This window comes from Liolophura sinensis, chromosome 9 (genome assembly GCF_032854445.1).
Source record: "Liolophura sinensis isolate JHLJ2023 chromosome 9, CUHK_Ljap_v2, whole genome shotgun sequence".
NCBI lineage: Eukaryota > Metazoa > Mollusca > Polyplacophora > Chitonida > Chitonidae > Liolophura > Liolophura sinensis.
The window spans coordinates 3,354,760-3,476,655 of NC_088303.1; the positions used below are offsets into that span (position 1 = coordinate 3,354,760).

General features: G+C 40.4%; 1 protein-coding gene across 1 annotated transcript; it reads left to right on the forward strand.

The window, feature by feature from the left end:
* Positions 1-27,178: 27,178 nt before the first annotated feature.
* On the forward strand, positions 27,179-121,504 carry LOC135474729 (probable ATP-dependent RNA helicase DHX35). The gene is made up of 25 exons (XM_064754298.1): positions 27,179-27,253; positions 28,119-28,255; positions 28,546-28,638; positions 30,145-30,222; positions 30,787-30,891; positions 35,232-35,293; positions 36,106-36,175; positions 36,868-36,927; positions 37,370-37,413; positions 43,839-43,907; positions 45,003-45,099; positions 46,737-46,768; positions 47,072-47,159; positions 50,276-50,372; positions 51,107-51,160; positions 53,272-53,370; positions 56,869-56,993; positions 60,323-60,377; positions 62,707-62,802; positions 66,391-66,485; positions 67,014-67,091; positions 67,698-67,827; positions 116,933-117,086; positions 120,260-120,371; positions 120,931-121,504. The coding sequence occupies exons 1-25, from the start codon at positions 27,220-27,222 to the stop codon at positions 120,970-120,972; spliced, it is 2,106 nt and encodes a 701-aa protein (XP_064610368.1). The 5' UTR covers positions 27,179-27,219; the 3' UTR covers positions 120,973-121,504.
* Positions 121,505-121,896: the final 392 nt, after the last annotated feature.

Sequence of the window (121,896 nt, forward strand, 5' to 3'; positions counted from 1 at the left end):
GAGGTGCTTGTTTGATTTGAGAGATGTTTATTTGGCAGGCGTTTCTTCCACCTAGGAGAAGCTTGTTTGGTTTTGGAGATTCATATTCGGTTTTGGAGATTCATATTCGGTTTTGGAGATTCATATTCGGTTTTGGAGATTCATATTCGGTTTGGTAGATGTGGTTTGGGTTTGTGATATGCTTATCTGATGTCTGAGATGCTTATTTCGTTAGAGGATTATTTTTGGCGGTGTGCGCCTTACATATATAAGCTTTATTGAATTTCAGTGGATTATGCTCTATATATAGCCTACTTTGGAAAGTAGCAAACATTCGTCCATCTAACATTAGCCAAACAATGGGGGTATCTAGTACACGTCTTAGGAAAGAATGCAGAGTTATTTCCAGTTGGCAGGTTGTCAGTGTCTTATATTGGCAGCTGATCAGAATCGCTTTATCGACTCTTACTCACACACACAGCAGAATTTCACCAACCATTTGTCATATTTACAGACCACTTGTTCGCCAGTGGGAAGATAACTCGCCGTGTTTGATATCGAGTGGTCTATATACACTATGACGTACACGCATATCGCCGTATAATCTCGTTATGACCGTTAAGTAAATAGTGGGACGGTTCATTTTTTTCAGTATATTTCATTTCTTTGTGTATTGCACTCAGTGCTAATGCCTTGTCTGATGTGTACGGCCCACATTTCTGTGTTCTGACCATCCACATCTACATAAACTTGAAACATGCATGTTAAATATAATCAAAGACATAGGCCTACAGCATAGGAAGTAAAACCAAAGCAGCGATGACAGTGCGATAGCTGGCAAATGATCACATGTAACCAGTGAAATACGGTTTCTAGTCAATTTACCTCAGTCAGGGTTTCACTTTAACTGTTCATGTAATGCACAAATAATAACAATTTACACGCTCCTCATCACCATGGCTTAAGCAGAATTAGGTAAAAAAAATGCGACGATGTTAATTGCAATTTATTGCACGTCACTGGTCTGGAATCACTCCAAAAGCTGTACTGTCATCACATTTAACATACAATCACATTAGAGTAAGCCCTAAAGTGCCAGCAATGAACGTTTTTTTCACAAATGACTGGCAGTGTCACGTGTCTTTCACATGCCAGGTTCAGATGACGCAGCTAGCGTAACACAGTTTAACCTGGCTGACACAGCTACTGTATAGTGCCTCGTTGTCGCCTGTACTTAGCTCGCTGTAAAATCCCTCACTCTCACCACCAAGATTGCCTTTAGTCTTGGACACGTAACATCACAAGTTCTACACACTGATGCGTGCATATTATTTCATGGAAAATGCAGCTAAAATAAATTTTCCAATACACATTGTTAAAAGGAATATAAGCTTGTTTTAGACACAAAGACTTAATTATCTCTACTGCCATCATAATTATTAAAAAAACGAGTGACATGCTGGATGACGGACGAAGTCCAGTATCTTTTGACGGAGAGCAACACCAGTTACCTAAACTGTGATTGACCTTACTTTAAACCCTTTTGTGACATTGCCATGTTGGAAATTGTTTTCAAGTTTGGGGTAATATACAAGCAACCTCAGTAAATCACTCTGTTTTAGGTCTTGTAGCTCTATGATCTAACAACGGTATGGTTTCAGATTTGTGTTATAAAAACAATGTCTATTCGTTGAGATAGTAGTGTACGATTTGTTATTGTGTGGGACTTATTCTAGAAACCGCATGGAGTGCAGCCATAGTCTAGATCATTTCTGTTCCAGCATTACGACTCGCATTCCATTATTTAATTATTTCCAGATCATTTCTGTTCCAGCATTACGACTCGCATTCCATTATTTAATTATTTTCACATCATTCCTGTTCCAGCATTACAACTGGCATTGCATTATTACATTATTTCTAGATCATTCCTGTCTCAGCATCATGACCAGCACTCCAGTATTACATTATTTCTAGATCATTCCTGTCTCAGCATCATGACCAGCACTCCAGTATTACATTATTTCTAGATCATTCCTGTCTCAGCATCATGACCAGCACTCCAGTATTACATAATTTCTAGGTCATTCCCGCCCCAGCATGACGACTGGCATTCTGGCCAGTATTTTATTTCTAGATCTTTCGTGTACCACCATTGTGACTAAAATTCTGTTATTATATTAGTTCCAGAACATCTGTGTCTTTGCACTGAGACCAACATTTGATAATTTTGCATAATTACTTGTTTTAATGGATACCAGATCTGTGGAATAAAGGGGATTCATCTTGAGCGACCACTGTTTTATGCTGGATTTGCTAAAACAACAGTATTCATATCATTAATCAAACGTTTCACTGATGGGACGAAGGTGAGGGGGCGACCAGAGGCGAGGGCAGTGAGGTGGAAGTGGAGACATAGGGTGAATACCACGCCTCGAGAAGGGCATAGATAAGAACAAATGGCGCAAAACCACAGTTAATCAACCGAGAGCCTGACTTCGAAACCGTCACCTCATCGTAACATTGGTCAAGCCTTGCCGTCCTAGTGCAGGATCAAACGAAAGATGGCGACTGAAACATTTTACAAATCCATCTTATTCTCCACATAACGAGTTTGTAATTTGCTAGAACTTGTTAGATCCTGGGTGTTATAAGCGACGATTTCAATCAACCTCACAAGTTATTATTTCAAAAACTGGAGTGTGAAGGTTATTCCATCAAACGCCTTCACTCTAAGTTTCTTTTCGTCGTCATATGACTGAAAAATTGTTAAGTACGATGTTAAACCCCAAGCACTCACTCTTTAAGTTTTTTAGTTTTACAATGAGTATAATTTCCCTGTAGGTTGTAATGTCTAAGTTTTAGGCCGTATTGATACCCCCTACTGGTTATCTAACATGAGCTAGTCCGGCTCCATGGTAACAAGCGGAAAGCCCGCCATGATGTAAAGAAGACTGAATATAGCCGTCCGTCAAGAAAGTACAGAAATGGAAGTATACCAGAACCAGCCCCAGGCACAGTAAACAGTCTCTCAAACAAGCCAGGCAAATTTAGACACAACAGCAAAAAGCATACACCTTTTTAAAAACCCCAAAACAAACCACACAGGAATAATGGGTGTAGAAATTGTGGAGGTGTTTGGCCACATAGAAATACAAGTTGTCCAGCTACTGGTAAAACATGTGGGAATTGTGGTAAACTCAACCATTTTGGTAGCGTGTGTCGTAGCTCACAAAATCGGACCAAAAAGCCCGTTAATAAAATACACGCAGAAGTTACCAACACTGATTCATCATCAGGGGATGAGTATGTATTTACCGTGTGTGGCAAAAGCAGCCGTGTAAAGTTTCCCACTAAACAGCCCAAAATTGCAGTGAAAACAGCAGGCACAGCGGTTCCAATCTTAGTTGATAGTGGCGCGTCAGTGAACATGTTAGATAAATCATGTTGTACAGAAATAACGAAACACAAAAAAGTCTCACTCGGCAAGCCAAAATCAAAAATATTTGTCTATGGTTCCAAAACCCCTCTGCCTGTTATGGGTGCTTTTGAGGCAAACATAGAAATATCAGAGAAAACGTGCTCAGCTGTTTTTTATGTGGTGGGTCAAAATTCAGGTTCCTTGTTAGGTTTTGAGACATTTACACAGCTAGAACTTATCAAACTCCCCACAGTGGCAGACAGTTTATGCCTCAATCTCCATTCAGTGATAAACAAGCAGGGTAAACTCCTCACAGAGAACGAAAATAGTTTCCTACCACAACAACCTCTGCCATCAGTTGATAAATTCCCTACAGTGAAGAAAAATAATCACGCATCAGAACAACTCTGTCATCAGTTGAGGAGTCATACCTCAGACATATTTGATGGCGTAGGGAAATTAAAGGACTACCAATTCAAAATACCTGTAGATCCGTCAGTCAAGCCTATTGCTCAACCACCACGATGCATACCATTTCACATGAGAAAGCAGGTAGAATTAGAACTTGAAAATCTAGAAAAGCAGACATCATAGAGAAGGTCGATGGTCGTACACCATGGGTATTGCCAGTAGTGGTGGTCCCGAAGAAGGACAAATCAAGAGTCCGTGTCTGTGTTGATATGACGTTTCCAAATACTGCTGTCTTTCGTGAACGTCATCCAACGCCCACCATGGACGAAATCATACATGATCTAAACGGAGCCACAGTATTCTCCAAACTCAACATGCGACAAGGGTATCATCAGATCGAATTACATCCAGAGCCACGGTGACAACATTTGCCACACACAAAGGCCTGCGACGTTTGTCGTCAGGGTCAGAAATTTTCCAGGACGTGATTCAGCAGACACTAAGTCACACACCCGGTGTGAAAAACCCTCCAGACGACATCATCGTGGTCGAACACAAACTGAACATGACAAGTCGCTGCGATTGGTCTTCCAGAGACTTTGAGACAAAAGCCTTACACTCGGGCTGGAAAAATGTGTTTTTAACAAACCAGTCTGGAGTTCTTCGGATTTGTGTTTTCCAAGCAAGAAATATCCCCAGATCTGGCAAAAGTGGATGCAGTGAAAAACGCTCCAATTCCAAAGGATGCATCGGCTGTGCGAAGCTTCCTAGGGACGACAAACTACGTGTCGCTCTTCATTGACGACTGCGCGACAATAACGGAACCACTGCGTGAGCTGACGAGACAGAACGTGAAATTTGATTTGGATTGAAAAACACCAAGACGCCTTCAATCGTCTAAAATCCTCACTGTCAGATACGTCATTGGTGTCGTATTTTGATCCAAACAACACAACGGAAGTCTACGTTGACGCCAGCCCGGTCGGTGTTGCTGCGATCCTTACACAAGTCGACGGAAATGGACAACACCGAGTCATCTGCTACGCATGTCGCACGCTCTTGGACGTGGAACGCAGATATTCCCAAACGGGCCTGCGAGAAATTTCATTTACGTGTGTTTGGACAGTCATTCACTGTGATAACTGACCACAAGCAGCTGATACCGATGTTCAATAAGCCGCGCTTCCAGTGCCAAGCCCGCATCAAGAGATGGCAGCTCCGTTTACAACCATACGGCACAGAGCCCCCATTAGTTTTCCATAAGCGACAATGTTAACGTTTAGCGCTGTAGCTCAGTCCCAAACATTCCGTGGCCAATAAGCCTCGGTGCATACCTGACCCAGCCTGTCAGAAAGAAGCCATAAAAATCTTGACATAGGTTGACTGTCAAAATTTGTACCTTTCTATGCCGGCAGCTTGGAGGTGTGCCTAGCAACGCCAAGGGGACGTCAGCCTCAGTGTGTCCTCTCGCCCAGAGTTTCAAACTTTCGTCATTAAACTCATACCTGCCCAAAGCTTGGACAATTTTCAGCATTTTGATACCAAGCATGCACCTGCACACCGAAAAAGGCATGCTGGCAGCGGAAAAAGACTTTCCACCCTAAAATACACAGAATTACTCCCGAAAAAGGGAAGCTGTAATGGGGGTCTGTGTCCATACGACATGAAAGTTGTTTACCAACCAGGGTAATTGGGGCCTGTGTCCATACGACATGAAAGTTGTTTACCAACCAGGGGCAAACAACCCTGCAGACTTCCTGTCTCGACATCCCCAGCCAACAGTTTCTTTCTCCGACAGAAACAAGGCCGATGAATGAGTCAATTTGATCGCCGAAAATGCTGTACCGCAGTCACTTACTCTGACTGATATTCAAAATGCAACCAAACAGGACAAGGTTACAAAGCTCGCGACAGCTATTTTTTCTGGAAAATGGGACAAACATGATTCAGGCCTACGACAGTTCTACAAAATCAGAAATGAACTAACTCTGACATCATCATTCCACAAACGCTCAGATCACACATTCTTACACTTGCCCATGAAGAACATCAGGGCATCGAGAAAACAAAGCGATTGCTGCGCGAAAAAGTGTGGTACCCAGATATCGACAAGGACACAGAGACTTGAATTAGTCAGTGTATTCCCTGTCAAGCAAACGGACAATCTCCAAAACCAGAGCCACTGAATATAAACGAAATGCCTGACAAGCCCTGGAGTCATGTTAGTGCCGATTTTTGTGGACCTTTCCCAATTATCGAGCAACCCCACATTCAACCAAAGGTGTATCTCCGGCCGAGCTGCTCTTTTCGCGGCCGATCAAGACCAATCTACCAGAACCTGTAACCCCTTCGTGCAACGAGAAACATCAATCTGCGAAACAAAGTGATGCACAAGCCAAGCTAAAAATGAAAGCTCGTTCCGACGCGAAATCTGATGCCCATGTCTCCAACCTTAAACCAGGAGATACAGTCCTATTAGCAGCCAAACGTGAAAACAAACTGTCAATCAAATTTGACAAACCCCCATTCAAAGTGGTCTCCACAAAAGGATCAATGGTAATCGTCCAAGGTTCTAAAGGTGAACAGTACGCACGGAATTGTTCTCATTTAAAGAAAATACCCAGAATCAACCTACCTGAAGTGAAAGTCAACCGTACGATGATCAGGACATTCCGTCAGAACCGAACCGTCAGGATATTCCGAGACGCTTCCCAACGAGAAAGCGCGTCCGGCCTGCGTATCTGTCTGACTATGTGTGATGTGTTGGAATGTGAACTTCCTTAGTGAAATTTTTTTTTCATCCATACTGACATGTGAAAATTATTTGCATCGAGTGAAATGCGTGGAATCAATTCATTCTAACTTTTCAAATATTTCAAATACTGATTTTTATGCTGACAGTTTCAGTGTGAACTGTTTTGATCAAGTGTATTTGTTCAAGTTATTTTAAAGGGCGCTATTCTTTAATGTGCAGAGAATTCACTATTACGGACATTAGGTTGCCTAACACTGTAACCTCATGGTTTTTAATTTCAAAGTTCCAAAAGATTTCGTAAATTTTACTATAGTTAAAGGAGTAATTTGAAAAAGGAGGGTTGTAATGTCTAAGTTTTAGGCCGTATCGATACCCCCGATGTAAGTATAATGTGACTGGGTGTGGTGTCATGCCTGGTGTCATCGGTATGATACTTCGGTGGCGGCAGCACTTTGGCGGCATAAACTTGCCCTGCTTCAAGAAACACAGCGTATACACATACACACCTAATGACTTTTCGTTGTCAAATGGCTGAAAAATTATTAAGTACGACGTACGACCGTAAGCATCCATTCATCCATACAAACATACAAACATACACACATCCAGGATCTCTGGCACCCTGCTTCATGATTCCGCTTTACCTGGGGCTAGGGGCGGTATATTCATCGTGTTAAAGTATATCGCCACTTTGGATATACCTGTATGAGCTGTTGCAATCAAAGCACAACTGATATATATATATTTTGTTATCGACTAATTTTATTTTCTAGCACAATACACGATTTGAACACTGATTTCACTCATTTGCCTAGAACATTTCGTCTTCACTTTCCAACATCAGTGAAAACTGTTGACTCTTTTTGCATGATTCCGTCCTACGTTTGTACTTTATATACTTTCTTGGTTAAATCGTTTTGGGAATTGACCTTGCGATATTGACTTGGAAGGTCCATTTTGGCTAACGGCTGGTGCATTAATGTCTGTTTCGACGCATAGTCAAGAGGAACAAGACTGTTAATATTTCTTACTTTTTCACCTGTACATTATATGGGACGCTTGTTATAATTGTTATACTGGTTGCCTATACAGACCAAGGACTAGGTAAACAAGCACGTCCTTACCTTTCGGTGTACATTCTGTCCCATGAGCGAGAGACCAGAGTCCGAATCAGGTCAAGGCAAAGGATGTAAAATTTGGTTCTCTTGATTCTTGGATACGTGCATGGGGACACTGAGCTTAAGGGGTGCAACAGGTGTGAACTGCTCGGTATACCGTGACGCTATGGCACGCCTTGTCTGAAGTCTTCAACTTTCCAGCTTGTTATGTATATGTAGTGGAACACTGGAACTGGTCCTCTTAAAAGCAGACATCGTTGTAATATGATTGAAACAGTATTGAGAACTAGGTTAAACCCTAAAACATGCAAGCAGACACAGGAGCAAAGAAATACATTGCGCTTTATTTAGAGATGTGGCAAAAGCCTCCAGGTTGGGATAATACCTTTGTATGATTTCTCTGGACTGGTGTGTAATATGACTGAAACGATGCTGAAAACGAGGTTAACCTCTAAAACAGCCAAGGAGACAAATAAAGAGGCAAAGAAATACATTCCGCTTTATTTTCGAGCTTGTGTTCATCAGAAATAATATGTACACCATTTTCACCAGGCCATTTAACATGAGGATTCTTCAGAAAACTGTTAATAGCACTGTGAATAAAGGCGTATAGTATTTATACATGGTTACAACTGGGCTGTAGGGTAAAGGAATTGTTTGTGACCATGTTGCATCCATAGTGTATCCCATTACATTTCTATTCGGTTAACAAACATATCCCTGACTTCTTTGTCCCACCTCTACTTGCTTAGCTCTACTGCTGACACAAATACACAGATATTTATACATCTGCTATTTTATTTTTGTATACTTTCACACTTAGATGAGTGTGTAAGGTAATTATACAAGGTAACGTGAGGTCCGTGCTTAGCACTAGAGTCACAAGGTGACGTGATGTACGTGTATAGCACTAACGTAACAAGGTGATGGGAGGTCTATGTGTAACACTAGTGCAACAAGGTGACGTGAGGTCCGTGTATAGCACTAGTGTAACAGGGGGAGGTGAAGTCCATGTATAGTACTAGAGTAACAAGGTGACGTGAGGTCCATGCAGGACTTGCGAAACCCTTGCTGAGTGTTACTTTTACTATACTATAGTGAAAGGTTGTGCCAGGAGAAGCGGTCCATTTCAAGTTGAGGCACACAGTCAGCAACATGGAAAACATCGAAAGTATCTGCATAAGAGATTAAAATGCATCAAAACGTTGAAATTTGTGGTCACCTGGGAGAAGTGTGGCTCACGGCATACTGCCTTCGACTCTGATGTTTATTTGGGAATCGAATTCCAAATTGAATGTTGTTGAAGCAGAGCTCGTGCTTGAGTTCCTTTCATAGAATTTAGTTTGCAGAAACAACTTCGCATGTTAATTTATTTATAGCTATTCTCCGGCTGTCGTCTGTTCACCCAGTGTTACTGTTTTGTTCTCATGGTCGCGTGGCAAGCACGCGCCGAGCCCCGCATCAGTGTTTGTTATTCGTATGTTTACAAACTATCCTTTATGTGTAGGGGAGCAGTGTACACACTTGGTCAAAACCCGTCCCAAACTCGTGCTGACCTGCGACTTGACCCTCCAAGATGACCAGATATGGAAAAATGCTGCTCAAGGAGTTCCGCTGAATAGACCGGGGACAGGCACAGCCGCAGTGACGGAGCGGTGAGCGCGACCCACCTGCTTTCGGCTTTAAAGCCCAATGAATTATGGCTAAAAGATTTACCTGAGTGTCATGAGCCATTGTTCCCTGCTACAGACCCTGTTCACAAGACGCCGATTTAGCCGCAGGGCAGTGTACAAGAGCTCTTTACGTCCAAAGGTGTTGGACATGGCAGAATCTCACTCTGGCCTCTGGCCTCTGAATCCAATGGCTTCAAATTTAATTGCCCTAAATCCGAGAATTAAACCCACAGACCTAATGCGGATTTTGTCCTTGGCACTTACCACTGCCCACACAAAAAGAACGCCTGTACAATGGAATTGTCCTCATAAAAATTAGCAACATTTACAAGGATGACCCCTGACCTCGGCAGATTAAAGCAGCATGCACCTCTGTCCGAAAGGTTCCTACAGAGATGCAAAGTTCTAATGGAAAGTCTTACAGCTGCGAACAGCGGCGCGTGGCTGCGCGCGACAAGGCAATATTAGGGTCAAACTGTTCTTCACAACTGGATAAAAATATCACCGCCTTTTTCTATAAATAATGCAAATTGTTGTTGCCACCTGCTTGTTTTCTGTATGGTATAGGGCAAAACCTTCGCCTACATTAAGTTTTAATCAAAACTGACAATTACCGCTGTGTGTATGCATATACACATCAATGTATATCCTTGTATGTGCATATGAAACGAGAGTCATTTCCAATAAATTCATTAGGTACCTCTAGCTGGACGCCTACAAGTTTAGTCTTTTCTCCGTAACCTGACCAACCCAATCAACACAAACACTGAAGACCTATATATACTTGACGACTGTAAGCTGCAGCCCATTCATGCTCGGATACTTGTTAGTATAGTATTTGCATCATGCAGTCAGATGCATTGAATGTGTGTGGAAGCACTACAGCATCATCGCATCGGACATGCGCGTGGCGTGACTAGAACGGCACGAAGACTGATATACTAATGTTAGCATGCATAAAAACTTAGCCGTCCGAATCACATTACCAGGTCTCATGAGTAGAACACCGTTTACATTGTCATGAAATACTGCAATGTTGCCTGTAACTATGTATATCCAGCTTCAAGTGTCTTGTAAACTACAAATTGATGTATATGTCTGTCAGGGATAAAGGTCATATGTCTCTTTTCTAAAACAGGTATCACATTTGTATAAAATGTATATGGAGGAGTCATGAGCAGGGGAATTATAAATCTATATATACAAATTATTTTCATGTGATGCAAATATATTCGTCCACTGATAAACGACTTACAGGAGGTTCAGGGAGTTTTGGATGGTTGCAAACATGCACTTGTATATGAAAACAGAGGTGAAATTTGTTCGTATCTCTGTTCAGGACATACACATGTCCAGCTTATTTATTGTGAATGTTCATGCCTGGTATTGCTAAGTGTGTAGCTTTAATAAAATCAATATCTCCTCCACTACTAAATACTTTGGCACTTTATTTTGCCACCATTATAATGATATAGGCCACCATGATCCATATAGCATCGTCTGCATCCAGCCTTCATACAAACCGACACATATACATGTACATTTGTGTCAGGGGCAGCGAAACGTCATAAAATTGGGACTTGCTGAAGCAGAGAATACTATCCCTGCCCCAGAGGCAAGTGTCGAATGATCGTCTTGGTCCTGAAGCTCTGTCTTTTCACGTGACCGGAGACGCGTCTCAGGCGATCTGTTTTTGGTAACGCAAATAACTTGTTGGAAGGCGGGATGCCTTTGGGTGGCACATCATATATAGTTTTGGGGTGTTGAAACTGGGAAACTAAAGCAAACAGTTTCCAAGAAATATGACCCAAACTTGTGAGATATGAGAAAAACTAAAGGGCGCTTTCACCATAGGCACTTGATGATAAGTAAACAAACAGATGAGGCCACAAGGTCCGTGTGTGAATGGTGGTGGGACGCAGTGCTGGGCAGGGAGAGTAAACACGGACTTTTGTCTGGGGAAGGGTTAAAATCTTCTCCCCCACCTGCTAAGGGAGGATTCGGAAAGGCGGTGGGAGAGGCTGACTGGGGTGGGGAAGGGGCGCATGTGTTAGTGAGTAGCTGGACGTTACCTGGTCAGTCCTCTGCTTTGTCACCACTGACCTAGCCAATCTCGACCCGACGCACATTGTACTTCCGCACTGGGCCATTGGGTCGATCCCCACCCACCCGCCCCGGGCTCCTTGACCCGTGCCGTTCTCTTTTTATCCTGACTGGGTATATAGTTCTGACTAATGAACCCAGTCTGAAGTTTTAATTAAAGTCTACCTTATTATTCTTCCCTTCTGACATTACACTAGGCACGCTCGTCCAATGTCCCGAGCTTTATTTATTTATTTGACTGGTGTTTTACGCCGTACGCAAGAATATTTCACTTATACGACGGCGGCCAGCATTATGGTAGGAGGAAACCGGGCAGAGCCCGAAGGGAAACCCACGACCATCCACAGGTTGCTGGAAGACCTTCCCACTTACGGCCGGAGAGGAAGTCAACATGAACTGGACTTGAACTCATATCAGATTTATATGTAGACAACACACCATATACCTACATAAAGAACAACAGGGTCTGAATAAGTGCGTGGGGTTACACCAGTATTTAAACTCAGTTCACAGTCAAAGCCCAGAGCTCTACCAATTGTCCAGAAGGGAAATTACCACTAATTGCTGCTAGTAAAGGCATTGGAAGGCTGCTCGCGTTGCACACGAGCGGCTTTGGACATTTGTACATGCAAAACATTTATGTTTGGAATATGATCGAGGTTAAAGAGGTTTCGTTATTTAATGGAATACCATGCATGCCGAGGGAGGGCACCAAACAATGACATCCACACACTCATGGTATAGACATACTGCACACGCATCTGAAAAGTTGAAAAGTTATGCCATGTTGTATTCTTAGATGATATTAGATATTGTAAACTTAAATAAATAAATGCACGAAGACGCAAGGGACGTTGCAAGATTATTTGTACATTAAAGTCGTACATTATACCTGATACTCACAACAGAGGAGAGCCAGTTTCCACAGGTGCCCAGGAATCTCACTGATAGCACCTGATCCTGTCCCAAAAGGCAGTTCTTTCGTTGACCACGCAATACAAACCCAAGTTTAATATTTATGCAATGTCTTGCCTACGTTTGCCCAGAAGTGCATATGCAACGCATGGTCACAGTAAAATGCATCTGGTGACAGAAACCACATGTATGTAGAACTTACTGGCCTATCAGTTCATCACATTTTACTAATACTTTGCCTCAGGCTATTTTCTTTATTCAAAGTATTTTCCATGTTATTTTGCTTTATGTTTATGTTTGAGTAGTTAATTAACAGCAGAAATCAAGATAACAAACAGAGTATGTAACCAGCTAGTTTCCTTCCCAAAATTCAGTATATGGTGCAACAAATATTGAGATTGAGATTGAGCACCTATATGGTACCCGTAGACTTATTCTTCCAACCGGTCAATAAAATAAATTAAAGTGTCTTCTTTTGGTCTTGACTTTCTGAACGCAATTCTATATCCTTTCAAACAATATTCTTAGTTTCATTGAGTTAATCAATTTCTAAGAATGAACATGACAGCTTGTAGCTTGTACAAAAGCTCTTTTCTAGCCCGAGGAGTGGATCGTTGATAAGTGGTTAAGATTCCGGTCATTTAATCGAGTCGAAACACAAGCTGCGGGAGTTTCTCGATACCTTCGAACACATTTTTCGTAAGGCCTTAGTGATAATAAACGGTCGATGAAAATTGTCGAAGCCACTGAGTACATGCACAACTTTATCTGGAAGTTTATTGTGTGGTCATGTGCACAGTCTTAACATTTGTTGAAGATCACCAGTATGTGCACATCTGTGTTACAGATCAAAAGGCTAGTTCGTCCGTAACTTACCAAAAATTGATGGTTTGCAACCGGTAGTTCGGCTTCCTTCATCCATAAAACTAGCCGTGTAAGTGATCAATTACCGAAATAACGTATAAAGGTAGTCTTGTAAATGTAGCTTATACCTGATCCGTGTTGCATCCATACATACCTAATCCATACACCATGCATACAGGGGCCTTCCGTGGCCTAGTGGTTAACGTGCCAGTGCAGCACGATAATCCATGCTGGAATTTCTCACGTATGCGATCACTGTGAGTTCAAGCCCAGCTCATGCTGACTTCCTCTCTGGTCGTACGTGGGAAGGTCTGCCAGCCACCTGCGGATAGTCGTGGGTTTTCCTCGGGCTCTGCTCGGTTTCCTCCCACCATAATACTGGCCGCCGTCGTATAAATTTAATACTCTTGAATTCGGCTTAAAATACCATTGAAATAAATAAATACATCATGCATATATGTATACATGTTAACCTCCCAGTGTAGCCTACATATTAAAACGTTCAGGTACAGCTTTATTGTTGCATTGGTGGACACAGACATGGTTGTAAGACACATTCCTCGACAAAAACATTTATCAACCTCTCTGGTATCTGGTAAACGAAATTCCTTGCATTCAAATCCGACTGCGGCGGCCTGATAAATTTCCTGAGTATATAGCTGGTTCGTTAAAGCGCTCCCTGGCCGGTGTCCGGAATACTATACCACTTAGCCCCACCCACCGCCGGTGTAAGTCGTCTATTATTGTCCATGATAAACATCGATTACATAATTGATAAATGAATGGAAGTTGCCTGTTAATTAACCGCCAACCTGTGTTTCGCTGGGCGATGACCGGTGGGCGGAGGAAACGTTCTACAATTCCCAGTCGGTGTTAGAACACCTGTTTAGGCACACTTGATACCGGTTAAATTCCCAGTACTGCCTGAAGTGAACGCTTATCGATTCTTTAAGACACAGGTTCTACAGTGTCTTAAAGAGCGAGGGCCCTCCCTGTTCAAATCGCCGTGAATCTGCACTTAACTGCTGGGAGAGCCACACAACGCTTGATATCTTCGTCTTCGTCCACAGCCAGCATTTACAGTACTTGATGCAAGATATTTCATCTCGTCACATACAACACCTTCTTTATTGAGATGTCCTGTCTTGGCACAGGATATACCGTCAAGGCACATGCTGCACCTTCTTTAGTAAGATTTGCCGTCTGGAAAGAAGATGTACAGTACTAAAAGAAGATGTACAGTACTGACACAAGGTGTACAGTACTGACACAAGGTACCGTCTTGACATAACATAAATCGTCTTTGAACAAGATGTCCCGTCTTCACATAAGATATCCCGTCTTCACATAAGATATCCCGTCTTCACATCTGTGTCCCCTCTTAATTGCACTAAGATGTACCATGTTTACACAACATGTACAGTCTTCACACAATATGTACCGTCCTCACACAATATGTACCGTCTTGAAATAAGCTGTACTGTCTTGGCACAAGGTGCATTGACATGACAAGATGCACCGTTTGACACAAGATTTATTAATTTTACAAAATATGTACAATAATAACACAAAACATGTACAGTCATAACACAAAACATGCTGTCTTAATTGATACAAGATGTTCAGTCATTACATAACATATATAGTGCGCATTGGCACATGGCGTAAGTATATGTAACATCTTGATGATGAACTGTTTAGACATAAGATGTAAACCGTACGACACCCGCTGTACCGTCTAGCTTTACGGTGACGTAGATGATTATTTCACGATATCATTTTCGATCTTCATTTTCGCCATTTATGCTAGGGGAAAGGGGAAATGGGAAATGTTGAGAATATTTCGAGACCATGAAATATGTCAGGACATGTTCAAATAAAGCTGTGTGTTTATGGCTTCACAAAGCAACATACTTTGCCGCATGTCATGTATACCGATAATCTTCACTAAGAAAATTATATCCTCCGAGGGATGGATTCGAACTCACAACTTTAATAACCGGTATATGCTAGAATTCAGGCAAATCACGCCTAGCACATATCTTAAACCATCCGTGGTAATCAGTTAAATGTGCCGATACCGGATGTCTCTTTAGCCAGCTGTGGTTTAGTCAAGAAGTCTTTAGAATTGATTTCCTGTCCCCGCCAGATAATTATAAGTCTGATTAATCATTAACTAGGATGTACCTTAAAATAAGCCATCGTCTTGGAAACTTGTTTGGGAGTCTTTGAAGTAAATGAAGTACCCGTGACGTAGCAGAATTCCAAACTTATACGCCTTTGTAAACGCAGCGAAGGATAACAGGTGTGTGTATGCATATATATATATATATATATATATATATATATATATATATATATATATATATATATATATATATATATATATATATATATAAACCTTACAAATATCAAACTCATCAACAAAACAACTGATACAACATTAACTTACATGTATAGTCTGTCAGAGACCAATATCTTACTGTCTTACAAGGGATACTCCTCACCAAACAAGCACCAGGCTTATCAACGCATTAGCCACACCAAACCATCGACGCACCCATGAATAAATTTGACAGGAATTAAGATGTACATGATTCATTGAAACAACGCCATCTACCACGGGTATGTGGTCCATGTGTATACATACACAATGTGAAAATCTTGATCAACGAATACATCGTTTGAAGTTCGTAGGATTTCATTTATCAGACTGAACCAGATGTTAATGTAAGGGATTGAAAAGCTTTGGGGTGGTTTCACAATCTTTCAGGAGGACTGACATACTGCTTTCTCTACCTCACTCTTCCGTTAATTAAGTTATTGTAGATGGCATCAGTGACGGTGGGTTATAGGCCCACGTATACGCATGGTAATTTAGGAACGGAAAGTGACAATCAATAGCTGGATCTACTGTGAGGGTAACTCGGGTAAATCTAAAATAAACATCATTTGCAGATCCGGAGAGTGCTGGAAGGTTACAACAAACACAGACGAATAAACCTTTTAATCAAGTCATAATAGCAAATATATTTGAGAAAATAACGCAGGAACTGCGTCCGAGTCTGGCCCGGTTAAACTGGCAACCTCTGCAGTCGCGTGCCCGTTCTAAAGAACATGCTCAGGGACTCATCCATTCAGAACACATCAACACGAAGGCCGCGCACAAGAACATCATTTATGAAGTAAAGTGCGTACGACAATGGTTTCCGATCTTTTCAGAAATGATTCGGGAGTTTAGAAATTTATCACGCCCGCTACGCTGATCCGCCCAGCTCGGCGCGTGCCCGCCAGCAGGCAGCCCGCGGCCTGACCGATTACCACCTACACGCCACTGAAGTATATCCGGCCAAAACGTGTCGCTAGCAATAGAGCTGGGCATAAGGGTCTGCCATCACGGAGCGGTCGTCAGTACACTGATAATCCACCTTATTACCCACCCAGGGGCGCCCGATGGGCCGGGACTTCAACAGGCGTTAAACGCCATGGCTAAGGTTATAGACGATAGGCATAATGTATATGGCTGGGGTAATTCCTCAAACATTTGTCATCGATCTACATGCACGAGGCCAACAACACAACAACCAATTTGTAAATTTGCTCAATCCTATATGCCTGTCTACAGGCCTGCCTGTATATGTGCTTTAGTTTAAAGGAATAATAAACATAATAAAGCATAATAATTTTAATAACTAGAGCCCAAGGGCTGTGAAATGGGTCTTATTTATTATTTTTCTTGCAACTAATGACCACTTGTCTTCTAGTACAATTCACTGGTCTTCTCCACTCACAAAGGTCCTATCTGTTATTCTGTCTGTAATGGAGGACTCGGGCCCCACCTCATTATGACATGACTTTATAGAGACTGCATTGCACCAGAAAGTCATATTATGGTATACTGTAAGATTGTAGACATTTTCCCGAATTTTTTTTTTTTTTTGCAACTCAGTAGTTACCATTTCTATTTGTTCGGTTAGTGTCAACATGAAAATCTTCATTATTTGTATCACTGTCGTAGGTGGCAAATATTAGTATTTGACTATAACACACGGTTTATTTCGTTAAGCGCACTGACAGGTCGAACTTGGAGGAAACTATTTCCGGCGATTTATTCACATTTTCCTATTTATAATGGGCCTCTGGGGATTATCATTAATAGACTCATAAAAAATAAATAAAAACCAAACGAAACACACTTGTTACGTATGGTATTTAGTTCGAGCCAAGATATTTGTATCCAGCACTTGGAGGCGGACAAACAAATCTGCCGAGAGCCCTAACCTAGTACGTGTATTTAGCGTATTTGGGTCCCTGGATAAAAGTCACACAACTAACGTCGGTGGAGGCGATTCAAGGAAATGGTCATGCATTTTAAACGTAATTTCCAGCACTTGCTTCGTAGGGAACGGCGTTCCTGACTCATACATAAAATTGCACTTATAATAATATCTATAAACGGTAGACCCTATCAAGTACATGTACGTCAGGCATACAACACCGCGTTATGTAGGCAGAGGAATCAAACTATAAATATCATATAACATTCGGCTGCATCAGCCTAAATGAACGGCTTACAAATCACTCAATCACAATCAAATCCAATCACCCAAAATCGTGAATGGCTTTGACAAATAGGTATCTATACCCGTATAGCGCATATATCTTTATATTTTATATCTTTGTATATATCTATATAATATTTCACTTATACGACGGCGGGAAGCATTATGGTGGGAGGGTAAACCCACAACCATTTGCAGGTTACTGACAGACCTTCCCACGAACGTATAGCGCATAAAAAATAGGGATTTCATAGGGTTGTATATGTTGTCATGTATTATGATTGCTAAGTGATGTATTTTATTCACATGCAATATTCCCGACATTGCGGCTCATTTTCAGAAGCTTTCCACTGACGCTGGGAATCGGAATGATTGGCAACCCGTAGATATACAAGCTATGCGCGAAAGTATTCTGAACCAACATCCCCAGACCGACAAAATGTACCAAAGTGACCAAGAGGACCAAAGTTATTGTATACACATCATATCTCTGATGTAAAGATAGAATGCAGTTACACGTAGAAAATACAGCTTAGACATCAAACCTCCATCATTTATTATGGTAGGTCCTCACGCTACAGAAGATCAAGCAGAAGCTAAGGCGATCCTCATGTTCCAGAATGATCAAGCAGAAGCAAATGTGATCCTCATGTCCCAGAAGACCAAACAGAAGCTAAGATAACCCTCATGTAAGAGAAGATCAAGCAGAAACTAGGGCGATCCTCACGTTACCAAAGATCCAGCAGACGAGCTAAGGTAATCCTCAAGCTACAGAAGATCAGACAGAAGCTAAGGCAATCATCGTGCTACAGAAAATCAAGCAAAAGCTAAGGTGATCTCACAATTCAAATGATCAAGCAAAAGCTAAGGTGATCTCATGCTACAGAAGATCAAGCAGAAGTAAAGGTGATCTCACGCTACAAAAGATCAAGCAGAAGCTAATGTTATCTCACGCTACAAAAGTTCAAGGAGAAGCTAGGGTGATCCCATGCTACAGACGAACAAGCAGAGGATAAGGCGCTTCTCATACTACAGAAGATCAAGCAGAAGCTATGGTGATCTCAAGCTACTGAAGATCAAGCAGAAGCTAAGGCGATCCCTCAGTACAGAGGATCAAACAGAAGATCAAACAGAAGCTAAGGCAACTCTAGTGTTACAGATGATTTTACGCTACAGAAGATCAAGCAGAAGCTAAGGCGATCCTCATGTTCCAGAATGATCAAGCAGAAGCTAAGCCGATCCTCATGCTACAGAGGATCAAGCAGAAGCTTAGGCGATCCTCATGCTACAGAGGATCAAGCTGAAGCTTAGGCGATCCTCATGCTACAGATGATCAACCAGAAGCTTAGGCGATCATCATGCCACAGAGGATCAAGCAGAAGCTAAGTCGATCCTCATGCTACAGAGGATCAAGCAGAAGCTTAGGCGATCATCATGCTACAGAGGATCAACCAGAAGCTAAGCCGATCCTCATGCTACATAAGATTAAGCAGAAGCTAATGTGACCTCACGCAACTGAAGATAGAACAGAAGATACGGATATCTAACGCTACAGAAGATCAAACAGAAGCTAATGTGATCCAAATCAAGCAGAAGCTAAGGTGATCCTCAAGTTACTGAAGATCAAGCTCAGGCAAACATCAGCACGTAGATGACACTTCGACAACCCATAGAAGTCTGACGAACCACAGGTTATAGGCCTACATGTATAAAATTAAACAAAAGATAAAACCCAAGTTACCGTCGATTACACTAAATTGAAACAAGGTACAGAAGTTAAAACTCTGGTAATCTCGGACTGTTGAAAATCACACGTGGAACACTCCAGTGTCTTTAGCACTCAGAATCCGAACCATTCGTTTTACTCGGCTAGACCTCATTCTACGGAACATATTACCCGCGTGAACCTCAGGCCGTGGGAGATTACACTCCGGTGAAGATATTTCTTTAACGAACCTTATGCATGCTACGGGAAATTTTATTCACAAGGTACACCTCTGGCTATGAAACAAGGTTCCGTGTTCCCTTGACCGAAGAGTCAGAAATGGCTTTGTGGAATCGGCCCTGTTCCCTTGTCCTGGAAGCTAGGAATTACCAGCATCAAGCAATATGGTGTATTATTTTATCCAGATATCTTCACAGTAGACAATCAAAACACGATGGATCAATATAGAAGCTTCAGGTCTGCACGTGTCGTATTTACAAAAAAGGGAATAGAAAAGAAAACAAAGGCACCTGTCAACCACATGGAACCTTTATATAAACAAAGGTAAAACGTCCATAGTGTATAAGATTATGTGGTTAAAATCTTCAGATTATAAAAAGTACGGTTTGAGGATATTTTGCAACCATGTTGAAGTTTCCGCTGTTCCTCATCTTGTCAAGTATAATGGCTGATGGCATCAGTAGCAGGACAATATATGATGTCCACTATGACAGCGTCAAGGAAGAAGAATACGGTAAGCACTGGTCTATGTTAATATGCCAGTACACGACCCACACAATGTATTTATTACGCCTAATATGCTCAATCTAGTTTAATGATTTATTTGACGCCACACTAAAGAATCCTCTTATGTATGACTGAGGTCAGTTATATAGGTGTGGTGGAAGCGGAGTGCCAGCGTTAACCACCGACCTTCGGCAAGTAGGCCTAGTTACCTGTGCTCAGTCTAAGCTGTGAAGCATTAATATGGACTGGAATGGTGGAGCGTCATAATTTTTTCTTGCCCTGTCATATAACACAGGTGTCTCCAATTTTATTCCATGCGGCGTAACAGGTGCTTAAATCACATTTTCAATTTGGCCTGAGATCAAAACTGCCTTGTGTTATCGTGCCCCACAATATGACTGATATCACGTGCGAACCTAAAGTTGATTGTAGTATCACCGTCTATTACAGTGATTTTATCCCTGGCTGAAACTAAAATATTTATTATACACATGTACGCGGCTACGGCTACGTGGAATAGTAAACTTTGTACATCCCTCATACGTGTGAGCATATGCTCTCTAACATCATGGCCTGCGTCACAACTGGCTCCCCGACTGCAAGCCAAGGGAAAGTACTTTGTTGCGCGCTAGAATAAGACAGACGCATTACCTCCCTTGATTACTTTGCTCGGTTTTGCAAATTACAAAATTTCAGATACCAATTTTCAATCACAACACTGATCGTTTTTCACCCCCAAGGTTAAAAGTGTGTGTGAGTGTGTGTGTGAGTGTGAGTGTGAGTGTGCGTGCGCGTGCGTGCGTGCGTGTGTGTGTGTTTGGGATGAGCATGTATAGTTTCCCTACTCTTTTGAAAGTTTCCTACACCACTGTACCTGGGTATTGAAAAATTATGTTAAATACATGTACGTCTTTAAGGGCTCATCTACTGTAACTAATTTAATTTTCTTTCACATGAAATCCAGAAAGTCAAAAGTTGCTATAAATTGGTCACAGATTGCAAAAATGCTTATGGCCTACTAAAGATAAACTTAGGGGCTAAATTGAAAACGCATACAGAAATGGTCACATGAAGGAACCAAGTAATTTTATCCAAGGATATTTGCATACACCAGGATGATTTGAAACAAAGCTCTAGGACCGTTTGCTGGTACACAGGACTACTTGTTGTAAACTATCTGGAATAGAGAGGAGTGATACTCCAGTGCTAAACTTTATTGTGATACTCCAGTGCTAAACTTTATTGTGATACTCCAGTGCTAAACTTTATTGTGATACTCCAGTGTTAAACTTTATTGTGATACTCCAGTGCTAAACTTTATTGTGATACTCCAGTGCTAAACTTTATTGTGATACTCCAGTGCTAAACTTTATTGTGATACTCCAGTGCTAAACTTTATTGTTTAGATTATTCTTTGAAAAATTCTTTCATCTTTTAAAAATTGTAAAAACTACCATTGTTTTATGTGCGTCTACTTTACCCACAGAGACTGTAATACAGGTTGTGCTATCGCTGGGCTATCAGCACAAGCACTTTGATCGGGCTGGATGCGAAGCATGGTGCACACGTGTCATTCCACCGTACTTCCCAGCTAAGGTGGACCTCACCCCCAGGTGTGAACAGGAATGCCACAGGTAAGTGCAAAATCTGTGAGAACGATCCATCCAATAGACCATGAGGAAAGAAAAGAATTACGACTGAAATACAGGCAGGTGTACATAGTGTGGATCCACAATGTTTCCACTTTTAAGTGAATGAATTGCAGAGAGTAAATCTGCTATATAAATATTATTAGTAACAAATACCGGTCCTATTTGTTGTTTATACCATGATATAACAATTTTGACCCAAAAAGTTGATTTTATAAGAGCAATCAAATGTCATAGTACATTACTTTTGTTGCTGAAACTTTACATTGTCACAATCTACTTCCGGGATCAGGCAAAATAACCAGCTTAGTCATGGATGAAAGTTTAGGTCATTTATCATGTTAACGTTATGATGATGTTAACGTAACGATGATGTTAACGTAACGATGATGTGGGGTATTTATCATGTTAATGTAATGATGATGTTTACGTATTGATGTTAACGAAATGATGATGTGGGGTATTTACCATGTTAACGTTGTGATGATGTTAACGTAACGATGATGTTAATGTAACGATGTGGGGTATTTATCATGTTAATGTAATGATGATGTTAACGTAACGATGATGTTAACGTAATGTAATGATGATGTTAACGTCACGATGATGTTAACGTTACGATGATGTGGGGTATTTATCACGTTAATGTAATGATGATGTGGAGTATTGATGTTAATGAAATGATGATGTGGGGTATTTATCATGTTAACGTAATGATGATGCTTACATAATGATCATGTGGGGTATACGTGGGTTTATTCGGGTATAAAGCCATGCTGACATTTTCTGACAATAAGCTGCGATCAAAGCAGAGAGAACTTCATTGAATACTGCAGACCATCTGTGCCCAATGATTTTTTTGACCAGTGTTTAACACGATACTCAAGACTTTCTCACTTATACCACACCAACCAGCACTGTGGTGGGAGGTAACAGGACAGGCTATAATGTTTCACTTATACCACACCAACCAGCATTGTGGTGGGAGGTAACAGGACAGACTATAATGTTTCACTTATACCACACCAACCAGCATTGTGGTGGGAGGTAACAGGACAGACTATAATGTTTCACTTATACCACACCAACCAGCATTGTGGCGGGAGGTAACAGGACAGACTATAATTTAATACACTGCCAAACTAATGAAATAATGTGAAATTTAAATATTCACCATACCCCAATCCCAGCCTTAAACCAAGTACCTAGCTGACTGAACTCCTCTGATACAGTGTTTACACCTTTTTGTGTTACAGATTTCTACACATGACTACATACCAGGAAGTGGGAGACTTGTAGACTATAGATCTGTCAAAATACACTGGGAATTCCACCTCTGCTGTAACTGCCATTCAAAGATGTCAAATCTGAACAGTTTAACACACTAAAAATATGTGTATTGTGCGAGGTGTTAAAGTAACAAAAATGAATCTACTTTTGTAAATATTCATCAGAAATAAACAGGAGTTCACATAATAAATATACAAATATACAAGTTTCTCAGGATTTATTTGATTGGAGTTTTATGCCACACTCAAGAATATTTCACTTATACAACATCGCCCAGCATTATGGTAGGAGGACACCAAACAGAGCCACGGGGAAATCTACAGCCACCTGCAGGTTGATGGCAGACTTTCCCATTTCAAACACTGTATTACAAAACATGAAATGTAACATACTTGTATGCTTCACTACTGTTAAAGTACTATACATCTGTATACAAGATTTACAAGTTTGCTACAATCAGAGTTTCCTGATGGCAATGTAACAGTTCACTTTCACATGTCTGCAGATGGTTCAAATTTGCCATAAATGACCATTTCCTTCATAACACCACAGCTATTACCATAAACTCAGGAACACCAAAACCACCCATTCAGAATGTCTGATGTGTTAAAATTCAAACTAGAGACCAAAACTTTACTACTCCTTCCCTGCTTCCTGTTGATTCAAGTCCTTTTCAGATTTCTTCTCACCAAATGGTTTGATTGTCACATTCACCAGGTCTTCTTTTTGATATCCAATCATTGTCAAGTACTTTTCTGTATTAGACATATGTTCAAACTCTGGGTTCTTTTTTGCATGCCTTTGGGTTAAAATTTTATAGACAACATAGCCTATAGCATTCCAGCCCACAAAGAAATACACAAAGGTCAAGCCTTTCCTCCATGGTGATACAGTCACAGTCTTTGCATATCTGTATTTCCTCATGGTCCTGATGACTCCTGTCTGAACATAATATACAGTAATCAACAACAAAACAATGCATATTTACATTATCAACATTATTAACCGTCTTTGCATATACTCCATTAATATTCTGATGACCAAAAAGTCTGAAAATGAAAACATTTATTAAAATAATGATACAATATCAAAGGTGTTGGTTTTATAAAAAAAAACCATGGGCAACTCAGGGTGGTGGGTGTGGTTTGCATGGTTGGGAGTTTGGGCATAGGAGTTTGGTGAGTGGGCACTTGGACTTAAGGGGAGTTTTTTAAAATGATGGTTTGCAATGGTGTGTAAAAGAGGAATATAAACTGTTCAACAAAATACCTATATTTATTTTTAACAACTCAAGAGTTGTGTTCATAATTGACTGAAAGAAGTCTTTCTGGTGCCCTAATTACATGTAATACATAGATGATCAACTACACGTATATAGAAAAGACCTTTTCACCTCTCTGCTGCATTGGCCTAAATTTGGCAAGAACATAGGTGACCCTTGGAACCTGCATGTACTTGGTGTTTTCTATAAGAGTCAATCCCCTCCCAAATTCCTGGTCAAAATCCTTCTGATGACTACAAATATCAGTTAATGAACATCGTGAAATAATCATTTGATGTTTGTGTATACTTGTCATCACGGCCCAACTGCCTTCACACCTTGAAAACAGCACAAAGGTTTTACATAATGGAATGTCAGTCACTGACCATTGTTAACAGTTAGCTCTACTGTATAGCTCTATCTAAAGGTCCTTAGTAGAGCTGGTTAACAGCCTGGTATGTATAGCTGTTTGTCTTTACCGTCTTTAATAATGTTGTTAATACTAAAACCCATGCTGTTAGAATATGTAGGTTAATGCTTCTTGACTTTTGGCTGCTCACAATTAAAATCAGCAATCCAGGTATGCATACCCAGGCTAAATGACCTAAAAATTCACCCTCAAAAGGGCCTTTTTAGAGGCAAACAGTTGTCACAAAATACTATTTTTGGTGGTGAAACTTACAATTTTCCAGCAGAATATCATCCCATGTTCCAAGCAAACATCAAAATTTTCAAAAACCTTTCTAAACTCTCAGAATCAGGAAAAATGGGCAAGTTAGCCATGAATGAAATTTATGGTCATTTAGAGAATTTCTATGGCTTGTCACTCAGCATATAATACCATGAATACTGGCTGGTCTTATGTCAGTGTTCTATGGCTAGGAGGCTGAGGTATCATGTCTAGTGTCTTCAGCATGACATTCCATTGAATACTGTAAATGATCTAACATTTCGCCCACAAGTACACTTTTAGGGGCAAATATATGTTACATAATCTTACTTTTACTGCTCAAACTTACATTTTCCCAGCAGGATATCACCCTGCTACTATCATCAAAAATGATTCTGTATGTTCAAAAGCATCATTCTACCATAACTGCCTTTAAACACTTGCCATCATTCTAGCATAATTGTCTTTAAACACTTGATATCATTCTAGCATAATTGCCTTTAAACACTTGACATCATATGGCATGAACAGTGAACACAGTCATCCAGGGCTAAAACATCTACAGATCTGATGCCATATTTCACAAATGTATATTCTACAGTTCACCTGCCCAATATCATTACCTTTCACTCTGTACCTCTCAGTTCATCGGCATAGAATTGGAAACTAGGCTTGTAGTACTGTACCTACTGGTAAGGAAGTCGGGAGATCATTGGTTCAAACCTGGGTTGGGTCATACCAAAGACTTTAAAAATGGTGCTTACTGCTGCCTCACTTGGTGCTCAGCAGTGAGAGGTTAGAGCTAGGAAACAGGACTGGTTGGCCCAGTGTCAGTATTATGTGACTGGGTGGGGTGTCATGTCCGGTGTCTTCGGCATAATGCTTCCGTTGTAACAGCACTTTGGTGGCATGGGCTTGCCCTGCCACAAGAAAACTCAGTATATGTACCCACATCTAATGACTCCTCATTGTCATATGACTGAAAAATTGTTAAGTATGACGTTTACCCCGAGCATCATACATACCTGTGCATTTGTATTGTTATGGTAGGAGTTCGAGACTGAATGTTAACTTGTGTGCTCGGGCTAGTTTAGATTTATTTATTTGATTGGGGTTTTACGCCGTACTCAAGAATATTTCACTTATATGATGGCGACCAGCATTATGGTGGGAGGAAACCGGGCAGAGCCCGGGGGAAACCCATGACCAACAGCAGGTTGCTGAAGGCCTTCCCACTTACGGCTAGTTTAGACATCTTACCAGTAAACACATTAGCTTGTGTCAACCACTTGCTATAAAAGCTTCTACATCCTTTCCCTAGTCAGTCGCTACAGCCAGGCCAGCCACCACTAGACCTCTGCATACAGTGTATCCACCAGAGTACAATCCAATAGGCTTAATACCGGTACTGGTATAGTAGTTTACAAAACATTAGATCTTTTGTACATTATTTATGACTACCGCGACTCATCAATTGTGTCACTAGGCAAGTGACATAAGATAATTAACATCTACATAATTTGATGCAGCACAATGAATGACGCTGAAAACTCAGGTTAGGCAAGGATACCGTACCAGTATATACATGAAGATGGACCATCATTACAAGGCTATAAACCTTTCACCCAATTCCTTGCTGTATGTAAATTAGACTTACGACAACGTGACGTTTCTTTTTAACATCCGCAGACACTTGTAAAGGGTCGTATGAACCTCAATACACTGACAAGAAACCCAAATTCTGTTAACTCTTCACGAAAACTGCTGTTTTACGCTATCCCCATACTGCTCTTGAGACTGTTGTAACAGCAACAACATTGGGTTACTACTAAAATTAGGATTTGTTCCACGATCATTTAGGATGTGGATCAGATTATAAGTTTAATTGATTATCATTTTGTGTGGGAGATAACCCAACGGCTATGGGTATAAAGGTTATACTGAGAACTATACATATTTGTGTATGTCTGTTTATGTTATTTAACGATGTCAAAGACACTGGAGCAATTTTATTTTCCGGATTAGGAGTCCAAATCCTACATTTGTAGAGCATAGTAAAACACGTGTGTTGGACGTTCATGTAAACATCAACAAATATGACTAAGTTTGTCCCCAAGTTCTGGAAACCAGGTATGAGAGCTTTATCATGGAAAGCAAGGGGAATTATTTAAACCTAATGTATGTGATTACAGGTTAGAAGTCATTACAAATGCTTGAAGGGAAAAAATTCAAACTGAACAAATTTACTTTAAACACAACTTAAGCTAAACAGTGTTAAATCTCAGTGGGGCCAAGTCCCATTTTAATTGAAGAAAACATACACTTTGAAATTGTTGACTCACAAAGAAAAATGAATGGAACACATACAGGAAAGTTACAATCCAACTAAGATCTCCTGATGTCAGATATTGGAAAATTTGTTTTCGACCGTTTCTAGGTTTATACTAAGCACAGTCCAATAACGAAAGGTTACAAATGATCGTTATCAAACAGTGAGTACATACAACGTATATACACCACCAGAAATAAAGACAAATCTAATGATCTTCAAAGACATTGGTATGGAGTAAAATATGCATATCTCTTTGTATATTTTCCACATACATGTATAAACTTTTTTGTAAAACAACACTGTAGGGCACCCCACCTATTTGTTGTGCATGTATTAGTTTGACTGTGATATTAACCATTCTTACTGGCTGTGATAACAGTGGATAGAGGGGTGCAGGTTCAATCCTGAAACAAGCTTAAGACTTTAACATCAGTAATTTTAATGTGCACTGTTGGTGCTCAGCATGTGAGAAATAATAAGTAGGCCTAACAATCTGCCTCATGTCAGTATAATGTGACTGCATCATGTTTAGTGTCTTTGCCATTGTGTTCCAGTGAGGCAGCACATACTATAAATATTTTGGCATTGGCACAACTTTCATCAAAGAAACATTGTCATGATCCCCAATCAAACAGACAGACTAAGCAAATCTGCCAATCACAGGTACAGAAGGCCCAGGAGTACTGCTGAATGAAGAGAGAACAGCCAGTCCTGGTGGTCAGGACACAACATCAGTCAAGTACAACCCGAATTCATCACTGTCCATAGAGAAACAGAGACAGAGGCTACCCGTTTTTAAGGTGTTCATCTATATTTCAGGCAATAATCAAATTTCCCACATACTATGTTCTTACATTGATGTACTAATTAAGCTATATTAAATGCTCCAGTTGTAGTAACATACATTTTGTAATAATATCTGAACATAATTTATGGTACAGTATCCCCCATTGCATTTTGCATGAATGTATTAATTGAAAAATGTGGACAAAGAAAGCATTCTTTTTTTGAGGAGGGGAGTATTGAAAACTGAGATACATTGCATTTATACTGTTATTATAAATTTTGCTTTTGTTTGGCCTCTTTACAGCATCGCACCAATATTTTGTACCTTGTTGAGAACTTTCAGACTGTGGTCATTGTTGGAGAAACTGGGTGTGGTAAGAGTACACAGATACCACAGGTAAGTGTTGTGTTAATAGCTGTAAGTCTGTGGTCATTGTCAGGGAGACTGGGTGTGGTAAGAGTACACAGGCACCACAGGTAGGGGTTGTGTTAATAGCTGTAAGTGCGTGATCATTGTCAGGGAGACTGGGTGTGGTAAGAGTACACAGGCACCACAGGTAGGGGTTGTGTTAATAGCTGTAAGTGCGTGATCATTGTCAGGGAGACTGGGTGTGGTAAGAGTACAAAGGTACCACAGGTAAGTGTTCATTAATAGCTGTACGCTGTTCTTTTGAAAAGAGTGTACTTGTAGTTGAATGATTAGGTGTAAATGTTATATCTGAATGTCATATACATGTATTGTACTTGGCCTGCTTTCTTCTGCCTGTGATGTTGTACTTGGCCTGGTTTCATCTACCTGTGTGTTGTACTTGGCCTGGTTTCCTCTGCCTTTGTGTTGTACTTGGCCTGGTTTCCTCTGCCACTGATGTTGTACTTGGCCTGGTTTCCTGTGCTTGTGAACCATACTATATACATGTATTGTACCTGGCCTGGTTTCTTCTGCCTGTGAATTATACTTGGCCTGGTTTCCTGTGCCTGCGAACCATACTATATACATGTACTGTACTTGACCTGGTTTCCTCTGCCTGTGAACCATACTTGGCCTGGTTTCCTGTGCCTGTGAACCATACTTGGCCTGGTTTCCTCTGCCTGTGAACCATACTTGGCCTGGTTTCCTGTGCCTGTGAACCATACTATATACATGTATTGTACTTGTCCTGGTTTCCTGTGCCTGTGAACCATACTTGGCCTGGTTTCCTCTGCCTGTGAACCATACTTGACCTGGTTTTCTCTGCCTGTGAACCATACTATATACATGTATTGTACTTGGCCTGGTTTCCTGTGCCTGTGATCCATACTATATACATGTATTGTACTTGGCCTGGTTTCCTCTGCCTTTGACGATGTACTTGGCCTGGTTTCCTCTGCCAGTGAGCCATACCATTTACATGTATTGTACTTGACCTGGTTTTCTCTGCCTGTGAATACTTGACCTGGTTTCCTCTGCCTGTGAACCATACTATATATTAAGTGAAATACTGCATTTAACCTGAAGTTTAATCCATGAGTAAGTTGCTCATTTTGTTGAATTCTGAGAGGTCTGTTGTTTTGAGGTTTTGGAAGGTACATCTGGGATGGGTAACATACTGGAAGTTTCATGTCCAGAAGTAGTATTTTATGACCTGTATACTTATGCATTTATTTGATTTGTGTTTAATGCCGTATTCAAGAGTATTTCGCTTATACCACAGTGGTCAGCATTATGATGGGAGGAAACTGGGCAGAGCTCAGGGGAAACCCACGACCATCCGCAGGTTGCTGGAAGACCTTCCCACGTACGACTGGAGAGGAAGCCAGCAAAAATAGTGTATTCGTGAGAAGTAATGGGGAGTAGTAATGGCGGACAATTAAGTGGTACTTGTATGTTTCAGTACTTGTATGCTTCAGTACTTGTATGTTTCAGTACTTGTTAGAGGCTGGATGGAATGTTCAGGGAAAACTGGTCGGTGTTACACAGCCCAGGAGAGTAGCTGCTGTTACAGTACGGCTGATTTTTTTTGACTTTTTAACTTTTGTTAAAAATAAAATTGCCTTTTGCCACTAAATCCCAGGCAATGCAGGTCACAAAACTGTGACCAGAAACTGTATATACATGTAGGAAGGTCAGTAGAAGTGGCCTTTGATCATACAGGTATTTGATATCAGATGTTTATTTGGATTGCGTTTTAATGTACTGCTAGTGATAATTTCCAAGGGCATGTTTGTTTGTGCTTGGGTTGAGAGATCTGAGGCTCGTTATGAAATTTTGAAGAGAAACTTTGCTGGGTAAATACATGGCAGCTCCATATGATGATGCCCAGTATTTTGGAAAATCTTTTATAACGAGTTTTGAGAAAGTGACACCAGGGATTATTTTAGTCAGTGTCCGTGCGAAAGTTTTCCTTTGTCAAAGATATGCGTCTGTACTGAAATTCTCTTTACCTTATATTCCTGTTCAGTTAAGAAATGAAAAAGTGTGTTGACAATGCTTGTTTAAATAAAATAAAAAAGAATAATTATTTTAATTTTTATTGGACTATGTTTAATTAATTCTTGAATCTTTCAGGTAGCTAATCGTATTGCAGAAGAAAGAGGTCAGGTGACTGGGCAGGATGTTGGCTATGCCATCAGGTTTGAGGATGTTACAGATCCTGAGACAACCAAAATCAAAGTAATTAAATCATTTGATCACCAATTTTGTGAAAAGGATATGAAGCTTCAAGTAACAAATTTAAGCTCTTAAAAGCATTAAATAAATAATTTATTTTAAACTTTTGACTTGAGCAACCAGTCTTATACCGTCATATATTCATTAGTTGTTCGGCAAAAATGTTAATATAAATTGGATAGTAGCTGGCTGAGATGTCTAATCCATACCCCTGACAGCTAGCCCTTGGGCTGTGGGTTGCCTGTTCAAATCTAACTGCAATCAGTTTGATTGTCAGAAGGTTTGTCAGACTCATGTATATATTGGATAGGTATGAACGTGACTTCAATCCTCTGAGGGGGCCTGTGTTGGTTAGTGCGCTAGCGCAGCATAATGACCCAGAAGCCTCTCACCAATGCAGTTGCTGTGAGTTCAAATCCAGCTCATGCTGACTTCCTCTCCGGCCATAAGTGGGAAGGTCGGACAGTTTCCTCCCACCATAATGCTGGCCGCTGTCGCATAAGTGAAATATTCTTGAGTACAGCGTAAAACACCAATCAAATAAAATAAATAAATAAATCAGTCCGCTTATGAACATGATTTCTGCCATGTAAGAGTAATTGTCTGAACTACATGTACTTGTAATGGACAAAACGCACCACCACTGATGCACCCGTCGAGAACAAAACGCACCACCACTGATGAACCCGTCGAGAACAAAACGCACCACCACTGATGAACCCGTCGAGAACAAAACGTACCACCACTGATGCACCTATCGAGAACAAATCGTACCACCACTGATGCACCCATTGAGAACAAAACGCACCACCACTGATGAACGCATCGAGAACAAAACGCACCACCACTGATGCACCCGTCGAGAACAAAACGCACCACCACTGATGAACGCATCGAGAACAAAACGCACCACCACTGATGCACCCATTGAGAACAAAACGTACCACCACTGATGCACCCATCGAGAACAAAATGCACCACCACTGATGCACCCATCGAGAACAAAACGTACCACCACTGATGCACCCCTCGAGAACAAAACGTACCACCACTGAAACACCGTGGAGAACCAAAGGTACCACCACTGATACACCTGTCAAGAACAAAACGTACCACCACTGATGCACCCGTCGAGAACAAAACGCACCACCACTGATGCACCTGTCGAGAACAAAATGCACCACCACTGATGAACCCGTCAAGAACAAAAAAACCACCTCTGTTGCACCCATTGAGAACAAAACGTACCACCACTGATACACCCATTGAGAACAAAACGTACCACCACTGAAACACCCGTCGAGAACAAAACGCACCACCACTGATGCACCCATCGAGAACAAAATGTACCCCCACTGATGCACCCGTTGAGAACAAAACGTACCACCACTGATCCACCCGTTGAGAACAAAACGCACCACCACTGATCCACCCATCGAGAACAAAATGTACCCCCACTGATGCACTCGTTGAGAACAAAACGCACCACCACTGATGCACCTGTTGAGAACAAAACGCACCACCACTGATGCACCCATCGAGAACAAAATGTACCCCCACTGATGCACCTGTTGAGAACAAAATGCACCACCACTGATGCACCCGTTGAGAACAAAACGCACCACCACTGATGCACCCGTCGAGAACAAAACGCACCACCACTGATGCACCAATCGAGAACAAAATGTACCCCCACTGATACACCCGTTGAGAACAAAAGGCACCACCACTGATGCACCCGTTGAGAACAAAACGTACCACCACTGATGCACCCGTCGAGAACAAAATGCACCACCACTGATGCACCAATCGAGAACAAAATGCACCACCACTGATGCACCCGTTGAGAACAAAATGCACCACCACTGATGCACCCGTTAAGAACAAAACGTACCACCACTGATGCACCTGTCGAGAACAAAATGCACCACCACTGATGAACCCATCAAGAACAAAACAAACCACCTCTGTTGCACCCATTGAGAACAAAACATACCACCACTGAAACACCCGTCGAGAACAAAACGCACCACCACTGATGCACCCATCGAGAACAAAATGTACCCCCGCTGATGCACCCGTTGAGAACAAAATGCACCACCACTGATGCACCTGTCGAGAACAAAACGCACCACCACTGATGCACCCATCGAGAACAAAATGTACCACCACTGATGCACCCATCGAGAACAAAATGTACCCCCACTGATGCACCTGTCGAGAACAAAATGCACCACCACTGATGAACCCATCAAGAACAAAACAAACCACCTCTGTTGCACCCATTGAGAACAAAACGTACCACCACTGAAACACCCGTCGAGAACAAAACGCACCACCACTGATGCACCCATCGAGAACAAAATGTACCCCCGCTGATGCACCCGTTGAGAACAAAACGTACCACCACTGATCCACCCGTTGAGAACAAAACGTACCATCACTGATCCACCCATCGAGAACAAAATGTACCCCCACTGATGCACTCGTTGAGAACAAAACGCACCACCACTGATGCACCTGTTGAGAACAAAATGTACCACCACTGATGCACCCATCGAGAACAAAATGTACCCCCACTGATGCACTCGTTGAGAACAAAACGCACCACCACTGATGCACCCGTTGAGAACAAAACGCACCACCACCACTGATGCACCCGTCGAGAACAAAATGTACCCCCACTGATGCACCCGTTGAGAACAAAACGTACCACCACTGATGAACCCGTTGAGAACCAAAGGTACCAACACTGATGCACCCATCGAGAACAAAATGTACCACCACTGAAACACCCGTCGAGAACAAAATGCACCACCACTGATGAACCCGTCAAGAACAAAACAAACCACCTCTGTTGCACCCATTGAGAACAAAACATAGCACCACTGAAACACCCGTCATGAACAAAACATACCAGCTATGGATACTACCTGATTTCCTTCATTCATTATTAAACCATACTCCATCCTATGGATACTACCTGATTTCCTTCATTCATTATTAAACCATACTCCATCCTATGGATACTACCTGATTTCCTTCACTCATTATTAAACCATACTCCATCCTATGGATACTACCTGATTTCCTTCATTCATTATTAAACCATACTCCATCCTATGGATACTACCTGATTTCCTTCATTCATTATTAAACCATACTCCATCCTATGGATACTACCTGATTTCCTTCACTCATTATTAAACCATACTCCATCCTATGGATACTACCTGATTTCTTTCACTCATTATTAAACCATACTCCATCGTATGGATACTACCTGATTTCCTTCACTCATTATTAAACCATACTCCATCGTATGGATACTACCTGATTTCCTTCACTCATTATTAAACCATACTCCATCGTATGGATACTACCTGATTTCCTTCATTCATTATTAAACCATACTCCATCCTATGGATACTACCTGATTTCTTTCACTCATTATTAAACCATACTCCATCGTATGGATACTACCTGATTTCCTTCACTCATTATTAAACCATACTCCATCGTATGGATACTACCTGATTTCCTTCACTCATTATTAAACCATACTCCATCGTATGGATACTACCTGATTTCCTTCACTCATTATTAAACCATACTCCATCGTATGGATACTACCTGGTTTCCTTCATTCATTATTAAACCATACTCCATCGTATGGATACTACCTGGTTTCCTTCACTCATTATTAAACCATACTCCATCGTATGGATACTGCCTGATTTCCTCCACTCATTATTAAACCATTCTCCATCGTATGGATACTGCCTGATTTCCTTCACTCATTATTAAACCATACTCCATCGTATGGATACTGCCTGATTTCCTTCACTCATTATTAAACCATACTCCATCGTATGGATACTGCCTGATTTCCTTCACTCATTATTAAACCATACTCCATCGTATGGATACTACCTGATTTCCTTCACTCATTATTAAACCATACTCCATCGTATGGATACGACCTGATTTCCTTCACTCATTATTAAACCATACTCCATCGTATGGATACGACCTGATTTCCTTCACTCATTATTAAACCATACTCCATCGTATGGATACTACCTGATTTCCTTCACTCATTATTAAACCATACTCCATCGTATGGATACTACCTGGTTTCCTCCACTCATTGTTAAACCATACTCCATCGTATGGATACTACCTGGTTTCCTCCACTCATTATTAAACCATACTCCATCGTATGGATACTACCTGATTTCCTTCACTCATTATTAAACTATGCTCCATCCTATATAAAGCTGGTACATGTAAACAGAACAAACAATCAAAAATCTAGGGATACCTCTCTTTTCTTTATACAGGTGTTAACGGATGGGCTTTTGATCAGAGAAATAATGGCTGATCCTTTGTTGAGACAATACAGGTGATAATTAAACCCTTTGTTGAGACAATACAGGTGATAATAAAACCCTTTGTTGAGACAGTACAGGTGATCATTAAATCCTTAGTTGAGACAATACAGGTGATAATTAAATCCTTTGTTGAGACAATACACGTGATAATTAAAATACTCATTGACAGGGTATCAGGGTATTACAGTGAAATAATTCATGTATAAACATAAAATGTTTTTCTGTAGTCCAGTTAAACTAGTCCATAAAACGTTTTGGCTGTAGTCCATTATCTGTCATATCAATGCTGTAGTTGTGTGTAGTGGGGTGGGTGGGTTGGGGGTGGTGATACTAATCAGATAGCCTGTGACATGCACACAGTGTAATTCAGGCACGCACATAGAGCCATTCTCGATGTTAAATGTAAGCCAAATCAGCATCCTATTATGACTTTAACCGAAAAAATTACATGGTAGTCAAGCCTTTTTTTGTGCAAAGGAGATAACAGATCTGAAGGTTTTCCTCATTGAAACTTTTGAAAGTGCATATATGTACTTGGTAAAAACATTGTGGGACATATTTGTGAACTTGTTGTATAGAATCGCATGTTGTCATGAGGGTGTGCAAACAAGTGGTGACTCTATCATGCCTGTAGGTCAACTGTGTTTTCATGAAACAGCATCATGGACTTAGTTAAACGTGTTCTGTGTTTTTATAAAACATCATGAATTTGGTAAAAGATATTCTGTGTTTTCATGAAACATCATGAACTTGGTCAAACATATTCTGTGTTTTCATGAAACATCATGAACTTGGTCAAACATATTTTGTGTTTTATGTGCAGAGTGATCATGTTAGATGAAGCCCATGAGCGGTCTCTAAACACAGATATCATTGTGGGGCTACTGAAAAAGGTAAGTCAAGAACATTGTTATTGCTCCAAGATTCAACACTGGTCTAGGACAGGGAATTTGTGAGTACTCCTTCTTGTACTGTTTTGTGGGGCATTGGTGACCCACGACCATGGCAGGTTGCTGGCAGACCGATTTTAACTTTAAACAACCATTATATACTTGTAAATAGCTGGCTACAGAATGTCCCAAGATGCCAGGATCTTTGGTATCAGCAGATTTTACTTGCAGAGAAAACAGTGTTGTGTTCATACTTTCAGGAACCTTTGTAAATTAATTTTACAAAGCTATCTTTTTTTTTATTCCCATGTCGTGTAGGTCATGTCATTTCCATATTAAATATGTTACTGGTATGGAAAAATGGATTGTTACAGTTTTATGGAAGTATGACCTGGAAATCTGAGATGAGATAAATACAACTTACTAGCATTGTAACAGACTAGCATTGTAACAGACTAGCATTGTAACAGACTAGCATTGTAACAGAGTACCATTGTAACAGATATTTAGTGTTAGATATTGATTGTTTGTGATTAATAAAAATATAATTTTGGTATTCTGTGCAGTTTGAAGATGAAATGATTCTGAGCTATTTTTACTGTTGGGTATCAGTCAAAATTCAGAATTGATTATATTAATACGTGAAAGGTATTCTTTTGGGCTAGTAATCATGTCATTATTTTATTTTCATGTAGATTCAGAAGAAGAGAGCAGATCTACGTATTATAATAACATCAGCTACCCTTGATGCTGAGGTATGGAAGATATTGTTAGGTTAATTATTAAAGCTTGTATTTGTGGGATACTGGGATGGGAGATGGGTATCTCCCTATTATAGACATTTGTAGTACATGTACCTTTTCATGTGCCCTTTAAAGTGATGTTAGCTTTTTATCGAGAGTAACTACCCAAAATATTACAGTCACAATGGAGATGTACGTGGCCCTTGGTTTGCAGTTACTACAGGTCAAATATTACAATTTAGAAGTTACCTGCGTTTCATGAAAACCCAAGATGGTACTGTTAAAAATGTAAAATTAACATTTGACAGCATTTACATGTACTGTGCAACCTTCAAAACGGGATCATTATTATGTGTAGTTCAGGTGTCGTTACTGTTGAAAAGCAGTCTTTGCGCAGTGAAAATAGTTACATGTACAAGTAAGTTTATAGAAGCTTTGTTTGTCTTTGTTTTAGGAAGTCCGTGACTTTTTCAATACAAATGAGACAAATGACCCAAGGTATGTGCGATAAACTATCCACTTTTCAGATCTGTGACAATTTCTCTCACTGTTTGTGGGACTTTGGTAGCCGTTAACAGTTGACATTGCTTGTATGGCCGTTCGTGGGACTTTGGTAGCCGTTAAAAGTTGACATTGCTTGTATGGCCGTTTATGCACTGCTCTCACTATTTGTGGGACTTTGGTAGCCGTTAACAGTTGACATTGCTTGTATGGCCGTTTATGGGACTTTGGTAGCCGTTAACAGTTGGCATTGCTTGTATGGCCGTTTATGCACTGCTCTCACTATTTGTGGGACTTTGGTAGCCGTTAACAGTTGGCATTGCTTGTATGGCTGTTTGTACACTGCTCTCACTATTTGTGGGACTTTAATAGCCGTTAACAGTTGGCATTGCTTGTATGGCTGTTTGTGGGACTTTGGTAGCCGTTAACAGTTGACATCGCTTGTATGGCTGTTTGTACACTGCTCTCACTATTTGTGGGATTTTGGTAGCCGTTAACAGTTGGCATTGCTTGTATGGCTGTTTGTGGGACTTTGGTAGCCGTTAACAGTTGACATCGCTTGTATGGCTGTTTGTACACTGCTCTCACTATTTGTGGGACTTTAATAGCCGTTAACAGTTGACATTGCTTGTATGGCTGTTTGTACACTGCTCTCACTATTTGTGGGACTTTAATAGCCGTTAACAGTTGACATTGCTTGTATGGCCGTTTGTACACTGCTCTCACTATTTGTGGGACTTTAATAGCCATTAACAGTTGGCATTGCTTGTGTGGCTGTTTGTGCACTGCTCTCACTATTTGTGGGACTTTAATAGCCGTTAACAGTTAGCATTGGTTGTATGGCTGTTTGTACACTGCTCTCACTATTTGTGGGACTTTGGTAGCCATTAACAGTTGACATTGCTTGTATGGCTGTTTGTACACTGCTCTCACTATTTGTGGGACTCTAATAGCCGTTAACAGTTGACATTGCTTGTATGGCCGTTCGTGGGGCTTTGGTAGCCGTTAACAGTTGGCATTGCTTGTATGGCTGTTTGTGTACTTCTCTCACTATTTGTGGGACTGTGGTAGCCATTAACAGTTGACATTGCTTGTATGGCCGTTCGTGGGACTTTGGTAGCCGTTAAAAGTTGACATTGCTTGTATGGCCGTTTATGCACTGCTCTCACTATTTGTGGGACTTTGGTAGCCGTTAACAGTTGACATTGCTTGTATGGCCATTTACGGGACTTTGGTAGCCGTTAACAGTTGGCATTGCTTGTATGGCCGTTTATGCACTGCTCTCACTATTTGTGGGACTTTAGTAGCCGTTAACAGTTGGCATTGCTTGTATGGCTGTTTGTACACTGCTCTCACTATTTGTGGGACTTTAATAGCCGTTAACAGTTGACATTGCTTGTATGGCCGTTTGTACACTGCTCTCACTATTTGTGGGACTTTAATAGCCATTAACAGTTGGCATTGCTTGTGTGGCTGTTTGTGCACTGCTCTCACTATTTGTGGGACTTTAATAGCCGTTAACAGTTAGCATTCGTTGTATGGCTGTTTGTACACTGCTCTCACTATTTGTGGGACTTTGGTAGCCATTAACAGTTGACATTGCTTGTATGGCTGTTTGTACACTGCTCTCAATATTTGTGGGACTTTGGTAGCCGTTAACAGTTGACATTGCTTGTATGGCCGTTTACGGGACTTTGGTAGCCGTTAACAGTTGGCATTGCTTGTATGGCCGTTTATGCACTGCTGTCACTATTTGTGGGACTTTAGTAGCCGTTAACAGTTGGCATTGCTTGTATGGCTGTTTGTACACTGCTCTCACTATTTGTGGGACTTTAATAGCCGTTAACAGTTGGCATTGCTTGTATGGCTGTTTGTGGGACTTTGGTAGCTGTTAACAGTTGACATCGCTTGTATGGCTGTTTGTACACTGCTCTCACTATTTGTGGGATTTTGGTAGCCGTTAACAGTTGGCATTGCTTGTATGGCTGTTTGTGGGACTTTGGTAGCCGTTAACAGTTGACATTGCTTGCATGGCTGTTTGTACACTGCTCTCACTATTTGTTGGACTTTAATAGCCGTTAACAGTTGACATTGCTTGTATGGCTGTTTGTACACTGCTCTCACTATTTGTGGGACTTTAATAGCCGTTAACAGTTGGCATTGCTTGTATGGCTGTTTGTACACTGCTCTCACTATTTGTGGGACTTTAATAGCCGTTAACAGTTGGCATTGCTTGTATGGCTGTTTGTGGGACTTTGGTAGCCGTTAACAGTTGACATCGCTTGTATGGCTGTTTGAACACTGCTCTCACTATTTGTGGGACTTTAATAGCCGTTAACAGTTGACATTGCTTCTATGGCCGTTTGTACACTGCTCTCACTATTTGTGGGACTTTAATAGCCATTAACAGTTGGCATTGCTTGTGTGGCTGTTTGTGCACTGCTCTCACTATTTGTGGGACTTTAATAGCCATTAACAGTTAGCATTGGTTGTATGGCTGTTTGTACACTGCTCTCACTATTTGTGGGACTTTGGTAGCCATTAACAGTTGACATTGCTTGTATGGCTGTTTGTACACTGCTCTCACTATTTGTGGGACTCTAATAGCCGTTAACAGTTGACATTGCTTGTATGGCCGTTCGTGGGGCTTTGGTAGCCGTTAACAGTTGGCATTGCTTGTATGGCTGTTTGTGCACTTCTCTCACTATTTGTGGGACTGTGGTAGCCATTAACAGTTGACATTGCTTGTATGGCCGTTTATGGGACTTTAATAGCCGTTAACAGTTGACATTGCTTGTATGGCCGTTTATGCACTGCTCTCACTATTTGTGGGACTTTAATAGCCGTTAACAGTTGGCATTGCTTGTATGGCCGTTTATGGGACTTTGGTAGCTGTTAACAGTTGACATTGCTTGTATGGCCGTTTGTGCACTGCTCTCACTATTTGTGGGACTGTGGTAGCCGTTAACAGTTGACATTGCTTGTATGGCCGTTTATGGGACTTTGGTAGCCGTTAACAGTTGACATTGCTTGTATGGCCGTTTGTGCACTGCTCTCACTATTTGTGGGACTGTGGTAGCCGTTAACAGTTGACATTGCTTCTATGGTGTATGGCCGTTTGTACACTGCTCTCACTATTTGTGGGACATTGGTAGCTGTTAACAGTTGGCATTGCTTGTATGGCTGTTTGTACACTGCTCTCACTATTTGTGGGATTTTGGTAGCCGTTAACAGTTGGCATTGCTTGTATGGCTGTTTGTACACTGCTCTCACTATTTGTGGGACTGTGGTAGCCGTTAACAGTTGACATTGCTTGTATGGTGTATGGCCGTTTGTACACTGCTCTCACTATTTGTGGGACTGTGGTAGCCGTTAACAGTTGGCATTGCTTGTATGGCCGTTTGTGCACTTCTCTCACTATTTGTGGGACTGTGGTAGCCGTTAAAAGTTGACATTGCTTGTATGGCCGTTTGTAGGACTTTAATAGCCGTTAACAGTTGACATTGCTTGTATGGCTGTTTGTGCACTTCTCTCACTATTTGTGGGACTGTGGTAGCCGTTAACAGTTGACATTGCTTGTATGGCCGTTTGTGGGACTTCAATAGCCGTTAACAGTTGACATTGCTTGTATGACTGTTTGTACACTGCTCTCACTATTTGTGGGACTTTAATAGCCGTTAACAGTTGGCATTGCTTGTATGGCTGTTTGTACACTGCTCTCACTATTTGTGGGACTTTAATAGCCGTTAACAGTTGGCATTGCTTGTATGGCTGTTTGTGCATTGCTCTCGCTATTTGTGGGATTTTGGTAGCTGTTAACAGATGGCATTGGTTGTATGGCTGTTTGTACACTGCTCTCACTATTTGTGGGACTTTAATAGCCGTTAACAGTTGACATTGCTTGTATGGCTGTTTGTGCATTGCTCTCGCTATTTGTGGGATTTTGGTAGCTGTTAACAGTTGGCATGGGTTGTATGGCTGTTTGTACACTGCTCTCACTATTTGTGGGACTTTAATAGCCGTTAACAGTTGACATTGCTTGTATGGCTGTTTGTGCATTGCTCTCGCTATTTGTGGGATTTTGGTAGCTGTTAACAGTTGGCATTGCTTGTATGGCTGTTTGTACACTGCTCTCACTATTTGTGGGACTTTAATAGCCGTTAACAGTTGACATTGCTTGTATGAGTGTTTGTACACTGCTCTCACTATTTGTGGGACTTTAATAGCCGTTAACAGTTGGCATTGCTTGTATGGCTGTTTGTACACTGCTCTCACTATTTGTGGGACTTTAATAGCCGTTAACAGTTGACATTGCTTGTATGGCTGTTTGTCCACTGCTCTCACTATTTGTGGGACTTTAATAGCCATTAACAGTTGGCATTGCTTGTATGGCTGTTTGTGCACTGCTCTCACTATTTGTGGGACTTTAATAGCCGTTAACAGTTGGCATTGCTTGTATGGCTGTTTGTACACTGCTCTCACTATTTGTGGGATTTTGATAGCTGTTAACAGTTGGCATTGCTTGTATGGCTGTTTGTACACTGCTCTCACTATTTGTGGGACTTTAAAAGCTGTTAACAGTTGACATTGCTTGTATGGCCGTTTGTACACTGTTCTCACTATTTGTGGGACTTTAATAGCCATTAACAGTTGGCATTGCTTGTGTGGCTGTTTGTGCACTGCTCTCACTATTTGTGGGACTTTAATAGCCGTTAACATTTGGCATTGCTTGTATGGCTCTTTGTACACTGCTCTCACTATTTGTGGGATTTTGGTAGCTGTTAACAGTTGGCATTGCTTGTATGGCTGTTTGTACACTGCTCTCACTATTTGTGGGACTTTAATAGCCGTTAACAGTTGGCATTGCTTGTATGGCTGTTTGTGCATTGCTCTCGCTATTTGTGGGATTTTGGTAGCCGTTAACAGTTGACATTGCTCTTCTACTGTTGTGGTGTACATCTGTGTGGTGTACATCTTTTCATCACATTTAGGAATGTTCATTGGCTTCTGGCCATAAAACTGGGCCCTCTGGCCATAAAACTGGGCACTCTGGCCATAAAACTGGGCACTGGCCATAAAACTTGGCCCTCTGGCCATAAAACTGGGCACTCTGGTCATAAAACTGGGGCCTCTGACCATAAAACTGGGCACTCTGGCCATAAAACTGGGCCCTCTGGTCATAAAACTGAACGCCATTGTATGAGTGAAAGATTCTCGAGGAAATAAAAAATCAAATGTGTATTGTACTAATTTCTTCAGTTCTTGCTTGCCGACCTGCGGCTTTCTGTCAGAATGTTTGTCAGCTACACATATCTACTGTTGTTTCTCATAGCTCTGTTTAGTTGTCTCTGATCGTGATGAATAGTTTGGCAGCCTTTTACTTCGGATAGTTACACCAGTTTTACAGATGCAAATAAGGCAAATGGAAGAAGATGTTATTATTTAAGATTTTAAAGTTCTCACAACTAAAACAGTTAGACAGGACTGGTTAAAAAAATGTCCCGCATCAGGCTCTGGTAAAGAAACAGATATAGAAACAATGTAACTGGAATGTGCTACGTGCTGCAGTGTATACATACTTCGAGCCTGTCAGGAATAAGGAATAAACACAAATGCGGGAACTCACTCATCTGCATGCAGCAGGGCAAGCATTCATCACTTTTACATGAAAAGACAAGTTAAAGACTTAGCATTTATATGTCATTGAAAAAATAAATAAATATTTTTTTTTCCTGCTTATTGAAAATGTGTGTTTAAAAAACCACTAATTAAATCACTATCATTTTTGGTAAATAACAACCTGATAATGACATATGTACAGGTATATGATAACAACCTGATAATGAGATATGTACAGGTATATGATAACGACCTGATAATGAGATATGTACAGGTATATAATAAAAACCTGATAATGACATGTACAGGTATATGATAACGACCTGATAATGACATATGTACAGGTATATGATAACAACCTGACCAGGAGATATGTACAGCTATGTGATAACAACCTGATAATGAGATATGTACAGGTATATGATAACAACCTGATAATGAGATATGTACAGGTATATGATAACAACCTGATAAGGAGATATGTACAGGTATATGATAATGACCTGATAATGAGATATGTACAGGTATATGATAATGACCTGATAATGAGATATGTACAGGTATATGATAACAACCTGATAATGAGATATGTACAGGTATATGATAACAACCTGATAATGAGATATGTACAGGTATATGACAACAACCTGATAATGAGATATGTACAGGTATATGAATGGTTAGCCATGTCTCGTTTTATGACTTAATTTGGCCCATGCTGCTGCCCCCATAGTTAGTTTTTTCTGTCTCTTGCAGTGGAAAATGTGATTTCCTTGATGGTTAATTGTCTCTTTTATCAACAGTAAAGATACGGCAGCAATTTTGACGGTTGAAGGACGTACTTTTCCTGTGGACATATACTTCTCAATAGAGTGAGTACATATTTGTGTAACAATCTTACCTGTACCTGAAAAATCTTACCTGTAAACTGAAAAAAAAACATCATTTTAATGTGTTAGTTTTGTGAATCTCATGTGCTGTGTTTTTGAAGAGTGTGGTCATGTATTTCTGAAATCATGGCATGAAATTAAAGTTGGTAATGTTTTGAAAAAGAATTTGAAGTGTGACTTGGCACTTGGACACACAAAGTGTGTTTTCAAACCCGGCTTTGGACAGGAAGTTTAAAGATTTCCCTGCTTTCACTGATTGTGAAGCCTTGTCGTCATTTATGCAACATATTTCAAGACTGCTTGTCTTCTACCAATATAATGTGTATATCTATATGTCACATGTGGGAAAGATCATCAGTAACTTGCAAAAAGTCAGTGGTGTTACCCAGAGAACTTCAGTTTCCTCCATCCATACACAGACCATCATCATACCCATGTAAGTGAGAAATGGTGTTGAGTATGGTGTTATGAAACAATTAAATACTGTAATTCTTCAACCCTTTCGCACATTTGCAAGGTGGTTATTCAAACATATTCTGAAGGCATTATTCTGTGTAGACGGATGAAATTATACTTTTCGTGAAGTTTTGAAACTGGCCAATCCAATCAATGTAGTTTTGACTCCAAAATCAAATAAAAAATGTACATAAATTTGCACTGAAAGATTCACATTAAAAAAAATTGATGAATGAGGGTAAATAATAAAATGTTGAAACTTACTCTTAAACACTCTAACAGAAAATATATTTTTGATGCATTGTGAATCTCTCAGCTTTCTTGTGTTGACTGGACTTCTCTGTTCTTACTGTCTGAAATATTTAGACTGACCTGCTTTCATTGTCTTAGGGCAAACGAAGAATGATGTTCACTTGTGTGGTTTTGCCTGAAGATTCTGGAGGCCAGTTACCAGCCACTAATATAGCAGATGTCACTTGTTAGCTGGTGGTTAACTCCGGAGGCTCTGGTTTCCTTCACCCTGCCATTGTATAGTGAAGCACCATTTAAGTAAATCAATCCCTCTCTTGCTATTGTTGTTTTTGAAATGTTTTATTGTTAATGTGTTTTGTTGTATAATAGCCCTGTGCCAGATTATGTGAAGGCTGCAGTGGAGACAGTGACAAAAATCCATGTGCAGGAAAAGGCTGGAGATATTCTAGCATTTATGACTGGTCAGGTAAGCCTTGTGATATGCTTAGTGAAGTTAGGATTCTGTGGAGCAAGGCAGAGGTAACCATAGAGACTTACATAAATGCCTCCTGTGTGCATCTCATCTGACATACATCTACTGGCTCGTTAGTGGTGATGAAAATCATTGAAGAAATGGGGAACATGGTGAACCTAAAACTAATTGGTCCAAGCTTTTTTTGGTGTACTTGTACTTGTAAAACAAAGAGGTATTTCACAAGCACCACAGCTTGCTAAACTGCTGAGAATGATTGTTTCTTTACCAAGCTTGGAACCGAGTGGTTGAGGCATGACATGTTTCCCATTGGTTAATGGTGCCATGTGCTGTTTTAATACTATTCATTTATTTTAAGAATACTGAAAAAAATGCGAATGCCAAGATTCATTAGTAACTTGATGAATAATCTATTGTAATGTAGTAATGTAGTGGTGTAATGTACATGTAGTGGTTGGTGTAGTGGTGTAATGTAGTGGTGTAATGATGTGGTGTGATGTACATGTGGTGTAATGTAGTAATGTGGTGTAATGTACATGTAGTGGTGTAATGATGTGGTGTAATGTACATGTAGTGGAGTAATGTAGTTGTGTAATGTGCATGTAGCGGTGTAATATAGTAGTGTAGTGGTGTAGTGTAGTGGTGTAATGTAGTGGTGTAATGTAGTGGTGTAATGATGTGGTGTAATGTAAATGTAGTAGTGTAATGTAGTGGTGTAATGTAGTGGTGTAATGATGTGGTGTATTGTACATGTGGTGTAATATAGTAATGTGGTGTAATGTACATGTAGTGGTGTAATGATGTGATGTAATGTAAATGTAATAGTGTAATGTAGTGGTGTAATGTAGTTGTGTAATGATGTGGTGTGATGATGTGGTGTAACGTAGTGGTGTAATGTAGTGGTGTAATGTAGTGGTGTGATGATGTGGTGTAATGTAGTGGTGTAATGTAGTGGTGTAATGTAGTTGTGTAATGTAGTGGTGTAATGGAGTGGTGTACTCTAGTGGTGTAATGTAGTGGTGTAATGTAGTGGTGTAATGATATAGTGGTGTAATGTAGTGGTGTAACGTAGTGGTGTAATGTAGTAGTGTAATGTAGTGGTGTAATGTAGTTGTGTAATGTAGTGGTGTAATGTAGTAGTGTAATGTAGTGGCGTAATGAGACCACCAGCCATAGGTCAGTGAGTTCATGTGTTGGATTCCAAAACTTGCTGCCTGGAGAGCAGGGGATTTATTATTAAGGTGTGTCTGGTATCTGGTGAGTTATGATTGTCTTGACCTGGTGAGTTGTGATTGTCTTGATCTGGTGAGTTGTGATTGTCTCGATCTGGTGAGTTGTGATTGTCTGGTATCTGGTGGGTTATGGTTGTCTGGTATGTGGTGAGTTGTGATTGTCTGGTATGTGGTGAGTTGTGATTGTCTGGTATCTGGTGGGTTATGGTTGTCTGGTATGTGGTGAGTTGTGATTGTCTGGTATCTCGCGAGTTAGGATTGTCTGGTATCGGGTGAGTTAGGTAGATTGCCTCCTTGCTTCCTTCAAATAAATATCACCATGAAACATTGGTGATCCCAACAAGATTAACTTGTCAAAGGATAAATGAAGACATCCATTGAATTTTATGTATTTTTCAGGAAGAAGTCCAACAAGTTGTTTCGCTTCTGATGTGAGTGTTTCCATGGACTAAACATGAATGGGAGGGTTTCTGTATGTTTAGTATTATTAAAGAAATATGAAATGCAAATTAAAAGAACAGGAAAAATGTATAGCAATATAAAACAATGTACAGTATATGTCGCTGACATTGTCTTGCTCTTATTTCTATCATTATTTTTGGGCATTAGAAATTTCTGTAATAAAAGATCCAGATCTTGTCAGTATTTTTTTCACATTGCTAGCAGTTTTTATCATTGTTCTTCTTGAAAGATTTTGCGTATGCATCATATAAATACTGATGTGGTTTTTACAGTGAAGAAGCCAGAAAATTGAATAAGACGGAAAATGTGATGAAAATGAAAGTTTTACCAATGTATGGGAGTTTGCCAGCAAGTGACCAGGTAAAGTAGGTGTATAGAGTACCGTATATTGTCAGGACCTTGTTTATGGAGTGTGGCATGGCCAGGGTGTGGTTATAGAGTGTGACATTGTCATAGTTTGGTTTATAGAGTGTGACATTGTTATAGTTTGGTTTGTAGAGTGTGACATTGTCATAGTTTGGTTGAGTGTGACATTGTCATAGTTTGGTTTATAGAGTGTGACATTGCGAGGTTGTAGTTTACAGAGTGTGACATTGTCAGGGTGTGTTTTATAGAGCTTGACACTGTCAGGATGTTGTTTACCTAGTGTGACATTGTCAGGGTGTGGTTTACAGAGTGTGACATTGTCAGGGTGTGTTTTATAGAGTGTGACATTGTCAGGGTGTGAATTACAGAGTGTGACATTTTCAGAGTGTGTTTTATAGAGCGTGACATTGTCAGGGTGTGATTTACTGGGTGTGACATTGTCAGGGTGCAGTTTACAGAGTGTGACATTGTCAGGATGTGGTTTACCAAGTGTGACATTGGCAGGGTGTGGAAAACAGAGTGTGACATTATCAGGGTGTGGATTACAGAGTGTAACATTGTCAGGATGTGGATTACATAATGTGACATTGTCAGAGTGTGGTTTACCAAGCGTGACATTGTCAGGATGCAGTTTACAGAGTGTGACATTGTCAGGATGCGGTTTACAGAGTGTGACATTGTCAGGGTGTGTTTTATAGAGTGTGACATTATCAGGATGTGGTTTACAGAGTGTGACATTGTCAGTGTGTAGTTTATGGAGTGTGACATTGTTAGGGTGTGGTTTACCGAGTGTGACAATGTCAGGGTGTGGATTACAGAGTGTAACATTATCAGGGTGTGGTTTACCAAGTGTGACATTGTCAGGGTGCAGTTTACAGAGTGTGACATTGTCAGGGTGCAGTTTACAGAGTGTGACATTGTCAGGGTGTGGTTTACAGAGTGTGACATTGTCAGGGTGCAGTTTACAGAGTGTGACATTGTCAGGGTGTGGATTACAGAGTGTGACATTGTCAGGATGTGGTTTACAGAGTATGACATTGTGACAGTGTGGTCTATTGAGTGTGATATTGTGACAGGGTGGTTTACTGAGTATGGCATGGTCAGGGTGTGATTTATAGTCTTGACATTGTCAGAGTTTGATTTATGGAGTGTGACATTGTCAGAATGTGGTTTATAGTCTGACATTGTCAGAGTGTGGTTTATAGTCTGACATTGTCAGAATGTGGTTTATAGTCTGACATTGTCAGAGTTTGATTTATGGAGTGTGACATTGTCAGATTGTATTTTATAGTCTGACATTGTCAGAATGTGGTTTATAGTCTGACATTGTCAGAGTTTGATTTATGGAGTGTGACATTGTCAGAATGTATTTTATAGTCTGACATTGTCAGAGCGTGGTTTATAGTCTGACATTGTCAGAGCGTGGTCTGACATTGTCAGAGCGTGGTTTATAGTCTGACATTGTCAGAGCGTGGTTTATAGTCTGATTTATAGTCTGACATTGTCAGAGCGTGGTTTATAGTCTGACATTGTCACATTATAGTGTACATTAAATTTTATCTCAGTACACTTTGATTGGTGTACTGTATCAGACTTTGTTAGAATATAATGTAGGTTATCACACCTTGTTAGACGCAGGTTGATTTGCATCCTGAACAACTGGGTCCAGTGCGTAACTCTTCTGTCAAAAAATTTGACAAAACCTTGTGATAGTGAGCAATGGTGACTAACATGTGTGCATGTGATTGGGTACAATTGAATGCTTTGTGTAGGACATTTTGAACTGTGAGCAGCTGCAGGCTATACTGTCAGTGGTGGTAAGTCCGCATACATTAATTAAAGCAAAGGCTCTGTTGTATGCTTGCAGTTGTTTCCAATTGCCCAAAATCCAGTTTCTCCCAGTTGTAAGGTCGATATACACCTGCCTTAATGTATGGAATGTACATATAGAGTATCACACTCAAGGATTATTTACTGGTAGTAAGGAATGAATATTTGAATGGTTGGGTTTTATCATGGCGAGAAAGTATGGCAGTATAAGAGAAGGGATTTCAACGCTACAGCTTACATGTGTATCATTTGGGATGTGTGATTTTAGTATAAGAGAAGGGATTTCAACACTACAGCTTACATGTGTATCATTTGGGATGTGTGATTTTAGTATAAGAGAAGGGATTTCAACGCTACAGCTTACATGTGTATCATTTGGGATGTGTGATTTTAGTATAAGAGAAGGGATTTCAACGCTACAGCTTACATGTGTATCATTTGGGATGTGTGATTTTAGTATAAGAGAAGGGATTTCAGCGCTACAGCTTACATGTGTATCATTTGGGATGTGTGATTTTAGTATAAGAGAAGGGATTTCAACGCTACAGCTTACATGTGTATCATTTGGGATGTGTGATTTTAGTATAAGAGAAGGGATTTCAACGCTACAGCTTACATGTGTATCATTTGGGATGTGTGATTTTAGTATAAGAGAAGGGATTTCAACGCTACAGCTTACATGTGTATCATTTGGGATGTGTGATTTTAGTATAAGAGAAGGGATTTCAACGCTACAGCTTACATGTGTATCATTTGGGATGTGTGATTTTAGTATAAGAGAAGGGATTTCAACGCTACAGCTTACATGTGTATCATTTGGGATGTGTGATTTTAGTATAAGAGAAGGGATTTCAACGCTACAGCTTACATGTGTATCATTTGGGATGTGTGATTTTAGTATAAGAGAAGGGATTTCAACGCTACAGCTTACATGTGTATCATTTGGGATGTGTGATTTTAGTATAAGAGAAGGGATTTCAACGCTACAGCTTACATGTGTATCATTTGGGATGTGTGATTTTAGTATAAGAGAAGGGATTTCAACGCTACAGCTTACATGTGTATCATTTGGGATGTGTGATTTTAGTATAAGAGAAGGGATTTCAACGCTACAGCTTACATGTGTATCATTTGGGATGTGTGATTTTAGTATAAGAGAAGGGATTTCAACGCTACAGCTTACATGTGCATCATTTGGGATGTGTGATTTTAGTATAAGAGAAGGGATTTCAATGCTACAGCTTACATGTGTATCATTTGGGATGTGTGATTTTTTGCAGATGCGTGTTTTTGATAGAACATCACATTTTACCAGGAAGATAGTCATAGCAACTAACATAGCCGAGACATCCATAACAATTAATGGCATCGTTTATAGTAAGTATACTACATCTACATGAGAAAGTTTTATGGCAGATATTACAACAGAAGTCAAAGAGTGAGTTTAATTTGTATTTATCTTGTTGCTTTTCTGTATTCCTTCATGCAGAACAGGAATAAACTGAAAGGGTAAAGAGTTTCCTCCTTGTTCTGTTAGTAAACAAGTAATTTCACCTCATGACATTGTCAGATTTTTTCCCTTTTGGCAAAATATTCATTAGCCATCTTTGAAGATGCTAAACTTGTTACTGAGATGATGCCATTGAATTTCTGTAGGGTGACATTCATATCTTCAAGTAATTACTTTATTGCTTCTCACGAATGCAATGGCTATGTGTTCAAGTCCAGCTCATGCAGGCATACTCTATGGTGGAACATGGGAAGGTTTCCTAGCAACTCCCAGGGCTCTGCTCAGTTTCCTCCCCTATGTTTAAATGTAGTTGTTGAGTTTACAGCTGCAGCTATTGAGTCTGAGGATGTATCTCTTTTCTTTACTGGGGCATCAGTGGCTGAAGTGGTTAGCATGCCACAGAGCAATGGCCCAGAAGCCAACTCACGCTGGCTTCCTCTCTGGTCGTAGGTGGGAAAGCCTGGATCAACTTACAGACATTTGTGGGTCTGCCCGGTTTCCTCCTACTATAATGCTGTCCACCATTGTTCAAATGAAATATTCTTGAGTACAGTGTAAAACACCAAATGAATAAATAAATTAACAATTCCTTTGTTTACAGTTGTTGATTGTGGGTTTGTTAAGATCAAGGCGTATCAGGCAAAATCAGGAATAGGTAAGTCATGTATATCAACCAGTAAATAATTTATTACACATGATTTGTACATCTGTGCGTCAATACATACATGTGGCAGTAATCATGTGTCATGACGTTTACGTCCAGATTTTAGTTGTGTTTAATAAAATGAAGATATACTCCAATCTTTTAAAATTGGGGACACGTGGTTTGCTCATTTTAGCAAAAAATATATGCTGTGTGTCTCTGTGAGTGCTTGGCTCAGTCATGGGGTAGTCCCATGGAGTATTATATCTGTGTGACTGCTGTCCTCTGTTCTGAGGTAGTCTGATAGAAAATGACATCTGTGTAAGTGCTGTTCTTAGTGGTGAGGTAGTCTGATAGAAAATGACATCTGTGTAACTGCTGGTGAGGTAGTCCCATGGAGAATGACACCTGTGTAACTGCTGTCCTCAGTGGTGGGGTAGTCTAATGGAGAATGACATCTGTGTAACTGTTGTCCTCAGTGGTGGGGTAGTCTGATGGAGAATGACATCTGTGTAAGTGCTGTCCTCAGTGGTGGGGTAGTCTAATGGAGAATGACATCTGTGTAACTGTTGTCCTCAGTGGTGGGGTAGTCTGATGGAGAATGACATCTGTGTAAGTGCTGTCCTCAGTGGTGGGGTAGTCCCATGGAGAATGACATTTGTGTACCTGTTGTGCTCTGTGCTGAGGTAATCCCATGGAGAATGACATCTGTGTACCTGCTGTGCTTAGTGGTGAGGTAGTCCGCGTGGAGAATGACATCTGTGTAACTGCTGTGCTTAGTAGTGGGGTAGTCTGATGGAGAATGACATCTGTGTAACTGCTGTGCTTAGTAGTGAGGTAGTCCGCATGAAGAATGACACCTGTGTAACTGCTGTGCTTAGTAGTGAGGTAGTCCGCGTGGAGAATGACACCTGTGTAACTACTGTTCTTAGTAGTGAGGTAGTCCGCATGGAAAATGACACCTGTGTAACTGCTGTCCTTAGTAGTGAGGCAGTCCGCGTGGAGAATGACACGTGTGTAACTACTGTTCTTAGTAGTGAGGTAGTCCGCATGGAGAATGACAACAGTGTAACTGCTGTGCTTAGTAGTGAGGTAGTCCACGTGGAGAATGACATCTGTGTAACTGCTCTGATCTGTGGTGAGGTACATGTTGTCCCATGGAGAATGACATCTGTGTAACTGCTGTGCTCTGTGGTGGGGTAGTCTGTTGGGGAATGACATCTGTATAACTGCTGTCCTGAGCTTTGGGGTAATCCCATGGAGAATGACATCCGTGTAACTGCTCTGCTCTGTGGTGGGGTAGTCTGTTGGGGAATGACATCTGTGTAACTGCTGTCCTGAGCTTTGGGGTAGTCCCATGGAGAATGACATCTGTGTAACTGCTCTGCTCTGTGGTGAGGTAATCCCATAGAGAATGACATCTGTGTAAGTGCTGTCCTGAGCTTTGGGGTAGTCCCATGGAGAATGACGTCCGTGTAACTGTTGTGCTCTGTGCTGAGGTAATCCCATGGAGAATGACATCTGTGTACCTGCTGTGCTTAGTAGTGAGGTAGTCCGCGTGGAGATTGACACCTGTGTAACTGCTGTGCTCTGTGGTGGGGTAGTCTGTTGGGGAGTGACATCTGTGTAACTGTTGTCCTCAGTAGTGAGGTAATCCCATGGAGAATGACATCTGTGTAACTGCTGTGCTTAGTGCTGAGGTAAGACAATCAGAAGATTTGGGGTGAGTTCAAACCGCCTTGTATGTTAAACCCATACACATGAATACTGCCTCGTCAAATAAATGAAAGCATTGGGTAGAGCGTAAAACATCAGCGGGGTATTACAATAAACCTTGCTGCCGCATGTCCAGTATTGGAAATCATTTTCGCTTTTGAAGTACATGTACTTCGTGTTGGAATATATAGTTACTGACTATGATACTAAAGAATGTGTAATTTACCATGTGATTGCTGTCAAATGGAGGATATTGGACAAAACGTGGTGGGAACTAAGGTATGTGACAAGGGACCTGAATAACCTTAAACACATGACAAATTTTAATACTTGGAATACAACATGTGACAGGCCACATTGTTCAAGTGTTTTTCGTGAAGATGGATTAATATGGGTTTGTTTTGTAGAGTCTCTTGTTGTGATTCCGGTGTCTCAAGCCTCAGCCAATCAAAGAGCAGGAAGGGCAGGACGACTTCACGCAGGAAAAGCCTACAGGCTGTACACAGGTAATTGATAGCCCTGCAGGTGGTTTAACAAACTGTCCTCTATGGTGGCCTTGTAGGAAAGAAACTATAAAAACAAAGTAAACATCTGTGCAGTGTTAAGACCGTTGGAAATATCTTTACTCTTACCATAATGCTGGCTGCTGTTGTATAAGTGAAATATTCTTGAGTACAGTGTAAAACACCAATCAAATAAATAAAATAAATAAAAAAATAAATAAATATTTACTTTTGTTTTCAAAGATTTCTCTATAGGCGTACCGTGTGTCATACCCTGAGTGTTTGTGCTAGTGTTGAATAAGAGGGAAAGCTATGTCATAGTAAATGTGTGGGATGGTATCTTAAACAAGTACTGCATGTATAGTGATCACATAGCAAGCAGCATACATTTATCGACAGCATTAGCGGTCGGGCAATGTTTCGGCACCACGAACAGGAATTATTTAAACAATCAGAAAACAGCTAGTGAGGATAGATATTTCAGATTTGGAATATGTGTTTTACCAATCCACCAGCCTGCTTCACACACCTGTCATAAACAGTAGTGGTTAGGCATGTTCCAGCACCACTAGAAGTGTTTAGGCATGTTCCAGCACCACCTAAGTGGTTAGGCATGTTCCAGCACCACTAGAAATGTTTAGGCATGTTCCAGCACCACCTGAGGTGGTTAGGCATGTTCCAGGACCACCAGAAGTGGTTGGGCATGGTCCAGCTCCACTAGAAGTGTTTAGGCATGTTCCAGCACCACCTGAGGTGGTAAGGCATGTTCCAACACCACCTGGAGTGTTTAGGCATGTTCCAGCACCACCTGAGTGGTTAGGCATGTTCCAGCACCACTAGAAGTGTTTAGGCATGTTCCAGTACCACCTGAGGTGGTTAGGCATGTCCCAGCACCACCAGAAGTGGTTGGGCATAGTCCAGCACCACCTGAGGTGGTTAGGCATGTTCCAGCACCACCAGAAGTGTTTAGGCATGTTCCAACACCACCTGAGGTGGTTAGGCATGTTCCAGCACCACCAGAAGTGTTTAGGCATGTTCCAGCACCACCTGAGGTGGTTAGGCATGTTCCAGCACCACCAGAAATGTTTAGGCATGTTCCAGCACCACCTGAGGTGGTTAGGCATGTTCCAGCACCACCAGAAGTGGTTAGGCATGTTCCAGCACCACCTGAGATGGTTGGGCATGGTCCAGCACCACAAGAAGCAATATTTCAGTTATCACCTTAACTTTACCAGGGATAGTTAACTGAGATAGGCATCCAGACTTCTTCCACCACTGGTTAATATTCGTTGGTTCAGTATCCATATTATGTAACTGTGAGACAAAAGATGGATTATATCGGTGACTAAAATCATTTTAATAGTCACTTACACAGGAACATATCAGTAATCCAGGAAAAACAGGTTGCAGTCGAGTAATAAGCAAAACACTTATGACTCGATATAGACTTCACTAACACAGATCCTGTACACATTTGCATATAGCCTGGCTTCTCATATGAAGAACTTATAATCTGATAGTTGTCCTGGATTATCCATAACTGGTAGTTCAGTTTCAAATTTGAACATCCGTTTTACTCGCGCTAGCATGCCTACTCACTCACACATGGAGGTGAAAAATTACCATGGGAGTTAATACAAAACTCTGCTTCCTGGCCTTGTAATTCCAAAAACCAGGCTTTGTTCACGTTCACAATTTATATATGCTGTGCACATTGCTCTGGTGTCTTATATACTATAGTTTCTGGTTATTATCGGCCGTAATTCTGCCCAGATGTCTGCGGTCTCAAACAAGCCTGTGTAATCCAAAAGTAATCCAGAACTGCCATTGGAATCTAACTAGCACCTTCATATGCTGTATCATCCAACATATCAGGCTGTGAAAAAACATGGTGAAGCACTCACACGATTTTAGCGTTTCACAGATATCACAGTTTCCTGAGCACAACATAACAACAACAACAAAAAAACAACTCTCAATTCACAGGTCTGGAGAAATCCTATTTGTGGGTTGTTTCTCCCTGTTTAATCTGTAACATTCGGCCCAATTTAACTCAAGATCACTGGCCATTCTTCCTTTTAGTCCCAGGGAACATCCGTGGCTTGGTGGTTTGTGTTCTATCACAGCACAATGACCGAGGAGCCTCACCAATGCGGTTGCTGTGAGTTCAAGCCCATCTCATGCTAGCTTCCACTCCGGTCTACCAATAGCCTACAGATATTCATTTAGTCTCTGCCCGGTTTCCTCCCACCATAATGACACTCCGGTCTACTAACAGCCTACAGATATTCATTTAGTCTCTGCCCGGTTTCCTCCCACCATAATGACACACTACCGACAGCCTACAGATATTCATTTAGTCTCTGCCCGGTTTCCTGCCACCATAATGACTGGGCATGCTCAGATCAGTGTCGATCAACTTTCAAATTAACAAATCACCGCTAACGTTACCCAGGGCTTGGTAAACATGGGAGACGTGGTAAACATGGTAAAGGTAGACATGGTAAACATGGTAGATGTGGTAAAGATGGTAAAGGTAAACATGGTAGACGTGGTTAACATGGTAGACATGGTAAACATGGTAAAGGTAAACATGGTAGACATGGTAAACATGGTAGACATGGTAAACGTGGTAGATGTGGTAAACATGGTAAAGGTAAACATGGTAGACATGGTAAACATGGTAGATGTGGTAAAGATGGTAAAGGTAAACATGGTAAAGGTAAACATGGTAGACATGGTAAACGTGGTAAAGGTAAACATGGTAAAGGTAAACATGGTAGACATGATAAACGTGGTAGACATGGTAAACATGGTAGACATGGTAAACATGGTAGACATGGTAGACATGGTAAACATGGTAGACATGGTAAACATGGTAGACGTGGTTAACATGGTAGACAAGGTAAACATGGTAAACATGGTAGACATGGTAAACATGGTAGACATGGTAAACATGGTAGACATGGTAAACGTGGTAAAGGTAAACATGGTAGACATGGTAAACATGGTAGACATGGTAAACATGGTAGACATGGTAAACATGGTAGACATGGTAAACATGGTAAACATGGTAGACATGGTAGACATGGTAAACATGGTAAAGGTAAACATGGTAGACATGGTAAACATGGTAGACATGGTAAACGTGGTAGACATGGTAAACATGGTAGACATGGTAGACATGGTAAACATGGTAGACATGGTAAACGTGGTAGACATGGTAAACGTGGTAGACATGGTAAACGTGGTAGACATGGTAAACGTGGTAGACATGGTAAACATGGTAGACATGGTAGACATGGTAGACATGGTAAACATGGTAGACATGGTAAACATGGTAGACATGGTAAACGTGGTAAAGGTAAATAAAAGGCATAAATTATGTCAGAAAAACCTTTCTCGCAAGGTTTACATCGCTTGAGCTACCTGCATTCGTCTCTTCATAATTATCTGATCTTATTTACTCCGCATTTTTTCATTAATCCTTTGGTTTTGCAGAAGAAAGTTTCCTGCAACTGCCCAAGACAGCTGTTCCAGAGATGCAGAGGTGCAACCTGGCATCTCCCATACTTCAGCTGAAGGCTCTGGGCATAGACAACATCCTCAGGTTCAACTTCCTCTCCGTGAGTTCTCTCTCTATTTTATTATTATGGCCTTGGAAAATGTACTCCAGTGAGCAATTCGTTAGCTTCTTGTGACTGTAGAAGTAGTTACATGTAATACAGGAAGTTTTTTCTGTTCACGTCAACAGGGAACTTTTGGAGTGCGAATTCTTTTGTTGCTAAGGGTAAAAGAGTCGTACTGTAGCATGCAACTTGTGAAAAGTGTTAGGCAACTTTTTTGCACAAATTACACTTCTTTTCTTCAGGAACTTTTTTGTTAAAATTATGTGATTATTCTAGATATAAGTAGAGCCTAAAAGCCAAAACACATCTATTCTAACTAGCTTTTTGGGAAACTTTTTGGGACGCTCATAGTATAGTGAAGGCATAACCAAAAATAGTTGCTTAACATTTTGAACTAGTCACATGGTACAGTTGGATTTTTTTTATCTTCAGCGATAAAACAGTTCGAAGTGGAAACTCTTGAGTTTAGGTTATGTCAGTGATAAAAATCTTATCATCAATAACAGAAGCTTGATTTACTTGTATGGAACTTTGTTTCTGCGTGAAGATGGAAATGAGCTCGTGTTATTCCTGATAATGACATAATTACTAATTTAGTGATTAAAACATGTTTAAATCAGTTTAAAAACAGGAAACAGATAACAACTTCCTTTGTACATTTCACTTTAATGTTTGGATATAAACTTGAAAAAGCTAGAAGTTTATGTTCCAGTATTGGTCTAGGGGGTATTGCTGTAGAAGTCAGTCAGTCCGTCAGTCTGTCAGTCTATCAGTCCATTTTCTTGTTATCATGGTCTATTTGTTTAGAACGTCGCTTACATTTAACTCTCTGTAAAATCAGTCATACCAGCTACCAAAATTGCGGTAATAACACGAGCTCTACACATCTATATGTTGGACGTCGATATATTTGCAAGGAAAGTGAAGACACTTTTTCTAATTCATAATGTTAGACTGCATAAGCTTGGTTTCGACGGCAAGAACCCTGAGGTGATGTCATAATTATTAAAAAAAACAGTGGCATGCTGGATATGGGGTGGAATTCAGGGTGTTTTGAGGTAAGGCATCAGTAGTTACCTGAACTGCTATTGATAATTACTGTAAACCCTGTTACTGACAGTGCCTTTCTTGAAACTGTTGTCACATTTTAGTATAATATAACCTTCTCAAATGAATTTTATTTTATCTCTGGTAGTATATGATCTCACATCTGTATGGATTTAGAGATAGATGTTGGGAAATTAAAGCCATTTAGTCTATTGGCTGAGACAGTAGTGTAGGCTGTGTTACTGCGTGGAGTTCGTTCTAACCGCTTGTTGGTGCAGCCCTTGTAAAACAAATTACTCTCCACTCCCATTGTCCAGGGAGAAACTTACTTTTGAACAATTATGACATCACCGGAAGCAGTAAGTTCTTGGTGTCGAAACTAAGCTTATGGAGATTAACATTAGGAAAAGAATTCTAACTGCATTTTCTTTGTAATAATTCAAGAGGTTGAACCTGTCAATGTGTAGAGCTTGGGTTGTTACATTTCACTGGTTAATGGCAATTTTGGTAGTAGATCTGAATGAATTTACAGATAGCTGAATATAGGCGACTGGCTAAAAGAAATAGACTATAAGAGTCAATCTCCTGAACAGTTTAACCCAAGTTAACCAAAATGACTCCACATTTCTCCACATGGGGATGACCCTGTTGATTTTCAGTGATCATTTCGGTAATTTTTATGAAAGATTTGTTAACAGGAAATCTCTTGAGTATTGTAACCAAAATTTACTAAGCAGACATACAAGTAAAAACCTATACTGTTTCATGGAAATGAACCCTAGTTTACTCATGTGGCCATCTGTTTCTGCATTTTCTTCATAACATTACATCTACTGTATAATTTGTCCCACACCACAATACACTTTGTCATGTGGTAGAATTCTTTTGATATTCAGTGACCTTGGCATTGGGGTCATTAAAGTTAAATTTTATGTAAGGCTTGTTAACACAATGTCTCTTGAAATTTGTAACCAAAGTTTACTAAACATACATAACACGTAATACTTGCTGAGTGGATGAACCCATTCAGTGTTGCAAGAATAACCGTTGGTCTGTATGCCAATATGTCCATCTGGCTATCTGTCTGTTTTGTCTGGTCATTTCGCGCTGAACGATATATCTTTGAACACTTGGACAGTTGAAAGTTCACTAAACCTATGCCACACTTCCACTTTCCCATGAGAAAGAACCTACTGACCTTCAGTGACTTTGCAGTCTTTCTTCCCCTGTCTGTGTCTGTCCATTTTCTTGTAAACATTGAACCAATGCGCCTATTTTCTTGCAAATGTTCCACCTCTTGAACAGCTGAGATGCCACACTCACACAGTCATGAGAAAAAACCTATTGATTTTCAGCGAACTTGTCCTATTTTTAATTGTCACTGAGGTCATAAAAACTATTTTTATGAAAGGCTTGCAAACATTGATTTCTTTTGAAATTGGCGACCAAAGTTCACTAAACATGATGTGTACCTCTAGGCATTTAGATGAACCTTAGTAAATTTCAATTGGTGTTTTACGCAGTAATCAAGAATATTTCACTTATACGACGGTGGCCAACATTACGGTGGGAGGAAACCAGGCAGAGCCTGCTGGAAACTCACGGCCACCAGCTGGTTGACCTTCCCACATACTCCTGGAGAGGAAGCCAGCATGAGCTCGTCATGAACTCACAGCGACCGCATTGGTGGGAGGCTTCTATATCATTCGGCCATGCTGAAGTTAACCCCCCTAGGGGGCTAACCCCCTAGGCCCGGCGGCCCCCTAGACCCCGGAGGTCCCCTATTAAATTTCAATGGTTCTTAACCAACCGATGGTCCAGCTGTCCATCCGACTGCATCTTTAACCGTACAATCCAAGCTCATCCAACTACATCTTGACATAAGGGAGAAACCAACTGATTTTCAGTGACCTTGGCCTATGTTTGGACCTACTTATACATACTTTTATTCATACTGAAGTAATTATAAACACCAGAGCTTTGCTGTGAAATAAACCAAGAAGTTGAGATTTCTCGCCTTTAAGTAAGATCTATACATGGCTGTATTTTGTGTGCACTGTATATTTTTGTACAAGAAGATGATTTTTTTTTTGCTTTTCATATTAGTAAATAAATATTTTTAATAGGGGAGAGAGAGAGAGCAGTATTTGGGTATTTCTTTGGTTACACTTACCACAGTTTTTAGCTTCTGACGAAGAAAAAAAAATGACTAATGGTGAATTGTTAAAATAGACTAATGAATAAATAAAGAATAAAAGATGAGATCTTTCACGTTGTAGGCCCCTCCTGCGCAAAATATGGTGAATGGACTGGAATTGCTCTTTGCTTTGGGTGGTAAGTGGTTGATCTTTTTACATGTTGCATAATCTCATGTCTCATCTCATTAATTACTAATTTGTAGGTGTTTATCTTTTGACAGTTGTAATAGGCCTAGAAATCAGTTTAATTTCAACTTGATTCCACTGCATATTGTAAGCTCCAGCTGTTATATTCCTTGGTCAGTTTTCAATAATTCCCTTGTAATATTCCACACAATACCTTTTCTCAGTTGAAAAATGACAACAGGATTTATTCAAGGCCAAGTTGAGCCTGAAGAAAAACAGCTATAAACAAAGATAGTAAATAGTTGTTATATCATGACAGCTAACAAATCAGTGATATAACTGCAAGTGTGGAGATCAGAGAAGTTAGTCAGCAGTTCACAGCAGGCAATTCCAAGGGACCAGTCATTGCTTTTTCAAACTTTAACATTTGAATTATTTCTTGTTTAAAATATACAACAACCAATTTTAAACAATATACACCTCTTTTGGTATCCACTTTCGCCTGACACCAAGGTTGACACCATCTGACTCCAGGGGGCGCTACAATCGAATCACAGTCGAATCACCTGCTGGCTCACACAGGCAATAGTAAATGGTTGCTCTAGATGTTTTAGCATTGCTTGTGTGAGCCAGAAGGCGATTCGACAGCCCTCAGATTGTTGAGCCCCCTGGAGTCAGATGATGTCAACTTTGGTATCATGTGAAAGAGGTCCAGTAATGATGTATATTATGAAAGTTTGGTTGCTCTAGACGTCTAAGCATTGTCTGTGTGAGCCAGAAGGCGATTGGACAGCGATTCGGATGTAGTGCTACCTGGAGTCAGATGATGTCAACTTTGGTATCATGTGAAAGAGGTCCAGTAATGATGTATATTATGAAAGTTTGGTTGCTCTAGATGTCTTAGTATTGCCTGTGTGAGCCAGAAGGCGATTAGACAGTGATTCGGATGTAGTGCTACCTGGAGTCAGATGATGTCAACTTTGGTATCATGTGAAAGAGGTCCAGTAATGATGCATATTATGAAAGTTTGGTTGCTCTAGATGTCTTAGCATTGCCTGTGTGAACCAGAAGGCGATTGGACAGCGATTCGATTGTAGTTCCCCCTTGTGTCAGATTTGTCAATTTTGGTGTCATGTGAAAGAGAATCAGAAGTAATGTATATTGTGTAAATTCAGTTGCTCTAGACGTTTTAGTATTGCTTGTGTGGGCCAGAAGGCAATTCGACAGCGATTTGGATGTAGTGCCCCCTTGTGTCAGATGGCGTCAACTTTGGTGTCATTTGAAAGAGGATCAAAGAGGTGTATATTGTGTAAAATTGGTTGTTGTATATTTCAAAGAAAAAGAGATAATGGAAGTTTGAAAAGGTAATGACTACTCCCTTTGAATCGCCTACCGCCTACAGCAGACTAACTTTTCTGATCTTAAGTGCGATAGCGATAACAGGTCAGGTCATGTAAACACTCATACAGCCTAGTGCTAATACCTTATAATGTTCAGCTTGCAATCGTATGAACTCCACATTGCCCTTTAAATATGTGAGGTATTCATATGTTATTTATTCTGTATAACTCTCCATATTGAATGTGCTATATAAGAGAATAAATGTGAGAAATAATAGTGAAATATCTTAACATATAGAGTTCTGGTGCAAACATGGCGGACACAAGTAATGCACATAATGTAAACATCGCGCTAACAACGTGGCCTACACCAGCGAGGGAAGTTGATGAAATTAGCTGTACCCTTTCAGCACCCGTTTCTGGTAATTACAGAATGTAATTCTATGTATTTTCGGCTGTAAAATCCCTTTTCGCTTCTAGTCTGCCATTTTTGGTGTACAGATACATTCTTGATATAAACTGATGGAAATTGTCTAAGCTTTGGGAAATTATGAGTTTTAATGATGAAAGTTGCTGCTGGCACATAAAAGTCCAGATTTTGACGGTCAGCCTATGGGTGACGGTCAGCCTATGGGTGACGGTCAGCCTATGGCAAAATTTTTCTCTAAGGCTGGGCCACATATTCACCAAAGCTTATTGGCCACGGAATTTGGGACTGAGTTATAATTCAGGTAATTAGAGCCTAGGTTTCTCCAGTTTCAATGGTTTTGATTGATTTAAACTCCTGTTTGATCCAGGTTGGAGCATTCATGTTGTTACACACCAGCACTGCTCATGCAACACGTAGTCCATGGGTATCACAACATGTACATGTACCACTAGTTATCAAAACTGAACGAAGGAAAAGTTGACCAATTTTTACAAAAATTAATTAAACCTGTTAAACTAGAAGCTTGTGCCGATTATTTGTCAAGTGCTGATATTATGTTTTGTCCCCAGCCCTTGATGACAACGGCATACTTACCGACCCCCTTGGATTAAGGATGGCAGAATTTCCTCTCTCTCCAATGTTTGCAAAACTGTTACTGGTCTCAGGTATGGTGTACTTGATGGCGGTCATTTCCGATACCATTCATGATCACAAGTCAGTTTGGAAGATATCGTATTTTATATTTATATGTATCAGACACATCAGCCAGTTGTCCATCTGTTAAGGGACATGGTATATTTTCCGTATTGGTGTGAAACTGTAACACCGATTACAAGCATCACTTCAGTGAAAGCCTAGGCAAAACTTGCTTTTCAATTGACCCAAGCATTGACCTGAATTTTTAAAGGGACATAGTGCCGAAAGAAATTCAGATTTTTTGAGTTGGTTCAACTACATAAAAAATTAGTGGTATTGAACGCCTTAAATAAAATGTAAATGAGGCAGTACAGAGATTTCCACAGTCCAACGTTCGCTCGTGTTTCGCGCATGTAAACAATATATAAAATTCGAATGAACGAATGCTGGGCACTTTAACGTCGTACTTAAATATGTATGGCCTTTGACGACGAGAGGTCATTAGGAGAGGGAACGGGAAAAAGCAGCAGCGGGCAAAAGCCTCATCGACAAAATGCCCAGCTGACATAAGCCCCTTGATCAGTATTAAGTGTATATGGTAAATGACATAAGTTGTTTGCTTGTTTGAGAAAACTTAAAACATTCTCCCCAAAGTGACATTTTAGATTTCAGTACATGTTTGCAATCAATAGAACCCCTTTTTACTCGTTCTCCATACATTCTATCCGTTCTTGAGGATATCGGAATGAGGTATATATCTCTCAGCGGTATAGGCCCTACCCACTGCTTGACCTCCATCTTTAAGAGCGTAGATGTTCAAAAACGTGCAGACAACATTCATTTTTACCGATTTCGGAGAATAATATGTAAATTTTAATTTAAGAAATTAATATAGAATTTATTTATTTATTTGATTGGTGTTATATGCCGTACTCAAGAATATTTCACTTATACGGCGGCGGCAAGCATTATGGTGGGAGGAAACCGGGCAGAGCCCGGGGTAAACCCACGACCATCAGGCCAATTACAGGTCTACTAAACCAAATAGAATCTTCCTTTCTATCGATCGTGTTATATAAAGTATTCGTAATTCGCAGCGATCTGTTCGGTCGAACTGAAACACTGAAGTTACATTGTGGGCTGCATAATTAGAACACAGTGCCGTTTGTGACCTATGAATGTCGCTGAATATCTCCCGTAAGCTGTACTACAAGGGGAGGTAATCCAATCCCCGATAAAACTGAACACGCGATTGTCTACTAAAAATTAAACACATGTCTTAACTTTATGTAGATGACGTTTAACATAGCAGCACAAATGTTTGTGCCACCTCTTTAATATCTGCCCCAACAAATTTAGATCGCCACGAGGTGGTTCAGGAATTGAAATTTCACCAATACAATTACATGGATTTACAGAAGCTTCAACACTGGACAGAAAAAGCTGAAGTTTAACATCCGTTCACGTGTGGATTCATACTGTATCAAGAACTACCAACAAAGACCTGGAGCCAAAACACAACGAATCACATCAGTCCTTAGATACCTCACACTGGATATAAGATTTATGCCAACAAGAAAGACACTCGTTGCTCTCCTACTTCGTTTAAAGGCTTCATGAAAAGTAACTCTGTTTCCCACACAACCAAAATCTTCGTGTTGAAGAACATTATGCTATTTTCTTCTTTTTTTATTATTGCTTTTTATGTTTTTGGTGCTTACTTTTTGTCTCAGAATAACCTGTGTATTTTATGCATGTTTTCTGCCAGCCGTCGGAATGTAACAGAAATGACGAGCACAATTTACTTTCCGGCTTAGTGAGATCAGGTTATCACCCTCTTTGACACAGTCGGGACCGGTAGATCCAGGATCAATCCTTGATCAAGTCACACCTAAGACTTTAAAAGAGGAAGTTGTAACTTCCTCGCTTGGCGTTCAGCATGAAGGGGATAGTGCAACGACTGGTTGACCCGTATCAGTATAATGGCTCGGGCGGGGCGGCTTACTTGCCTTTGATAAGTCGTCTCAGTGAAGCAGCACTAAATAAAAGAGCGGTGGAAATCCGTCCTGCAACAAGGATGCACATTACACGTACATGCACCCTAATGATTCCTTCGTCGTCATATGACTGAAAAATTGTTGAGTACGACGTTAAACCCCAAGCACTCACTCACTCTTTGACACAGGTTTTTTGACAGCTATCACTGCTGACGTCACGACTCTGGGCCATGTAGTATCTGAACTGACAGCTAGGGTCATAGGTCACCATCATGTGACCAAACTTTGTGATGTTAGTTTCCCAACACCATTGTTGTTGTTGGAGGGAATGCGGCACAGTTCCTATCCGTGTGTGTGTCTTCGAGTCCAGTTAACCTTTGGTTAATGTCGAGTTTTACGCCAGTCTACTAGCCAAGTCATCGTCAGAGTTCGCGTACGCAACATCCAAGGAGGAAAAGATAAATCCAGCAGATCTGACACATATTACTTTATGTTTGTATGCATTAGACTGTCTTGTTAAGGTCAACTTTAACTCTGCAGGCTCATCTTTTCGCGTGGTGTGTTTGCGACATGCGAGAAGAGGAATATTGTAAATTGAGTAGATGTGATGCTGGTAAATTACCTTAATGAGGAATTTAATTACAGTCGTGTTAACAAGGGCATTTAATTTCAATCTGTTTGTGTAATTAATCACAGATTGTGTAGAAACATCATCCAACATCTAGACCAGGGGTGGAGAATATTACAAATTGAACAAATTCGACGCTTATTTAATAATTACTAACATATATGCCTACCTGTGGTCGTCCTTTGAGCTCGACTGATAGGACAACCCGACCTCAAACAACTCGACCTCAAACAACTCGACCTGACACATCATCACGGCTCACAGACGGTTATGAAAATCACTATTAATTTCTTTCACAAGCAGTTTAAGTAAAACTATTAAGCTCTAATTCATGAGTCTAATTTTTGAGGTTGTGAATGACGTTGGTCAAATTTTCAGGTTTGCAGTGATACAAAGTGTCAAGTCATATCACACATGCGGTACAGTTTAATATTGACAAATAACTGGAGATGGGATTTTTTTGTCTAACCAGTGCCTTCTTGCTTTAAGACACATTTTGTTTATAGTTATTTGAGAAAATTTTTTGTGCTGATGATAAAATTGTAAGATTTCTTTTTCGTTGCCTGTGTGATGTATTTATTTATTTGATATTCTACGCCGTACTCAAGAATATTTCACTTATGTCACGTCACCATACGAGCATTATGGTAGAAGGAAAACTGGCAAAGCCTGGGGTAACCCACGACCGTCCGCAGGTTGCTGGCAGACCTTCACACGAACGACCGGAGAGGAAGAGAAGCATGAGATGGACTTCAACGCACAGCGATCACATTAGTGAAGTGCTCCTGGGATTCGGCTGGTGGCTTAAGCCATGGTGATGTAAGGGGCGTGTAATTTGTTACTATTTAAGCATTTGCATGAACAGTTAAATAAAAAGCCTTAATGAGACAAACTGACAAGAGACCATTTGCTGTTAGTCTTCTATTATACTGTGCTGCACTGCAAGGTAACCACTAGGCCGTCCCTGTGATAATTTGATTTATTGTGTGCAGGTGACTATGGCTGCTCTGAAGAAGCACTGACTGTCTCAGCCATGATGCAAATACAAAATGTGTTTTTGAATCCTCCAAAACAGAAGACCACAGCGGTATGTTTTAATTTTTTTTCTTACCTTCAAGGGAGATTTGGGGAGTGGGGGGGGGGGGGGTGTCAAAGCGGAGTTGGGTTAGTGTCTGAAAACATTTTGGATGGAATTTGATTATTTTGTATATGAAGCCCTGATAGTGTTTACAAAAATCAGAATGATCATGTGTATTTTATTGTTATGGGATTTACATTGATCATGTGTATTTTATTGTTATGGGATTTACATTGATCATGTGTATTTTATTGTTATGGGATTTACATTGATCATGTGTATTTTATTGTTATGGGATTTACATTGATCATGTGTATTTTATTGTTATGGGATTTACATTGATCATGTGTATTTTATTGTTATGGGATTTACATTGATCATGTGTACTTTATTGTTATGGGATTTACATTGATCATGTGTATTTTATTGTTATGGGATTTACATTGATCATGTGTATTTTATTGTTATGGGATTTACATTGATCATGTGTACTTTATTGTTGAGGTTTTGGTTTTTTTTTTTCATATTTTTTTGCAGGATCGAGCTAAAAGAAAATTTGCTGTTGCCGAGGGTGATCACATAACAATGATAAATGTTTATGCTGCTTTTCTTAAGGTGAGTGCTGAATTTGCTTGGTGCATGGGATATTTTTATCACCTTATCAGAAGGGACTATAGGTTAAGGCCTGCAGCTCGCATGTTAATCAGTCCGTCACAAAATAGTCTTCTGGATTGTTTTACCAAATGGTTCATTGAATTGAGACTTTTTACATGATTTCACCACGACTAGATCAACTTCATGTTTTGTTCATTTTCTATGAAATTATTGCCCAATTGTCCTGTTATATGTTGTTTTCTTTTTTAATTTTTTCCAAAACGTTCAGTTATTCTGAACTGAGACTTGGTACAAAGCTTTAAAGTTACCTATCACGTGCGAGTTTGAGCTGCTTCGCTAAAATTTCAAAGCTCTGGCAGTTTTTGTTCTCTAGTGGACATTGACACCTCTATATTCTGATTGCTCAAACATATCTATTGTTTTCGAAAGCAATTTCAGAATGCATAATCAGTTACGCATTGCAATTAACATTACTGCACTTTGTTCCGGTGGGTTGGGGCGTGGCGTTGAAGGGGAGGGATGAGGATGTTGCTACTAAGGATTTACACGAGCTCTGGTTTTATTCTCTGAGCTGTAGTCTATTTTGTCCCTACATTTACCTTTCAGAACAATAAGAGTTCCAGATGGTGTAATGAGAACTTCCTCAACTACAAGGGCCTAGTGCGAGCTGTCGAAGTTCGAGAACAGCTTAAAAGACTGTTAAGGAAGTTTAACGTGCCTCTGAAGTCCTGTCAAGGTAAGGAGAACAACTTACCTCCTTTTTTTTAAACATTCTTTGGAATGCAATGTGTGTATGTTGATTTGTGCCTGTCCGCTGGACGGTCCGGTCAAGGTGTCGACTGGCATAAGGTTCTAAGCAACATGTCCCAAATAGCTAATTAAAACTGTTTAGATTTGGTACATATATTCTAATCACCGTTGTCGTGATTAAGGAACATTGCTTTAGTTTTTAACATTATACATTTTACAAATTTTGGAAGTGTTCCTTGGGTGTAGGCGCTATACTGTGTAAGCCGGCATGATCTATCCAATATGTGTGCGTTTCTCAATGTTCCCCAAAACTACATATACCAAGGTGTCTTTTTGGTTTGAGGGTGGACTTACTTCTTTTTAATCTTAATCCTGTTCATGTGACGACTGTCGTCCTTGCTCCGAGCCCATTGTCTTGGCAACACATGTGTTGTGCTTCCTGGATTTACATCTCTCCTATTCCAAGACACAACAACCTTTAATATGCTTCCAGCTACACTTACCCCTTCGAGCTAACTTTTCTACGTAAAAAGCCTGCTTGCAGAATTGTCGTTTTAACTTCCACTGATTATCTCTGTAAAGTTTGAAGTACAGCCAGGACGGTAGCTAACGTCTTCTCGAGGGTGTTGCCTACCACCATAACATTATTTAGATAGGTCAAAAGCCCTCTCCACATTGACCCACTCAAAACGTGATCCATCGCTCCCTGAAAGGCTGCTGGCACATTGCAAACCCGAATCCCATTCTGACGTGGCTGTGCACTATCGATAACTATCGATGGTCGTACACCATAGAGAGAAAAAGCAGAGCAGTGACGACAGTGCGCTAGCTGGTAATTGGTCACACCTAACCGGTGAAATACGACCTCCTGTCAGTTTACCTCAGTTTGGGTTTTATTCCAACTGTTCATATAATTGCTTAAACAGTAGCAAATTACACGAGCCTAGCACCATGGCTTACGGCCCCTAGCACCATGGCTTAAGGCCCCTAGTACCATGGCTTATGCAGTATTAGGTAAAATGAATGCAGTCATGTGAAGTGCAATTCATTAGACGTCACTGAACTAGAATTATCTAGTTTTATCTAGAACTTGTATGATATCAATTCTTCCCGTCTGAAGGTGGTTGAAAGATGTCATAATGAAGAGAAAAAGTGTATAATGATGGAAAATTTTAATATTTATTTATTTACAACATCTTCTATCACAAACCTTTCTAGAGGTTATGAAATCCCAATATTTCTTCCCACAAGTAAGAAAACGAACCAGAGTTACGTCTACCATCCTAATAGACAATATTTTCGCAAATTTTCACAGCCATCCTCTTTCTGGAATACTCTTAAATGACATATCAGATCATTTGCAAATATTTCACATCCTTAAACAGTCAACGATTGGACATCGGAGACCATGCACTGTCTCAAGGAAATTCATACAGTTTCTGATTTAACTCAAAGAAATCCATGACAGTTGTATTTCAGGTACTACTGTTAGCAAAACCATGCCAAAGATTATCAGACAATTAGTATTTTAACATCAGTTCATGGAAAAACAATTAAAGACAAATGATAATGAGGTCGTAAGCTCCAACGGTGTTACAGAAACAAGCTAAACAATACTACTGATCTTGCCAGAAAACGGTACTTTGAGTGCAAATTTAATAAATTCATCCACGGCATACAAAATACATAGAAGATTCTCCATGAATTGATGGGCAGAAAGAATTTCTTATTAGTTACCGTCTTCCTTTGATAGAGTATACTTTGAAAAAGTAATCTACTATACTCTGAAAAACTTGATATAATCAATGAAAAACGGGTTGTATTTCGAGCAAACCATTCCACGACTTTTGCTGCCCCATGCCGCTAAATACAATAACATATACAGCGTTGTCACTTTTTTTTTAGACTTATCTGAAGCCTTGACACTGTCTGTCATCACATTCTTTTGTAAAAACGTGAGCATTATGGGTTTCGAGACTGCTCATTCACTTGGTATAGGAGCTACCTTAACTACCATTCAGTGACACATTGTCTAACCCTGAAACTGTTTCGTGGAATTCCACAGGGATATGTACTGGGACCTTTATTGTTTTTAGAGTACTGTAGCGATTTGTTTTTATATATATATATCTTCTTAATGATACAGATATCCCAGTTCCAAATCACACCATTTACTACAGGGGAAAGCACAATATTGGTAGCGTGAATCACCCAGTGTCGAACTCTGGAACAATATCTGTATACTGCTGGAGACGTTCGCTACTATGGATTCTTTTGAATGTCAGCTCGGTCAGTCCGTGTCATTCAGTAGTATGTTTGGGAAAACCACTAGTTAGCTCTGAACTTCGAATAACCAAGAAAAGTCCGATTTTTAAGGTTCAACAAACAGCAGCAACAGTTTTATTAAAATAGAGTGACAGGAGTATGTTAATATATATATATATATATATAAAAGTGCCAGTACTGTGTACAAGCACAACATCTGTACTTCAGATGGTTCAGATAACTGTGTTAAGGATATCTCAGGGAGGTATTAAACCTAGTGCTGCTGTGATAGTGGTATGTCCCACTGGTGTTATATAGACAATATGTCAGCCATGTGTGGGCACATTATCAGTAAATAATACTTTCAGGTCTTCTCTGGGAGTAACAGTTCCAGAATTGGTCCAGTAATAACTTGGGAAAACGAGTTCCAAATTCTGGGACTCGGCGTCTCACTGTGCCGAAACTGGGAATCCCAGTCCCACTATTGCTCAGGGGCACTTATGCACAAATTCTCCCAGTATAAATGTTTCAGCTCATACCTGGGAATTATAAAATTTTGGTCCAGAAAATCCCAGTTACAAACTATTGAGTCTATATACTGTCTCAATCATGGTTGGGAATATCAGTCTCACAGCCTGGGAAAGTCAGTCCCACAGCCTGGGAACACTTGTGTCACAATTTGGAACTAGCAGTCCCACTGTCTCTAGGTATGCTCTAAAGCTGAAATCCCACTTCAATGCTGACAACTTATCTAGCTACCACTTCACACTGCTTATATACATGTAAAATACCTGCCTTAGAAAGCTAACTAGGTGGAAATTTAGATGTTAACACGACGGTGGTCCGAGATCATCTGGGACTAAAAGTGGGAATTTGCCCAGTATTTATAGTCTACGCTCATAAATATTCATGAGTACCAAGGATGGTACTCAGAGCACTGATTGGCTAATACCAAAGTAACAACATCTGTGTATAGAAATACTATACATGTACATGCGTATCTAATGTCATGGCACATTTTTTTTTTCTTTTTCTTAATAATGGAAAGATGAACAATAACTTGTACGTAGAAAGGAGATGAGCCTGTGGAGTGAAACTATTTACTTTCGCAAATACAAGTTAATGCCCCTTTTGAAACTCTTCAATATGAGTTTAACACTAAAGGATGTCGTAAAGTAGATAACCTCGTCTAGCGGCAGTTCACCGTGAACGACGATCTTGCGCGGCGAAGCAACAACAACAACCACAAAAATGATTTAGTGTCTTAAACTTGGTATAAAGGACGTTTTATGCCAAAATCATGCCACAGTCATTGAGTACTAATGTTGTTTTTAACTGGAAAGATGCCGTACGTGGTTTGTTACAGCAAGAATATGTCCAAAAGTAATGGAAACTCTACTCGAATTTGTCATTTCAAAATATTAACAATGGCGGGGACAGGGGTCCACGGAAACTGTGTCCTTCAAAAGTTATATCAAGGCGCCAAAAACAACTTGCTCTCATGAGTCCACAAAATATCCTGTCTCTATATGTTACAAAAATATATATATATATTTCAAAATATTCCACAAAAATTCTAATTTAATTTAAGGATATGTCTAACCCATAAAAATTTACATTCTACCGGTAAAACCTGTGTCTACGTTATGGACAACGCAGAAAATTAACCCCTAACCTCCCATGCAATTATATGAAATAATATACTGTCTCTAGCAAAATCGCCACAGTACATTAATGATATATCACATGTTACAAATGTTCTAGATCTTATTTTATTCACTGATGATACCAGCGATTCTTGCTCTTCATCTGATGCGTTGTCTTCCACCGATGTTAAGAACAAACAGCTGTAGAAAAGTGTTTATATGGTTTTCTGCCAATCCTTTATCTCATAATGTGGACAAAACTAAATATATGCTAATTGTACAGAATACTAGGAAGGAAAAAAGAAACCTGCCAAAGTTAATTATATCAAATAAGGAAATTAAAAGAGTTGAGAATATACCTTTCTTGGAATCTGTTTCAGTGCAAAACTTAATCTCATATAAATTAGATATGTGGAAAGTATCCAGGAATATTGGTGTACTCAATCATACAAAATTCTCTGTAACAAAAAGTCACTATTCATATTATACAATTCTCTCTCTCTCCCGCTCTTAAGTTTATCATATATCACTGCCACCACTAGGCAAGCTGGACATTTGGACGCTGTGAGATGCACATACATGCAGGCTTGTTTTGCAGGCTTGTTTAGGGTTAGCCTTGCCAATGGTGTCCTCGTGTGGAAATATTTTAAAGAAGGGAACACGTGTACTATCAACACCGGAAATGAAAAAGCTATACCAATTGTATGGAATTCTATATTTAAGTTTTCGTAAGAAAGAAAATGATTTTAAGCATCGTCATTTTCTACAAAATGCACTGATTCGAGGAACAGTGGTTGACCAAATGTAGTGACATTGTGCCTTTGATCTATGTTGTGTAGAATAATGATACATTCCCTGTACCCTGCTGAACTGCAGTGATTAGTTTCATGCAGTCTTACACAAAGTCTCCATGCTATTTAGATGGGAAAGATTTAAAATTTCTAAAAGTATGAGGCAAATTCTGTGGTTCAAACGTACGAAGGATAATCACATTAAATGTCTACAAGTTAATAACCCGTGTTATTTTCTATTGTTTTTGAATGCTTTGGAAACCTATCTGGAAGGCGAAAGGTGTTATGGAATAACAGTTCAGACAAATGATTTGTGTATAAAACTATTTACCCCTACTATAGGCAGATGATACTGTGATAATGACAACTTCATGAAGTTAAATGCTTATGAAGAATATTTGCGGACATTGGAAGCTAGAAATAAATGTTGAAAAATCAAAAGTTGTTATCTTTGGAAGTAGAAATAAGTGAAATGAGAAATTTCTATGTTGTGGAGAGCAACTTAGTGTGGCTGATCATTTTAAGTATCTTGGGGTCATTTTTAAGGTCAAATTTTAATTATTAGAAAATGCAATGAAAAAGAACGTCGAACAAGGAACAAAGGCAATGTATGTAATACATTGTAGTAACCTTGATCTTCGAATGTATCTCAGAATTATTTGACCAAACAGTTATGCCTGTCCTCTTGTATTGATGCTAAAGAGTGAGTGAGTGAGTGCTTGGGGTTTAACGTCGTACTCAACAATTTTTCAGTCATATGACGACGAAGGAATCATTAGGGTGCATGTACGTGTAATGTGCCTTCTTGTTGCAGGACGGATTTCCACCGCTCTTTTATTTTGTGCTGCTTCACTGAGACGACTTACCGAAAGCAAGTAAGCCGCCCCGCCCGAGCCATTATACTGATACAGGTCAACAAGTCGATGCATTATCCCCTTCATGCTGAACGTCAAGTGAGGAAGTTACAACTTCCTCTTTTAAAGTCTTAGGTGTGACTTGATCAAGGACTGATCCTGGATCTACCGGTCCCAAAGCGGACGCTCTACCAACTGTGCTATCTGGGCCGGTTTGATGCTAAAGATGAGGGTGGGCAATGTAAAAGCGATTGAGGCTTGTGAGATCAAATTTTTGATTGTCGTCATATGACTGAAAAATTGTTGAGTATGACGTTAAACCCCAAGCACTCACTCACTCACTCAAATTTTTGAAACATATTCTCAAACTGAGAAAATCAACCCCATCAGTCATGGTGTATGGAGAACTCCGAAGACCACCTATCTCTGTTATAATCCAGTACAGAGTTGTTAATTATTGGATGAAATTATCACAATGTAATGTAAACAATAATGCAAGTTAACTAGTACATTTTGTCTCTGACTATTATACAAAACTTTACTTGACTGACAAATGTTAAAAACATTCTAGATAAAATCGGGAGGTCCAGTGTGTATAGGACACCAACATTGTTTGGCACTTGATGGGTTGCCGCTGCAACTAAGTTTAGATCAACTCATCATTATATTCAACGTTCATCTGTAGAATTATATGCTTCAAGCAAGTGTGTTTTTTACCGCAGTCTAAGCTTATGTGTGAAAAATGCCTAAGGGTTTTACTAAACAGACTTATGTACAAAATATTACAATTCAAAGTAACGGCATCTAATCATTATTTACCTATAGAAATGGGCAGATGGTCGAAGGTACCAAGGTCTGAAATGCAGCTTTTGTCAGATGACTGTTGGTGATGAATACCACCTCATATTTGATTGTATTAAATACGCAGATGTCCAGATGTTGGAACAGATGTTGGAACCACTTGGGGTTTCAGCTGAAAGCTTTTCCACAGTTCCTCAGAACAATCATGCCCAATATACGGGACAAATTTGTATTAGACTCACTGTCCTTAACAACAAAGTCAGCTTGATTTACCAAGGTCTTTCCCAGTGTTTCGATGTGAGTTTCCAAACAACCTACATATAGAAGATCTAATTCATTAGCAGCAGTAAGGGGGGCCTCCGTGGCTCAGTTGGTTTGCACGCTAGCGCAGCGTAATGACCCAGGAGTCTCTCACCAATGCGGTCGCTGTGAGTTCAAGTCCAGCTCATGCTGGCTTCCTCTCCGGCCGTACGTGGGAAGATCTGCCAGCAACCTGCGGATGGTCGTGGGTTTCCCCAGGGCTCTGCTCGGTTTCCACCCACCATAATGCTGGCCGCCGTCGTATGAGTGAAATATTCTTGAGTATGGCGTAAAAAACCAATCAAATAAATAAATAAATAAATAAGCAGCAGTAAGACATACATACTTAACATCTATAGGAACAACACCTTTTGGTTTAAAACAATTGCTGAAGACTGTTTCACTTATGGTAGATACCTGTGATCAGTGTGGTCAACACCCCACCTATAGTCACTTGAGCTCGAGGGCATTCACCCACTGCTTTATTCTGAAAGTCGTTCACATTTTGTGTGGAACCTAAGCATCCTTCTACCGGTCGGCTCACTACGGTAGTACCCTTTATAAACCATGGGTGTCTTGTGATTGGCAGTCCCGTTTAATGTGTCCAGGTTTCTTCTAGGTGAAATGCAGGATCCGTCCCTGCTCATCTTTGAAAGGTTTGGTCGGCTTTGTAGCCTTCTGCTTCAGGAGTGAAATGATTTCAGCTGGCCGCTGGAGAAGTTCCTGCAGAAGTTTTGTCTGGGTGTTTACAGGATCTGCTTCACTCTTTTCCACGATAGAGGGGTTGGATCTGTTGTTGATCCAAGGAGTGGGCAACACTTCCTCTTCTTCAGACCAATCAATGGCTGTTTGCATTAGATCTGAAAAATCTGGTCTGTCCCTCAGCCGCATTTTTACCTCACGCCTAACTGTATTGTCAAATTGTTCTTTCAGGGAAATGTCAGGACAAGGGACATGTATCATACGTTCCTGAAGATCATAGCCAACTGTACGCACAGTCTCATTTGGGTTCTGTGACTGTTCATAGAATTCCTTGAGTCTACTACCCATAGAAACTTTATCACCATAAAGTGAACACACAAGTGATCTGCCTACGTTCACTCGGGTCTATTAATTTGACCCGAATTAATTTAGTTTTCTTTGCCTGGCAACCCAGAAAGTCCATTACGGCATCTGCCTGATCACAACAGCACTAACAGCAGTGTCTGCCCATTCTTCATAGTTGACATCTGAGGATTTTTCCGGGATCCACAGGAGACAGGCGCTTTACGATCCCGGGGAATGTAGACTGGTGGTGGACATGCAGCCCTGTCCGCCTGGCTTCTTATCTCCTTTGCATGCCTCTCCACTGTCCTCACTAAGTCTCGTAGGCGATCTTCTAAGGCCGCCACATCAGGGTCTGGTCGCTCCGCCATAACGATGTTATAACCGTGGTTCCCCCCCCACCCTTTTTTTTTTCTGTCTGCCCTGTCCCCTGTCCACGACGCCAAATATAAATGAAAAAATCAGGTCGAAAAAAAGAAAGAGAAGAGTTACTTCCCCTAGAAAACAGGTGCGCATAATTCAAGTCAACTATACGGCCTCGGACCCCCATTAATTTTCCATAAGCGACAATGTTAACGTCTAGCGCTGTAGCTCAGTCCCAAACATTCCGTGGCCAATAAGCTTTGGTGCATACCTGGCCCAGCCTGTGAGAAAGAAGCCATAAAAATCTTGACATAGCTTGACCGTCAAAATCTGGACCTTTCCATGCCGGCAGCTGGGAGGCGTGCCTAGCAACGCCAAGGGGACGTCACTCGCAGCCTCATCACTACCTCACACCTTGTGTCCTCTCGCCCAGAATTTCAAACTTTCATCAATAAAGCTCATACCTCCTCAAAGTTTAGACAGTTTCCAGCATTTTAATACCAAGCATGCACCTGTGCACCAAAAATGGACGCCTGGGAGCGAAAAGAGACTTTATACCCTAAAATTCACAGAACTACAATCGTCCCTACCGAAAAACGGAAGTTGTAATGGGGGTCTGTGTCCTATCACACCAGCCACCTTTTTTCAAAATCAATAATTTTTGCACCAGACAATTCCTGACACTTCTGAACCTCACAGGCAAAATTAGGGCTTGATACATGCAGAAACTTTGGAGTTGAATGAATTCAAGTTGGGGTACCCCCATCTTGGACATGTCTTTTTTTCAGGGTGAAAAAACTCTGAAGGGTAAACTTTGAAGCTTTGCAGTGAATATACCGTTCGAGATATCTCCATCAGGTCAACTGTTTTGGAAAGACAAGATGTTTATCTGCAAGAAAAGTTAAAAAAATCACATTGACAGAGCACTTTAGACTTTTCAAAAGCAACCATTTAGAGAAATATACATTTTTAAGAAGACTTTTCTACTTAGAGCAGCTTTAAATATGAATGTTACAAGCCAAAAGTGTCAAAGCATACATCAAAATATAGGCAATTTATCTGACAATTAAATGTCAAAATATAAGACATTTACTTCAGCAACTATGTGAAAAAAATTGACTGACAGTGTGGTAGGGGGTATCAAAGCGGATTGTCACGATTTCGGAACAATCATTTGTGACCAAAATCAAAGCAAGAATAATGCCTCAAGGTGATGAAGACCTACTCACAGGCACTTTTTTAGTGGACAGGACTTAAGAAAAGACTAGTATCCCAGTTCCCCACTGAATAACATGATGAAACCCTTTAAAAGACCACCCAGCCAGGCACCCCCCCCCCCCCCCCCCATGCCCTCCTCCCCCATGACTGCTGATTGGCTGACCAGCTCACCATGCAAAAACCTCCCTGCACCATTGCTGTTGTCTCACAGCAGGTTATTACTCTGCACAGTCACATCAAAGGGTGTCACATTGGCATCTACAACATATAAACAGAGAGGAAAAATATGAATTTAACATTTCCAATCAGGCAGCCACCAAGTACACCTATATTGGTCAGTCTGACAGTTAACAAGGCAAACAATCTACCCCAAAACACCATGAAGGGAGACAGAAAGAGGAAACAGTCTAGATTTCAAGCTGGAAAGGCCCAGGATCGCTCAAATAACCTGTCAGCAGTTACAGACATGCTGAATCCTCTGCCTGGGTGTTCCTTGATGGACACAGATTTCCAGCCCAATCAGGAGGCTGTAAGAACACACCAGCCTGACACAAAGAGAATACAGCGGCCAAGACGGTGCAAGGTAGATTCCACGGCTGGATCAGACAGAGATACACATGAGCGGGAATGGGCTGCTGAAGGAATGCGACTCATAGACATACAGAAAATGGTGTGTATATGGAACAAAGTTATGCTTGAGCACAGTGAGACCAAGGACCACTGTCCACTGCCCAGGTTAGAGATAGCTGCAGAGAAAAAGTGGGGTTTAGCCTGGGCGTTCAGTTTTAAGTGCTGTGACTGTGACTATGTATCTGGCTTCCACAAATTCTACAAAGAGGTAGAATGCAACAGGCCTGGCCAAAAAGCTGCGGCGGTGAACCGAGCTCTTCAAGTAGGCCTCCAGGACACACCAATGGGAACACCCGAGCCAGACTCCTATTTGCAGCGATGGACGTGCCGCCTGCCACTCGTAGGAACATGCATCGCAGTGCAAACCATGTCGCATCTGCAATCGCAAAGCTGAACAGAGAGGATATGGCAAATAAGGTGGAAGAGGTAAAGGCATACAAAAGGCAAAGAGGAGAGAATGACAGCACAATAGATCTGGCCACAGACACTCGCTACAACAGCATTACCATAACCAGTCCCAAGAAACCGGGCCAGAATTCTTCACAAGCAATTTCCCTGGCTGTGGAGACATCAACAGACAAGCAATACATTGTCTCCGCAGCACTGAAGAATAAATTGTGTTGGACTGGGTCCTGGCTAAGAGGAAAAGGCTTCCAAGTAAAGTGCCCTGGAGGACACGAGGAGTGCACAGCGAACACAAACCCACATGCCCCCTGGTCCGAGTATAATATGGGGAACGAGATTGGTGAGGGATGGGCGAGGCAAGGTGTTTTAGCCAAACATGTAACCACGGACGGCGACTCCAGGTCAGCCAAGGGAGTGGAGGACGGCATCCGACTGGTCGAGCCACTGTGGGAGGTCGAACGGTTAGCAGACCCCACGCACCTTGGTAGATCCCAGTTCAAGAAATGTAACCAGGCTAAGTTCAGCGATGCCATGTTCGAAGGACAGGGCCGAACGAGGGAAGCCAGGAAGAAAGCACAGAAGGTGTTGAGTCAGGATGTTAAGGCCAGGTGTAGCTTGATATTTTCTCAACTTATGTCTGAGCACATTGGTGACATGAGGAAAATAAAAACTTGCCTACCCAGGGTTGTGGATGCAACGGTCAGGTGTTACGGTGGGGACTGTTCCAAATGCCGCAGGAACAATATGGAGGGAAGGGCGGCGTCCACAATCCACAGACTTAACAATGGCCAGGACAAGTCCACGGCTGCCAAACTCCAAGCTGTCGGCGCCAGTATTTCACCTAGGAGCCAGAGAACAGTACAACAGATTGAAAGGGTGAACCAGTACCACAAGGTTTATAAGAAGCGACAGACAGTTAAGGGGAGATCACTCCGCAATACAGCCAGAAAACTTCGAGAGCACATTGAGTACAGGCTTTCAAATCCAGAAGAAAAAACTGACTATGCCAAGGGACAACTGGACAACACCCAAACAGATCACACATACACTAGATATTTGTAACCGCCAATTTTGTATATAATTTGTCACTGCTGTTGTTGCTTATGAAAGAAATTAAAAAATGATAACAGAAATTGAGCAAAATCTAAAACAATCTGTTATTTATTATTTTTAATGAGGGGAAACCAACCTGCTCAGTCTTAAATGCAACATGCACCTTGCATACTGCCCATGGCTGAGACAGCAGCGCTGCCTGTTATTGTTAACACAATGCGGTTCCAAGCTTATGTGGTCCACATTTACACAGCGTGTGTTGTGGCACACGTGTGAACAATCAAGCTTGGGATCTAAATGTGACAGCCCCTGTCTGGCCATATAAACAAGTCTACTGATGTGTTTCTTCTTCCATCGATGTGTGACGGGGTCTTTGTAGGAGGCAAGGCCATATCGACCATCCCTCGTCAATGGTCCAGTCCACACTCGACAGGCTCCGTTTTCACTATAAACACTGAAACTTTCAATTTTTGCAGCAATTTCTGCTCTGAACGTCTCCATTTTCAAGCGTAGGAATACTAGAACGTTGCATGTTGTTCATTTCAGGATGCCTATACACATGCTACCCTACGCTGAACAGCATTTTACCGATTTTTCATCAAAATGGATATTTTCAAAATATAAATAGCCCCAAGAAGCTATGAAACGGCCCAATCAATGCAAAACACATCACAGACATACCCACCAAAAATTATCAGGCTGCTGCGAAATCTAAGCGCATGGTGACATTTTTCACATTTTGGTGACTTCGTCAGTACAGGCCTCGGACCCCCATTAATTTTCCATAAGCGACAATGTTAACGTCTAGCACTGTAGCTCAGTCCCAAACATTCCGTGGCCAATAAGCTTTGGTGCATACCTGGCCCAGCCTGTGAGAAAGAAGCCATAAAAATCTTGACATAGCTTGACCGTCAAAATCTGGACCTTTCCATGCCGGCAGCTGGGAGGCGTGCCTAGCAACGCCAAGGGGACGTCACTCGCAGCCTCATCACTACCTCACACCTTGTGTCCTCTCGCCCAGAATTTCAAATTTTCATCAATAAAGCTCATACCTCCTCAAAGTTTAGACAGTTTCCAGCATTTTAATACCAAGCATGCACCTGTGCACCAAAAAATGGACGCCTGGGAGCAAAAAAAGACTTTATACCCTAAAATTCACAGAACGTCAGACAATCGTCCCTACCGAAAAACGGAAGTTGTAATGGGGGTCTGTGTCCATACATGTGTAGAGCATTCAAGGGAGACAACTGGAAACACTTTAAGCATTGGTCCATTAATAAGTACAAAAGTACATGTAGTCAGCAGCCTGGGGACATTATCAGTGTAGTTAGTTAACCTTGAAGTGATGGCTTATTTCCCTGAACACAACATTTTACATAATACTTGTACATGTATTACAATTGGCTCTGGCCTGTCTTCAACACAGTTTCTGTATTACAGCAATTTACTTGAGCAATAAAATAAAATAGAAAACTGTAATGCCTAATGCCAAACTGACTGAACAGGTGTAAATCAGAATTTAACACATCCAGTATTTAGTTACAAAAATGCAGGATATATGTACTGTACAATAACCGTGCCATGGTAAACACTACTGTATCAGTGATACCTGGTATTGCGTAGATTGATTTTTTTTTTTTTTTTTTTTTTGATTGGTGTTTTACGCCGTACTCAAGAATATTTCACTTATACGATGGCGGCCAGCATTATGGTGGGTGGAAACCGGGCAGAACCCGGGGGAAACCCACGACCATCCGCAGGTAGCTGACAGACCTTCCCACATACGGCCGGAGAGAAAGCCAGCATGAGCTGGACTTAAACTCACAGCGACCGCATTGATGAGGGACTCCTGGGTCATTATACTGCTCTAGCGCGCTAACCAACTGAGCCACGGAGGCCCCTGGTATTGCGTAGAGTGTACATAACTACATAATTGTGACTCATTCAAAGTACACTTACCCATGTGAAGTCACACACAGGTAAAATTGGAACGACGATCTCCTGTTAGGGCTTCCTCATTAATATCATGACCACCTACAGTAAATGAATACAAGCCCTATCGTAAGGCAAATACCGTACAACACAGTGCATGCAACGTTATGCATTTATAAAACTACGAAGTGGAAAATCAGTTAAAATGACTGAAAATGACGATCGCATTAACCAGCTCATTGTCTATATGTGAAAGTAACTACACATACAGTAATCACTAACCGCTCATGTAAATGTTGTTGAAATTCCCTATTTACAACCTTTTACAGTTACATCTTACGATTACAGAACATGTTATCAGTCATGTTCTCGCCAATGTAAATCCTTGGTAATTGGAATATGCTCGGGTCGGTTGCCATACCGTTTCATACCATCAGCTGTTGCACGAAGGCCATTAATGGAAGCCTCACTTAGGCTTACCCTGTAGAGCCAAAACAACTTTCACTAACTTACTCAGCACTGGAAACTTGCAACTTCCTGTGCAATTCTTCAGTCCAGAGACTTTTGACCAAAGCGTATCAATCCTCCTCATAATGACGGCCCCCATCCTGTTTTATTTCCTGGGACCAGTCTGCTGGGATGCTTTCTGCCTGATAGACCCTCCATTCATCAGCAATGATGTCACTGTCAAAATCTCGTCTTAGTTCTCTGGATAGGCTTTGGACTGATCTAACAAACAAATTGGCATAATTGGCAGACCGATTTTGAGGCTGCAAACATCTGGTATGTTTCAGGATTTTTGTTGGAAAGGGGGGGCTTCTTTTGAAGACGCTGAATCGTTGCCTGGTAGAATTTTCGGATTCCAAGCAGTATTTTCTCCATCTCAGATACCTGCAACTTACCAAGGCTTTTATGACATTCTTCTCCAATTCCAATAGCCGTTCCTTTGAGCTGGTCATTGACAACTGAGACATCAAGTAGCTGAAGATTTTCAACAGTAGATTTCTTCATCATTCGCCTCACTAACGTGTTGAGTAGATCACAAAGTTTATCATAGAGAATATGAATGAGTGGTTTTCTCACACTGGAAGAAGACCAAGAACTCGGCAAACGTAGATGAGAGAAACCTGAGAAAGCTGAGAGTTGGATTCTGATTTTTGGTCTCTGAAGTTCCACCTTGATCCTTTCATACCTGGGCTTTGATAAATCCTTGGGGTTGTGCTTTGGCAGAAAAACTAGAAATTACTCAATAAGGGATTTCCAGATCTCCAGATCCCTTAAACCAGTAAAAAGTATCAACAACAAATTCTGGAATATTTGAGCAGTATTCTCTCAAGCCCTTGCCAAAAGAATTGTGTACTATTTGGAGAGTTCCGACATCTAAAAATCCTGGGGCCCCCAAATCAGTTATGGCTTTGTTAACGATACACCAGACAGTGATGCTGACATTTGGTCCATCACTCCCTAACATCAGCAAATTCTTCAGCTGCAAGCCAGCCTCATCGACGGCAGACGTAATCTTCTTCGACAGATCTTCACCTGTTGCATGGCCCATCACAACGGTCTTAAGAAGGTGCACAACAATCTGATTTTGATCTTCAGACCAGTACTGCACCTTAATTTCAAGCTGCTTCAAATTTTGTGCATTTGTGGACTCGTTATAAGAAAGACTAAAACCTGCATAAGTACTTCTTTCAGACCATCACAAGATGAGTAACTGAAATGTGAATTAACCACATTTAAGATCCAGATCAGTTCCGCTTTTTTAATTCCATCCATTCGCGACAAACAAACCAATGATCCTTGCTTGCAGCAGGAGAGGATACTGAACTTGAAGCAGAAGCAGAATCAGTTGTTCAATGAGCAAAGGTCAGTATCATCTGAGAACCACCTAGTATTTCCTTGGCTCGCTTTTGGTGACCTTTACATTTAGAATGTTGCACAAGTTGCACAAGAGCCTGGTTATCACATTGGACTTCGGAACTCCAGGGAGAGCAAAATGCAGCATAAACAGATGTTTTGCTGGGCTGACACCATTCAGAAAGCTTACAGCCGTCTTCACTTTTAAGCCAAACTGGGTTGAATTGGTTTTCCCACCTGGCATAACGAAAGTTGTCGATCTGAAATAGAACATAAAAAATGATAAAAACCGATATATGCAACTCATCTTACCAGTTTTCTTCAGTTATATCTGAAAAGGGGAAAGATGTGTAAGAACTGCATAATGTAAGTTACCAGCAATAGTTAGGCATACAATCCCTAGTCATCTATTAAATAGATAAGACACCGCACAGTTTCAATCTGCAAAAATAAGTCCTTTATCCACCCCAACCCACCCTTCACCAGTTGTACACACGTATTTTGGTTATTAAGTGAATTGGATGCAACAGGAAAACAATGTCAGTAGTTACATGAATCTAACAAAATGTAATTTGATTAGTAATAAACTTTAAAAGAACCCAGAAAACAAAACCATATTGAGCAACAAAAATATAATAATCTCTCATAATGTTCCTTTCATATTTCTGACCTTATGAGTTAGTTCTATTGAAAATTACAATTGAGTTGAATGGTAAGAAATGATGAATCATGCATTTATCCTACCTTTATTTTCTATTTAGAGGTTTTGACTTTCTTGATCTGTAAATAAAATGACTTTCATTGAGAATTAGCTGAATGTAGAGAAATGATAAATCATACAGTTATTCAACAAATAATTTCCATTTAGAAATTCCTTGATGGATAAATAAAATGTACTTTCCATTTTCTCTGTTTCCAGCCTTAATAACTATGACATCATCCATGTTGATAGACTATCAGCATAACAACAAGGTAGGCGTGAAACCTCGCTCGCTAAAAACTATAAGCCTTAATATGCCCTACAGTCAACCACACAGACGTACACATACATGCGACAAGAATTCTTTTGTGCCAATGTAAAAAAAAGATAGGAAATATAGAAATTTTTTTCCAAATAACAGGAGATTTATAGGATCCCATAAAAAAGTAGGAAAATATAGGAGCGCTGGGACCCCTGCGAACTGGCGCTCAGAATGAAGGTATAAAATCACTAAGTGAACGGAACTGGCAAGACTGAGCAAACGTATGCAATCACTGTAACTGATGAGACAAAACAAACATATACAGTCACTGTAACTGATGAGACAGAACAAACATATACAGTCACTGTAACTGATGAGACAGAACAAACGTATACAGTCACTATAACTGATGAGACAGAACAAACGTATACAGTCACTATAACTGATGAGACAGAACAAACGTATAGTCACTGTAACTGATGAGACAAAACAAACGTATACAGTCACTGTAATTGATGAGACAGAACAAATGTATACAGTCACTATGACTGATGAGACAGAACAAATGTATACAGTCACTATAACTGATGAGACAGAACAAATGTATACAGTCACTATAACTGATGAGACAGAACAAACGTATACAGTCAATATAACTGATGAGACAGAACAAACGTATACAGTCACTATGTGTACCGAACTGGCAATATTGAACAAACGTTTACAATCACTATAACTGATGAGACAGAACAAACGTGTACTATCACTATATGTGATAGTACCAGCGAGACTGAACAAACGTATACAATCACTTTAACTGGCAAGACAGAACAAACGTATGCAATCACTGTGTACTGAGCTGGGGAGACCTGACAAACGCATACAATCACAATGAGTGGCGAGACAGAACAATGGTATGCAATCACTGTGTTTACCATTCTTGCTAGAATGACAAACGTATACAGTATCTGTGTATCTTACTGGAACTGTGGTAACCCGTAGTGGATTCTATCCGTAGGAGGTTCTTGAAAAGTGAAAGGGCCCCAAAAACCACAGAATAAGGTAACATTTAGGTTAAGAAAAGTTTTTATAAAAATTGGGTGTTTGTTGATGAAATCATATAACCATAAGATAAAAGTAGAACTGCCTGAGATTTCATAGCCTCCTTCGCGAATGGTTTCCATTGAGATATTGAGATACACTACCCGGTTTGGGACAGTTAAAGGTGGAGAAAAGATAAAATTTACGTGAACTTCAGATGAAAGAGTGTAAAAAGATATTTGGAAATATGGTCATCAGTATGTTTTTCAACTTTTCTTTAAAGAGAAAAAGACACTTGAAAAATGACTAGGCAAAACCTTAAGCAAAGCAAAAATAATAAAGTGAGTCATTCATTTAAAAATATTGCCCAGTAAACATCTTCTGATCACACTACAACAACATTGTAACAGAGCAAGTTTCAAACAATATATACCACTTTAACACTAAACTAATGTTTGTTTTCTCATTAGAAATGTAATTAAGGGTCCGTAGTTGATTTCTACTCACTTTTCCTGTTGGATACAGTCAAGAAAAAATATCATCTAGTAGAATTTGTTTGGAAATGAAAAAGTGTCGGACTTGCTCCCCACGTGGTTTACGTCAAACTCAGGATCAGTTTATGCTATTAAAGCTGATTGGTCAATGATCCTAACTTAAGAAAAGGGAAATAATTTGTTCTTACATTCATTCTGAAGTCGATGAGTTGTCTCCCCTAGTTCACTGAATGCAACTTCTAAAAGTAAACAGTTCAATTGTTTAAACTGGAAAGACATTATTTAAGCCAACACACCGGGAGGACAAGTGTCACATGCCAGTAATGTTCAGAGGTTCATATCACTGTGTTATAAAGAAACAGTTCAAACAGATATTACGGTTTTACACTGTCAGAGTTTTGAACTGGAACCAGAAGGGCAAGTCTTTGGACACTTCTCACTGTGGTGTCCTTTGCTCTTGAGTAAACGTTGCTCCTTTCACCGAATTTGTAGCTCTTGTAAGTCACAGAAGCCTGGCGAACCTTTCCATCCTTGCCTGGGAAGACTTCCTTAACCAACTACGTGTCCAGGCCTTAGATTCCGCTGAGATGTTGACCATTTCTGAAGGTGATAAGTGTTGGCAAATACTAAAAAAAGTCCAGTTTTTCCAGAAATGATCACACACTGTCTGTACCAGGTGGTACCCATTCGTGAGGTGTCCTGAAGGTTGCCATCCTCCTGGATTCTTTGCCGTTGCACGGCCAAGCAGAAGACTGTTGGGTGTTAACACATTGATACCTGAATCTGCACTTTGTGTAACTCCAATTGGCCTTTCTGTCAGCAGATTTGATGCCTCAGTGCAGATGGTAAGAAATTCCGGAACGGACAAAGGCTGATTGTGGACAACGTAGTGTATGGCTGTTTTTGCGCTTTTCACAAGTGCTTTCACTGCTCTTTGGTGCCAGTGAGAATCAACAGGACCAAAGACCCATTTCAGAATGAGAAGGTTTAAATCCCTCTTTTCCCAGGCTTCTTTCAACTGACGTTCAGCTCCTACAAGCTGAGATCCAGGGTCGCTGTAGATTACTTCTGACCATCCCTTGATGCTGGCAAATTCACTCTGTGCCATCAGGAACGAACTTGTGTCGTAAGCCAGTTAGTTGTGTCACTGGAAATCCATGTCCAAGAGGACATATCGCCTGAGGTTGCAGCTTGAATTTCTCCTATTTGCACGCCTTTAATACCTTGTGCTACTTTTGTTTAACATGTTTAATACAGTCTCGGAATCCACAAGGTGGGGAATTCCTTGAAAGTCAAATTGCATGTCTTTTTCCCTGACTTTTCATGCTCTTTTTGAAAGAACAGCACCGTTTAGCTCCATTTGTGGTGTTGACACTCTGTGTAAAAGTGCTATTCTACATTTCGCCATGATCGGCACCAATGATCTCCGTTGACCATCTTCCACAGGATGTATGCTGCAAATCCATAGGCTTGATTGCTTCCGTCGTTGAGAATGATCAGCCATGGACGACCAACAGTTCCTTCTGGTTTCAAACATCTCTCAACCTTTATTTGTTCCAATTTAAACATGGTCTTGAAAAGTCTGATCCAGTTGAGGTACAAGTTGTTTGGGAACTGATCATCCCAGTTCAGTTGCATTTGCCATGTCTCTCGGGGGTTTTTGTGAGTAGGGTAAATGGACAAACCAGACCTAGGGCGTCGTAAATTGTCATCACTTGTTCCAGGACAGTTTGACGTGTCAACACGACAGGCAGAGATGTAGGAATGTCCATTTTAGTAAGAACTGTTCATGTACGTTCACCTCTCTTTTTCTTAAAGAAGTTGAGTGTTACTTGGAAACCTATTACGTCTTTGATGGGTTTCCATCATACCCCAGGTACTTGTAAACTGCTGTTGGTACTTTTTCACAATTCAATCTTGGTTGTTTTTCTTAATTGGTAGTGGTGCGTACATCTGATCCACCACTGAACTGCCAATGTTTTATCTGAAACCCACCTTTCTTCAGCATTTCCTCTGCTTCAGGGGTGACCTGTTCAGCTCCTGTCAATGCTGGATGGGAAGTTGATCAGATCGTCAGCGTAACTTGATTTGTTCAGCAGTTCAGCTGCTTGTGGACTTTCCCGGTAAAATCTGTCTGCTGTTTTGTATACTGCTTCACAACTGAGTGCTGTTGGAGGTTTGTCTCCAAAGTTTACTTTGGTGATAAATGTCTGGCTTTTGATTCTCTTGCAGGTCTCGCCAAAGGAACCGATGGCACTGCTGCTCCAGTAGCTGGAGGTGTACGGAGTTGAACATTTTCTTAATGTCTCCCACAAAAGCACTGTTTCTGCTCCCTCCGTCTCAGTAGAATGGCCAAGAGATTGTTCAGATAGCAGTCCGAGCCATTAAACAGACACGCATTCAGAGATGTTCCTTTGTATAATTGACTGGAGCTGAATACAATTTGAACAGGTGTGGAGTTTGATTTTGGGTTGAACACTGCTAAGTTACTGATGTAGAATTTTGGCCCAGTGCAGTTTGCTTTTTCTTCTGTGGATAACTTTCTGGCTACATTACGATCCAGCATGTCTTGTATTTGTAGTTTGTACTTTTCAGCCCACTGTGGATCTCTTTTCAATCTTCGCTCCATGTTAAAGAGTGTAGAGAAAGCTGGGTTGTAATTCTCTGGCAATTTACTTGGATCAACCATCCAGGGATGACTGGTGACCCAACATTGCTTGTCTTCATCATACGAGAGATTGTCTTGAATCATTTTAAGTTCCTGCTTCTCTTTAAAGGAGTGTGTATGTCCTGGGAGTTGCTCAGACTGTCTTCATCCACACTCAGTGTCTGTGCTGAGCTGACTTCTTCCCAATTACTTTGGTGGAACGTTGAACATGTCTTTGTTGGACGGCCACTGAGGTACACAAACTCTCTGTGGGAGTATGAAATAGCAGAATAGAGTGTCTCTATTTTGGGATAAATGTCATGGATTGTCTTGACAAGGTTTGCATCCATTTTTGTCTCCTCTCTGAGAAGTGGGTAAGAACTTTGGATACACACTCCCAACTGAGATTCTTTCCTGCTTGGGCATCTTGGGCATTGATGTAATCCAAAATTATCGCAGCCTAGCAGTATGTCGACATTGGTTGATTGGCGTTGCAACAGATTAACGTCATAGTAAGGGAATAAGTTGCGGAGAGCTTTGGTGTCCAGTCTTCTCACAGGTCCCATTCTGAAGGCTGTGACTCTGATTGATTTGCCACTTTGTGTCTGGAGGTGCACTTCGTATTTCGAGGTGTCATAAGTTTTTTGAACATTTCCCATGGTTTTTACATCCAATGTGAAATTACAGGTGCTGAATGGGTTATGTATGTGGTATTTGACCCACCACCACAGAAAACTGTAGCATGTTTTCCAGTCCCTGGAACGACAACTTTCTGTATGGGATACAGAGACAAAGTTGAGCTGGATGTGGTCTTGTTACGTGTTTCTGTTTTAGCGTGACTTGTTGAGCTACCAGTTGCCTGTTGTTCTTTCTCTTTACAAAGTAAGAAATGGTGGTTTGACCTGTTGCATGTGACACAAGGATTTTTGTTTGGACATTTATCTTTGTGATGGTCTCCAAAACAAATGAAGGATGCATTGAGCTTTTTTCAGCATTTTATATCTTTTAGTGATAGTTAGCTTTTTGAATTCAAGGCATTTACTTGTGTCATACTTTATTCCTTCCTTTCTGTGAGCTGTGAAGGTACAAGGATAGAATTTCTTTCGAAAATTTGTTTTTTCTTGTACCTGTGATTTACTGTAACCTTGATGAGAAAATGAAGGCTGGTTCTTTGATCCTTTCGCTTTGTACGAGTCAGGTTTTTTCTCGGCTTGCATTCCAGTGAGCCTTATTACTGCTTGTCGCTCAAAATCCAAGAAATCCATGAATGCAGCGAATGGATGGTTTATTTTCGTATCCATTCACATTTGATGTTTCAAGGGAGAAGTGTGGTAATTTGGTCAACATTTCTCATTGTCAAAACATGAATTTGATTTATCTCTTGCACTTCGCTTTAGGAAGCTTAGACTTCATCAACTAGTGCCACCTATCCCTCGAAATCATTGTCTTTCATTGTAGAAGTTGTCTAGAATTGCATGTATACAAGCAGTAGTGTCCTCATAGTACTGTTCTAATTTCTGCCACATGACATCATAGGCTTCTGGTCTAATCCCGTACACTGATTTGATACGCTGTGTTGCTTCTCCGTTGATCGAGTAGTTTAGTTTGTGTGCCAGTGCAGTTTTGCTCAAAGAGGAATGCTCTGCAGGTTCCCTCTAAATTGCTTTGAATTCCGGCCAGTCCTTTCTTTCGCCTGAAAAGGTCAGTAGAGAAATTTTCTTGAACTTGACGTCTCTGTTAAAGGCTGAACTTGCCGACTGCAAATGTGACATGCGCGGTCCAAACAATGTAGGGAAAGGTACATATTGATAGTATTGTCTTGTAGAGTATGCTGGTGTGAAAGCGGTGTTTCTATGAAAGCCAGGTTCTTTAGTCCTATGTGGGAGTCTCTGATTTCTTGAATCTGCATAATATTGTAGTGGATTTTTTTTTATTAAAACCCAGTCTTATGACCTTTAGAGATTAAGAATACAGGCTTTGTCCTGCTCTCTGTTTATCACCAGTTAATCTCTATCGACTCCGAGGTATTTTGTAGCATATGAGACCGATATTTACCTCAAGTATTTGGAGACAACACTACAGAAATATGGATTTACTCTCAGTACAGTCATTAATTCAATGCTGTTATTCTCTTTAATACACCAAATGGATTCCCGGTCTGTATTGTTCCAGGATAATTCTTGGAGGAAAACTCAAGTCTTACGACTTATTTCAGTAAATCAGAAAGAACAACATAATAGAAGATCCGAATATTTGTTTTTCAGTTCGAACACCAAACAGTGAAATTCATTTATTCACATAAATACAGTCAAATCATCAAATATTCCTTCAGAATGAACAATACCATTCGCGAGAGTTTCATGGGGGGATAACTCTGGACGGCTTGTTGACACGGCTATAGACGGTAAACAGTCTTTAGCAATTTAACAGTATATATGAAAGATATATGCGCACAGTATAACACTAAATCCTTCCTGCGTAATATTCTGAGATAGCAAATCTCCCGCGGGATCGAGCAAATCTCCTCTTGGGAAGATCGGCGATCCCTGGAAAAGCTTTATGCTGATTTCCTATAGGATGCGCATCGATGTATAGACTGCGTTTTTGAAACCGTTTAGCTCTCTAACTAAAGTAATCCTCGGAGCCTTATCTTGATCTTGCCCTTGCCTTCCTCTTGTCTTGGTCTGTGGACTTGTCTTGCCTTTCGTAGACCTCCAGGACCATCTGTCAGACGCTGTTATCGATGCCCTTTTATAGAGTCTAGACAGAGAAGGCGGTGCCAACCTCCAAAATCCTAGAGTTTGATTGGCTGACGTGCATTGCGCAGCGTCCCGTCTATAATTTGCTATTATGGCGAAGTGAATCATTTCGGTCGGAAATAGATATCTAAATAGCTTCTAATTAAGGTAAGACCATAGAAACTCAAGGAATATATACCTGTTTCATAAACTATGAGTTCTAAACCAACATTGAGTACATTTTTATACCAGAATTCTGTGACAATCGGTCACTGAGATTTGACTGTTGTTGTTGTCATCAATCGTCAACAACACATAACTTCATCAAAAATAACCCCATGAAACTCTTCTTATATTTCGTTCTCGTTTACAATAAAATAACATCCATAAGACATGTAGGAAAACTCACAGTTCAGTGTCCAAATAAATCTCCAGGTCTAATGTTCGATAGTGGTGATTGCTTGTCTCAGATTCTATCAGCCGATACGAATGCTCCTCTGAATATTCATGCAGTATTGTGTTATTGTTTTAGAACTTAACAGCAGAGATACAGGTAAGATGCAGACGACAGTTATTTATGAATATTTTGCGCCATTTTTGTGTTGTCGATCTTATACAAATCGTGTGTTTGTTGTTAAATACGCAGTACAGTCAAGTAATCACAAATACACTTCCAATGTTACATCTGGCAACCAGATTACTTTCATGTAGCACCAGTCAGTCTGATACGAATAAGAGATTATCCATAAGTTTTCGTCACATCATGATGGCGAAGGTGGTGGAACTGAGAACTCATTTGTACTATATGTAGTTTCACCTGTTGCCCATGGCATAGTTCTTACAGTACTGTATGTACATGGGATTGACAGATGTGTTGGATAATCCTTGGTCATTGCACATGTAACTTGTGGTTCACTTGTAACATTTGTCTCTTTGTACTGATATAAATCTTCACCCTTGACAGCATTGGGTGCATCAAGCCTTACAGTGATGACTAAATTTATAACTGTTCATCCATGTCAAGAAATTCGCAATAGGCAGCATTGGGTGCATCAAGCCTTACAGTGATGACTAAATTTATAACTGTTCATCCATGTAAAGAAATTCGCAATAGGCCTTCTCTAAATCTAAATGAGATTTCAAAGAATTTCTATGTCATTTTGTCTTTAAACAGATGACGAAAGTCATCCTCGCTGATACTCTAACCGATTGTTATGCCTTTGTTCGAGCTTACTTCATACTGTCAGTGTCATCGGTATTGAAATCTGATACTTTAATATTCGGCACAAATTAGCTGCTTTATTCTTTAGCTGGTACTGATCGGCTATTAAGCTGCTGTTCAAATTTGCCAAAGTTCAAATTCTTGGATATACAGCTTTTGTCCTGTATTTGGATCAAACGGCACGATTGCTTCCCTTGTGGGAAGGAAACGCTTGATTTCCTGTCTCTGACAGAAAAATTTTCACTGTAGATCTGAGGAACTTTTGCTATTTCCTCTTCTATAACAGTAGCCTCCAGTTATGACTAGGCAAAACCTTAAGCTAAACAAAAATAATGAAGTGAGTCATTCATTTAAAAATATTGCCCAGTAAACATCTTCTACAACAACATCACACTACAACAACAACATTGCAACAGAACAAGTTTCAAACAATATATATCACTTTAACTCTAAACTAGTGTTTGTTTTCTCATTAGAAATGTAATTAGAACTTTTGCTGTGGAATACAGTAAAGAAACAATATCATCTAGTAGAATTTGTTTGGGGTTGAAAAAGTGTTGGACTTGCTCTCCACGTGGTTTACGTCAAACTCAGGATCAGTCTATGCATACATGTTTGTCAGTATGCTTTTATATGCATTATATTGCTAAACTGCCAATGCATAATAATAGATTGTCAACACAATGTGTGGACTGTTCTGTGAAGGGAACGTTCTACCTTCCAAAATAAGACAATAGTTCATACCGACACATTGTAACAAACTGACAAATATTGTCGAGCGGTCTGGCAACGACAACGTGATTCTGAGGTACAGGCTTCATCTTGTCACCTCTGGGTATACGCCACGTCTGTGGAACGCTGGTGCAGTTCAAGTTCCCGAGTGCAGCTCGGGAACGTGAGAAAAGTTATGCAGCTTTAACCCTTGAATTTAACAAACCAACGACATGGAAACCATCAAGTCTGGAAAAAAAAAAATAAACAGGCTAATTTACTATACAAATTCAAAATGCATCATTACGTGATATACAAGTAATACACATTGACTCATGCAGATCTACAATTGTGTAAAACTTCATTTATTTGTTATTAAGGTCTTATTTCCTTCTTCCGAGGTTTGTAAGATTGGTGAGAACACTTTCGCCCTTGTTGTTGTTATTCTAATCGGATTCTAACGATGCCGTCTCGCAACAAAAGTAAACGGGCTTTATGATTCCTTTTATAACATTTATGAAAAAACTTACCCTGTCTTGCATGAGCAAAATGATTCTTCAATCTTCTTTGATGACAGACAAATGTCGATGTGACTCTGGTGAGGCACTTCAGTCTCCATTGATCCATAGCATTTTGCCGTTGCCTTAATGATATCCTTGGATTCGCGAAAAATGCAAATTTTGTGCACATAAGCTTGAGTGAAATAGTTTAAGTCTTACTGGAGCGCTCTTTTAGATAAGTTTGCCGCATTGGGTAGGTACGTTATCGAAATATTTTCGGGAATTGGCTCGAATGAATTGCTGTCAGACACCTTTCTTATATCCGCCATTATGCTTCAGCTGAGGATTTTTGTGGGACATAACAACAGTGTTCAAAGGGCGGGGCTAACGGCCGCTGGTCTGGAGGCATGTGTTAAAGCAGATTGGTCAATAATCCTAACTTAAGAGAAGGGAAATAATTTGTTCTTACAGTCATTCTGAAGTCAAAGAGTTGTCTCCCCTAGTTCACTGAATGCAAGATATAAAAGTAAACAGTGCAATTATTGGCTTTAAACCGAAAAGACATTATTTAAACCAATACAAATATTTTAAATCATCTTTGCAAATGATTTCACGCCCTTTCGTCTGATTTTCTCATCATTTTTATCGTTTCTTCTTCTTTAACCAGTCAGTTCAAGAGACTGTTATTATCTTGTCAGATTACCTCACTCAGGGTTTTATTCTGGCTGTTCATGTAAATGCATGAATAATAGCAATTTACACGCCCATTAGCGCCATGGCTGAAGCAGAATTAGGTGGGTGAAAAAAGGTATGTTAATTTGTCATCACATTTAACATACAATCACCTTAAAACAATGCAAAGGGACCAGGCCTCGAGGATGCTTATTTAGCTTGCTTATTTCTCTTCAACTTCTGAGCCATTTAAACTGAAGCATTAATCGGCGATGTTGCAACTCTTATTGAAACAAATTACCCTATTGAAATAAATATTTAAATAAGCTTTACAAGCACAGACCTTGTTGCAACATTATTTCTGTAAGGGTTGCCGTTGGAACTAATTATTTCATTAAGGTTTCAATAGGAGCATCTTGTTTCAAGAAGAGTATCTTATTTCAAGAAGAGTTGTTACGGTGTCTTGTCGACTCTCTTACAACCATTTTTGCTGTCAAAAAGTGATTGCGGGTACAGAAATGAACGACGTGACAGGAGTAGTAGTTTTACATCCATGTAAGGTACCTGTATAAGGTCCCGTCGTTGATGCCTTGGTGCGTGTTAAACAAACTGCATTTGTCTTTGACTTAAAAACCTATTTGTGCAAGGTGTGCCAGAGAATGTGCTGCATGGTTTCAGAAAACTTTGAATTGAATGCGCAATACAAGAAAAAATTGAGTGACGCGTTGCTGAGAACCAACATATTGGCCACTATCACGGAGACTCTGTAAGATGTTTGCAGGAAGAACTCCTGAGGCGTTTTTTCTCGACCGAAAATAGTATAGGCGATCCATGGCTCCGAAAACGAGGAAGGCATTATGCAAACGACGAAGAAGAAGGTGATTGCTATGAGGGAAGCGTTTAGACGTGATGGTTTCTTCTGAGGTGTCATCTTGTCTTTGATGATCTTCAGATTTGGCATCATCTTAAGGCGCCGTTTTCCAGCGATGCGCAGATGTATCAGGAGGTACGTATTGACAATGATCAGGAGGACTGAAGGAACATACATGACAACAACTGCGTAAATCCAGAAATACACGAAAAAGTATTGAGACCCTCGTTGAGCCGTTGGCTTAGTGTGGGTAAACACAGTGCCATTCACTGTATCTGTGGTGACGGTATACTGACACAGCCTCATGGAGTTAAAAGCCATTGCCAGTACAAAGGCAAGCAAAACCTTACGCCGGGCATATTTCACGGAGCAGAAGGACTTTGCCAGAAATGGGAAGCGTACCGAGAGGCATCTGTCAATTGTTATGAGCACAATAATCCAGACACTAGCACAGCAGGAGATGTTCAGTCCAGGATTTAGCACGTAAACATTGAATAAAGTATACCAGTATGCCATCGAGTCGTAATTCGACACCTTGGACGACACTTCAAGATAGAAAAAGAAGAGAATCAGTGTTACCATATCTGCGCTGGCCAGTGCGGTGAGGAAGGTGTATGCTGAACCTTTCATTGACGGCCGTGTAAGTACGATGAGATTCAAAATGTTGGTGAGGATTCCTAGCCCGCAGATAGCTGGAGCGATGTAAGTGTAACACACAAGTTGTATTTGTGACCCCAGGGTAGTCATCGTGGTACTCCTGCAGCAAATGGTAGTAATTAAGGCCAATGGCTGCTGCTGGAAGAAGATAGTAAAGATCGTAAATTTGTTGTGTTAAACAGTTTATTAGAAATGACCTAATTATGGACATGCAGTCAGAAGACTTTTATGTTAAGAGGTTAGTATTAAGCTGATAGTCCAGTGTGTCTCAACACACGTTTTCAAAATAATTCCCAAACTTGACCCATATATAGCTAAACTTGATATTTATGAAATATTCTTCTATGCATTATAACAGTCTGAATTTAGGGGCCTCCGTGACCAGCGGGGCATAATGACCCAGGAGATTTTTCACTAATGTGGTCCCTGTGAGTTAAGTCCAGTCGTACATGGAAAGGTCTGTAAGGAGTCTGCGGATGGTTGTGGGTTTCCCCCCGGGTACAGCCCGGTTTCCTCCCACCATATTTCTAGCCGCCTTCGTATACATGAAATAGCCTTGAGCATGGCGTAAAACGCCAATGCGATAAATAAATAAATCAGTGAGCGACGAGATGAAAACATCTGTAAACCTGTCGGGGCACAAGCTGTTATAAGTTGAACTGTGTGAATTGTTGAATACGTCAAAAACTGTATTGACGAAAATGTCTCAGATTTCTTGGAGATCCTTGGCCGAACAAAATTTGGCCAAACCTAACGTACATAACAATCTCATACTATATGAAGATGAGTACAAATCCGTTGAATTAACTCTTGAAAAACATGCCAAACAAAGGTTATTTGTCATATGAAAGGTGATACTTTCGGCGAATGGAACAGGAGGAAATTGATTCCATAGAACAAGTTATCACGAAGTTGAGACAATAAGCTGTCTCGTGTCATTTTGGAAACCCTGAAGAGGAAATTCGTGATCACATAAGTGAAAAGTGCAGATCAAATAAACTTCGTATGAAGCTGTTAGAGAGAGACAGTGCAAACCCAGGTGCAAGATCAGGTGTGCATCAGTTTCCATGCTGGTAAGAACAGTCAGTTGTAGAACCATTGACAGTTGTCAAAACTCTGGATGTAAAGGGGATTGGTTTTCGTTGTGGACTGCCAGGTCATTTCAGTAAGAATCCAAAGTGCCCAGTGAAAGACAAGATTGTGTGGTTTTAAAGAAAATTATTCTGTTCGTTGTAAAACAGAACAGAAACCTAAACGTGAAAGTGTCGGTAAAGGAGAAATGAACTGTGTTGATTCAAATGATCAGCATACATTTAGTTTAAATGCTGGTAGCCCGGAAAAGGGTGAAATACTGGTTGGTGGGAAATGTGTTCAAATGATCATTGATAATGGGTCGTCAGTGAACACTATTGATAAAGCACAATGGGAACAACTGAAACTGAAGAAAATAAAGTATAGGTGAGAAAAGACTGATAAGAAGTTGTATTCATATGGTTTAGACAAACCACTGGAACTCTTGGGCATATTCACAGCACATGTAGCACTAGAATCTTGTGATTCTGTGCGGCGATACAGACATTCGTATACCAGCCGTCAAACAGTAAGGACGTTCCACGTCAATAATCGCAAGGCCAATTCTCAAAAACGACGCCTAGCACAAACCACCAACTAAGAAAGAACTAAGAAAATATATAAAGTACGAAAATAGCGCGGAATAATGCCAAGAGAAGCAGTTTTAAGTCATGTTGAAAAGACGTAAGGTATGTTCTAGGCGACTGAGTGAAATCGATATTCAAATCGTGTACCATGCTAGAATATCAGTTGTCGATAGCAATATATATATATCTCAGCATTATGGTGACCGGGGGAGGGGGGAATTATGGATGGTAAGAAAACGGAAATCAAATTGGAGTTTAACAGACCAAACGTCATCTCATTGCGAACTTTGGAATTCAAAAATAAGCCAGTTTTGACGTCACATGGCCCATGACAAACCTCTTCAGTTTACATTGGAAATCAGCACCCTTTGCAAACCTTGATGCTCTGTGAATGCTGTAACTGCATTGCAAGTTTTAGCTTGAACCGTGCAGTGGTCCAGGAGAGAAATGTTTTTTGTCACCTGACGAAATGGCGGGAAAATTAGGTCACACTGGGATATCTGTTGCCTACGGTTACATCGTACTTTTGGTTATGACAACCGAACAGCAGTTTGGTTCAGTTTTGACAAATTCCTCCTCGGGAAATCAGTAAAATGTTGATGGAGAGAACATTTTTATAATAGCCTGAACGATAACAAGAATCTTGGAAGCCTCATAACCCTGACAGTTTCCAAAGCAAGCTGGCATTTCTGGTTTGAAATATTAGTGTATTGGAAATCAGCGTTCAAAACTGCATGAGATAGGGCTTATGATATGCCAAAATCTCTATCAGTGTAGAAATCAACGTTTACCACATAGCGATCTTTCTCAAATTTAAACTCTGGATGAAAATATACCCGTACTAAGTATGCCAAGTGCAATTGTAATTTAAATCTTAGCTTGCTCTCTTGAGTAGTTTTGGAGAAGAAGATCCTTTAAGGCTTTTCATGTAAATTCAATCAGTCAGCCAACTAACGTGACCCATGTCACGCTAAAGTTTACTCGTTCCACCTGTTGTTCAATAAGACACACAAATTTCATAAATTTCTCTAAAATTGTTTTGCTGCAGGGGCCGCTTGGAAAAAAGGATGGTAAGCCAAAGTTGCTTGTTAATCACGAAAATCTCCATCGTGGTCTTAGCTGATAATTGAAACCCTCTTGCACTAAGGGATTGTAATTTACGTTAGTTGGAACTTATAATTAGAAATTACAATCGGGTCGCCCCTCTTGTAAATATTTACGATATCTACCCCCCAAAACGTTAAGGGCAAATATTTGCCTTAGGTAGACTGTTACTTAGTACTTTTGCACTCCGTTTGTAAAGATGTGCCATATAATTGTCTTTATAAGATGTTTCGAACATTTGTTCACATGTTGTTGTTGTTGTTGTGAGCTGTTGAATTATTATGATGTTCAACTCTTGAAAAGACCGCTTCTTTGGCCTAATGGCTAGAGCGTCCGCCTCGAGGTCGTGAGACCCCAGTTCAAAGCGGGATCGGGTATACCAAAGACTTTAAACATACTTGTTGGTGCTTCGCTTGGCACTCAGCACTGAGGGATTAGGTCAAGGACCAGGACTAGTTGGCCCGGTGTCAGTATAATGTGACTGGGTGAGGTGTCATGTCTGGTGTCTACGGCATGACATTTCAGTGGCGACAGGACCTTGGCGACATGGACTCGACCTACCACAATCGCGATTGTAAATTTTGAAAAACTACAATCGCCTTACAATTCCTTTGTGCACTCGGCACAGCTTATTTTACAATCAATTATAAACTCAGTTGTAAGGTCTACGATTGATTGAAATTTACCTCCTGACCATATGTTAAATGATTATGCTTTAACTTCCGCTTGCCAGTTATGGTATTTATCATTTAAATCCAACAATCTACTAGTCAAAAAAGACATTCGCGTATCAGCCCTCAACCAATATAGTCCATAGGCCAAGGCCCAAAATTTTAGATATTGGTACCGCCCGGAGTTTCCAAATCTCCTTGCTATTTTTAAGTTCGTACATGTCTTCAGTTCACCTTTTGGTATGATATTCCTCGCAGATGGGTAACTTTGTATAGGTTATGACCCTTTTAATAAACATACTTATTGTTCATTGTGCTAACTCATATATTGCCAACAGTCACACAACCACAGCGATATTTGAACCCCGAATCAACTCAGGAGCGTTTACCTTTAGGAACACTTCCTTAAATAATTCATTTATTTATCTATTTGATTGGTGTTTTACGCCGTACTCAAGAATATTTCACTTATACGACGGTGGCATTATGGTGGGAGGAAACCGGACAGAGCCCGGGGGAAACCCACGACCATCCACAGGTTGCTGCAGACCTTCCCACGTACGGCCGCAGAGGAAGCCAGCATGTTAACTAATTCAAGCTAATCAGCTAAATTATAATGGCAGATTTGCTGAGGAAAGATGGCATTTTAGCCCTTTGTGGATTGGGAAAGAGGTGAGCTTAAAGGGGGCGAGAAGGACTGCATCAGGAGTTTTTTTTTTTTTTTTGGCAGCCAGAGAATGACGGGACAAAGTTTAGTTTTTGTAACATTTTCGGGCATTCTATCGTGGTAGTGTTAACAATTAACTGTTGACTTTAAGTCTTAATATCCAAATGATAAATTCCAAACAGCACACAGTCTTTTCGTGACCCCAAACATCAAAGGAAACTGTAAGATTTTTTATTCTTCCAGAGGAACATTAACACTTTCATTTCTCTGTCAACGGGTGCCACGGATGTTTAATCAACATCTTGCTCCTTATTCTGACGTCCTAATTGCGTGGTGGCTTTAATTACGGAGCTCTGGGTGTTGGCAGTCATTGGTTCGTTGTATCGTCACGCTGTCTCGAAAAAGGAATAGATTTCTCTGCTCACCCGAAAGACAGTAGTGATTCATCCAACTCAAGTTTTTGTCATGGTGACAGTGCTCCTGAACTAGCCGTCATATCACATTTTGTAACTTTGTCCGTGTTCATGCCCTGTTGCCGAATATCCAAACAATGAATGATGCCTGGCTGCTTCATTTGAATAGCAGTGTCTTCATCAACGAATGATATATCCATTAAGAAATAATTTTCTTTAGGGTCGGGGCCTCCGTGGCTCAGTCGGTTAAAGCGCTAGCGCAGCGTAATGACCCAGGAGTCTCTCACCAATGCGGTCGCTGTGAGTTCAAGTCTAGCTCATGCTGGCGGCCGTACGTGAGAAGGTCTGCCAGCAACCTGCGGATGGTCGTGGGTTTCCCCCGGGCTCTGCCCGGTTTCCACCCACCATAATGCTGGCCGCCGTCGTATAAGTGAAATATTCTTGAGTACGGCGTAAAACACCAATCAAAAAAAAAAAAAAAAAATCTTTAGGGTCTAGTCGGTTAATTTAAGGCTTTATACAAGTATGTCTGTGCATCTTAATGTAGTAGTTTAGCGGTTTGCACCTCTCAAGTGGCAAAAACTTTTTGTGACTTCACTGTTCACAATATAGTCAGAAAAAATCACACTTAAATATCTAGTGTTGTAAAGGCAATTTACTAGGTTTTATAAATCTGAAAAAAGTAGGCCAATTTCGTCAGACATACACCTCATGAGTGTGTTCTTTCCTTTTCTTTTGTCTAACTTTTAAGTAGACATTCACATTCTGCAAAGAGTATTACGAAGTGCTTAGCCCTTTATGTTAGTGTTTGGCGAAACACTGTTACCGATATTCTTGATGGAAGTTAAAAAATCTGTAGTTTTCAGACTTGCAGATCACAAATAATGAAATGATACGAGCTTTCACTTACCTGAGCTTATTTACCTTAACTCACTGTAATAATGGGTGTAAATTAAGGAAGTACACAGCTAGGCATATAATAAACTGTTATCAACCCAGCTGAAACCTTGTCATCTTACATGTAAATGTACAGGTCAACTGAATACTCACCTAGCAGCATACATGAAATATAGACAAAATGTGGACGGCTAAATTTTCTTTGCTTCATAAACAACATAAACCACCCTTTTAAATTGGTCTTATTATGTAATTCACTGAGAGTCCACGAATATAGACGTTTTTCTTCCTTTTTTTGTAATTTGCACAAAGCCTTTAAGGTGCCTTTAATTCCAAAAACGACGTACAACACAAATTTAAAGTACGAAACTAGGACGGACTCCTACAAAGAGAAGCAATCGGTGGTTTTCAATGAGAGTTTTATTCTAATTGTTCATTGTAAATGATTGTGATTAACTAGTTACACATCACTAGCAGCATGCGTGGCTTAGTAGATGTCACCACCCTAGAATTGCTCAAAAGTCGGTGTTGTCACGTGTAACACACAAGAGCATTGAAATAGTGCAAAGAAACCAGGCCTCGGGGGTACTTCGTTCACCAGCAGAATCGAGGTATAAGCACTTTTTACATGAAAACTACCCACCGCTAAGTTTCTTTAATGAAGCGGTAAATCGGCATGCTTTAATCTACAATTGCCTGCAAGTTTAACTTTTCTTCTTTCATAGTTTTCGCTTTACAAGTTCATTGAAATTATGTAACAACAGCCAGCCTTTTCGAATGTTACACGTGTTGAAACCCCTGCGAATTTTAATTATTTATTTATTTGGTTGGTGTTTTACGCCGTACTCAAGAATATTTCACTTATACGACGGCGGTCAGCATTATGATGGGTGGAAACCGGGCAGAGCCCGGGGGACACCCACGACCATCCGCAGGTTGCGGCGAATTTTAAGAACCCGCTCTTTTACGTAGTGTAGTAGAAACACGTGCATAAATCTGTCTTGACTGGTTAGAAGCTCAGAACAATTGGATTAAAATGGTAAATATTCCCAACCCAATAATACATTGTATGTATACTATGTAAGATGTACAATTAAACGTGCCAAAGGTGATAAATCGGCCCTTCGGTAATTTTGAAGGCCTCTTGTTTTAAACACAGCTCAACGATTTTTGCATTAATAAAGTACATATATAGCTCTTTTTTCAGTCAAACTTTACAGCTGTAAGTTTTCAGTCACATACCCTACAAATAAGGAGGAAATTGTGCGTTTTCGCTGTAGGTCGCAATTTGTGACAAAAATGTTGATCGCAGGAAAATGTTAGATGCGAGGCTTGTTTCACAAAGTGCACGCAGCGCTGCGTGACGTGTCGTCGTATGGCGACGTAATACATGCAGTACTATTTTGCCATGGAAGTTCGCTTTGTGAAACAGGCCCCAGATTCGTGATCAGGGCCTTCAACAACGTCAAATCACATGTTTAGAAACTGTAATTGAGAAAAATCGTTTTTTGGCTGGACATCACTTCCGCTGTATCAGCTAAAACCTAATTTGCTTATGAATTGGATTTTTTTCTTTCTAAATATCCTCCGAGGAAGAGTTGTTACCTGTGCTAAAAGTGGGGTTTTGCAGAGAATGACTCTCAATTGTTGTCATATCCACTCGAACTTTTACTCGCCAAGTTTCATGCATTTCTACAATGATGTTTTAGCCGCAGAAATTTTTCAATTTTGAAAAAATGGTTATTTTTTGAGCATTTCCAATATCACTACTGAAATTTGTCTCCTTGCCTTGGGAAGGTGTTACGCCATAAGACTCCATCTCTATCTTCATTTTTTAATCTACCACTTTTCGGTTTTAAGGATGTCACTTACGGTTTTACAAAGAAATGCATATTTAAAATAAGTCGTCAAATCTGCATCAGATGGAACTTTTTTCGACAGAAACATTTAAACAGTGTATAAATTATTGGCAGCAATCGAGTTTTTACGTCACATGACATTTGTAACCAATAGCGAGCAACCGAGAAAGTCGTTCTGAACAAGTTGAACATCCCCAGGCTTTGTGCAACAGTTTCAGTCTATGCATCGAAACAGGCATTCGTGTACCAGCCGTCAAATCGATGTCGATATGGAGGTCGATAATCGCGAGGCCAATTCCCACAACGTTTAACACAAATTACCAAAGAACTAAGAAAGTATATAAAGTATGAAATTAGGACGGAATCATGCAAACAGAAGCAGTCGAGAGCTTTCAGTGGTGTTGAAAAGACGTAAGGTATGTACCCGGCGACATGAGTGAAAGCAGCATTCAAATCGTGTACTATGTTAGTGTATGTGACAGTTTAACGCCAATTCGTTTTTCCAAGAATATCACCGATTTTAATGAACAAGCTTGAACCGTGGTACAGCAGTTGATCAAGACTTGAACCCGCATATAATTGTGATCACATATAGCTCGGAAACATACGATTGACTGCAAAGAAAACAAACATAAATAGGCATAACATGCTTTCACTTAGTACGCGCTTTTGATATATGCCATAGAATGTAGGCGCCAGGCCACCGTTACTGTTAACTGTTCTTACATGAACTGTTTAACACTGATTACATTTACCATATGTTGTAGTTGCAGTGCAATCTTTGGCGGAAAAGAACAGAGTTAATGAAACATTTATTTTCAATAGGCATAGCTCTCTGTTGCGTGCAAACATCACAGGCGAGGATAGAATATATCTTAACGAAACATATAGAACGTCAGTGGATTTGAAATACCGTTTTATAGACCATTACACCGCTTTCACAGTGTCAACAAGTCGACCACATGTTGTCTGTTAGTGTCAAAGCTCACATCGCGCCGCAACACCTTCCTGGGTGATGTAAAACCATAAAAGCGAAACAACGGACTTTCATTACACGCTATAATACGTGAACACATTAATACATAATTCAGAGCCAACAAATGTTCTTTGGGCAGCTAGTATATAAGTTGTGGGAAATGAAATATGTCTCAGTTGCGTTTTGATTGCAACTATTCATCTATCCAGCGTGGCGATTTAATTCATACGATGAATATACAGCCCCTATCCCTGGATTAAGCGGACTTCGACGCAATCATTAATCGGCTAAAAGGCTGTGGAGAAGAGGATTGTTGTTCGTTTTGAACAAAATCTAACATGGACACCATGTCACGTGACGAGAACTTTCTAACAGTTACGGTGCACAACTTCGGGGTCTTACCTAAAACGTTCTGAAGTTTCATAAATGTCTGATCAGCCATTTTCTCAAAAAAAAACGCTCCACAATTTTGGTGACAATAATAAAAGCTAGAACTGCATGCACATATACGACTTTCAAGCGATCTTTACACATGGTTTTTAACGTCTACGTCAGAACAAATCTGTTGGATACTTTCTCCACGATTAGCATTCTGTCTATCGACTCCAACTTTTTCGATACAAGTGAAAAGGGACGTAATCCATATTAGACAATAAACTCTTCCTACGAACAAACGACCGTGGCAAACGAATGCAAGATTTCAGTTTTCGAAGTGGAAGTGTGTCTTCGTTAATTTTCACATAGCTTACACAGAAGCAGCTGCCTGCTGATCTACCAAATCTCGCATATCCAACGAAAAAATGTACTTCCGCAATTCCTGGTGTCCCGATCACCCCACAAGTGAACCATAAAAAGTCTCCGTAATTTAAGTGCAATCTCTACCAATAACTTTGGTAATATATGACCCAAATTTACGCTTCGTTCAGTCACAGAAAGTTTACAACAACAACAACAACGTCCCAGTTTAGAGGTTATGGGCTATTCCGTTTGCCATTCTGTATTATGCTAATTGTGTTGGTCATTGGCTTAACGCTTACGTTACTTTGGTGAGCTATGAATAATTTCTTCAGTTAAAAGGATACATCCTTCATAACCATCAGTGTACAGATATATAGCAGCAGATATATTTTCAGAGCTGTGCCGTACTATTTTCAGCTAAAAGTAAGACGGAATACAGACCTTTACTGTCAAATTCATAGAAGCAATTGTTGCCCTGCTGGAATAGCCCAGCGCCCACGTTATGTGGGTGAGCTAGCTAGGTTTTGTCACTGGTAAAACGGATGCAACGTGACTCTCAATATAGCAAACTTTCAAAGGCATTTTACCACGAAACTGTCACTTGTCAGCACGTGGTTCAAAATGAAGAACAGTAGTCGATAAAACGAGCTTTAATTGCAAATTACAGCAAAACCATACATCGTAGAAAAATTAGTATTGACCAGATTCGTCTTCAAGAGGACACACTACATCTAAGTGCTAGCTTTTTTTCAACAATTTGAAAATAGGTAATAACGTGACTTAAACGACCAATAGCGAGCTTCCTCAGTTCTTGGGCGATTTTAACAAAATTTGCAAACATGATATGCCCAGTAATCTTGCACATGCATATCAGTATTTAAGAGAGTCGGATTATTTTGGGAGGGGGGGGGGGGGGAAGGGGATTGGGATGGATATCCATACTTCTCAAATATGGGGGCTAAGTGCGTCACAAGTGAGTAAATTTTTATACACAAGAAGGTAGCCCAAGCGATTTGAACTGGGTAAGAAGTTAACAGCTGTGATACACGGTTTTATCGCAAAACGACAGAAAGGAGTTTTCGGGAAGGAAAAAAACAAAAAAAAAACAACCGTAGCAATATAGTGAAGCCTTTCAGCTTGGAAGCCTGATATCTATTATAAAGCTTACGTTCACCATAATGCAATTCATTGTGATAAATTCGTTATACTAGCGTGTTGCGGGTTGACGCCTATAGTGCAATAAAATCTGAATAAAACTACACTATGAGTATTATTTGGTACGCGTAATGGATCATCATTACATCAGTGTAATAATAATACATTACATTAGTGTAATAATAATACATTACGGATAACCTTCACCGAGCGTATTCCACCGGTTATGTAATAACTGATACATTAGGGGAAGGCCTGACCAATGAATGTTTTAAATATTGCAGCGATATGCCCATAATACTATAAAGAACGTGCATCATAGAGAATAAATCCAGGGCATCGACGACAGTGTGCTAGTTGGCAAATGGCCACACGTAACCTGTGGAATACGGCTATAGCATAGAGGGGAAAAACCAGAGCAGCGACGACAGTGTGATAGTTGGCAAATGGTCACGCGTAACCGGTGCAATAGGGCTACAGCATAGAGGGGAAAACCAGAGCAGCGACGACAGTATGATAGTTGGCAAATGGCCACACGTAACCGGTGCAATAGGGCTACAGCATAAAGGGGAAAACCAGAGCGGCGACGACAGTGTGGTAGTTGACAAATGGCCACACGTAACCGGTGCAATAGGGCTACAGCATAGAGGGGAAAACCAGAGCAGCGACGACAGTGTGGTAGTTGACAAATGACCACACGTAACCGGTGCAATAGGGCTACAGCATAGAGGGGAAAACCAGAGCAGCGACGACAGTGTGGTAGTTGGCAAATGGCCACTTTTAACCGGCGCAATAAGGCTACAGCATAGAGGGGAAAACCAGAGCAGCGACGACAGTGTGATAGTTGACAAATGGCCACACGTAACCGTTGCAATAGGGCTACAGCATAGAGGGGAAAACCAGAGCGGCGACGACAGTGTGGTAGTTGACAAATGGCCACGCGTAACCGGTGCAGTAGGGCTATAGCATAGAGGGGAAAACCAGAGCAGCGACGACAGTGTGATAGTTGACAAATGGCCATACGTAACCTGTGGAATACGGCTACAGCATAGAAGGGAAAACCAGAGCAGCGACGACAGTGTGATAGTTGACAAATGGCCACACGTAACCTGTGGAATACGGCTACATCATAGAGGCGAAAACCAGAGCAGCAACGACAGTGTGATAGTTGACAAATGGCCACACGTAACCGGTGCAATAGGGCTACATCATAGAGAGTAAAACCAGAGCAGCGACGACAGTGTGATGGTTGACAAATGGCCACACGTAACCGGTGCAATAGGGCCACAGCATAGAGGGGAAAACCAGAGCAGCAACGACAATGTGATAGTTGACAACTGGCCACACGTAACCGGTGCAATAGGGCTACACCATAGGGTGGAAAACCAGAGCAGCGACGACAGTGTGATAGTTGACAAATGGCCACACGTAACCGGTGCAATAGGGCTACAGCATAGAGGGGAAAACCAGAGCAGCGACGACAGTGTGATAGTTGACAAATGGCCACACGTAACCGGTGCAATAGGGCTACAGCATAGAGGGGAAAACCAGAGCAGCGACGACAGTGTGATAGTTGACAAATGGCCACACGTAACCGGTGCAATATAGCTACAGCACAGAGTGGAAAACCAGAGCAGCGACGACAGTGTGATAGTTGACAAATGGCCACTTTTAACCTGTGCAATAGGGCTACAGCACAGAGAGTAAAACCAGAGCAGCGACGACAGTGTGGTAGTTGACAAATGGCCACACGTAACCTGTGGAATACGGCTACATCATAGAGGGGAAAACCAGAGCAGCGACGACAATGTGATAGTTGACAAATGGCCACACATAACCGGTGCAATAGGGCTACAGCACAAAGAGTAAAACCAGAGCAGCGACGACAGTGTGATAGTTGACAAATGGCCACACATAACCGGTGCAATAGGGCTACAGCACAGAGGGGAAAACCAGAGCAGCAACGACAGTGTGATAGTTGACAAATGGCCACACGTAACCGGTGCAATAGAGCTACACCATAGGGTGGAAAACCAGAGCAGCGACGACAGTGTGATAGTTGACAAATGGCCGCACGTAACCGGTGCAATAGGGCTACAGCACAGAGTGGAAAACCAGAGCAGCGACGACAGTGTGATAGTTTACAAATGGCCGCACGTAACCGGTGAAATACGGCTACAGAATAGAGCGTAAAACCAGAGCAGCGACGAGAGTGTGATAGTAACCGGTCAAATACGGCTACAGCATAGAGAGTTAAAACCAGAGCAGCGACGACAGTGTGATAGTTTAAAAATGGCCACACGTAACCGGTGAAATACGGTTTGTTGTAAATTTACTTCAATTATGGTTTTATTCTAAGTGTAATGTAAATGCATAGATGGTAGCTAATTACACGCTCCGCAGCACCACGGCTTGAGCAGAATTAGTTTTAAAAATGCAGTGATGTTTATTGTAGTTTATTAGACGTCACTGGTCTAGAGTTGCTCAAAATGCTGTGTTGTCAACACATATGGCATACAAAGTAACATCAACAATGCAAAGGGACCAGGGCCCCGTTTTCACAAAGCGCACGTAGCGTTACTTGCACGTAACTTCCATGGTGACCAGTACTGTAGGTATTACGCCGTCATGGTAGTTACGTGAACGAAGCGCTACGTGCGATTGTGAAACGGGGCCAATGCCTCGGGGATGCTTAGTCCACCAGCAAACTCCTGGCTTATGCAGGACTAAAATACTATAAAAGACGAACCTCATAGAGAGTAAATCCAGAGCATCGACGACATAATGTAACAAACCTGCATTGTTGATCCAAAATAGATCAGGTTTCTATTGTTCCTCTGTGAAAAATATATGGTTCTGGGAACACCTTACATGAGTGAGCCAGCAAGAACCCGGCCTAGATGTAATGTAACCTCATGCCAGGCCAATTCTGCCTTGAGTAGATGCTTACTTATCTGTAAACATAATTCTGTTTACACAAATTCATAAATATAGAAGTGAATAAATTTTGTTACATAATGATGACAAAACTCGGTAAAACCTACCTATACTGAAGTAAGAAATAGTGGATGCACTATAGGTAGCATTTGCCACTCATAGTATGATAATGTTACATAGTTAACAATGCTACACATCGGGCGTCTATACGCAATGCGTCCTGTTTGATATCTTCAGTGGTATTTGTCTGGCCTTTAATAATATTGTTTCATGCTATGTTTTCATATTTTATGGATAGTCTTTGGACCAAACCGGTTTCCCCACTCGTAGAATTTACGACAAGAGGGATAGTTTCAACTTTGACATTGAATTGGACTGCAATAAACCTAAGGGCCCTGCGTATGGCGTGCACATATCTTGGTTTGTAGCATTTGTTAGATCCTGTGTGATTTGTGACGATGTCAATCGACATAACACGTTGTAACTGCAAAAACCAGTGTGTCAAGGCTATTCCATCAAACGCCTTCACACCAAGTTTCTGAAGTTTTACAGTATTGGTTCACGGCTGGTATGTGAGTGTCTGTTTAGACGCCTATATTTATATAGAACATTTCTGCATAATTTCTAAACATTTTTACTCAGACGATATTTAAGGGCTCTGACAATAGATAATTTGTATAATATCAATTCTGTTAGTAGGATGCGCTCCAGATGGCTTACTTGTTCATCCAGCACGTTGGCAAACACGACATGGGTTTTCCTAGGTTGCCGAGGTTCAAGCTGGCATTTTGCGTTTAAAATATTGAATCAGCGTCCAGAACTGTCTGATTTAAGAGACGGTCAAGAAATATAAATGGCCGAAATATCCAACTGCGAGATATCAAAAATTTTCAATCCAGGAAGAAATTGTACTCAAATTAAACATGCCTGGGGCTCTGTGCAATTGTAGTTCAAATTTCACCTTGATCTCCTGTGCATGGTTTTGAAGACGAAGAGTCTTAAAGGGTTTTCCTATAAATCCAATTAGGCCGCCAAACCACGTGACCCGTGACACACAAGTTTAGTCGCTCAAAACCACACGTTGATCTATAGCAATCAATTTTCAAACAATTTCTCTTCAGTTGGTTTTTGCTGGGGACGTGATCCAAAATTGCCTTCGTGATATGTCGAATGAATAGGCTTAACTTCTGAATAAAGGGTTATGCCGTTTGTCCGTACCAGTTCACCTACCGCTGCTAACATTACTTTGCAATACTTCAGGTGCACAGATTTGATAATGATATTCCTTCCTGCCTCACACTCACCAGTCACGGTGACAAACTTGACAGAGAAAGTTGTCTATCGTCTCTCTATTAAGTTTTAAAGATCAACAATCATGTCCAAACATGGTCTCTTTGTCTTTTTCAGCAGCGTTCTTATTGAGTACGCTAGGGATTCCCTTCATAATCAGCTTCCATTTTCTTCATGTATTTCCGACACATCAGCGTCGGTTGTTTCTAGGTCCCTTCTTTATACCTTTTCTAGTAACGTATTGCCCTTCGTAGAAATGTCGCGATTCCCTCACTGACCCTGATATATGCAGTCCCAAAGGTTGATCTGTATAATAGAAGACTTGCACCATACAGCTGGCAAATGGTCACACATATTACCGATGACGGCCTCTTGTCAATTTACCTCCGTTAGGGTTTTATTCCAATTGTTCATGTAAATGCTTGAATAGTAGCCGGATCAGTAGATTTCAGTAGATTCATGCAGGGAGTTTCTTCTACGGTTCTCCCACGTGCAGAAATAATGAGGCGGCGGGAATAGTATTTGCGATTTAATGATTCCAGTCCCCCAATGGCTGTATGGCATCCGGAACATCTGATTAATTCGGACTGCGCAGTCTAACGCCTGTTGACACCACTTGTTTCCCACCAGTATTACGTACATAACTGCATGTCACGTGAATGTTCATCACTAAAATTCCAAACGTCGATGGTTAACACCTGGCGCAACGAATTCGTCCCAGGCAAGGCGTTCAGAAACAAATTAAATGAAACAATAAAAAAAAGGTGGTGATAATTGCTGATTTCAGCTGAGACTTACCTGGCTTTTTATGCCGGTAAATTTGCTTTTATGTAGCCACCTAGCTATTGTACGGGATTATCCCTCACTGAAGTCGGGAGTGACAGAGGCTGTGACAGAGCTAACGTGCCCACCTTCTTTCTGCGTGTCGAATTGTTTACAGAAACAGCTCCGCGTCATTTTATATGCTGTCGTGGAAACCTCCGCTGCCACCGAAGTTAAGTAAGTCGCATTGCTCGAAGTGTGTCTTCTAAACATGTCGTAAACCTTTATTAAATATCAGCTGTAATCTGAAATGGCGATAAAGATTCATCTTTTCTGCCAAGCTTTCTACCATCATTTCACCCATCATATTAGCCACTTACGCCATGTCTGATTGAAACTGCTGACTTATTTGTTGTTTGCGTGATAGAGTGATTGTGGCATCGATATTGTAAGTGTGCGGAGCCGTGGAAGTGACCTGCCAAAAAAATTTTTGATTTGAAAAAAAGACAATATCATAAATATTTATAATTAAAGAAAAAAAATCTTCTTCATGGCAGATTAGAAAAAAGAACTCATCAGTAAATATGACAAAAAAAGTTAATTTTGTTATTCCTATTTTTTATAGTTAGGGCGAAAATAAAATCTTTTGAAACTCAAAACAGGACAATTTTTCTGAACAGTTACTTTTGCTGTAAATAGACCCAGCTGCAACGGTTAAGTTTCCCGATAAAATCCACCAGACGAAATGACGTACACAGGGCCTAATCTGGCCTCAGAAGGGCAGGGGGTGGAACCAACGGTGAAGGGCACCTCATTGGTGAATATTTCGATTCTCATACAATTTAAGGGCCTCGGTTTCTACAGTTGACCTCCACCCCACGTGCACACCACAACACGTACCTAGCCCGAAAATTCAGTCTAAGGATGGCTTGTATTTACTGATGTGTGGAGAACTCTGCCGTCCCGGATGACATGTGCATCTGACCATCACATTGTATCATAGCTACCCCAGGCCATCATTAAAAAGTTGTTTTTTTTTTTAAGTCGGGTCGGTCGGTCGGCATTTTTTTTTTTTTTTTTTTTTGTAAGTAAATTAAAAGTAATTCCCGGCCCGCATAATCTGAATGCTAGTTGAATTATCACGGGTCCAATTTTCGTCACCTGCTTCGGGGCATGCATTTTCGATTTTAAATGCATTTTTTTTTTAATAACCAAGTTTTTTCACCCTGAAGTCAAATATTCCTTCTTGATTCTGGGTCCAACGTTAAATTTGAGTAAATTTACCAACTTTAAACCCAAACAACTGAAGTTGAAAGGCATCCATTGCTTTCGCTACTGTGGCGAAGGGACGTTCCCTCGAAAGGGTCACTTCGAGGGAACGGCAGCGTCGGTAATCGGAGGCTGAGAGGGGCCGGATTAGGCCCTGATACATAATAGGTACGAGGTATTCTGTATGGTTGCAAATGCAAGCATACAGAAGCCTTTGGGCCTACACAATGCCATCAACCAGAATGATTGAATGAAAACACAGTGAAAACAGCTGCATCAACCTATCATTTTGGGCAAACGTAACTAGCGGTAAAGTTACGTGTACATGTACGTTCGAATGAACGGTGTTGGTTCCCCAGTCAACGTCTTTATTTAAAACATACAAGCATTAACAAACGAATTAGTTCGGGTCGAATTATCCCTCACTGAAGTCGGGAGTGTCTTGGGTCCCCTATGTGGAGAATTGCTGATAAGGCATAAAAGCTACATGTATACAGATCGTTATGGCTTTCACGTAAGGACTGATTTGTGATTAGCTTAGTAAGTCGGAGCCGATATTATCAAATCAGCCAATGAAAAGTCAGCATTTGGGACCCAATTTCATTATACGGCCTTCCTGTTGGTCATTCAGACAGTTCTAAAAATAGCGGCAATATCAGTTAATAATAAAAAGGTTTTTTGGGCCTTCAAAAAGAAAATATTTCTTCTCTCTAGCTGTTAGTTAGGAATTAAAAAATTCTGTTTTTTGCACCTTCAAAAAGGCAATTATTTCATCTGTACTCTGACAATGATGAATTCTGCTTTGAAAAAGATTTTTTTTAATCTTTTTAATGATAAATATTTATTAAATTGTCTTTTTTTGTTTTCAGCCAATTTTTTTCCTCATGTCCCTTCCACTGTCCCGTAGTAGTGACATACGCATGTGAAAATGTTGTTGTTGTCATCAGATATCTAGAGAAAGGCAGTGATTTATTTTTGGCAGTGGTTTACTTCTTGAAACGGTTTACTCCTGACACAGGTTTACCACTGGCACTGGTTTACCGTAACCACTGGCGCTGGTTTACTACTGGCACTGGTTTATTTCTGGCAATGAATTTGTTCTGGCAATGATTTGGTTCCCTCACTTGTTTACTCCTGGCACTGATTTGCTTCTGTCAGTCGTTTACTTCTGGCACCGATTTGCTCATGGCTCCGGTTTGTTTCTGGCACTGGTTACTCCTGGCACTGGTTTGCTCCTGGCTCCGGTTTGTTTCTGGCACTGGTTTACTCCTGGTACTGGGTTACCTCTTACACTGGTTGCTTCTGTTGTGGGGTTTACTTCTGGCACTGGTTTGCCTCTTGGCACTGGCTTCCTGTCATGAAGTTGATCATCGTATAAGTGAAAAATTATTTATTGATTCGCAATTAATCATTGAGTATGGTCTTAAACACCAGTCAAATATATATATATTCCATGAAAACTTCCAGAATGTTTCCCAAGCATTATTTCACCGTTTCAACCTGGTCACTTCATTTGCTTCATCTTACTTTAATTCTTCTATTTTTCGGATCTTGTCTCCTGTTTTGGTCAGTTCAAATGTAACTGACCGATCGACGGCTACGCCTCCCGAATTTTCTCAAGTCAATCAGGAAGCGCTAAAAACACCTCACTTAGTGGCGCCGCACTAATGATACCTCACTTAGTGGCGCCGCACTAATGATACCTCACTTAGTGGCGCCGCACTGATGATACCTCACTTAGTGTCGCCGCACTAATGATACCTCACTTAGTGTCGCCGCACTGATGATACCTCACTTAGTGTCGCCGCACTGATGATACCTCACTTAGTGTCGCCGCACTGATGATACCTCACTTAGTGTCGCCGCACTGATGATACCTCACTTAGTGTCGCCGCACTGATGATACCTCACTTAGTGTCGCCGCACTGATGATACCTCACTTAGTGTCGCCGCACTAATGATACCTCACTTAGTGGCGCCGCACTGATGATACCTCACTTAGTGGCGCCGCACTGATGATACCTCACTTAGTGGCGCCGCACTGATGATACCTCACTTAGTGTCGCCGCACTAATGATACCTCACTTAGTGGCGCCGCACTGATGATACCTCACTTAGTGGCGCCGCACTGATGATACCTCACTTAGTGGCGCCGCACTGATGATACCTCACTTAGTGGCGCCGCACTGATGATACCTCACTTAGTGGCGCCGCACTGATGATACCTCACTTAGTGGCGCCGCACTAATGATACCTCACTTAGTGGCGCCGCACTGATGATACCTCACTTAGTGTCGCCGCACTAAAAATACCTCTTTAAAATAAGCAGAATTACCATACTTACTTTTGCCGGTTTCCTCCCACACTGATGCTGGCTGCCGTCGTATATTTGAAATATTCTTGAATACGGTGTGTATCTCCCGTCAAAGAAGTAAATAATTAAATGTATTTACTTTTGCCGTGGGACAGGATGTCGAAGTCGTATTATAAATGACTACAGCCTAGAGAGTAAAATCAGAGCAGCGAACACAGTGTAATAGTTGGCCAATGTTCACACATTACCGCTTGACAGTTTACATGATTTTTATTCTAACTTTTCATGTAAATATTGAAGTTTTAGTAAATTACGCGATCCCCATCAAAATGGCAGAATTAGATGAAAACAGTGCAATGATTATACAATTTATCAGACGTCACTTGTCTGTAATACTAGTAACTAGTCTTTCATGTGTTGTTTCATGTGTTTAACAATGGCATGTCGGGACCACGCCTCGGGGAAGATTTGTCCACCAGCAGGTGCAGGTGGATAACATAAAAGACTTATAGCATAGAAAGTAAATCCAGAGCAGCGACGATAGTGGGATAGGTGGCAAATGGTCACACGTAACCGGTGAAGTACAGCCTCTTGTCAGTTTACCTCAGAATTTTATTCGTCTGTCCATGCAAATGATTAAAAGGCCTCAGACCCCCATTAATTTCCCATAAGCGACAGTGTTAACGTCGCAAACATTCCGTGGCTAATAAGCTTTGTTGCACACCTGGGCCAGCCTGTGAGAAAGCAGCCATAGAAATCTTCACATAGGTTGAATGTCAAAATCTGTGTATTCAATGTCAGTTTTCAATGTTAAAGCCCGTCCTTTTCCCAATGCATAATGGGTAATTCTCACCAAATCCCGACGGCATTCCTCCATATCCCCGTGCTTTCAGGAATATAAGTCCAAAGCCATGGCAAAATATACGAAAACATGTCCATCCACAAATGTGCCTTGAGTCACGATGAGCCCAAAACGTGTTACTCTTATTAGGCCATATTCAACCGTTAAAGAAACAGCGCGGTTTCCAGTTTCTATTCAGGCCTAGACCTTACATGTCCGTAAGGAAGAGACAGGCTCAAGGATACGGCACAGAAGAGTAACTACGAAACCGTACGCCATGGTTTTGGACTGAGGATACTTTTTCAAAAAAACAACTTGCAACATCTCTTATTCCTTCTCACTGCTTAGACCAAATTTTCACCTACATGCACCCTATGCTCGCCCGCTCTCAAAACTGTTAGTATCTGTTAGGTAAACAGAAGTTTTCCAAAGCTTCATTTTTCCGATCATGGTAAATTAGTTTAGCTCATTACTTACATAGTGTTTTCTTATCCCAGAAGTTGCGGGTTCAAATCCAGTATATTCCTATTTTTTTTATTTTTTTTGCCGCATTCTTTATTCAGTTCCTTCATATTTGTTATTACTATTATAAATACAATTTATACAGGACATACAGAGCCGAATTGTTGTACGCCGAACTTTCAATTTATTAATGTGTGCAAGTTAGAATCCACCCGTCGTTAATTTTCACATCACTGATGAATATAGAGATATAAAAGGGACCATGCGATAAAAAAAACCAAAATTAGTGAATTATGCAAGTAAAACTAACAAAATAATGCAACAAAATGTTTGTAAACATCATTGTGTGACATATAAACGTATTTAAACTAATGGATGACTTGATTTACACAGCGATTTTAATTGGATGGAAAGGTTACAGATGCGCCCGGATATGGCCAGGATTGGAATTGAGCTATCAGTGAACAAAGCAGGAGGGCGAAAAATAATTCCACAAAAAGTTTACACACACTGTGAATTATTAAATAAATGCATACCCACTGAATTATCGTTTTAACGGACCGGAAGTGACTCATCAAACCAGAAATTTTCATTGCTCCTTTACAAATAATCCTAGAGAAGGTGAGAGGGGTGCCAAGGGGACGTTACTCGCACTCTCATCGCCACCTGTCTCCTTGCAGGCTCTCGCCCAGAATTTCAAACTTTCATCATTAAAACTCATCCTTGCCCAAAAGATAGGCAGTTTCCATCATTTTGGTACCAAGCATGCACCTGTAGATCAAAATAACAGGTTGGCAACGAAAAAGATATTTTATGTCCAAAATCAAATTCAAAATGTACATAAATTTCACTGAAAGCTGCTCTTTCATAGGCGAAATGGTTGGGGAATTAGGGTAGAGGATAATATCTGCATAACAGTGTCAGTTGAATGTATAACCTGACTTGAACATTATGCAGTTTTACAGACTCCTCAATCAGGCGAGCTACCGGTATTCTCTGAATTTCTGGTTTATTTCATTGGTGTTTACGCCGTACTCAAGAAGAGTTCACTAAATATACGACGGTGGCCAGCATTATGGTGGGAGGAAACCGGGTAGACCCCGGAAGAAGTCAACCGCAGGCTGCTACAGACCTTCTCACGTTGTCGCCTTCATGTGTGTATGATTGCTGAGGAAATGATGACCTACTGGAGTCTGGACCATTCTCATTCCACAAGCACACTACAGGCAAAGCCAATGGGATGCTTGTGACTTTCTACGGACCTGGCTCTAGATAACATTTGGCTTGCCTTGCGGTGTGTTTAAGCCCTGAAACTATATTGTCAAGTTTTTGAGTAAAATTTTTCCTGAAGTATGTGAAGTTTGCAGTATAACTATGTGTGCAATCTTCTTTCCTTCCCAGGGGATGTGGATGTCATTCGTCGATGTCTTACTGCCGGCTTTTTCGCAAATGCAGCAAAGTTTCACTACACCGGGGTTTACAAGACCATCCGCCACGGACACATTCTTCACATCCATCCGATGTCAGTACTCCACACCGAGAAACCGCCACCATGGTCAGCTATTATGCCAGTTTTGTTTTCCCTTGCATATTGATACACGTATATTGAGTAAGTCTTAAATGTTTTAGATTATATGTTTTAAATTATATAGATTAAAATAAAATGCCCTCTGTGAGCTTTTTAAGACTTTTGTTCAGAACAAGGCTAACTGATTTTATCATTATATCCGCTGTCTGTCTGCCTGTCTGTTGACGCGATTTTACCCTTTGCCTCTCCTCCCAAACTACTGGGCCGATTTTGATAGAACTTAACGTATATCTTGCCTATCCTATGATACTTGTGCATGTTTAAGTTAATGGCAGTTGTGTTATTTGGTGGCCATGGAAAGTGTGCTGAGACACTTCTTGAAATCGTTCGGGTTTTTATTATTTGTTTTTATTGTTTTATTACTTTTTTTGAAAGCTTTAAGAGCTGTAAAAAGAAAAGCTTTTATTAGATGTTCTTGAAATTGGGTGATTTTAGGAACAAGGTTACGAGGCAAATTTTGGCTGTTTTTGGTCAACTTAGGTCACGTGACATAGCGGCTATCTTGGATTTTGATCAAAACATTTAAAAACCGTCTTCTGAAGAACCAACCAACAGATTCTTTTGAGATTTAATATACTTGTAGAGTGATCCCAGTTAGAACAAGTTTGTGAAAATCTTGGAAATGCATTGAAAACTTTGGAAGCTCGCCTTTGGTCGAACTTATGACGTCAAAAAGTGCCTAAGTTTGATAATGTTTTCATGTATTCTGGTGTATTTGGCAACGCTGGTTCCGAATCTGCTTTGGGGTTTGCTTATCTGTGTAAGCTTTTTGAGATATGATCAAAACATTTTTCAGTCACGCAATTCCAGTGGCCTGTAACTGGAAAGCTACAAATGTGAGACTAAATTGCACAAAACTGTAGTCCAGCACATACATGCCAGCGGATTTGAGTCTCAATCCATGGTGTTCTCAGTAGAAATATTTAAACAACGCGACCCTACTTAGAAATAGAAATGAAAGCCTGTGCATTTAACATAGACTGTGCAGGTAACTGTGTATTCAATGTCAGTTTTCAATGTTAAAGCCCGTCCTTTTCCCAATGCATAATGGGTAATTCTCACCAAATCCCGACGGCATTCCTCCATATCCCCGTGCTTTCAGGAATATAAGTCCAAACCCATGGCAAAATATACGAAAACATGTCCATCCACAAATGTGCCTTGAGTCACGATGAGCCCAAAACGTGTTACTCTTATTAGGCCATATTCAACCGTTAAAGAAACAGCGCGGTTTCCAGTTTCTATTCAGGCCTAGACCTTACATGTCCGTAAGGAAGAGACAGGCTCAAGGATACGGCACAGAAGAGTAACTACGAAACCGTACGCCATGGTTTTGGACTGAGGATATTTTTTCAAGAAAACAACTTGCAACATCTCTTATTCCTTCTCACTGCTTAGACCAAATTTTCACCTACATGCACCCTATGCTCGCCCGCTCTCAGAACTGTTAGTATCTGTTAGGTAAACAGAAGTTTTCCAAAGCTTCATTTTTCCGATCATGGTAAATTAGTTTAGCTCATTACTTACATAGTGTTTTCTTATCCCAGAAGTTGCGGGTTCAAATCCAGTATATTCCTATTTTTTTTCTTTTTTTTTGCCGCATTCTTTATTCAGTTCCTTCATATTTGTTATTACTATTATAAATACAATTTATACAGGACATACAGAGCCGAATTGTTGTACGCCGAACTTTCAATTTATTAATGTGTGCAAGTTAGAATCCACCCGTCGTTAATTTTCACATCACTGATGAATATAGAGATATAAAAGGGACCATGCGATAAAAAAAACCAAAATTAGTGAATTATGCAAGTAAAACTAACAAAATAATGCAACAAAATGTTTGTAAACATCATTGTGTGACATATAAACGTATTTAAACTAATGGATGACTTGATTTACACAGCGATTTTAATTGGATGGAAAGGTTACAGATGCGCCCGGATATGGCCAGGATTGGAATTGAGCTATCAGTGAACAAAGCAGGAGGGCGAAAAATAATTCCACAAAAAGTTTACACACACTGTGAATTATTAAATAAATGCATACCCACTGAATTATCGTTTTAACGGACCGGAAGTGACTCATCAAACCAGAAATTTTCATTGCTCCTTTACAAATAATCCTAGAGATTTGAGAGAAACAGCATTAGATTCCCCAAGGCAAGGGATGACCACTTATGTAACTCAGAAATGACGCCAACGAAACCGAAGCAATGGCAGACCTGTCACAAATGACCCCAGAGATATGAGAACAGCATTCGATATGCCAATGCATGGATGCGTTATCTAATTTTGCCATCGTATTGCCTTCGATAACAAACGTTTAGAAGTTTTTTTTGATAACGGTTATTTCGATTGAGCAGATACATTACGTTCTGACAAACTGAGTTTGCAATAATTACATTTATTTCTTGAAAATTGTGGAAATGCAGTGATTGTTTTTATCACGTGACTAAGACTTTGATTTTTAATATTATGCGTAAGCTGCCTGACGGACTTTGACGTGTTTGATCCTATTTCTTTTCTGTGCTTTACGGCTTTGTCACAAAGTGCGATGAACTTGCGAAAAAATCAAATTTTCTCATATTTGTGAGTTAAGTGACGATAAACTGTTGTATTTAAAACTTGCTTCGTTCAAAGGCAATGTATCTTTTGTCTGTGTCTAAAGTCGTGAAACTGTATCAATAAATACAGGACCTTTAGGATTTCAAATATGTTTAAAAACGACTTACTATGCTTGGCGTAATTGCCAGCTCATATTGTGTAAAAGATCGACATGTACATTGATGGCTAACAAGAATGTACACATTCTAATTGCGTTGTTTATCTGACAATGCATAAAGACACAAGTCAGTTAACCGGAAGTGGAGTAGGATTGTATAGAAATACCGCTTAAACCCAACGTCGCTGCTTTAGCAGCTATATTTGTTTTTGTTTTCATGGTTACCCCATTCAGGTACATGGTGTAAAAAGGCTTTTCATGCATGCAACTAAATGGACAGGCTGAAGACACATTTCATTATCGTGATGTTATACTCAAAGGTCTATATTGCGTTATTTTTTGGAAATGTTTGGGGATGGGTATTTCAGACATCAGGATTCTAGTTTGATTAGATTATTGTAATTCCCATTGGATAGGGTGTTGTTTAACGAAGTTGTGCAGACTACCAGGGAGTTCATGAGAGACGTGACAGTGATACGTCCAGAATGGCTGACAGAGTTAGCGCCTCACTTCTATCAGTTTGGAACTGTAAGTTTTCAAAATGTCGCTGAGAAATTAGATAATAATACTTTGTAGCTAGAGTATTTTATAGAGGCAAAATATGTGTACAGTAAATCTGGACGTAGTTCCGTCCATTGAGTAATCAACTGTTTTGTCTTGCATCAGTGTTTATTGGTTTTTACGTAAGTTTTTAATTTGGAAACCTGTCACTGATGTCACAGAAGGCTTTTTCAGAAATGTTTAGACTTTACTAGGCCTATTCCATTGTGTGTTCCAGTCGTGTTATTAAAATGTTCTGTTCTCTGCTTGGTATCATCCTATAGTCTTCGCATCTAATGAATGAACCTGAAGAACTGGTTTACCTATGTCTTTACCAAAGTGTTGGCTGACCTGTTTGTCAACCTAGGATAATACTTTTATGATCGCTTTTTTATGATCGCTTCTTACAAACTCTCTTCAACAATAAGCTGCCTTCACAATGAGAGATACGATTACACGTTTTGGGTTGTGGGATGTTGTAAAGTTCTGTTTACCAGTCGTCTTTGTTTAACTTGGAATGCTATTAATAATTACTTTTTCTTTTTAGGATCGTGAAATCGCGGCAAAAAGAGCAAAATTGGATGAATGAACCAAATTCAGTGTTCATCAACTAGATTATCATACGATCTGGTGTTTCTGGGTGTGAATCAAACAGGGACTCGTTTTCTCATGCTGAAAGAAGTGGAGTTGACAGTCAAAGTATTTGGTCAACCTCGAAGGAATTCAAGCAGAATATCAGCGAGAGAGTGAATCACTTTTAAGATTTGATGAACCAATTTATGTTCATTTGTAAAAATTTGGTACACGAAATTTATCACATCTTGACCAGGAAACTTGTCCAAACGGAATATTGATAGATCAGTATTTACTGTGTTGTGGTCCTTCGAATGCTGTCTGTTTTTTATTTTATTTTATCAGAAAATGTTTTCGTCACAATGGAGATCTTTATTTAGAAGTCATAAGTTGAACTTGCAACTGGTAACTTCAAACCAGAGTTAGTTTATCAATTCTAATTCTGTTCCAGTTGAACTGTTAGGTCTCTATTCAACGTGAGGGAAATATTCGGTATGAATATGGATTTAATGGTGCTTCCACAAGGAATGAAGCTATTCATGTTATGTCACGCCGATCTTTGTTGATATGTTATAAAAGTTTCTCATTATAAATTGTGCTTCAGCAATTTTGTTTCGTATTTTCATTGATTTATTAAGTATAGCCAGCGTCAGTCCCGTTTCTACTGTCGTGAATGTCGGTGTAAAAGAGCTTTGAGTAACAAATTATTGAATTAACGTTAACGACGATTTTTATCTGAAGCGCTCGAGTGAGAGGTTTACGACTTCCTTCACACACAGTTTGCCCCGTGTTGAGACGTGGTTTTGTTTAGCTTTAGACCGCTAATGGGAAGATAGTGATTTATAAAGACTGAAGGTGAATCCTCGTCCCCTTGAACTTACTGCACCCAGCACTGTAAAGGATAGAAATATAAGGAGCTGTTGACTTGAATTCTGTTGTA

What these genes read in the sequence shown, in the direction of transcription:
- LOC135474729 (XM_064754298.1), top strand. Translation starts at nt 27,220, where the DNA reads ATGACTAAGTTTGTCCCCAAGTTCTGGAAACCAG. An exon ending in TTGTGGGGCTACTGAAAAAG is followed by an intron (nt 36,176 to 36,867) that starts GTAAGTCAAGAA and finishes ATTTTCATGTAG; the next exon opens with ATTCAGAAGAAGAGAGCAGA. An exon ending in TAGCATTTATGACTGGTCAG is followed by an intron (nt 45,100 to 46,736) that starts GTAAGCCTTGTG and finishes TGTATTTTTCAG; the next exon opens with GAAGAAGTCCAACAAGTTGT.